The 125881-nt window shown below is 44.3% G+C and overlaps 1 protein-coding gene and 2 long non-coding RNA genes across 5 annotated transcripts; 1 reads left to right on the plus strand and 2 right to left on the minus strand.

Annotated features, from left to right (window-relative positions):
• Nucleotides 1-5351: 5351 nt before the first annotated feature.
• On the minus strand, nt 5352-34207 carry LOC143433968 (bridge-like lipid transfer protein family member 3A). Of its 3 annotated transcripts, XR_013108333.1 has the most exons (7): nt 33910-34207; nt 13584-13746; nt 13449-13487; nt 9561-10234; nt 8742-8909; nt 6073-6159; nt 5352-5726 (listed from the first exon to the last, which is right to left on the minus strand). XR_013108333.1 is itself a non-coding variant. In XM_076706425.2 (4 exons), the coding sequence occupies exons 1-4, from the start codon at nt 34047-34049 to the stop codon at nt 10217-10219; spliced, it is 360 nt and encodes a 119-aa protein (XP_076562540.1). In that variant the 5' UTR covers nt 34050-34173; the 3' UTR covers nt 9263-10216. The 3 variants fall into 3 exon arrangements, 1 of the variants encoding a protein (XP_076562540.1); XR_013108334.1 differs by lacking the exon at nt 5352-5726 and having other exon boundaries at nt 5735-6159; nt 33910-34173; XM_076706425.2 differs by lacking the exons at nt 5352-5726; nt 6073-6159; nt 8742-8909 and having other exon boundaries at nt 9263-10234; nt 33910-34173.
• Nucleotides 34208-79596: 45389 nt separating this feature from the next.
• On the plus strand, nt 79597-99330 carry LOC143433773 (uncharacterized). The gene is made up of 3 exons (XR_013070378.1): nt 79597-80178; nt 85247-85308; nt 98913-99330. It is a non-coding gene; the product is annotated as an uncharacterized LOC143433773 (long non-coding RNA).
• On the minus strand, nt 90296-113671 carry LOC143433778 (uncharacterized). The gene is made up of 5 exons (XR_013070379.1): nt 113162-113671; nt 102460-102505; nt 101814-101865; nt 101144-101239; nt 90296-100096 (listed from the first exon to the last, which is right to left on the minus strand). It is a non-coding gene; the product is annotated as an uncharacterized LOC143433778 (long non-coding RNA).
• Nucleotides 113672-125881: the final 12210 nt, after the last annotated feature.

Here is a 125881-nt window from a genome sequence, read left to right on the forward strand (position 1 = left end):
GCAGCCGATGGGGCGCGGCGGGAGCAGCCGATGGGGGGCTGGCGGCGGGCGGGACAGAGCGGGACGCCACCGGCCCATTCAGCGCCAAGGTTGGCTGCCGCCTCCTGCTCCAGTGCCCAAGCTAGGTGGTGCGCAGGGGGCGGAGCTGTGCTTTGCCACGCCCCTCCCCCTTGGCCACTGGCGGGCTGTCTCGAGAGCCCCGCCTCCATCTCAGCCCCTCTCCTTTCCTCTGTAGTGGGTGAGCCTTTTGCCTACCTGACACCCCAGGGAGCCCAGATTCTTTCCGCACTAGGTGGATCACCCATACGAAATCCAGCTCTTGGCTCAGTTCTTAAGCGGGTCGGTGACGGGTCCTTCAAACTGATGACACACACACACCCCATGCCAGGTCAGCCAGGAGCTGGAAGCTGCAGGTGTGCCCCTCCTTCAGCTCCATTCAGGCTGCTCAGACTAAGCCAAGGAAGCTAAGGAGCAGAAATTGAGACATAACCCTCTTCTTTCTGTGGGTCTCCAAACTCTAGGTGTTTGTTACCTGGGCCAGGTATGCAAGAAATACAGTACACTGCCATCCTCCAAAGCTACAGGAAGTCCACTTGATTTTTTTCTCTCCAGATTTATTTTTGTAATCTGCAAGCTTTGCAGCCAGCATCCCCTCCAGTGATATCCCAGAGCGGATTTGAATTTGGTCTCTACCTGACCTGATAGAATGAGAAGCAGACACAAAGGGACAGAAACCACAGGTCAACTCCCCAAGCCCTTGGAGATCTCTGCCTTCTGGTTCTCGGGCCTTTCTATCTCTATTTCTTAATTTCGCCTCTTGCCGAGGGTTTCTGTGAACTGTGGCCTCTCCCCTTAAAGTGACTGCAATTATCCTCTCATAATGAGAAAAGGGGTGCTCCACTTCCCACGGGTAATAGGTTGGGCCACAGGACACAGGGCACGTGGGGGTCTTTCCCACCTTCATGTCAGCTGGCTTGGTGGAGAACTTGTCTCTCTGCTCTCCATGCTCATCATACAGCAGCACCACTCCATCCACTGTGCAGACAGCAAATTTAGCATTGTTCTGGGACCAGGCCATGCAGGTCACCTTCGCAGAGCCATCCTGGGGAGGTGAAGAGTTAATGTAAGCACAGTGCTGGACTAGAATGTACAAAGCATTTCCAGTCTCATCAGCCACTACTGAGGCTTTGCTTTACATCCTTCTTGTCCCAATGTTTTCCTCAAAATGAAACAAAATAAAAGAAATGGTTTGTGATGTTCTCTGGGGCTTTGTGTAACCCAGACTAGCCTCAGGCTGACTCTATAACCAAGGGTGACATGAACTTCTGACCCCCTAGAGGACTTCCTCTCCTGAGTGCTAGGATTCAAGGCATGCACCATCACGTCTAGTTTATGCCACGCTGGGGAAGGTACCCAGGGCTTCCCTCAAGCTAACCAAACACTGAACTACTAACCCATCTCCCAAGCCCTTAATGCATTTTCTGAGACTCATGACACAAATGTAAGGCATCAGCTGTTCCAAAAGCAATGGCCTCCTTGGTCCCTCATCTCTCAAGTCTGCTACTGAAAAAAAAAATCAATTTGTCTGATAAATGTTTGTCTTTATAGCTACTCATTCAATTAATGTTTTCAAGCATTTCATCAAGAAAGGCCCTTGGCCAGGAGCTGGCAGAGAGACAAAGATCAAATCATAGATCCTACCCTGGGACCTAATAAGATGCTATAAAATTGTAAAGGCCCCAGAAGAAGAAAATGTACTGAATGCAGTAATGATTCTGGCGTCTGAACTCAGGTCTTCATGCTTGTACACTGAATACTTTACCCATGAGCCATGTTCCCAGCCAAGTTAAGGTATTCTTTTTTTTTCCTTTTTAATTTATTCTATATACGTAAGCACACTGTTACTGTCTTCAAACAGAACAGAAGACTGCATTGGATCCCACTACAGACAGTTGTGAGCCACCATGTGGTTGCTGGGAATTGAACTCAGGACTTCTGGAAGAGCAGTCAGTGCTCTTAACCACTGAGCCATCTCTCCAGCCCCAAATTAAGGTATTCTCAAAGATCAGAATATAACCTTGTAAATTGAGGTGTCTATAGCTGTAGATTTAAAGTTTGGATTCTTTGTTTGTTTGTTGCTTTTGTTTTTCAAGGCAGAGATTCTCTGTGTAGCCTCAGCTGTCCCGGAAATCACTCTGTAGATCAGGCTGACCTTGAACTCACAGAGACCTACTGGCCTCTGTCTTCCAGAGGTGCTGGGATTAAAGGCATGCTCCACCACTGCCTGGCTAGAGTGTGAATTCTAAAACTGAGCAGCCTTTGGCTTGAATGGCTTTCTGCACAACCTTGGGAAACTCAACCTGAGTCAGTTTTTCTCATCTGTTCTACGCAGGCAGCAGAGCTGAGGACACGGCTCAGTTGGTAAATTGTTTGCCATAAAAGCTGAGTTCAATCCCCAGAATCCACATGAAAACAAAAGATAAAGCCGGGAATGGTAGTACATGCCTGTAGTCTGAGTGCTGGGGACACACGAAAACCCCACAGCTTGCTGGCCAGCCAGTGCAGCCTCCTCAGTGAGCTCCAGGGTCAGTGAGAAACCTGGCCTCACAGAATAAAGTCATCAGGGGGGATGGATGCCTGGCAGTGATCTCTAGCTTCAACATACATGTGCTCATACTCATGTGTGCCATGCATACACACACATAAGCATGTACACAGACACACACACATAAGCATGTACACAGACACACACACACACACACACACACAGACACACACACACACACACACACACACACACACACACACTGTGGGTAACAATATAGCCTGCTGATGGGCTAAGTTAGGTTTACATTCCTGTCCCCTGGACTTACCTCTGTGTCCAGGGAGGACAGATGGGCCCTGTGAGAACTGAGACACTTGGAACATGTCTGCAAGATGTGCAGTTACAGCAGAGTGAAGCAGGCCATTTTCTGGGTTCTTGGTGTGCTAGGCAGACCGGGGTCTACATGAGAATGAAAAGCAAAATTCTGATTTGCAGCCTTCAGAGACAGGCTGCTTCCTGCGCATTGGTCCTACAGGTCCTCAAACTCCTCGATGACGCAATCCTTTAGCTTAAGGGTTTGGTTAACATCAAACCCAGAGCAGCAGCTACACTAAGCACACACACTTTCCCACTGAACTACACTTTAGCCTGCTCTGCACTACTTCAGAATGAGTTAACAATGGTTTCAGTGAGCTACAAAACCACATTTAATCAAGTCAGACTGGCCTAAGGGACCAACAGATGCAATTCTCTGCATTTTTCCCATTGGAGTCTTAACTAAGAGGTCCTCCTTTGCTTCTCTTTGCTTTGTTTTTTTGAGGCAGGGTCTCACTCTATAGCTTGGTTAGCCTGTAGCTGGCTATGCAGACCAGCAATCTCTTGATTCTCTTGTTCTGAGTGGAAGGGTAGACTACAGGCATTCAATACTACACCTACTGGGTTTTTTTTTTTTTGTTTTTTTTTTTTTTTTTTTTTTTTGTTTTTTTTTTTTTTTTTTTTTTTTTTTTTGGCAGAGTTTCCCTTTGTGACCTACATTGGCTTCAAACTCATGATCTTCTTGCCTCAGCCTCCCAAGTGCTGGAATTATGGTGAGAAACATGTCTTGCAGAATGAAGATCACAGCTGACTAGGAACTGGAGTCTTGTTTAGTCTAGTTTTACACCAAAGATCAGGGTCTCAACAAATCAATGCAGCCAGCAGACCAGTGTTTGCTTTGACTTTACTCTATAAAAATATACAACTTAAATACATATGACACTCTGTATACAAGACATAAACAACTGGTAGATTTAACACTTTCAGTTATTTCAACAGAAAGCAAATATGTAAGTTACCTCCTTGTGAGAGCATTCACAGTCAAGGGAAAGAATGTGCAGGAAGCGATCAGTGCAGGGAGCTAACCCAAATTGTCTAAGTCTTCAATGACAGTCCTTTCTCCAAGGGCCCAGCACTGAACTGTGTGTTAAGACTCAGACCCACTGCCTGGCCATACCACAAGTAAACCCCTTCATCCTCCCCAGGGACAGTTAATGGAGCAATCGTTGTCCAAGGGGAACTAACCATGTCTAAAACTGTGCTCAGCCCCAGGATGAGAAGGATGAATAGCTCTTGGCTTGAAAAGCTTGCAGTGGAAATTGCTTAGCTCAACTTTGCAACTAAATTCATCTTTGAAAGTTTTACAAAAATGCTAGGGACTTAGCTCCATGGGCGGCTGCATGAGAGACTTACCCTTCCAGAACCTATGAGCTGACCCGGAAGGGAGCACTGTCATCGCCAGAGGCAACATGCCAGCTCCTTGCTTCCTAGCTTCAGATGGCAATCCCTCTGTCCTCCTGCCACGTGTCCCTGACTCAGTGCTGGCAGGAGCTCCTTGTTCTACTCTGAAGAGCTTTCAGCCATTTAGCTACCCGACCTATGGCTCACTGACCATCTAGCTGCCTGACCTATGGCTCACTGACCATCTAGCTGCCTGACTTATGGCTCACTGACCATCTAGCTGCCTGACCTATGGCTCAATGAACTAAGGCAGAATTAGTTATGAAGAAGTATTTATTACTTGAGATTTCAATCAATGAGAAGATACTAGAGTAAGTTTCCTGAGGTAAACATAAGCCTTAAAGAATGTTGTACGGTGTATAGAAGGACAGCAATCTTATCCTCAACATCTGGACTCGTAGGTTAACAGGCTGGTAAAGCCACAGACACATTTAAATTTAGAAATAAAGTGGCAGTGCTTAAGTAAGATACTGAGAGTGAAGACCAGCAGTTCCCAAGGAGGCACAGGAGGAGAACACAGATGCCATGGGGAGGGTGCTCTAAAGTGCTTGCGAAGGCTGGAAGACTAAGTCTGAAATGCTTCCAGGGACTTCCAACAGGTGAAGAGGTGATACTGGTTGGTGACTCAAATGGAGAAGGGCACAGCTTTTTTTTTTCTTTTAATAACAGTTGTTCAAATATTTTATCTCATTTTGGGGGGGAAACAAGGTTCTTTAAAAAACTTTCAGCCACTGAAATGACTGAGTTGCAACCCTTGCTGATGCTCTAAGATCTTACTGTGCAAATAGTTTTCAAAATGTCAAAGAACAAAGCACACACCTGCACCAAGAATTTCAGCAAATGCAGAAGTCTGTACCGGACCATGAAGCCAGGATTCAAAATACTTTTCACTCTGAGGCATGCTTTGTTGTTTTTTAATGCTCTGCTGATGGATTATAGAAATCAGAAAACTTCTGGGACCCTGAGGCTTCACTTTTTCATTTTATTACTATAAATAAATAAATAAATAAATAAATAAATACTACTCAGCCTCTCTAGATGTTAGTAACTAAGTTGTCAGAAACAGAGTCTCAAGATCTAAGAATCAAGCCCAGATTACATTTCAGCAAGTCATCTGAGGGATCCTATTTGGATAGGAACACTAAAGTATCCTGCTATAACTGTTCATCTGCCCATGTTGTTGAATGAGGTGAAGACTGGGCCCTACACTCAGACTGACAGCACCATGTACAATCCCTTATCCTCATGACTCTCACTTTCTGTTCCAAGAGCAGTAGATAATCAGATACGTTAGGCATGAGGGAAGCCTCAGGCAGAAATGAGGCCCACAAGAACTTTGAAATGGAGTTCAATCATCTCAGAATCATGGCCTCACAGTGCCGCACCCAGTGTTTGCAGCTGTCACCTGTAGGAAGAAGAACACGACTTCAGCCCAAGACCACAGTCCAGTGCCCCAGTGATTTTTTCCTGTTAGGAGAGTCAAAATTCAGAATTACATCCAAGCACAACTCAAGAGTTCCCTGAGATGAGAAGAAGCTGTGTTGAGAACACCACGCTCTTCCAGCCCCACATGCAGATCTCTCTCAATAAGGGGAATGAGACAAGGTTTGCAGATGTCATCTTAGAAAGATTTCAAGCACCCCCTAGGCACAAGCAGCAATATCCAGCACCCTTTTGCTGGCTGGTCAGTTCTGAACCCAGAATCTGTCCTCACATCTGGGGTCATGCCGAACAGGTTAAGTTTCTCTAACCTGCCCAGTGGAAGGGGTAATAGTCAAACACCATCTTGCGGAAGGTCAGCTGCATGGCACCACCCGTAAGTCTGTTTGCGGAGACACCTATGAGAGAAAGGCACAGGTGAACAGCGCTGGAGAAGCAAAGAAACCCGGGCATCACCTGAAGCCCTCTGGGGATCTGAACCCTGATCCTCTTACAAGAGTAACCAGTGTTCTTTACAGATAAGATAGCCCCTATCTGTCCATTATATACTAAAAAGAATACAAAGATTCCTTTGTTCAACTCATGGATAAGGAACAATAATAACTTTAAAATTAGCTTCTTTGGCCGGGCGGTGGTGGCACACGCCTTTAATCCCAGCACTTGGGAGGCAGAGGCAGGCGGATTTCTGAGTTTGAGGCCAGCCTGGTCTACAGAGTGAGTTCCACAACAGCCAGGGCTACACAGAGAAACTCTGTCTCAGAAAAAAAACAAAAACAAAAACAAAAAACCCCCAAAAACAAACAAACAAACTAGCTACTTTGAAGCTATCAGTGTTAACTTAGATCTAAACCTACAGTCACTGATAATGCTTTGGGGATTTCTGATGCCTTTTAGGAAAGGTCTCATGAATCTCAGTCTCATGCTCACAGCTAAACGTGACCCTGAACTCCTGATCCTCCTGCTTCCACCTCCCAACGGCTACAGTTACAACCTGGGCATCTACAACAGTGTGCTCTTTGTATTTGGAGGAAGGGTCTTCTTGAGACTGGGTCTTGCCATGAGGCACAAGCTGGCCTCAAACTCATGGCAGTACGTGTGTCACAGCCTCCAGAGCAATGGGATCACATGTGGATCACACCACCAGCAAGAGCACTGTGTGGCCAGGGCTGGCCTCAGACTCAAGGGACCCATCCGGGATTAAAGACATTCACCACCACAAGGACCTAAGCAACACTGAGAAGAAATTACTACACAAAAATAGTTGTTCTCATAATCACTTCCTGTGGTTAAGCCATGTGGAAAAGCCATGTCTACACTGCCACTGCCCACGTGGAGGCGGAGTTACTTCAAGATGGAGGAGGAGCCAACCACATGGGCATGCTGCTTGGTGGAAAAGACAAAAAGGCGGGCACATTCATTCCCCTGCCGGTGAATCCTGGTCTCATTACTAGAGGCAAATATACAGCAGGTGTGGCTCAGTGGTGCAGCACCTACACGGCGCTCATAGAGCTGAGCCGCCCCTCAGCACCTCCGACGTAAGCAGGTAAGAGGCGAATGGCAAATGCAGCCTACGGTGAGGTGAGCAGAGTAAAGCAAGACAAAGGGCCGTCCTGTGTGAGCATATGAAATGGCAAGCGAGCGAGTGAACAGGGAAGGTCCCCTCAGCCAGTGCAGCATCTATCTCACTGGATGTAGGAAGCCATGGTTAGCGGTGATACATCCGCCATTCCAACATGGCGCGGACATTGTGTGCTCCCACTAGTAAACAACTAACTGCGCAGGTGCAAGAGGCAAAAAGCGCGCCAAATCACTGCCCATCCCGGGGCGTATTATGGGTAATGAGTGAACAGCCAATCAGAAGTATTTAAGCTGTGCCTCTTCCTGTCTTTCCGTCTTTCCGCTTCTGCTTATACAAGAGTAAAGCCTCGCTGTAGAATCACCCGAACACCGCCTCACGTGTCTCTTTTCGCGGGCGAAGGGGGACTCAGGAGGCGCCCGGAACAACTGGAGCCTGACCCTGGCTGTGCGGTAAATGGGGACAGACGGACTTCATGCACTTCCTACGCGAGGACAGTCAAACAGAGTAAGCAAAAGGTTACTGGCTTCTGCGGGGATCATAAGGAAAAAAGTCAATCGTTCTGAATAAATATAAATTCACATGTATGATACTATTTTAAGTATGCCACTAACATAATATAACCTCTCTACACATATAAATACAGCATATATAATGAGACAGGGTTCCATTGTGTAGCCGGAGCTGGTCTCGAATTCATGGAGATCCGCCTGCCTCTGCCTCCCGAATGCTGGGATTACAGCTGTGTGCCACCACATCTGACTATCACAACACAGTATTAAAATAACTCAACTGTGAACATTCTGGTTCTGGATGGAGCTGGGGGGCAGAACACATGTCTGTTCTGGATACACACAAGGTCTGTGTTCAATCCTCAGGAGTTTTTTTTGTTTGTTTGTTTGTTTTTGTTTTTCGAGACAGGGTTTCTCTGTGTAGCTCTGGCTGTCCTGGAACTTACTCTGTAAACCAGGCTGGCCTCGAACTCAGAAATCCGCCTGCCTCTGCCTCCCAAGTGCTGGGATTACAATCCTCAGTTCTAACAAAGAGAGAAATCTGAAAACTCTGAGGTTTCCTACAACTGAATTTATTTCTCCTAAAAATCTTGCCAGTGGTTCTGCACCTCTGGCAAACACCAGCATTTGGAGACATGGGGATGACAAGGGTCATGCTGGTTGGGCTCAATCTATGAAGCTCTGCATCTGTGTGGTGGGAAAAGGGCCTGCCGTGTGTCCTGTGTGACAGCTGGCTCCAGCATGCACTAAAGGCTGGAGTGTTCTCCCTTGTGCCAACATAGAGCTACCACAGGAGGGCTGGGTACCAAGCGATGCCTGAAGAGCCTTCATCCGAGGCTCTGCCCAGGACCAACAACAATGTGTGAGTGGCCAGGTTCAGGCCTCTGCGCACCTGGCTCTCTGGACTGGCTGTCATCACAGATATGCAGGTCCGGGCGAGAGATGAGGAGGTGGTAGGAAGACTCCTTCACATCACGCCTGTCTGTGAACACTCCTGTGGCTAGCACTCCAGGTCCGAAGGGATCCAATACCCTCATATAAACAAGCATGCAGGCAAAACCTATGTACATACAATAATCATGATAATAATAATGTATAAGGAAAGAAAGGAAGGGAAAAGGCAGGCAGGCAGGCAGACATGCAGACAGACAGACAGACAGATGTTAACTCTGGGCTCTGAGAGGCTTCTTTTGATGCTTTCTGTAAGCATAGTCCACATGGATAAAACCCCGATTTAACAGCACCCCTTCTGTCTTATAACTGCTGTCTAGTGTCTCACTCAGCACTCCCCTGAGAAAGCAGCTCAAACCCCAACAGCTCACACCAAGTCTAGCGCCCGTGTCCTCAGGTCTGAGTCACCTCCTCTAGAGTGTCCTCGCTAAGTGCACCATCGTGCTGGTGGGTGGTGCTCTCAATGCACGGGGTTTACCTGTCACAGCACCTAGGAGCAACTTGTCAACTGTCTACTCTCTAAGGCGTGGGAAGTCCCAAGGGTAGAGACATGCTACTTCCTCCCTCTAGAGGCTAGCACCCCATCTGACACACAGGGGACCCCAGTGAGCAGAGCAAACAAGTGAGACAGGCACAAGCAACTCCACACGTGGTGAACCCTGTAAGCAAGCCAAAAAGGCTTCCATTCCCCACAACACCAGCACAAATTAGGGCTAGCCACCTGCCCCGCAGCCAAGCAGATGCCCAGTGTGCCTCTGACCTGCACAGGCTCAGGAGCCAGGCTCTTTCTCTGCTGAGCCGACTTCTCCATGGCCGCACTCAGGGACTCAGCATCGCCTTGAGCTGTGAGTCAGTCAGCACCAGAGCAGGTTGTCCAGGAGGAAGGTCAGCTTGGAGGCGACCACGATGCAGTCTTTGGTCTGAGGGGTCACAGAGAACACAGTTAGCTCCTGGTGTCTTCCAAGGCCTCAGAGTGACTGTGCTGGCGTCCCCGGCAGCCTTCGCCTTCCAGGAGGTGAAAAGGACCATCAGGCACTTTGGAACACCGACTTCTTACACAGTGACTCCGGTTTGCTTGATTTACCAAAGGCACCAGCCGACCCCCAGATGCTCACGCCCGTGTGTGCATAATACGGGTGGAAACCAAACTGGCTTCTGAAAGCACCGGAACAGGGTGACAGAAGCTTCTCCCACACTGGTGAGGCCAAGGAGGACAGTGGCCCTACAGCGACTTCACAAGTTTCCTCTCCTCAGCGGGGATCAGTGATACAGGTCAGACGCAGGTCACTCTGCTGCCAGTTGGGGTTGACACTATAACCTTGGAGCTGCCACAGTTCAAAGGAAGCAGGGAAGGCCTTGGAGTGGATCTTGATGGTGATGGAATTGACCATGATGAACAAACCCTCCACCACCTTCTCAGCAAAGCCGTACCCACTGCAACAAATGAGGGAAACAGCGGTCAGAGCCAGGACACCAGCAATGGCTGGGGGAGGTGGCGGTCAGAGCTGGTACAGCAGCCAACATGGCTGCTTATATTTCTTTCTTCTTCTCTCCTTGCTGTTGTTTTTTTACCCCTAAGGGTTTTGGTTGGGGATTTTCTTACTATTTGCTTTATTTCCCTTACGTGTGAGTGCACTGCCTCACATGGTTGTTGTGCCCACAGAGTCAAAGGAGGGAGTCGGGGGGTACCTGAACCTGGCTGGAATTACATGTCATGGAACAGTTGCCATGCGGGTGCTCGGGACAGAACCCAGATCGGCTAAAAGAGCAGCCGGTGCTCCTAACCTCGGCGCCACCTCTGCAGCCTCTGAGAGTCTATATAATATAGATGAAATTGTGTGAAAAGGGAGTGGGAAGATGAAAGAAATGCAGACAGGTCAGGGGGTTGATAGCACCGACTCTGTTCAAGAATGTGCCCTCCTGGGCTGGAGAGATGGCTCAGTGGTTAGGAGCACCGACTGCTCTTCCAGAGGTCCTGAGTTCAGTTCCCAGCAACCACATGGTGGCTCACAACCATCTGTAATGGGGTCCAATGCTCTCTTCTGGTGTGTCTAAAGACAGCAACAGTGTACTCATATAAATAAAATAAATACATCTTTAAAAGAAAAAAAAAAAAAAAGAATGTTCCCTCTCCACCTTGAGGTAGCCAGCAGAGAAATAACACTCCTCCTTCCCTGAGACACCAGAGATGGCAGAGAGAGAAGAAAGCCGCCAAGAAGGCCTCAGGCTGTGGAAAGCACTCTTTTTACTTACTCTTCCACAGACTCCCACACATCCACAAAGCAGTCGGTTATCTTCACCTGACCCGCCTCACCTCGCCCCACCCCCTCTAGCCCCATCTTCCCAAGAAATCCTCTTCCTCCTCCAGTAAAACAGACATTCTTCAAAGCAGAATTTCTTTTCTTTTGTCTTTTTTATTTTTATGTTTTTAAGGACTGGAAGGCATCTGATGATCCACCCACAAGGGGTTTGGTAAAACTTGCATTGTTGCCTTGGCCAAGGAACTGTTAAGCTAAAAGCAATTCTGGGATTTTTTTCATCACAAGAATCAAATAAATAAATAAATAAATAAATAAATAAATAAATAAATAAAATCTAGAGCCATGTGGCAGAGGCGGTGTCGCACGCCTTTGATCCCAGCACGTCAGGGGCAGAGGCAAGTGGATCTCTGTGTTCAAGGCCAGCCTGATCTACAAAGAGAGTCTCAAGACGACCAGGGTTACGTAGAGAAACCCTGTCTGGAAAAACCAAAGACGGGGAGGATAGATATCTAGAAACTAACACTAAAGTGTACATTTATATGCAACTCAGCCTCACAGGACTAATCCACAGTCCCTATGGAGTAGGACAAACAGACACAGTTCCCAGAGACAGAACACCAGCCTTACACACAAGTCCAAACTACAGTGGAGTCTGGAGCACGGCCATGGCATACGCCTTCCTGTCATGGCGCAGGCCTTGATCGCTAGCACAGTGATGGTGACAGAAGGTGGTGGCTCACACCAGTATTCCCAGCCCTTGGAGGCAGAAGCCAGAGGATGTCTGTGACTCTCAGACCAACCTGCTCGGGGATCCTCTTTCCATCTCCAGCACTGACCCTGCAGGTGCACCCCACACCTGCCTGGCATTTACACAGGTGCTGGTGACCCCAACCCCAGTCCTCATGCTTTCTGAACCGGTGCTTCACCCACTGAGCCATCTCCCCAGAAAATGACAAAAAGAGCGCGCCCGGAGAACCACTGCTTTAACCCAGATGGAGGCAGGCGGCTCCCTGTGATCTGAGGCCAACCAGTTCCAGTATGTTCTCAGCATACTGAGAACATGTCTCAAAAGAGAGAAAAAGAAAAAAATAGATAGAAATGAAAAAGCTTTTAAGAGGTTATATTCCCTTAGAAACAAAAAGAAGCCCCCTGCCTACCCCCTAAAAGGAAACGCGAACACAGGCGTGAGGAAGCGTATAGATGTTAAAGCAGGTACAGTGTGGTCAGCTGTGGGAAGATTTGACAATCGCCTCCATTACCACCTAAGCACTTCCTTCCGAAGGTGTTTACTCAGGAGAAACAACAGCACACGTCCGTCCACACAGACACATCTGAATGCATGTTCACGAAAGCCAAAAAGTACAAGTGAAAAGACCGCCCACTGGCTGGAAAGCTGAGCATGTTGGCATAGTCTGTAAGCCCAGCTCTTGGGATGGGAAGGCAGAAGGATCCGAGTTCAAGGCCAGCCTGAGCTGCACAAAGGCAGCCTGGGCTACCAAAGATCTCTCAGGGTTGGGAGGGGGCTGAATTACAGCATGTGATGGAATGCAACTCAGTGCTAAGCTGTGTGTCCCCCAGGTCCATACTGCTGTTAGGAACACAGTAAAACAGGGCATCTGGGCTTTGCTTTCGAATCCTGGAGTACAAAGGAAACAGTGTTGGCAACATGGTGGTAATTGCTGAGGTCTGGTATTTGAAACACAGGGATTTGAAGTACTAGTCTATGTGCTTCAGTTGTAGGCCTGAATTTTTCAGTAATCAAAGTTTTACTTTAAGCCAAAAAAAGTGAGACACACTTTTCATTCATACAGGTTCACACACATTAATAGGCTGAAGCAGGAAGATCCTAAGTTTGAAACCAGCCTGAGCTAAAGAGCAAGACCATCCATCTGTCCATCCATCCATCCATCCATCCATCCATCCATCCATCTGCCATCTTCAGCGAGGCTCACAGTGACTAACTTCTGTCCTGAAGCAAGGGCGATGTGGAACTGGCCATTGGGGGAGGGGGGGAGGGTCCTCACAGGTTTCCATCTCCACCTCCACCTTATCCAGACACTGGAATACAGAGAGAACTAAGTGTCCACACAAAACTCACACAGCACCACAGAACAAGAGGACTGTGCTACAAGCCTCGAACCACCAACACAAACCACACTTCAAACTTCCTGTCTGGATCCCAAGGGAATTTAAGGATAGTACTTAAGCAGTAAAAACCATTATTAAAAAAGCAAACGCACACCAGGTAGTGGCGGTGTACACCTTTAATCCCGGCACTTGGGAGGCAGAGGCCAGCCTGGTCTACATACTGAGGCCATTTAGAAAGGCCATGTCAATTAAAACCAAAACAAAAGAAAAGGCTACTTTCAAGTAGAAAAAGCCATTACCAAGCAGGTTGGATGTGTCTTTAACTTGGTCCGCTGGATCTGAAAGAGGAAAGCACACAGGCCTGTGAGAGCCGCTCTTCAAGAAAACAAGCCTGCTGGCTAGGGACAGCCACAGTGCTCAGACCCCATTCTCACCCGGATAGAGGCCCTGTTGCAGTAGACGCTGGTGATGGCCAGCCAGGTAGGAAGCTCCAGCACATTCTGCAGAACCTCTTCGTCCAGCTCCAGATGGGTCAGCTGACCCTGCCCTTTCAGAGTGCTCAAGTTGATTTTGTCCAGGGAAAGATTCTTAGTGAACCTGCAGAGAGTGACAGTAAAACATCATTGTTCCCAGGGCACCGTGATAAATCAGAATGCTGTAGTCCAACACTGCATGACGTTCTCCCTACGATGGTCACCATCTTCCTGACAACGTGCTGGGAAGTCAGGGAAGAGGCTGGAGGAATGGCGACACAGCCTTCTATTTCTGCATTCCCACATAAAAGTCCCCTAAAGACAGAGAACTAGGCCTGATGTATGTGCACACCTGTGATCCTGTAAGTGTTGATGAAGATCAAGGCCACAATGAACTTGAAGCCAGCCTGGGATACTAGTTACCCTGCCCCAAAGACAACAAAATAACAAAGGACCCCAACTAAACAGAAACACCAAGGACAACAGCTGGTGTTTCATTTTCCTTTCAAAATGTATTTACTACCATGTGTGCATGTGACTCATGTGTTTGCACAAGCATGCCATGGCACACATCTGAAGGTCAGAGGCCAACCTGTCATCCATAGAACACCAGGTTCCATGGAAAAGCCCCTTTACCCTCCATTGGCTTCACACAGCGAACACTTAAAGAGACCGAAAGGAGCTGAAGGTATGTTCAACAATTCAAACTGCTGGCTGCTCTTTCAGAGAACTGGAGTTTGGTTCAGAGCACCCACATCAATCACCAAACTGCCTGTTAATTCCAGTTCCCGGGGATCCAATGCCCTCTTCCTGCCGAAAGAGCACCCACAAATATACACATGCCAACACGTACAAATAATAAACACATCTTTAAGAAATTCTGCTCACTAGTGGCCCCACCCTCACTGCGGCAGGACTTGTGTGCTCCATAGCTTTCCTCAGCCTCCACAGAGTCCACCTGACCTGTCAGAATGCACCAGTAAAAAGCCACCACAGCCAACGAGTTATGTACTAGATCCAGCCAGTTATAACCAATTAGACTCAACAAATGGCCTTCCAGAATCAGCAAGTGATGACCTACCAGTCCAACTCATGAGCTACTAGATTCCATTAGTGGAGACCTACGAGATTCGATCACCGGTCTACGAAACTCAACCAGTGACCAACCGGCTGATCGGGTGGTGACACAGAAGAATTAACTATCCATTAAAAAAAAAGTTTGCAACCATGTGAAACGTCATCATCTGACATAAAGGAGCACATGGGAAGGAACTGGCATGATAACCAGAGAGCAAGAACTATGAGTGAGGAAGGAGGCCCATGGGAAGCTCCACCTACACAGAAGACACTCACTCCAATAGACCACCTCCTCAGTAGGTGCTCTAAAGTCCCACCAGCTCCCGTGGGTGCCAGCTCCCAGTGTGTGCACACAGTGCTGGAGAGCCACTCCTCTCAGGTCTCTGATACGATTTTGTGCTTCCAAGATATGCAGCCCTACTCAGCGCTCACTTAGACCTCTTGTCAGGACTGTGTGCAGAGCAGACAGGAGAGATGAAGCAGCCTCCCTCCAGGACAGAAAGCAGGCTGGCTCGCCATGGACTCCAGAACTTCAGAAGTTAGAGTCTCAAGCTCCAGACTGCATGAGGCACTCATCCCCGTGTCCCTGGCCTGGAGGTGTGTCATTACTGCGCTCACTGCTTGCTTGCCTCTGCAAGTGTCCTCTAACAGTCGCAGGCTGTGTTAGCTTCTAAGTAATGCTGGAGCTCAGAAAAATGACCTCCCAAATAGGACGCCTAGCATGCTGGCCATCTCTATTAAAGCCCTGGAAGGACAGCGGACGCCCAGAGTGGCTTCACCGACACTCCTTTATCAAGAACACACATAAGGGGAACGATTGCCTGTGGGTCTTTCTCCCAGTTTCCATTAACTAACTTCATTTAGAAAGGAAAGACTCTGGGGCTGGAGAGATGGCTCAGCGGTTAGGGCTCAGTGGTTAAAAGCACTGACTGCTCTTTCAGGGGTTCTGAGTTCAATTCCCAGCAACCACATGGTGGCTCACAACCATCTGTAATGAGATCCAATGCCCTCCTCTGGCATGTCTAAGAAAGCAACAGTGTACTCATATACATAAACTAAATAAATACATTTTTAAAAAAGAAAGGAAGGAAGGAAAGACTCAAGAAGGTATCACACTTAGGTAAAGTTTTGTCTCTGAACCCAATTCAGATCCTAAGAGAATCATTTACCCAGTGCACTGTCAGGCCCTGGGCCCCTCAGAACTTTACCACCTGTCAAAATCCTCCACTCATTATGGTCACAGGCTATCCCTGTGTGACTATCCCTGAGGATGAAAGCATGTGAGAACCGTTTTCACCTACAGCACACACACGTAAGCTGGGAACTGAAGGCAGCCTCGTGCATGCCAAGTACAATATTCCAAATCCCTTTGGGGGGGAGGGGTATGCTAGGAGATAGAGGCAGGAGGATCTCTTGGAATTTGAGGCCAGCCTGGTCTACAGAATTTAGCTCCGGGACATCCAGGGCTACATAGAAAAAAATCTATCTCCAAAAAGCCAAACACCAAAAACAAACAATAAAAAATTCTTTAAAATCAGTTAAGTATGAAGCAGCTTTGTTCTTCACACCAGAGACCAGCTGTCTACCAATGGATCCTTTCCTCTGACAGCAAACAAAAATGTGGTGAGAAAAAACGTCCATCTATATGAATCACTTGCTAAAGAACAAGACAAGAAAAAAAAAAGAACAAGACAAGAAAAAGCAAAGGAGTCTAGTGCATGGCCCTAGGAGAGAGGAGAGGAGTCCCAAAGGAGGGGCGGTCCTACGGAGGAAAAGCAGGCACAACAGGAAGCTGGGCACGCCTGCTATCACAGGGCAGGCTTCTGCCAAGCCCCACATACAGTCAAGGGATTCAAAGATCACCTTCCTTCAAGACAGACAAAACCAGGATGAGAATTAGTGAGATATAATCTCCGTTATAATCGGCCCAGGCTGGTCTCAATCAGCAATCCCGCCTTGACTTCCGAGTCTCAGACTGCAGGTATGTGCTGCCATGCCCACCTAGGAGCTTCAAAGAAGACAGAAAGGAGGAAGGGGACTGGATAGAAATCAGCAGATACAAACACTCGCTGGAACCCACACTGACAGTAGAGAACCAACTCCCACAAGCTGTACACACACCAGTGCACACCACACACACCCCGAAATATTTTTAAAGAAAATAATAAAATAACTTGAAAAGCCCACCCAAGGAGGACCATTATTCTATGCATATATAAAAGGGAAAGTATCTTTAACAATATGCTCCCTTTGATAAGAAATAAACTATAAACACAAAATGCAGAATAAGCTATATTTTTTTTAGCACTGAGGAGTGATCATACTAAAGAGATATGACATAACTAGTTTCTGCATTGTGCTCTCTCCAAAATATCTCTCGAGTTTGATATAAAATAAATGACATTTCCCAGGGCTGGAGAGATGACTCAGTGGGTAATGGCGGATGCTCTTGCAGAACCAATTCCTGTTGTCACCATCCATGTAGGGCAGCCCACAACTGCCTGTAATTTGATTTCTAGGAGACCCATCACCTTCTTCTGGCTTCATGTGCCCATGTGGTTGCCGGGGAATTACTCAGGACCTCTGGAAGAGCAGTCGGTGCTCTCAACCGCTGAGCCATCTCTCCAGCTCTATTTATATCTTATAATCAGGTCTTCTCAGCTTTATTCTGATGCTCCTTTATCTGTTAACCAACCATACAAATACCAAAATCTATAGGGGCTCATCCCTTAACTACAATAGCATGTTTGTTTATAAATATTTACATATCTTTGAATGTATTTGGTTTCCTGAAAGTGGGTCTTGAATATAGTCCAGGCTGACCTTGACGTCCTGACCCTCCTGTCACTGAGGCCTAACAAGTGCTGGCATTACAGGCTGAATCACCACACTCGGATCCACTCCTCCTCCTACTGTAAACAGTTCCTCCAAGATGTACCCGGCACAGGATGCACTGGGAGCCTCTCAGAAACGGTTAGAGGACACTTGGGGGTGCAGCTAGTGGTATACAACCTGCCTAGCATATTCAAGGCCCTGACCTCAAACCCTAGAACTCAGATAAAAAAGGGGGGCAGGGGATAAAGGATGTCCCCCTTTACACTCACACAGAGCATGCTCATTAACCTCTGGAAGTAGAATAAATCTCAATTTTTGGGTAAAATTATAGTGCAATGTAATCAGAAACCTTTCTGAACCTCACCAACCCAATGAGATCAGCAAGATCCTTCTTGAGAACACCAGGGCTAATTCATGTCCCCCAGCAACAACAACCAGTCTCTATCTACCAAGACGCTGGCTGGTAATCACAGAAGGTGACGTGTTATCAGCTGGATGATCGACTACAAAAGTAAGGAGCATGCATCAAATATCAAAAGCAGAACACTGCTACTCAAAGTCCTTCGGGTAGGGGAAAGGGACTTGGATCAATGACAGAGTGCCTGCTTAGCGAGTAAGACCCTGGGCTCTGTCTGTCCTCCTCAGTGCATTACCCGGCCACAGAGATGACCATGTGAGGACGCATGGCTTACAGGTGGGCACACTGTCTGGGTGATGTTTCCTCGGCAGTTCTCACTGAACATACTTACACAGCTCTAGATATAACACATACAGCACACTTGATGATATGCAAGCACACTCTGCATATCTGGTCTGACACCAATGAAAATATTGTAATAAACAGATCCCACCTCATAAGCTTCTCCAGAAAAGCAGCAAGAATTCCTTAGAAGCAAATCTCATGCCCAACACACAAGAGGCCCCAGGCCAGAAACAAATAAGAATTCAGAACACAATGGTACCTTTAATCCCAGAACTTGGGAGGTAGAAGCAGGTAGATCTCTGAATTCAAGGGCTGCCTGGTCTATAGTTCCAATCCAGCCCAGCCAGGGCTACATAATGGGACCATCTTTAAAACAAACAAACAAAAAATACTCCCTAAACTGGTATTTCCAGAATCTTACAGCAAAGATAAAGAATAGGTTTTAAAAGGTGGTCCATGAAGCCAGTTGTTATGGGGAGGGGCAGGGCACGCTGAACTGAGGCTCTGCAGATGCTACAAGAACTCCAAGCCACACTCACTACCTACACAGAAAATTTCAGCACAAACTCAGCCCATCAGAGGGCTCCAACCAGATTAGACTGAAGCCTTTTCATGAGACCAACTGTCCTATGTCAGCCTTGGGAGCCAGATGAAAACCCTCAAGGAACTATGGGAATCTAAATCTTTTAGAAGAACCTTGCTGTGTATGTACCTCTCTGTACTCCACAGTCCCTGGCATAAACTTTAGTCCGCATCCCTCACGGGCCAGGGTGGCTGAGAAGGCTAATGGCAGCCTGGTATCCGTTGCATGCGGGTGTGTGGGGAAACATTTCCAGGCCATCTGTTACTATTGCTGAGCACAGAGGCTCAGCAGAAATCAAGTTGGAGAAACAGACATCATATCATCTCATCTCATCTCATCTCACCTCACCTCACCTCACCTCACCTCACCTCACCTCACCTCACCTCACCTCACCTCTCCTCTCCTCTCCTCTCCTCTCCTCTCCTCTCCTCTCCTCTCCTCTCCTCTCCTCTCATCTCTCATCTCTCATCTCTCATCTCTCATCTCATCTCATCTCTGCCAGAGAACTGCAATCTGCTACAGAGGCGATGGGAAGGCTCTCAATCATCCTCACAAACGTGTCACACGATTTTACAAAGCCAAAGTTTTTAATTTTTTAAACCTGCAGACTTTAATTAATTCAAAATCTCTAATTTTCAAATAAAGAAACAAGTGACCAGAAATGAGAATGGGCTGCCCAGGAGGCATAGCTGGTGATGCTTAAGCCTGGAGCCCAGCACACCACAGACATGCAACAGAACCCAGCGTCCTCTGCACTCAACTCCACTGCCCTGCCCCAGGAGCCTGCTGACAGCAGAACCTGCAACAACCCCTCTGCTCCAGATCCACAAATGCACTCTGCTCTGTCACTAAAATATGTAACAAGACCCTGTCTTAAACCTCCAAAACTGATGAGCCTGGAGAGATGGCTCAGTGGCCAAGAGCGCTGGTTGCTCTTCCAGAGGACCCAGGTTCAATTTCTAATGCCCACATGGCAGCACATAAATGCATGTAGCTCCAGCTCCAGAGGATCTGAAACTCTTTTGGCCTTCTCCAGCTCAGCATACACATGATGCACAGACATACATTCAGGCAAAAGAGAAGTACACACACAAAAATCTTTTTAAATAATAAATTAAATCCCCAAATACTGAAGACTTTTTTCTAGTTAGTGTTTTCTGATTTAATTCCATTATTGTCAGGGAACACACTAAGTTTTTGATATCTTGAATTTTCTCATTATTTTATTTTCTTAATTATGTGTGTTTTGGTTGCATGTATGTATGAGTACCACATAAATGTCTGGTACCCACAGAGGCCAGAAGAAGCTGTCATATTCCCTGGAACTGGAATTACAGACAGTTGTGAGCATCCATGTGGGTGCTGAGAACCGAATCCTGGTCATCCAGAAGAACAGCTAGTGCTCTTAACTGCAGAGCCATCCCGCTAGCAGCTCATTATCTTGAAATTTATTCAAAGAGTTTACTGATCAAGATATGGCCTACCTGGTATACACCCTTCTTGCGCATTTGAAATGAGAATTCTGCAGGTGTTGTGTGTGTAGTATTCTACGAACCTCTATATATAACATATAATTAGAAAACCTCTACGTATGATTTAGATCATACAACAGTCACCAATGTAGTCTTGTAAAGAAATAAGAGAACTTTCCTGTAGACCCTAGCTTCTATTTGCTTTCATTCCTCTTTAATCTGAAGAACATCCATCAGTAAGTACACCTTGTTTGGGGGCCAGAATCCTCAGTTTTATAACTAAAAGTATCTCTAGCTCATCTTCTATTTTGTCTTAGTTACTTTTCTATTGTTGGGATAAAACACCAAGATCAAGAACACTTTAGAATAATGGCTTTATTTTGAGCTTACAGCTCCAAAGGGCTAGAGTCTATGACAGAACAAAAGGATAAGCTGGAGTAGCAGCCCGGACCTCATATGTTAAACCACAAGCAGGAGATAGGGAATAACTTGAAATGGCATGACACTTTTGAAATATCAATGCTTACCCCTGTGAAATACTTCCTCCAGCAAGGTCACACTTCTAGTCCTCCCCAAACAACAACAGCTGGGGACCAAGTATTCAAATGCCCAAGACTTACAGAGAAAGTCTTTCTTTCAACCGACCACATACATTTAAAGGACATTTTAGCTGGGTATGAAATTTGTAGAGTTTTTTCAGCTATTAAAGTTTCATCCACCACCTTCTGCTGTTAAAGTAATCACTCACTGCTTTTTATACAGTTAACTTGCAGGTGCTTCCATGTTTTTAATCTTTCATTGTCACTAATACGAGCATTAGGTGTCCAGGAATGATTTTATTATTAGCTTGAGATAGTCTCTCCTCTCATGTAATCCAGGCTGGCCTTGAGCTTGTTGTGTAGCCAGAGGTGACCTTTAACTGATACTCCTGCTTTCATATTCCCACTCTAGGCTTTGTGAATATCAGCCAAGCAAGCTATCCCCAGACCAGAAATGGTTTTCTTTGTTCTTACCCTGCTTTGGCTGAACATCTTGTATCTAATAAAACCTGCCTATGATAACATTTCCATGGAAATACAACCACATGCTATACAACCCATCCATTTGCAATGTATGAGTCAGTGACTTAGTACTGTCAGTTGTTCAACCATAATAAGTAAAACCAACTTTAGAGCAATTTCATTATCGCCTCACTGAGAAAACCCATGCCCTAGCTGTCACCCCCAGCAGTTCTAGTCAACCATCAGTTTATATCTCTATAGTTTCGCCTATTTGGGATATTTAATACAATAGGAATCTTACATGGTCACTCTTTCTTTATTTAAAATAAATAAATAAACTCTATTGCCTGTACAGATAAGTGCATGTTCATGTCTATGTGTGTGGTTGCATGTGAGTATGCATAAGTGCCACCACACTTGGTTTTTCAGTGATTTTTTTTGATAGCTGGTGGCTAGAAAGGAGATATTCAGCTTTATCTTCACATGGCTGACTGCGTAGGAAGTACCATGCAAAAAGAGCTAGGATACTTGTTGAAATTTAAAGTCAAGGAATGAAGGAACCTGATGTTATCCTCTGATCACCACGTGTCTGTTCACATCTATCAGTCCAGAAATCTACTCTCTAAGATGCTCATGACTGCAGACCTAACAACACCTGATGCTTTGGGTGAGGAGTGGAGGGTTACTGTGCTGTTGGCTTTTTGTTGTTTATGATCTCATGCATCGTAGGCTGGCTTTGAACTCTCTGTACAGTACATAACCTTGCTTTGTTTGTGTTTTGTTTTGTTTGAGACATCTCACTTTGTAGGCCTAGCTATCCTCACTCATTATATAGACCAGGCTGGCCTCAAACTCATAGAGACCTGCCTGTCTCTGCATCATGACTGCTGGGATTAAAGGTATCACCCACCATGCCAATCATCTCTCTGCCTTTTTCCATTTTTAAAGACCTATTTGTTTGTATTTCACATGTATGGTGTTTTATGTATGTCTGTACACCACCACCATGCATGCCTAGTGCCCAATGAGATCAGAAAAGGGTATTGGATCCCCTAAAACTAGAGTTACAGATGGTTTCAAGCCACCATGTGGATGCTAGGAATCTGACCCTGGTCTTCTAGACAGGCAGCCAGTGTTCTTAACCACTGAGCCATCTCTTCAGCCCCAACCTTGAATTTCTGAACCTCCTTCCTTGAATGCTGAGATCCCAGGCATGCACTACCACTCCCTATATATGTGGTGTAAAGAGTGGGGCTCAGAGCATCATTTATGTTAGGCAAGAACTCTAACAACTGATCCCTACCCCTAACGCCATTATTCAAATATTTTTCTATCTTGTTTTATTATCTGCTGATGCGTAACAAATCTCCCTATGCCTGTTATCATAACACAACAAGCATGCTATTAAACCAATGAACTCTATGTTATAAATCTGGTTGAGGAAGGTGCTCAGTTGGTAAACTGCTTGCTGTTCAAGTTAAGAACCCAAGTTTGGATTCCCCAGTGCTCACATAAAGCCACAGCATTGATTGCCATGGCATCTGTACCCCCAGTACTTGGTGAAGGCTGGGAAGAGCTGATCCTGGGGGCTTGCTGGCCAGGAAGTCTACAAACAAGTGTTCCAGGTTCAGTAAAAGACCGTTTCTAAACAGTAAGGTGGGAGAGCTACTGAGGAAGACACTCAACGTAACCAGACTCTTGGGGAAGAGAGGTAAGGTCTCATATAGCTAGCCTAGGTTGACCTCAGACTCTCTTTGTAGTCAAAATAAATGACTAAAAAACAAGCTAAACTTTGGAAGATAACACTTCCATTCAGTCAAACTTACTAATATCTCAATACTCGTGTTCTCCAAAACTTTCTTTAAAATTAGATTTATTCTATTTTATGAGCAAAAGTACTTTGCCTTGGGCTGGAGAGATGGCTCAGTGGTTAAGAACACTGACTGCTCTTCCAGACTTCCTGAGTTCAACTCCCAGCAACCACATGGTGGCTCACAACCATCTGTAATGGGATCCAATGCCCTCTTCTGATGTGTCTGAAGACAGCTACAGTGTGCTCATATGAAAATAAATAAATAATATATTTTTTAAAAAGACAAGAAAAAAGAAAGAAGTGCTTTGCCTGCAAGTATGTGTATGTACCAAGTCTATGTAAAACCATAGAGGTCAGAAGGTGGCACTGGATCCTGGAACTGGAGTTTCAGACAGTTGTGAGTTCTTTACCACAACAGCCTCTCTCTAACAGCCTTCAAAACTCTTCAATTATGGGCTGGCAGCCAAGTTACATAAAACCAATTATTACTCTGAACATACATGTAAAAAATTACTCAAGTAGCCAATGGAACACATCCAACCAACACATGCATCTCATACCTGTTTTCCTGGAACGTTGGTACGAACTTCATGCCCTTCACCTAAATAGCTAACATTATTTTTTAAACTTTAATTCGCCCCCTTTACAATTAATACTGATTGATAACATGGAAACTATTCTTTAGTATTTGTTTCTGGCACCAATAATATGTGCTCGCCTTTAATGCATAGACAAAGGAGACCGACTGCTGGATACCGGGCTGAACTGGAGTCCCCTTCCCCAGAGCTAAGGTTTCCTGAACTCTCAAGTCCACACGTGAGGATGCTAAGACAGGAGGACTGTGGGTCCCAGTCAACCTGGGCTGTCGAGGGATACGCTGGCTGTCTCAAGCACGGTCCTCAGTGCACCTGTCTTCTCTCACACACACCTGACTTTCCTGTACCACTCCTCAAACTCTAGTTTGTTTGCATGGTTTTTTGTTTCTTTTTGCTGCAGTTACTTAGTGACTGGATGCGTATGCACAGTGTATATATACTTAGTGACTGGATGCGTATGCACAGTGTATATATACTTAGTGACTGGATGCGTATGCACAGTGTATATATACTTAGTGACTGGATGCGTATGCACAGTGTATATATACTTAGTGACTGGATGCGTATGCACAGTGTATATATACTTAGTGACTGGATGCGTATGCACAGTGTATATATACTTAGTGACTGGATGCGTATGCACAGTGTATATATACTTAGTGACTGGATGCGTATGCACAGTGTATATATACTTAGTGACTGGATGCGTATGCACAGTGTATATATACTTAGTGACTGGATGCGTATGCACAGTGTATATATACTTAGTGACTGGATGCGTATGCACAGTGTATATATACTTAGTGACTGGATGCGTATGCACAGTGTATATATACTTAGTGACTGGATGCGTATGCACAGTGTATATATACTTAGTGACTGGATGCGTATGCACAGTGTATATATACTTAGTGACTGGATGCGTATGCACAGTGTATATATACTTAGTGACTGGATGCGTATGCACAGTGTATATATACTTAGTGACTGGATGCGTATGCACAGTGTATATATACTTAGTGACTGGATGCGTATGCACAGTGTATATATAGCATGCACATGAGAGCACACATACGGAAAGAAGAAAAAACAGCCTGTAGGTGGTGGTCTCTCTCCCACCAAAACCCAGTGCCTTTATCTACTAGTAAGTCATGGTGTCTCCCTGCCTTAGACTCTACTGGGGCTGCCAAGAGGGACGGTCCCTTCTGTTGTGGGGCCACTATCCAGCTGGAGAAAGAGCTGGGCTGTGGTTAAAACCATTCTCACTGATTATTCTTTAGCCAGGTTCTATAAAGCGAAGGTAACTAAACATCCTCTAATGGGTGAATGAATTCTCTAGGGGATCAATCCAGTGTACACATTCTGGCTCTTTTACCCTCTGGTGGTTTGAATGAAAATAGTCCCTGTGAGATTCATCTGTTTCAATGTTTGGTCCCCAGTTTAGAAAGGATTAGGAAGTGTGTTCTTGTTAGTAGGTATGTCTCTGGGCAGTGTCTCTCTGTCTCTGCCTGCTACCTGTGGGTCAGGATGCAAGCTCTCAGTTACTAGTAGCTACAGTACCATACCTGTCTGCTTCCTGCCATGATGATAATGGACTAATTCTCTAAAACTGTAAGCAAACTCTCCCACCCCCCTTAAATGCACTCTTTTATTAGAGTTGTTTTAGTTGTAGTCTCTTCAGCGTGACCTAACAGTAACTAAGACACACTATGCTAAGGTCCCAGTCTCCCCCACATCATGCGCCATTCACAAGAAGATGTTTCCTTCCTTCCTTCTCTTTTCAAGCTCAGTGATAAGGCATTCATCCCTACTCCATTACAAGATCTACCCGTGTAGACGCAAGGCAGCATGACAGTCGGCCTCAGAAGGCAGAAACAGGGCAATCTCAACACAAGCTGGCCACTGAGATTAGCCCTACTAGGGAGTTCTGGGTCTGACTGACAGTCAACCTCAATGAGTAAGTCTGAAGAACAATGGAGGATAACCCCCAATGTCAACATTGAGCCTCCTCTTGTGTACACATATCCACACATACTCCAAGTTGTGCATGCACACATGCACAGCACATACAGGAACATGAAAAATAAACATGAGTTGGGCAGGGAAATGGCTTAGGTAAAAAACCTGCCACACAGGAGGATGACCTGAACCTGGCCCCAGAATTCACATAAAGTACATACATGGAGGAAACTGATTCCACAAACTTGTCCTCTGGGACTCACACACTTTACAATGAATGTGTAATCACAACTTGCATCAACAAATAGAACAACTCATCTGCCTCTCATCTCCAAAGACTATTTTGGCTTCTGTGAAGCTTAAACTCCATTAGAAAGTAAACTGGATTTAGGATCACCTGAGAAATATACCCCTGGTATATCTATGAAGCTGTTTCAGAAAGGTTTAACTGAGGAGGGAAGACCTACCCTGAATAATGATGAAACAGAATGTTGAGTGCCAACTTCTTTCTCTTTGCTTCCTGACTGTAGATGCCATGTTGAGGTGAGAAAAGCATCTTTGCTAAATCTAGACTCTACCTCAAGCTAAAACTGAGTTGAGCCCAACCCTCAGGTATGCACAGTACTTTCTTGAGAACCATAACTCACTTCTATTGTTCTGCTTCTTTAACAGCAAGACTTTCTGTCCCACTTCTTGATCAAAAAGTGATACCATGGTAACACAGCTCTTCTAATTTGGGTTTTACTGCTATGACTAGACACCATGGCTCAAGGGACCTCTTATAAAGGACAACATTTAATTGAGGCTGGCTTACAGTTCAGAGGCTCAGTCCATTATCATGGCAGGAAGCATGGCAGCATGGCACTGAAGGAGCTGAGAGTTCTACATTTTGTTCTGAAGGCAAACAGGAGAAGACTATCTTCTGGGCAGCTAGGGGGAGGGTCTAAATGCCTAGACCCACAGCAATATATTTCCTTCAACAAAGACACGCCTTCTAATAGTACCACTCCTTGGGCCAAGCACATTCAAACCACCACAGCTGCATGCCTAGCTTTGAATGGAGGATTGCTCCACTATGTTATCAGAAATTGTCCTCTTGTGAAGCTTAACAAACCATGACTTGGGATCCATTTTGGATCCGGAGAGGAGTCTCCTTGGCTATGCCCCAATTTTATAAAAAAGTTCATATCCTTTCATGCTTGTCAACAGCCTCAGCATAAAGTACCAACTTGTGGGTTTTTCCCCCTTTATAACTCTCCTGTTTTATGGACTTGGGGACCACCTCTTTAGGCTTGTAGTCACAAGATTTTATTCCCCTGGCTGGATCTGTTAGACTCAATAAAAACATAAAATTCATAAAGAGCTCATCATGGTTGTCTTCTCTTTGTTGAGAACAGCTTGGGTTCAGCAATGTGACCAGCTACCTCATGTTCCTGCCACCACCCCTCCCCTGTAATGACAGTCTAGATAAAAAAATAAAATAAAATAAAATAAAAAACCAAAACCACTTTTTCCTTAATTTGCTTTGTTAGATATTTTTTTACAGCCAAGTCAATAACTCAGCTTAGTTCTGAATTGTATATACATGAAATTAAGTAGTTTATTAACCATACTACTGATGGTGTCCATTTCCATATTTCTAGTTGGGGGGGGGGGCTCCTTATGATTCAAATTGGTGTAGCTATTCTTCCACTCACCCATTTTGCTTGGAGTAAGTTTCCTGAGAAGCAGTTAATCAAATAGCTCCCAATTTTCCTTCTGCCCTACTGCCCACTGTGAACCTTTACAAACACTGGTATTCTAACTACAATCATCCTGGATTTCTCTGGCCGTAATTCATAAAAGCAGGAAAACATCTTGCTAAGCATGACCTCTGAAATAGTCTCCTGGGAACTGCTCCTCCCTCTTGGCTTCTGATGTGTGCAACTGCTCGAAACTGAAGGAAGTCAGGCTGGGAGGGATCCAGAAGCACAGGCTTGGAGCTTCTCCTCCAAAGCTTCCGTCCTCATTCAGGAAGACGCCGTTCTCTTCAGGGGCTCAATGAGGAATCTGAGTTCCTTATAACAATGAAATCCTAAGCTTTTGCAAGAAACAATGATTCTGATAGCAATCACGGTTACAGTTATTAACCAACATTTGCTGTCTTAAGCACTGTCAACCTCTGACATGCAGCTATCACACTGCTCCCAGGAGCTGCATGAAGGATATGCCTAACATCCACTTCGCAGATAAAAAGCCTAAGGCTTTAGGAACTAGATAGCCCTCCCGAGGCCACTCTGCTTGTGGGGGGTGGGACATGGGAGGGAGCCAGTATTTAATAATGGATTTGTATAGCCTCAGTGATCATCAGTCTGTTCTCCTTGCTGCATTGTTTCCTATTGAGAGATGCCTACTAAAATTACTCTTCTCATAATGAGATGTAATGATGCCAAGCACTGGGGTCTCTGGAACTGGCACGCAAGGCTGACTCTGAGAAGAGAGTGTAGTGAGTGATGTTTGCCTGGTTATGTTGATTTTTTTTTTTTTTTTTTTTTTTTGTGGCTTCCAGCTTTCTTTTTGCACCTGCTCTGAGCTGTACACTGGATGACAGCGTGCTTGTTTGTGCCAGGGTTGAAGGAGGCAGAGTCCATATTAATAGGATCAGAGCACCTTCTCTGCAAAGTCACAGCAACAGGCCTGGCCTGTGCTGACCCTGCAACACACAAAGTCAGACCGCTAACGGAGGGGAAACAATTTCTAACTCGCTTTCAAGTCCACTGTCATCCAATGTCAGGAGTGATCCTCATTACCATAGCAGGGACAGAACGACCAGCTTGCCCTGCTTTTTCCCTCCCACCGCTGCAGAAGGTAGGCCACAAGTCTTTCTTCTTGGGTACTGATGACAGCAATTTGTCTTTCTGGGTCTCCTACCCATGCCGAAGCAGTAGCAGCTGGGACCAAGAAGCCCTCCTGATGTTAGCAAGTCAGCAGATTGCTTCTGGACTGTCCATGCTTAAGTACTTTCCCGTTAAGTATCATATTGATTTTAGGGCCTTCTTACATGTGGCCCAGGACCCTAACTGGACTGTGTTTGGAAAATGAGGAGGAACTGTGTAATGAGAGGAGCTGCCCAGCAGGTCTGCACACACAGCCTTCAGCTCTCCGATGCTGCTGATTTATTTTTATTTATTTAACAAATGTAATAAGACATCGATGCTTCTGGGATGACAGAAGTGTCAGTGGGAAGAGAGACCTAGCGATGAATCAGTGGGGATGAGGATTACATGGATGGCAGACAGAAAAAGAGGTGGGCCTAACACAGAACAGCAAGGGAATTAAATTTATGGCAAAAGGAAAGATGGTGTTACTTTAAAGATCAAGGAAGTATCAGCCTGATGTAGTCAAATTTCACTCCTGAGGCCACTTCCCCTTGCTTTTGGCTTTCACCCCTCACACCGGGATTGCTGATGTCATCTCCCCATACTTCCTCCATCCTTCTTAGTTAACTTCTCATGCAACTGTCAGCTGTCTTTGTCTTTTACCATAGTAAAGTACAAATAATATAATAATATAATATAATACTTAGCAGCTCAACCATCTTAAGGCCCAGCATTTCCATTCAGTACTTCCAGAGACATCTGCATCTCCACTGCCTCCACCTTAGTCCTTACCACCTCATTTCTCTTGGACTAGGACACACCCCCATCTCAGCCTTCCGGTTCCCCCAAATTCTACCTTGCAGTCAGTTTCCCACTCAGCACTATGACAAAAGACCAGTCACTCCCTGCCTGACTTATAGCTTCTCATCCAGCCAACTCCATCACCTCCTGACATCCCTTACTCCCAGCCCTTCACTTCCTCGGTGGCCTTTCAGTCCTAGGAGCGTCTTCGCCCACCATGGCTTTTGACGATGCCATCCACTGACCTGTGTCCTTGTCTCTATTCTTCATGTGGTCTTTGCTCTCTATCTGCCTGCTCCCCTTCACACGTGCCCTGCACAAAGAGGCCTTCCTTGGAATTGCAAACTGGAGAAGCAAGCAAGCATGTGATCACTCATATGCTTGCAACAATCGCTGTATTGGGTGTGCCTAAACAGATAAAAACTGACAATGGCCCAGGGTATACAAGCTCCAGTTTCCACCAATTTTGTGAGAAATTGGGATTACCATTGCCGTGCCAGGGTAGAAATCACATTTTAAAAATAACATGACTGCTTCACTGCGTCATCTTGGCACAGGGGCCTTGCTGCTCTTCTCTGGAACATTCCACCTTAGGTAGGTGATCTCTGAGTTCTAAGCCAGCCTGTTCAACAGAGCCAGTTCCAGGATGGCTGGGGCCACACAGAGAAACCTTAACTTGAAAAACCAAAACCAAACCAAAAAAGAAAATCCCAAAATAAGACCAACACATTCAGGAACATGAAAAATAAACATGAGTTGGGCAGGGAAATGGCTTAGGTAAAAAACCTGCCACACAGGAGGATGACCTGAACCTGGCCCCAGAATTCACATAAAGTACATACATGGAGAAAACTGATTCCACAAACTTGTCCTCTGGGACTCATACACTTTACAATGAATGTGTTGGTCTTCCTAAGGTGGAATGTTCCAGAGAAGAGCAGCAAGGCCCCTGTGCCAAGATGACGCAGTGAAGCAGTCATGTTATTTTTAAAATGTGATTTCTACCCTGGCATGGCAGTGGACTCGGATAATCTCAGCACTAGGGAGACTAAGGCAGGAGGATTATGAACTCAAGGGCCACACAGTGAGACCACATCTCAAAAAGCAAACACGTAGGCTGGCCGTGTTGTTCAGTTGCGGAGCACCTGCCTAGTATGTGCGATCCCCAGATCCAATGCCCAGAATTCTTCCTGGAGAAGAACCAAGTGCAAAACAGCATGTGTGTGGTTTTACAGATGAGGAAACTAAAATTTCAAGAAGCTAAAAAACTTGCTGAACACACAGCTCTGAGTTCGCAGACTCGAACTAACTCTCTGCTACAGTGCATGCTCTCGGCTAATCTCCCAAGCCAAGCTCGGCTCACTACTGAGATCCATCCATTCGTGCCTGTGCTGCTGGAGACTACTCCAGGCCCTGAAATATGCTGGACCTCTAAGCCGATATACTCTGCCCTCAAGTTTTTAAAAATTGTTTTAGACTGATTTTACTCCATGTGTTTGACTGTGTTTCACTAACAAGTATGTTTATATACTAACTCTAAGCCTAGTGCCCTCAGACTGTAAGAGAAGACATTGACACTGCAGCTATAGATGGTTCTGAACACCATGTGGGTGCTGGAAACTGAACCCAGGTCTGCAACAGAAACAACAGGGTTCTCTCTTAACCATTGAGTCATCTCTCCAGCCCCAAAGTCTCTGCTTTTGATAAAATGTTCTAGAAAAAGAGGCCATGAAGAGACTGGGAATATGCAGGGGAGTTCAAAGGGAGAAAAAAAAAACAGAGAGAAATTATGTAATCATTTTATAATTAAAAATTTAAATATTTTAAAATATATTTTAAAATTAAAATAAAGTACTTATTATAATGAGAGAGGCAGAAGCAGGCAGATCTCTAGGAGTTCAAGGCCAACCTTGTCAACATAAGTTCCAAGACAGGCAGGCTTACACAGAGAAACCTTGTCTTGAAAAACAAAATAGGCTGGGCAGTGGTGTCACACGCCTTTAATCCCAGCACTTGGGAGGCAGACGCAGGCGGATTTCTGAGTTTAAGTCCAGCCTGGTCTACCGAGTGAGTTGCAGGACAGCCAAGGCTATATAGAGAAACCCTGTCTCGAAAAACCAACCAACCAACCAACCAAACAAACAGAAAACAAACAAACAAAAAAAACCAACAAAAAAAGAAAAACAAAATAGAATTCTCTTTGCCAGGCATAGAGGCTCAGCCATGCAATCCAAGACTCAGGAAGCTCAGGCAGAGCTGTTTCCCAAATCCCAGACTAAATCAGCTACACAAAGAGACTGTCTCAAGCCAATACATAGTTTAGCAGGTGGCAGCTTCTAACAGCAAGCCCAAGGGCTGAGTTCAAAGCAAAGGACCACGTGATGGAAGGAGACTCCACATGGCACAGGCACACTCACACACAGACACACTGAAACAGCACACACAAATGTAAGACAGAGAGAGACACTGTCTTAACAATCATAGGAAAGCTATGCAATTCAAACTTCTATTTCTGTAGGAAAAATGAAATGATGTGTCCATGGGTTGCTAAGATTACAGAGCAGAAGACCAAATACTTGGCAAAACCCTGGGTATTTAGAAACAAGCCCTTTACTCCTTCACTACATAGTAGTCATTTCCACAGCCTCCACATCCAACCCGACTAAGTCCTTTTCTGCGATGGCTGGAAACTTGCCATCTCCACTGTCCCTTTGTAAGTTGACTATTATTCTGGAATGACATCATGCGTTTAAGGATGGGCCATCCAAGTCTGGGCTCTCTGTGGCTCAGTCAGCCCGTGCTAAGCAGTGTGCATGGCTTCAGTCCTCAGCATCACACAGACTGAGCAGACAGCCGGAGTGTGCTTCACCAAACAGAAGGCTTTTAAAAAAACTTTGGTTTCCTGTGGGTTTTGAGACAAGGCCCCATACTGTACCCCAGCCTGGTCTCAAAACTGTAGGCAATCCTTCTGCCTCAGGCTCCTATTGTTGGGAGCCACCACACGCAGCTTTTCAAAGTAAAATTATACACATCTTTCAGAATGGCCACAATGAGAGGACAGAAAATGCCACATACTGTCAAGGATCTAGGTACTTGGATCCCACACGCCTCAGCCAGCAGTAGCTATGCCGGTTAGCACATCATGTAGGGATATGCTCATGAAAGCCCACACAGTCTACAACCCAGAAGATCTAAAACCCTGTCTTAAACAGTCTCCCGACAGGTGTGTGTTCCAGAAGACATGGGATATGCTCATGAAAGCCATCACAGTCTACAACCCAGAAGATCTAAAACCCTGTCTTAAACAGTCTCCCGACAGGTGTGTGTTCCAGAAGACATGTTCCTAACGGCTCTCACTGGGAAAATACATAACATTCAACCACAGCAAGTATAAGGAAAGTGGATTATATTCCTACTAACAAAAAAAGCATACGATCATGCAGTCTGCAACATGATGTAAGCATGCTCACAGCTAAAAGAACCAGGCAAGGGCTAGGGAGCCGGCTCGGCTGGTCAAGCACTCGCTGCACCAGCACGATGACCTGCGCTCAATCCTCAGCATCCACACAGAGACCCAGCTGTGGTAGAGCAGGTTTCTAGTGTGCTCTAGGGAGGCAGAGACAGGAGCATCGAAGGAGCTCACTGGACAGCTGGCCTCACCTTAATCAGTGAATTTCAGGTCTCAGGCAAAAAACTGATGGACAGCTACTGAGAAACGATATATACACACAGGTACACACATACAGAAGAACACACACACAAAATGCTTAAGCCAAACAGAAAGCAGATATAGCGGTGTAAACTCGTAATGCATGCACACATAATAAATAAAATGCTTATAAATACGTATATGTATGTAATGAATGAATGAATGACGGCAATGGGGGGACATAGCACAGTTGGTAGTGTTTACCTTCCATGCCAGAGGCACTCACTGGGTTCAATGTCTAGGACCCCAGGGCGGGAAGTGGGCGAGCCACAATCAGTAGTACACACCTCTAAACCTTAGACTTGAGAGTTTGAAGCCAACATGAGCTACAGAGACTCTGTCTCAAGAAATGAGAAGTGGAGCTGTGGCTCAGCTCGGGCAGGGCGCTCACTTGTCAGGTGTGCAAAGCCCTGAGTTCTAGTCCCTGTACTACAAAACCAAAATATCGATTGAAAGATTTTTTTTAAAGCATATACACTGTGCGATCCCATTCACATAAAACAAGATGTTGGTTCCATTTTGATGGAGAGATAATTCTGAAAGAAAGCATCGGTGGGGTAGGAAGCCTCTGTGAGCTGGGAATATTGTCTTTCCAGCATGGGCTTCAGGTGAGTGCTGTGTTCAGTCTGTCACCTGGAACAGACAGACGCAGGGGAACATCACAGGGGCGGGGGCTGGTGGGCAGATCCAGAATGCAGCCTGCACTGGAATCTCCTTCCTTCACTCACTGGCTGTGACTCTGGGCAAGTTAGTAACCCTTCCAATGAAATTCAGCTAGAGTTGAATCCCGGCTGCCGGGAGCCGCTCGCCCAGCTCCGCCCGAGGGTTGGTCGGAGGGCTCAGGAAGGGACCGGGGACGCAGGGTGGCGCTCGCTCTCACCCGGACAGATGCTTCAAGCGCTGCTTCTTAATGATCCCGGCCATGCTGCAGCCGCGGCCCGCGTGGAATGCAGGCGGGCGGGCAGCCGTGGCCTCCTCAGTTGTGGAAAAGTGGCGTCCTCTCACCTCGGCGGCCGCCATGGCGCTCTGTCGCCTCTGCCGCAGCGCCCGGAGTTCCGCCACGTTCCCACCCACCGACCCGCGCGACGCCGCAGCCTCCCGCCGAGAGGAACCGTTACCGCGCGCCCTAAGGCTCCTAACACTCCTAACGGGGTGAGGGGCGGGGCGGCGAGGCTCACCGGCCTAGGGGGCGGGGCCCACGGGGCGGGGCCTACACGGTAAGAGGCGGGGCTAACGCTTCTAGGCGCTGGAGGGTGGCACGCCCTTTTACTCCAAACTCTCCCAAGCCAGAGGGCAGGCAAAATATGGGAGCTCGAGACCAGCCCGGTCTACATGGGGAGTTCCAGGATAGCCAGGGTTACATTGAGAGACTTTGTCACCAAAGAAATAAAAAAAAATTAAAAATTGATATAAGCCGGGCAGTGGTGGTGCACGCCTTTAATCCCAGCACTTGGGAGGCAGAGGTAGGCGGATTTCTGAGTTCGAGGCCAGCCTGGTCTACAGAGTGAGTTTCAGGACAGTCAGGGCCATACAGAGAAACCCTGACTCAAGGAAGAGAGAGAGAGAGAGAGAGAGAGAGAGAGAGAGAGAGAGAGAGAGAGTTGGGGGCTGTCTGACAATAGTTTTTCTTTTTGTTGTTGTTGTTGTTATTAACACAGGGTTTTTTCTGTGTAGCCCTGGCTATCCTGGAACTAATTTGTAGACTGGGCTCACAAATGGGCCTGCATCTGCCCATCTAGCGCTGGAATTAAAGGTATATTAATGCCCAGCTGATACTACACTCTTAAAATCCCAGTCCTAAGAGCTGAGGTAGTTCAAGGCCAACCTGGGCTATATGATAATATCCCATCTCAGGATAGCAGCCAGGCATTAAGTACCTGGAAGAAGAAACAGGACTATTAGAAACTCAAGGTCCTGCTGGGCAGTGGTGGCACATGCCTTTAATCCCAGTACTTGGGAGGCAGAGGCAGGTGGATTTCTGAGTTCGAGGCCAGCCTGGTCTACAGAGTGAGTTCCAGGACAGACAGGGCTACACAGAAAAACCCTGTCTCAAAAAAAAAAAAAAAAAAAAAAAAAAAAAAAAAAAAAGACTATCTCAGGAAGGTTGGTGAACAGTCAAAAGGAATTTTGAGTAGAATGACACCATCCTGGATGATGGCTGCCACAATACAACCAACACAGAGGCAGGGCTTCCCAGACTACTCCAGGGATGAACATCAATTTTTAGTCCCAACCTCAGAGCTCAGGGCAATCTGCAAGGAGCAGAGCTGAGGAGGCAGGCAGCTCTAGGTTCACACTGACCAGAACTGTGTGACCTTTGTGTGACCTTGGCTTGATCACATGACCTTCATGCACTTCCTCATCTTTCAAAGGAGATTGTACAATGGCTGGACTAGGGGAGATCATGAAGGCAACACACTTAGCATGGCACCTGGCGGACGATACACACAGCTTCTTCTCCGTTCTTCTTCACATTCTGTCTGACTGTCCTGAGATCATTCATCAGAAATGGCAATTTACCTCTGGCACATAGCTGTACCTCTCAGAAGAGTTGACAGGAAGTGCAGGGTGAACTCAGGTAGAGGCAGTGAGAAGCCGGGTGAGCGGGAATTCTGGTGGGAACCTTGACAGAGAACAGAGCTTTATGTTCTTCTCATGAGGTCCCCAGTGCACTCAGACTCACTCTAGCTGAGCATTAGAAGTGAAGAAGCAGGGGATGGTGGCAAAGTCTGCTACAGCAGCATTCAGGAGGCTGAGGAAGGGACTGTGAGTTTATGGCAAGCTTAGATTGCACAGTGAGTTTGAGGCCAGCCTGGCTACATTAAAGGTGCATGCCACTACCTTGTCAGAGTTTAAATTTTTATTTCTCTCCCTCTCTCCCTCTCCCTCTCCCTCTCCCTCTCCCTCTTCCTCTCCCTCTCCCTCTCCCTCTCCCTCTCCCTCTCCCTCTCCCTCTCCCTCTCCCTCTTTTTCTGTGTATGTGTGTGTATGTGTGTGTGAGAGAGAGAGAGAGAGAAAGAGGGAGAGAGAGACAGAGAGAGAGAAAGAGAGACTGACTATGCACACAAAGGTATGTGTGACTGTTGTGGCCTGAGCTGCCCCACGTTGGGGGCCAAAAATGTTTCGAGCCACTCTATCCCACGTTTGGGGGCCAAAATGTCATGGACCACTCTGTCAGTGTTGGAAACCACACTGCCAAAAGCCGTGGGGGCTAAGTTGTTAGAGCCTGCACTACCCCAAGCTGCTTCGGTCCATGGGTTGGGGTTCAGCAAGAGAGACTGAGGACAGACTAGAAGAATGGAGACCAGACAGAGTGTGATTCAATCCCGTTTATTCTTCAGTCTCTCTTCCTAGTCCAAGTCTCTAGTCTTGAGTTCCTAGTCCCTAGTCCCTAGTTCCTAGTCCCTAGTGCCTCCAAATTCCAAGTTCTTTCTCCAAGTGCTAAGTGCCAAATGTCTAAATGATCTACCAAGTGCCTAATAACTAACTCCAAGTTGTACTGTGTCTATTTTCTGGTACTCTCAAGTGTCTTTTACCACCTTCCTAATTCCTACTCCAAGAGTCTGATTCTCTTCTGTCTGCCTCTTGCCTTTTATATGTCTCACTTCTAAGCCACACCTTTAAGTCATGCCTTTAAGTCATGCCCTTAGGCCTTGTCTCTAAATCTGATCTCTAAGTCATGGCCTTAAGTCTCAGCTCTAAATCACACCTTTAAGTCTCACACACCCAAGGGTATCTAAAGCAAGATGTTATCAGAGTGTGCTCAGCTGTTGTAGGCTATTGTAATCAAGTCCCTTATCAGGGTATATGGCTCAAGATGGCTGCAAGGATGATAGCCGCCTTCTGTTGGCTCCTCACATGTGACCGTGGAGGTCAGAAGAGGGTGTTGGATTCTCTGGAGCTAGACTGACAGGAGGTTGTGAGTCGCCTAACATGGGTTGAAATTCCAACTTAGCCTGCTGCAAGGGCAGCAAATGCCCTTTAATTGCTGAGCCATCTCCCCAGCCCTCGTTTGGAGTTCTTGTCTTTAATCTTTCAAGTATAATCTTATATTTTGTATGTGGTTTCTCCTGTCCCATTTCTCACCACCTAACCTTGCAGGACAGAACAGACGGTAAACTCTTTGGCCTCCAAACCACCACAGAGGTTACACTGGTCACTATTCCTTTTCTCCTCTCCTCCCACCTCAGCTCACACACCCCACCCCCACCTCCACTATTTTTTTATTTGTTTTATTTTGGAGATAGGGTCTCTCCAAGCCCAGGCTGGCCTCAAATCCTTCATTTGTCTGACGATGACTTGCACTCCTGATCCTCCTGACTGCACATCCAAGTACTAGGACTGCCACACGCACCATCATGCTTGCTGCTGTGTGCAGTTGTAGCACACTCCTGTTGCTTGCTGCCATTTTCACAGCTGGCAGCACCTCCAGCTGTGTCCCACACTAAGGTTTCACTGCAGGTCATGAAGGAAGAGAGAGAGAGAGAGAGAGAGAGAGAGAGAGAGAGAGAGAGGATGCATGTGGTGATAGATTAAAGCAAGCTCAATGACTATTGCAAGGTACTCAAATTCAGGTCTAAGCTCGGCAACTAGCTACCTGCATAGTCTTGGGTAAGTTGTTTTATCACCCCAGCCTTAGTGTCCTTACCTGCAAAATGAAAAGGTCAAAACAGATGCCTCAGTTGACGCCTACAGCTCTGTTACTCTAGTCTTCCAAACCGGCTACCGATCACTGGCAGGAGACTCAGCACATTCCAAGTTTACTTAGGAAGCTAAGGGAAGGGCAATGTAAGCTAGCAAAGGCTGAGACAGCTTCTAATGTAACACTACAGAGGGCTCAGAAAGAAAGTCCCTACACTACAGAGGGCTCAGAAAGAAAGTTCCTACACTACAGAGGGCTCAGAAAGAAAGTTCCTACACTACAGAGGGCTCAGAAAGAAAGTCCCTACACTACAGAGGGCTCAGAAAGAAAGTCCCTACACTACGGAGGGCTCAGAAAGAAAGTCCCTACACTACAGAGGGCTCAGAAAGAAAGTCCCTACACTACAGAGGGCTCAGAAAGAAAGTTCCTACACTACAGAGGGCTCAGAAAGAAAGTCCCTACACTACGGAGGGCTCAGAAAGAAAGTCCCTACACTACAGAGGGCTCAGAAAGAAAGTTCCTACACTACAGAGGGCTCAGAAAGAAAGTCCCTACACTACAGAAGTCTCAGAAAGTTCCTACGAAGGCATCTAATGGAGACTGCATGTTCTTCAATGGAAGACAGGCTCCACTGCCCCTGGGGAAACCTGTCAGGGGGATTGGTAATATCCGAAGCTTCATCAGGGAGTGAGAAAGCTGGGGATTGTGGGATGGCTGTGGATGTTCATGACATGTGCTGAGCAAGGACACACTTTGGAGAGCTTGGGGATTAGAAAGTGGCTTTGGTCTTGTCAAAAAGGAAGGTTTGCACCACAGACAGCAACTCCAAGACACAAGAAGAGAGCTCAGACTATGTCTGTGACAAGGACTTCAGAAGAGGTGACTTTAAGAAGTTTCTATTAATTAATACTTCTATTTTCACAAACTCCTGAAAAAAAAACCTAAAGCATTTTTAGATTGCATTACTAGGAGTCAAATATAGAACAGGGGAGCAGAGACTTGGCAGTCAGACATATCTAGAATGAGGTATTAGAACTTAGTGAACATCAGCTAACCAGGGACACCTGCAAAGATTCAGTCTGTCTCCTCAAAAGCAAGGCCAGAACACAAGGAGATGCTGCTGGTGCCAGCTTCAGCTCTGGACAGGGTTAGCTCACAAAGCTGCTAATCTGTCACTTGGCTCCCTGTTGTCACTTGGTAGACAGTACCACACTCCACCCTGCACAATTCTTAGCACACCTGCGGCCTCTCAATTTGAATGTCATGTCCCTCAGTAGAGCTTTCTGACCCTGGGAGACGTTGGATCATGCTATTAAATGAGCCAGCATTTGCCATTGGCTTAAGGAATACTTCTCTAACATACTTTCACTCCACAAGGACATGGGACACGCTTCCAGTGTCTAACACTGAAACTGATATACAGCTAGCCACGACTGGCAGATGACCATTGTGTTTAAGAGTCCACTGACCAGCGAACCGCTGGTGGCTCGGCCCTTAAGGCTCCCGCCCGCAGAGGGCGCCCCGTCTCTTGGTGCGCGGGTTCGAGTCCCTTGGTGTGCGGGTTCGAGTCCCGCCGTCGCCTCGTCCCGTTTCCCGCGTCTTGTGGGGAAAAAAAAAAAAAAGAGTCCACTGACCATCGGCATCTTTCAGCTTTCCAATGAGATGATCTTTGTATAATCCAGAATCTGCATTAGTATGTCTGGTATTCAGAACACCTATGTCAGACTTAAAGTCAACCACACCTCTGTGCCTTTCTCACTGACCATGGGCTCTGCTTAGGAAACTGACTACACCTGGCATAAGCTTTACACATCGAAGGGAGTTGTTTGCCCTCTATATCCTAGTGTTATTCATAAGGTAGAAAAGTATGCAACCATTAAAAGATCCCTCTAGAAAGATGGGAGCAGCCATACATTCCTGTACTCTTCTCTAAGAACAGGTAAAAATCGTAGCATTTTATATAAAGTATGAATTCTAAAACCTCTGAAGGATAGAGAGACTAAGGCAGGTGAGCTAAGGTCCTTGGGACCAGAGGAATGGCGTGCTAGTGAGTTCTGGGGATTCTTTTGCCAAGACCTGGAGGAGAAGTGTCTCTAGGTGTCTAGAGAATGCCATGAGGTACAGACAGAAGCCCTGTGGAAAGCCGAGTCTCACTAATAAAGGATACAGTGAAGAGGAAGCTAGCAAAAAAAAAAAAAAAGCTTCAGGCAATAACTACTTAGCTAAACACCCACAGGGGCGGGGTATCTCCTGCCCTAGGCAAGACTGAGGATACTTCGGAAGTGAAATATGACCATGGAAATAAAAGGCTTAGTGACTGATGCCAACAGCTGGATGGAGGAGACAGGAGAAAAATCAGTGAGTGTGGGTACGGCTGCAGGAGGCACAGTGACTGAGGGACCAGCTGGAGGAGGCAGAGGCCTTGTGCTCACAGGTAAGCACTAGGGGATCTGGAATGTTACAAACACAGGGTTGCACCTTTAAAGGAGGGGATGCATAACCTGTTATCCACTCAGAAGGTTGGGAGTGGACCTGTTAACAGCCTGGTGAGCTCTGTAGTATCTGTGTAGCCAAGACCCCACAGGACCTTCCCCCAGACCTGTACTGTGAGCTTGTTCTCAATCTACAGAACTCATCTTTATGGACAGTGTCACATGTAATTTACAAAGAATTTTGATGTAGTCACATCTAATCTTCACTCAGCTCACTCTTGAGTTATTTATCACTAGAAAAGTTTTTTTTTAAACCAGATGTGTTGTGCTTAAATATGCCTAAAATAAACAAATCAGGGTCAGACTCCCTAAGTTTGAACACTGGCTACTAAGTCTCGCTGAACTGAACTCCTGCAGCCTTGCTTGCTCCCTGTGGTGGTCACAGAGACCAGTGTCGAGACTCTTGGAGCCAGGCAGGCAGCAGTTACTGCCAAGCTTGATGACCTTTGTCCAATTCCCAAAGCCACATGGTGGAAGGAGAGAACCAACTCCTAAAAGCTAACCTACACACACACACACACACACACACACACACACACACACACCCCATGGCATACATGTGCCCACATATATACACATAAATAAATATTGTAATTTTTAAAAATCAATGTAACAGCAAAAGATCACCCAATCTGAGTGGTGTGTGTGTGTGTACCAGTGTGCATGCTTACACACTCACGTACGTGTATGCTTGGGGTGGGGGAGACGTGAGGAAGGACTGGGACACAGGACTATGGTTGAATGGACCTATTGGAATAAAAGATCAATCAGAAGAACAGTCATGCTGAGAAATGACATGAAGAACGGGAAGCATGGTGGCTGCAGCCCCAGCAAGGTGGGAGTCTGAGACAGGAGGATTGAGAATCTGGTATGAGCCTAGCCTGGGCCACACAGCCAGTCCTGAATTCAAGAAGCAGTGCAAAGCACAAACAGCAAACATGGCCCCTCCCCCAGTCCACTGAACTGAGTGAAAATGAAGACATCATGCCAGAGTTTGCAGACACATGATGAAATGCTGAGGAGACAGTCCACAGCACTGGCTGCACAGAAGAGTCTGCAATTGTAACTCTATCTCAAGAACCCAGAACAAAGGGCCAAATAACTCCAGGGCAAACAGGAAGAAGGAACAAACAACGATAAGGACAAATGTGAAGTTGCCAAGCCAGCAAATGGACACTAACAGGGAGTACGTGCTCATGGGAGGACTAGGCTGCTTCAGCTTCTTCCTGGGAGGCAGCATGGCTGAGAAGTGACAGGAAAGGTCACACTAGACCCTGCTGTGAAACAGTGACCTTACTGAGCGCTACACCCATGAAGGACTGTGATCATTGGCCCCTCACACTCGGGGCTGAGGTATGAGGTAAAAGGCCAGCACCCTCTTACGGTGGAAATGGCCAATGCATTCAAATGTTTGAAACATTAGGCATGAAAGTTTGCATTCCTATCCCAGGAGAGTATAAGTGATCAAGGACTATCCACTAACATGAGGCTTGGAGGCAGCCACTAATATGAGCTAAACTTTACAGAGCATCTGAACACTGGGCATGTGAATTAACTCCCCACTGTCTCCAATGTCAATACTGGACTTAAGTTTTCTTTTTTTCTTTTTGTTGTTGTTATTTATTTTGCTGGATTTTTTGTTTGTTTGTTTGTTTTTGAGACTGTTTTTGTATAGCCCAGGCTGTCCTGGAACTTACCTTGTAGATCAGGCTGGCTCACAGAGATCCACCTTAAAGCTGTGTATCACCATTGTTCAGGCTTTTTGTTTTGCTTTTTAATGGAGTTTAGTTTAGTTTAGTTTAGTTTAGTTTTTGTTCAGTTCAGTTCAGTTTAGTTTTTTGAGACAGGGTTCCTCTGTAGCCCTGGCTGGCCAGAACTCCCTCTGTAGACCAGGCTGTTCTCAAACTCACAGAGCTCCATCTGCTTCTGCGTCCTGAGCACTGGGAGAACAGTGCTCACCACTGCCCTGCTGTTTTGCTTTTGTCTGCTGGTGGATTTGAGTTTTCTGTAAAGGTGTTCTTACCTCAAAGAAGAAGGGATATCCAGCCATGTCAAAGATGTTAACTTTGATTTCTCTGTCTCTGACTTGGACCCTGAATTATTCAGATGGAAACAACATCAAAGGTTGTGTTTTTGCACTGACATTTATGGATTTTAAAAGGAAACAGGAGTGACATTTCCAGAGGTTTCTGCATCCTCTTCTTAACTCCAGATAATCCTTACAACAGTAGAGAGCGAGCTGGCCAACAAACCCACCTCCTGGTTTGGAACACATAATCCTTGAGTAAGCACCCATCTTCCACCTCGGATACTTCAGTGCACAACCCTGAACCAACAAGTTGCCCCCACTTACAAAAGGATCATCCCAGCTGAGCTTGTCATGAGGGTGGGGGTCATAAGACCCCTGTCTGTATGTAACTCTGACTTAGGGGAAGCCCTCATCCCAGGTGGGTAAAGACTTTCTGGTGCCAACCTTTTGCAAGAGGAGCACCCACACCACAGGTGACCCCTCACCTGTGTAAGCAAAATAAACTGGTTGGTTCCCTAGGTAGAATCTTGCTTTAGTTAGTCATGGAGACCTTGAGAGGAGGGGTAAACACTCCTTACTTCTTCCTTGGGAAGGAATTTCAGAATACTCATCACAAGATAATCACATTTTAAAAAATTAGTAGTAAACAGAATAGCCTATTGAATAAGTCCAATTCACCCTGTCTCAACAGACAAACAAACCAGTCCCAACTCTGTGGCATTATACAGCCATTGCCATCATTAGATAAGCTGTTGGCACAGCTGCCTGAACAGAACGCCCCCCAGAGCACTGACGAGCTCCTATGCTCTGAAGTAGAAAACAAGAGAGAAAAGGTAGAGAGACATGTGGGTTTCAAATGAAGAACTTTGTAACTCTCAGGCAAGAGCTACCAAGTTCATATGTTAAATTGTGCAAAAACATCTCCTGCTGCTTTCAATTGAAGATGGCGATAGAATTTATAGGGAACTCTTGGGTTCTGCTTTCCACAGATCTGAACTACTTTAATGCAGTCTAGGACATATGTAAACTCGACCCTGCCCTTCATACAACTGACGTTCTGCTGTAGATATACCTCACCAATTTTATCTGCCTTCTTGAATATTGCCTTCATATTCTGATATGAAAAGTTTCACTTCTAAGTATATCAATATTTATTGAGCAATCGGCAGGGAGAAGCACTGTACTGGGCCCTTGGATAAAACATAAAATCCCTTTTTACAGGACTTATTTTTGGATGCAGGACATAAAGAAATAAACTTTGACTGACCAGGAAAAAGTTTTCCTCCCTGATGGCTGCCTTACACAGTACCAGAAGATGGTATGCAGGATGCTGAGGGAGAAAAGAGATCATGACCTCCTTTAGTGGTGGAACCTACATGCTACAGTGCAAACCTGCCTGGCAAAACACGTCCACTGGTGTAATAGTGGCATGGCAGTTATGAGGTGTGGTGGTTTGAATAGAAACGGCCCCCAGAGATTCATGTGTTTGAATGCTTAGCCCTAGGGAGTGACACTATTAGGAGGTGTGGCCTTATTAGAGGAGGTGTGTCACTGTGGAGGCGGGGCTTTGAAGTCTTAAATGCTCAAGCTACACCCAGTGTGACACACATCCAGTCTCCTGCTGCCTTCAGATCAAAATGTAGAACTCTCGGCTCCTCCAGCACAATGTCTGCCTGCACACTGCCATACTTCTTACCATGCTGATAATGGACTGAACCTCTGAACCTGTAAGCTCGTCCCAATTAAATGTTTGCCTTTATAAGAGTTGCCTTGGGTGATTAATTTTTACCCGAAAGAGAAAAAAGAAAGGAATTCTCAGGGAAACTTCTCTTCCCTGGATGTCAATTGTTATTCATCTTATTTGTAATTGGGCCTGGTTTTGTGGAGGTATCTATTTAATTCATTAATCTTTTTGGTGGCCATTTAGTTGTGCCTTCTGTGGTATCAAACAGTCATAACAATCCTCGGTCCTATATAGGAACTGGGTCCTGGCCATTCCATTTAAGGGTAAGAGGGTCCTTGCATATAATTGTGGCATAGTTTTTATTGGTCTGAGCGATGCCAGAGGCAATCAGTGGCATATTTGCTGTGAGCTTTCAGTTTTAGAAAGTTCAGAGTAAACAAGGCATGCTCCTTACACCCTCAAAGAGTCATAAAGACACTATTTAAAGAAATATAATTCATTATTAATAATCTCTTTTATCAAAGGACTATTATAAAATAGCCAACAATTAATCAATCTATATAATATATCAATTAGAGAGAGCTTCTTCTACTTTTTGTAAAATTACTCCTCTTTTGTCAATTAATTGTTGAGGGAAATTAAGATTTGCATCTCTCGTGGCCTTGGAAAGAGCCACAAGTTCCACCACACTATCGGTGGTTCTCGCCGTTCAGCCTGGAGAAGGCGCAATACTCTCCAGCTCCCTGATACCACTAATACATATGATATTTGTATAATTCATATCCAATAAACAATTTTAGGACAGTCAAAAAAAGATTTGCATCACTCTTAAGAATATTAAACATAGACATAAATTCTTTTGTGAAGAGCTTAAAATAACATCTTAACCAATAAGCATCTCCTGGAAACTTTTGAAAATCGTTTGAAATAAATAAACTACCTTTCTTTTTTGTTTTGTTTTTGTTTGTTTGTTTTTTGCCAGACCAATTATCTGGTATTTCTTTTATTGGATATTTTACGTATTTACCTTTCACTGTTATCTCCTCTTCAAAGTTAATCACATGTGATGTCTGCTATTAGGAGTTCTAATCCCGAGGCTGGCCTCTGGACTTGGACTTATACTACTCAGACCTCTAATGGGACTTTGACAAGGACATCAAACAGCCATAGATTGACATCACTAATTTGAAGAAATCCCTCGTTTCACTGTCTGATGCGATCCCCAAAAATTCCAAAGGACTTTATTGGACCTGATTTTCTCTTTTACAATAGAAAAGATGTGTACAGCTCTAGACTGTGTACAGTCCTTAAAGAAGAATGCTGCTTTTACATAGACAAAACAGGGATGATTAAAGAGAGCATTAAAAGGCCAGAGAAGGTCTTGAGAAAAAACAGAGAGAGAAAGAGAAAAAGGAGAGCTTGTACAAGAATTGGTCTTCAGTCTCTACATGATTGTCAACCCTACTTCCTTCCGTCTTGGGTTATTATTAATTGGGTTATTTTTGCTTATTTCCTTTGGTACCTGGGCCCTAAATAGGCTGACTAACTTTGTGAAACAACAGATAGATAATCTGATAGCAAAATCTATTCAGATACATTATCATATTAGCTATGAAGGACCACGAGACTCTAGATGAGGTTGTTTCTCTATCCAGGGTGTTCCCAAGTCCCATCTCTATCCAACCTAAAAGAGGGGGCTTCTGCACCTAGACCAAGCAGAGAGGGGGCCACCCAGAACCCCCTCTGTCTGGCGATCTGAATTCTTGCTTAGGCTGCGAGGCTAAGCACTGCAAGGGAATATAAATAAAAGTTAAAAATATGTTTCTGGGTTCCCTGAGGGACAAGCCTGACTGCATAGGGGTTGATGTCAAAAGTATCTCCTCTCCAGGAAAAAGACATAGGGATGGGTATGGCCCTTATGCCTCCCTAGACAACGACAGGAGGACTGGAGCCATTACAAGGTCCCCTTTAATTACTGGACGTCAGGCCTCTATCCCCGCCTTGGCAAGATTAGAATCACCACAGCCCTTCTATACTTGGAGAAGGGAGGAGATGTCAGGGGCAGCCCTGCCTATACACTGAAGGCCTAAAATCAGCCATAAGCCTAAAATCAGCAATAGGTCTGACTTACATGCCTGCTAACACAAAGTCTTGGGTCTCTATGGAAAAACACTGAAACAGAGGGCTATAAGCTATTGTAAACAGGCAGCTTTTGTGGGAATCTACCAGCCTGAGTAGTCATAGACCTTGTAAATAGGCAGCCTTGGCAGATAGTACCAACTTAGATAAGGACAAGTGAAGCATAGGCAGAGTCATAGTGACCTGACCCCTGAACCTTCACCCAGCTGATACCCTGTTCTGAAAGATATCTGTACTCCCCCTGAACACCTATGCTCCTGTGTCATCCCCTTCCCCACATCCTGCATTTTTGTGTTTATAACCCCTGTGTTAAAAAGTAAAAATTATGATTTGATAAAAAAAAAAAAAACAAAAAAAATAACATACAGTGTACCCCTGGTTCTGCTGACTTAGCTCCTGAGAATCTATTTTCTTGTTCTCAGAAATACTTTGAATTATAAAACATTATTGTGGTTTGTATTAGTATGCCAGGTAAAATAATTTTTATTGATCTCATTTTTAAACTTTGAAGTTTGTAATGAGTTAAAATGTCCTTCAACATAATTATAGGTCATATTTATTTTCATATTGTAAAATGCTAGTTAATCTGTTGAACATTTTAAAAAACTGGATTCCTTTTTGAGAATTTCATATATGAACACTGTACTTACATAATTTTCCCCTTTCTCTCCTTCTTCCCACTCTTCCCACCCCCATACTTTTTAATTATCTTTTATTTAATTATTTAATTATCATTTATATATGTATACATGTATAAGTATATATGTTTATATAAATAAAGCTTCTTTATGAAAAAAATTTAAACCTGTGAATTTGCACATTAAAAATAAAATGATTCTGAAATTTAAAAAAAGAGTTGCCTTGGTCACGGTGTCTCTTCACAGCAATAAAACTCCAACTAAGACATGAAGGTAACCAACCACTTTAGGATTATGTATGAAGCCTGGGAAGACACATGCAAGAGGGGAACTCTTGGTTTTGTTTTGCTCAATGTCATCCTGTCAAACTGCCTTCTCAATATTTATGTTTAGACTCATAGACTTGTGTTGCTTTCAACTTTGGTCAGAGAAGCTTCTGCAATGAGTAATTAACCAGAAACGCAAAACTGGCCAAAGCATCAAGTATAAATAACTATGAATGCTTAATTATTGATGGTCATCTCTATCAGCCTTGACCAAGACAGTTCAGGGACACCAAGTAAGAGGTGACAGAAAGAGTGAAGGAGCTGACAAGAGGGGAAGAGAGTTATGAACTGCTGGCTCTGGTTATGGCAGGGCTACTGTACACATCAACTCACAAAACCTGGGGTTACTCGGACAAGACCAGATCAAGCCAGTCAAAATTCCAGCATTGATAAAGGACCCTTGGGGCCCCATCCTTGGTGGAAGACCTGCTGGCAGTTGGAGGCTGCTGAGGGAAGGAGAGTATCTTTTGGGGTTGTGGCCACCAGTAGGTTGTCCATGGGAGTGGATGGCCTCACACCCATGCAGAGATGGAGGTAATGGTGGGTGGATAGAATCCAAATATATTATACAAATGCATAAAACTTTCAAAGAATGAAGAAAAATAATAGCAAAAAAGATACCCCTTTCTCAAAGTCAGGGATATTAAACATATACAAATAATACACACCTTAGCAAGCATCACGGACAATACAGAAAACTCTAACCTGTGTGTCACATACAAAGGTCCTCACTGATCAAGAGGCGCTCAGAAGCTGAAGGCGTGAAAGTCTGTGTTTAAGAAATGTGCTTTGTCCTGACTTTGGCGGTGCTTTTCTTGTTGCTCTCTCTCTCTCCAACCATTCCTGATTCAAACAAATTCCCACTTATCCTCAACATCACTGTTCTCAGATCTACATGCTGGATTCCAACAAGCTATGAAGATCATAAGCCAACAAAAGAAAAAAACAGCCTAAAATCACACTTGCTGGTCAGACCTGCTTGCACAGATATCTGTCCTAAGATGCTCCAGCTGCCAGTCAGGCTTTGTCTTGGCCTGCTCATTGCTGCCAAGCCTGCATCTAAAACCAGGTCTGGCCTGGCAGGCACCTAACACACCAGCTGGCTGACAGGATGGGACCACACACCTGAAAAAGTCCCTTAGTCCTGTTTTCTCTGGTTTATCTTCAATGCCTCTACATCAGTGTAATCCATGCACATGCTCTGAAGTAGATGCAGGCTAACTTAGGGCACAGTCTGAGCATCTGTGGAATGCAAAGGCCAGAGGAACAATATACTTACTTTGTGACTCCATAGTCAATCCCACTTATTATGCCAGGTATTTAGACACAAATCTCTTCTTACAGTAGCGCATTATAATGCAGCTCTAGAAAGTCAAAAGTGCATGGTTTTAGTAATATATACCAAAAGCTCTTGGAAATAAGCACATTTCTTCACTAGGGTTTTCTCAGTCACCCCAATGAAAATGGAAGAGTTTTCAAAAGCAACAACTGGCTGACGTGGCAGTGGATGCCCAGAGAAACAGAAGCATCAACAGATCAAAGCCAGCCTCAACCACATGAGACCTTGACTCAAAACTAAAACAAACCTCCGAAAGACAAGAAGAAAACAAAAACTATAATGTACCTGAAACAAGTATAAAAAGTGATGGTTTTATGTCTTTGGTTTAAGAGGGTTCCTGGCTGACCTGGAACTTGCTATGTAGATCAGGTTAGCCTTAAACATGTCTCTGCCTCCCCAGTACTAGGATTAAAAGCACATGCCACCAAACAGGCCACAAGTGATGACTTAAAAGAAGAAAACCTAACTCTCACCTTCATACTAACTATGGACCTGTTTTCAGTTGTACTGCCCATTGCTGTGATCTTGTCTTCTGCAGATCTTTCCCAGCCTTACGAAGTCAACACCATTCAAGTATTCACATCTAGCCTTACTCCCTCCCAGATCCACGTGTCTAAGCGTCTACTGGATGGTGTCTACTCAAACATCCTGCCATCATCTAAGTCAACATGTCCCCAAATGAGTTGAGGACAAATGACAGTAGCCGGTCTTGCCTACGTCTAGCTCTGCTAATCAAGCCATGATTTCCCCAGTGAAAAAGGATCAAAATATTAACATCAGATTTGATTCAGGGCCTAAGTGTTCAAGTCTACATTATAATTATCTTTAGTGCCAATATCCAAAAGCCAAAACCCACATGAATAAAATGCATTACATCTACACAATAGAATACATTTCTATGATATGAAGAACATACTGATATATGCCAGAGCAAAGATGCACCTTATACAAATTACACAAATTATAAGTAGAAGAAGCCTGTAGTAGAGGATCATGTAGTATCTGGATCCATTCATATGAAATGGCCAAAATAGGCAAATCCATAGAGGCAGGAAGTGGGTTAATGGTTAGGGAAAATAGGGAGAGCCTATTTAGGGAGAGCCTGTTAATTGCTGGGGGATTTTCCCCTCCAGGGGATGATGAAAATATTCTACAATTGATCATGGTAATGGTTTCTAACTCTGAATGAAATGAAAATCAGTGAACTCTATTTCTGAAACAAGTGAACTCTATGTGAATTCTACCACATGAAGCCTTTTATTTTAAACTTTTTATTTCATTTTTAACTGTGTATATGTATATGTCTGTAGCTATATGCACATGTGAATGCAGGTGCCAGTAGAATACAGAAGAGGGTATCAAATCCCCTAGAAAGAGATACAGGCAGTGGTGAGCCACCCAATTGGATGCAGTTGTTGGGAACTGAACGCTGGCCCTCTGCAAGAGTGGCAAGTGCTTCTAACTGCTGAGCTAGCTCTCAGCCCTCAGTAAGCCTTATTTAATTCAAGAAATTTTAAGGTTTTCAATCTTTGGGTACTCACTTTCCCCACTTCAGCGTTGCCCATGGAGATGACCCTCCTCGAGAGCGGTTAACACCCACTAACAGTCACTCCCATTTTCTTCTACAGTTTCCCAGTCCCTGGGAAGCACTGATGTGCCTCTTGTGTGTGCAGATTCACCTATTTTGGATGTTTCCCAGGAGCAGAACCTAGGCTGTCCACTTTTGATGTTAACCCTTTTCACTTAGCCTATGGGTTTCAAGGTCCATCTTCTGTGCCGCACACATCAGTGCTTCTTGTCGTGGTTCTAGGTCCTCTTCTATAGTATATTGCAATTGGATTGTAGCAACTAAAATATATAATGAGTGTTATTTTGAAATGCTTTGTGCTCCACAGTCTAAAGAGAAAATAAAGGACATTTTAGGGCCTTGAATTGGAGAAGACTTTGTAGATCAGCAAGTTCTCTATCTCCCTTAATCCTGGAATCACCCCCTTAGCTTTCCTGCTGGAGTTTTCTCCTGCTGAGAGAAGACCATCTAACCTCTCAGAAAACACTAAGAAAGGACACATTCCTGATGCAGACGTGTAGAGACAGCAGAGGGAAAGGGTAGGATTGGGGGTCTATTAGTTAGGTTTTGGTTGCCGTGATAAAGCCCTGTGCCCAAGGCAACGTATAGAAGGAAGAGTTTATTTGGGCTTACAGTTCCAAAGGACAGAGAGTCCCTCATGATGGGCTGCGTACTGGCAAGCGGTGGGCAGGGCCGCAGGAACAGAAAACCAAGAGCTCCCATCTTTAACCAAAAACACAAAACAGAGAGCGTGATCTGCTAGTTATCTGAGCCTTTTAATCTCAATGTCCCGCCCCCATGATGTACTTCCTTCAGAAAGGCTGTACCACCTAAACCTCCCTCAAACAGTACCACCAACAGGGAACAAAGTGTTCAAATGTGTGAGCCTGTGGGGGAGGGACAGTTTCATTCAGACCACTGCAAGGGCATGGGACAATCCCTTAGAGTTTAGAAAGCTAGTTTTTTTTTTTTAAATTGGTTTTTTCGAGACAGGGTTTTTCTGTGTAGCCCTGGCTGTCCTGATACTCACTCTGTAGACCAGGCTGGCCTTGAACTCAGAAATCCATCTGCCTCTGCCTCCCAAGTGCTGGGATTAAAGGTGTGCACCACCACTGCCCAGCAGAAAGCTAGTTCTTTAAAAAAAAATAAAATAGAATAAAGTTTGATATGATGGTTAAAAATTCAAAAGGAAGATATGATAAAAGGAAAAACATCTCTGTATTTTTGAGTTGTAAGACAGAAAAATAGTTAAGGCATCTTTACTATCCAAAATGATTGGCAGATCCAATCTAATTCCAACAAAGTCTGAAGAATTGAGTGTGGTGTGTGATGTGTGTGTGAGTGTGTGTGTGTGTGTGTGTGTGTGTGTGTGTGTGTGATCTTAAAAGAGCAAAGTTGCGAGTCTCGTTCTTAAGTGAAAACTTATTGAAAGCTACAGTAATAAGAGTGCGCTATCAGTGTAAGGACAGATATATAGCCACAGAAGAGGAACAGAGAGCCCAGAAATAAATTGTCACATATATTGTCAAACAACCTTCAATGGGAGTACCAAGACTCTCCAGTGGAGCGCAGTCTTTGTGACCAATGATACTTGGAAGATGGCTATCTGCACACAAAAGAATGGGCCTAGACTGTTAGCTAACACCACATACAACGATTAATTCAAGATGTGTCAGAGAACCAAAGGCCAAAACTGTAAAATCTAGGCTGGCCTTAAACGTGCCACCATCTTACCTTGACCTTCTGAGGACCATGAATATAGGCTTGTGCCACCATGCCCAGATTAAGCAATACTTTAAATAAAGCTGTAGACCTAGAGTCATCACGCTCTCTGTTTGGGAAGGATTAGGAGGTGTGGCTTGGCTGGAGGAGGTGTGTCAATGGAGGTGGGCTTTGAGGTTTCAGAACCCACACCATTCCTAGTTCTCTCTCTCCCTCATATACATATATATAACACAATACATATATATACATATATATACATATGTATATATCATATACACATGTATATGAGAAAGAAATATGTGTATACATGTATATGTATACATATATGCATATAAACACATACCTATATACATATATTTACACATATACATATATGTGTGTGTGTCTACATATACTGCATCTAGAGCAAATCTCCTCTTCTAACACAGCTTCAATAAACAGTTATCAAATATAACAGATGGCCAATGATAGCTCCTACAACATGATGCTGTCCTGTGCCAAGACAGAACTTAATTCTTAAAATCTCCTTTCCAGACAGACTCAGATTTCTGACTGGGACTGAACCAGGACAACTTGGACATACGGTCACTTCTGTGGTAAAATTATCCATGCCTCTTATTCCATGGGCGTTCCCATCTGACAGAAAATATGAATTTGGATGTATGGTATGCATGATACCATGTTACCAATTACAGGACCTATAATTACAACATCCTTTATAGTCATGGTCCATGCTTCCTTTCAAAGTAATATCAAACAAACTGCTGGGCTGATGGAGAAAGACTGTGGAGCGGAGGCCGTAGGAAAGAGGTCTTCACAGAGGCGAAGCACACACTCTGGTTCCCTTGCTCTCTCCCTCTTCCTTCCCAGGCTTCACTCTCCTGCTCTGCTCCTCTCCCTCCCACTCTTTCTTCCCTTTGCTGCGTGTGCCTCCACAGTTTGAGTCACAGGCTGCCTCCAATCTTGAAGGCGTGATCATTAGTCAGGGATGTGGGCACAGCCTTCCTCTGGCTGGCTGGGGACATCTGGGGAGCTCACAGGGAAAGAGTTCAAGCAGCTGGCACAACCTGTGTGCTTCAGAGTTGTGGAGATCAAAGGCAGTGACGCAAGTGGCAGCAGTGACCAAGCCAGAATTGGCACTGGCTGCTGATGCAGATGCTGATGCAGATGCTGATGCAGAAGCTGATGTAGATGCTGCTGCTGGTGGTGGTTATGCAGGGAGGGAGGAGCAGCAGCCATCCGGAGACTCAGAATGTGCCTGCACTAAGCAGGCAGATGAATGGAACAGCTGCGAGCCTAATGACATCCTCAGGGTGTCACCAGGGACAGGCAGGACATAAAGGGCCAATTCACCACCTGCAGCACCCATACCGACCTTCATCTCCCCCCCTCTCTGTCTCAGTTCTCTGTGCCCCGCCACCCCTGGTTAAGGAGCTCCCTGGCCCTTCTTAACATCGGAAGTGAGGGAGTACTTTGGAATCCCTTTGCTCACATTGTATCAAGGAAGGTCTCAGAGGAGACATCGTCGGACTGCTCTGAATCCTTCAGCACAAAGGCGATGGGGAGACTTTGGTTTCTCCTGGGCTCGGAGCTTCACTCCTGGTTGCCTTGGGGCAGACTTTTGAAACTTAGGTCTGTCGTCTTTTGCATCTTCTTTAACTAACAGTCCACGTCAGAACTGGGAGTAAAGGGGACACAGGGCTGGGATTGGGGCTCAGTTGATAAAGTGTTTGTCTAGTACATAAGAAGCTCTGGGTTGGATCCTGCCAGAGCTGGGCATGGTGCTGGGCATAGCTGTGTGGGCTACGAGAATCCATATCTTTTTGTTATTTTGGGGGTTTTGTTGTTGTTGTTATTGTTTTGGTTTCTTGAGACAAGGTTGTTCTATATAGCCTTGGCTGTCCTAGAACTTGAGCTGTAGACCAGGCTGCTCTTGAATTCAGGGATCCTCCTGTCTCTGCCTCCAGAGTGCTGGGATTAAAGGCATGTTCCCCTTCAACCCCAAGCTTCTTATTGTTTTGAGGCAGAGGCTCACTATTTAGCTCTGACTGTCCTGGGACTCATTATATAGACCAGGCTGTCCTCAAACTCACAGAGTGTCTCTGACTTCAGAGTGCTGAGATTAAAGGTGTGAACCACTATGCCCAATGAGATACTATCTTTTAAAAAAAAAGTGTGGTGGTTGTTGTGGGGGGTGGTAGTGGTGGTCCTTGTGATGGTAGTGGTGTCTGCAAGACCTGGAAAGGTGTGGCCTCTTACAGTTGCTAGAGCTGTAACTCCAGGTTACAGGATGGACTCTAGAAATGGTCTGAGGAAATAAACTCTCCTTATTTCCTTCCATATGTCTGCATCATTCAGAGGCAGAGTTCTGCCTCTTCCTTAGGGATGGAAACCTGTAGCAAGTGTTTGAAAAAATGGAAGTCCAAGCTTTTAGGACCTAGGGGAGGAAGGTGAATGTGACCATCTCTCCACCCAAACACAGAGACCTAAAGGCTGGACTCTTAGAACAGTCAGTGAAATTGCATAGTAACTGCGGTTTATCCAGCTGTCCCCCGCTTTTCCATGTCTGGCCCCATCTTTTTGCACTGCTTTCCTTGTCAGATTTACTTTGCCCAGGGAAGTCTGTGCTCTATGTACTCCCGGCCAGAGACAGCAGCTCCAGGACCAGACCTTACGAGCATGAGCTCATATTGTCAAAAGCCTTCTTTGTCTTTCCATACTTCCCAACTTTGGTTCCCATGGGTCGGTTCCTCTCAGCTAGTGGTTAGGAGAAAAGTGTCTAATTAAGCTAATTCAAATTACAGCCATGAAAACTACTCTCCTTAAAGAGCTTGGCCATTTCCCCTCCTAAAAAAATCCCCATGCAGGATACTTAGCTGGGCTAGCAGGGCACAATCCTGTCCGACCCACTTCTCTCTCTGACAGGGTCTCGCTCTAGTCTGATTTACTTTGGAACTTGCTTGTAGAAGATAGTCCAGACTTTTTCTTAGTTCTTAAAATATCTTCCTACCTCTGCATCCAGGTGCAGGGTGGCGCTAAGGGCTGTACACCATCACAGCCCACCAAAAATGTGGTACATATTACTTACTACCATACATCAGTAAGACATGATATAAAACTTTAGGAGAAGTCTAGAATCTATCCTGATTAAGGGTGCTCATAAGGTCACCTGACTCTGTAAACTCAGGGGCTGTTGAACAGGTTTAACCACTACCATAGGTAACCACTACCCCTCCCTCTCCTCATGAGTCTGAATGTCCAGGGCCAGAAGTCGATTGCTGTGAACCTCAGAAGAAAGCAGATGTGGTGGCCATGTGTGTTGAGGAGGGGTTTAGTGGACCGTGGGAACAAGTGACAACCCTGGCTATTTACCATTCTCAGCATGCTTCCTGAGTCTGGTTTGCTCCTTTGGAAGAGACTCAAGAGTCATGAAGATAAGCATGGAGCCCCAAATATATTCTCTCCTCCATCTAAGGCAGGTAAGAGACAGCCTAGACAGACTCTGTCTTCCTGGCTGGCACCAGAGTTCTGGGTAGAGGTGGGGAGTGCTGGAGATGAAATTGAGGGCTCCAGAGATGGTGTGGGTGCAAGCCTCTACATGTTTCTCAAGGAGCAAGAAAGAAGCCAGGTAAAGACATGATGGTGCACATCCTTAGTCCTAGAACTTGGGAGGCTGAGGCAGGAGGATCTCCAGATGGAGGTCAGTTTGGGGTATATGGTATGACTGGAGGCCAGCCTGAGATAGAAGGCAAAACTGTCTCAAAAGCTTAAACTTTTTTTATTACATGTATGTATGTATGTATGTATGTATGATGATGTATGCAGTATATAGGTACGTGGGTGTATGTGAGCACAGCAGCATACTATAGTGGGCATGGAGACAAATTGAAAGAGCAAGTTCAGTTCTCTTCTTCCACAATGTGGGTCCCAGATATTGAACTCAGGTTGTCAGGCTTAGCAGCAAGAGCCTTTTAGACAGAGCCCTCTTGCTGGCCTAAATCAATCAGTCTATCTATCTATCTATCTATCTATCTATCTATCTATCTATCTATCTACCTATCTATCTATCTATCAATCTATCTATCTATCTACCTATCTATCTATCTATCTATCTATCTATCTTTTAAACAAAAGATCAAATGAAAATAAAATTTTTACCCAATTCTGTTTGCTTGCTTAACCAAGTACAGAATGTTCTAGAATGCTTATAAGATTCTGTCTGCTTTAAAGGTAAGAAGGATGGGATTTGTTGACTTAAGGTATTTCCCAGGTGTTTGGGTTTGGATGTTTAAATAATGTCATTAGTTCTATGGGTTACTCTGCCCTTAAATGGGCTTCATTTCAGACAAGTTCTCACTAGGCCTCAGAGGAGATGATGTGTGAACGGAAGCTTAAGGCCAGGAGAGTCAGATGAGGTTGGAAGGTGTGCATTCAGGGGTTGGTGGGGTAGAGACTTTAAGGGGTGCACATGGAGATGAGGCTGAACTGGTAGGAAGGAACCCAATTGCAGAGTCCAGTGACAGGCTTGTAGATCCCAGTGTGTCCCTGAAGGATCTGAGCAGAGTGTGAACATGTCCAGATCTGCAATTGCACTCTGGCAGCAGACTGACTGTGGGGAACCCAAGTGGAGGCAGGAAGAAGTCAGAAGTGTGCTGCAGGAGAGTGCCTTTTATTGACCAGTTAACTTGGGAGCAAGGTCTGCACAACAAAAGCTGCTGTATGTGAGAATTCACTCTTGGGTCAACCAGATCTAGGGCTACAGAATTTAGCAGTTGAATACATAGTAGCACCAAACCAAGCCCAACACAGCAGGACCCACCTGAAGTGAAGTTAGTAAAGATTATAGTGGCTCATAGTGGCAGAAATCTTTTTAGTCTTACTCTTTGTTCGTTCTTTGTGAACTTCACATCATGCACCCCAATCCCATTCATCTCCTGCCTCCTTCACCTGTCCATCACCCTTGCAACCTCCCCCCAACAGAGAAAAAGAAATCTCATTGTGGAAGCTGTAGTGTGTCAAAGTGTGTCCCTTAGTCTACACTTTTGTCCACACGTCTTTGCTTGCAAACGTTCCTTGCAATGAGTCCTTTGTTCGTCACAAGGCCTTCTTTGGCTTCTGCTACACCATCAGTACTGGAACCTCACTGGGACTCCTCTGGGATGTCCTGTTGTGACCCTGTGTCATGGAGATCCTGCAGCTTTGGATCTGCAGGACCATCCCTTATACACTACAGCAATTCATGGATGGGATAGACGTTGGAGTACACCAATTCAAAGCCCTGTCTGGGCCTAAGAGGTATCTGAGCTGGTCAGCCTGCTGACTCTCCTGTACCAGAGCAAGTTTTCTTGCCCCTATCCTGGCTGGCACATCCAATGTAGCAGAAAAAAATTTAAAAATTTATTTATTTTATGTATATGAGTACTCTATACATTTCAGAAAAGGGCATCAGATCCCATCTCATAACCATTACAGATGGTTATGAGCCATCATGTGGTTGCTGTGTATTGGACTCAGAATCTCTGAAAGAACAGCCAGTGCTCTTAACTGCTGAGCCATCTTCTCTTCAGCCCTGTAGCAGAAATCTTCCCAAGCTTAATTGACCCCCTTGAGAGGTCAGGAGCTTACCTGCCAAATCAGAACCTAAAGTGCTAGAGTTTGCTCCTGGCTCCACATGGAGCAGCCAGGAGGAAGGGAGTTAGCACCCCTGGGGCTCTTCCTTGGAAACAAAATGCTGGAGCAGGCATGCTCTGAGGAACCTTTTCTAGGCTTGTGGTCCTGGTCATCTCTCTTCACTAATGTCACTGACAGCCACCTGAGCTAAATGATGATGAGATTTTTCACGTCTGCCTTTCCAGTCTCTCAGGCTCAATTTCGTTTCCCATCTCTTCCCAGACAGTCTCTCTTGAGAGGCCATTCTTGGCCCGACAAGGCCTTCACTGAACACTCACTTTAGACGCTGCAGCTGTTGTTGGTCCTGCCAGTTCCTGACCTGTCTGCCCTTGACTTCCTGAGAGCTTCTTCCCAGACTCTTGGCTATTGCTTTCTATTAATAACTCTTTTGAGTTTTATGTTATAAAGCTAGCACATTTTTAATGTTAGAAAAATTTAGAAACTATGTGGAAGAAAAATCTTTATCTTATTCACAATTCCATTATTTTATTAGCAGCCACCATTAACATTTCTTTGAATGGGTATGGAGCTCTGTGTGTGCTGACCAGTGGACTCTCCTCACACACATGACGAGAGTACTATGATTGTTTTTACTAAATAACATAGCTCAAGCACTCTTTTATGGAGGAATGGGACAGATTGCTGCCCTTCTGTCATTTTTTGATTGAGTGTGTGTGTGTGTGTGTGTGTGTGTGTGTGTGTGTGTGTGTTGGTATTTTTGATCCTGAGAATTGAACCTAGGCCCTCACACATACTGGGTAAATACCTTAACCCTGAGCCATGACTCCAACTGATAATTTTTTTTTCACAGAATTTTACAAGATTTGGATGTCATTATGGTATTCATGTTATATAGCCTTCAATATTTTAAACATATTAAACACTGGATAAACATAGCATTAAAATGAAATATAGGGGAGACTGGAGAAATGGCTTAACAATTGAGAGCAATGGTTCTTCTAGTGGACCTGGGTTGGGTTCCCAGCATCCATGTGGTGACTTTGACTTAACACCATGTGTAACTCCAGTTCTGGGAGATCTTGCCCTCTTCTGGCCTTTGAGGGCTCCTGCATGTATGTGGTGCACATAAAGTCATGCTAACACACACACATGCACATAAAAATAAACCTGGGCTGGTGAGATGGCTCAGTGGTTAAGAGCACTGACTGCTCTTCCAGAGGTCATGAGTTCAAATCCCAGCAACCACATGGTGGCTCACAACCATCCATAATGAGATCTGATGCCCTCATATGGGTGTCTAAAGACAGCTACAATGTACTTACACAAAATAAATAAATAAATTTAAAAAAATAAAAAAATAAAAATAAACCCAAGTTGAAATTGAAATACAAAAATGTGTTTATCACTATTTGTGTGTCTTTATAATTGAAAAAAAAATCAAGATTTTTTTCTTTTGTAAAAGAATTTCCCCAAATAACCAGTAATACTTTGTCTACACTGTCATACTTTGATGGAAGGCTGGGCAGGTCCACTTTGTGGTGCTGGTGGGACTCAGAGTATGTATGAGTAAGAGGACCATAAGAGAGAGCCAAGTGGAGAAAAATGAACCAAAAGTAATGGGGGCTTGGCCAAATGTGCAACTCCTTTAAAGCTTTCTCCTCTTCCTCCTCCTCCTCCTCCTCCTCCCCCTCCTCTTCTTCCTCCATCTTATCTTCCTCCTCCTCCTCCTCCTCCTCCTCCTCCTCCTCCTCCCCCTCCTCTTCTTTCTCCTCCTTATCTTCCTCCTCCTCCTCCTCCTCCCCCTCCTCTTCTTCCTCCTCCTTATCTTCCTCCTTATCTTCCTCCTCCTCCTCCCCTTCCTCTTCTTCCTCCTCCTCCTCCTCCTCTTCCTCCTCCTCCTCTTCTTCTTCTTCTTCTTCTTCTTCTTCTTCTTCTTCTTCTTCTTCTTCTTCTCCTTCTTTGTTGTCTTCTTTTTTGCTAAAGCTAAATAAGTAAGTGTGGTTTTAATATTTTGTTCTGGTGGAGCAGACAGAGAGCACACAGAGAAGGGGGCACACAGCAGAGACAATCACTCAGGAGGGAGCATTCTAGGACCTTTAAAAACAAAACCCAGTACTAATTATAATCATTTTTCAGTATCATTAAATTAATGCAAAAGCATAGTTAACACTTGACAGCAGGTATTTTTAAATACTTCCAAGATGAATCTTACCATCTGCTTATTCCAGCTTCTAATAGTTTGATCCAAAAAAGTTCAAACCACTTAATTCACCTTCATAGCTCCCTGGGAAGATAAGAGAAAGTACCCGTCTCCTTGTGATGACTTCCTCCTGTATGTATGTCCACACAGTTATTTATAAACTCCACTTGACAGAAAATGAATCTGCTTATTAGCTAACTAACCTCTATGAACTTGATTTTAACCTTTACTACTGGGTCTATCTTTGCTTGAAATTTCTGCTTATATACTCCTTGTTTTTCTACATTTTTCCAGATATACATATTCTAATAATTGTCACACTTACTCTTTTTTAAGCATATGTATATATGGCTATTTATTAGTCATTCTATCATTATGCTATAATTTACTTAATCATTTCTCTTTATTTGAGAGCTCTGGGCATTGCATCTAAGGTATTCAAATATTGTAAATAATACCACAAATTCGTTATTGTACAAATAAGGTTTTTTTTTTCTCTTGAAATCTATTTTCAACCCACTGATGCTGGCTTTCAGTTGCAATATTTCAACTTTTTTCATCTTCTAGGTAGACAATGGAGCCACTAAGATGTTTGAATTTGCCTTCATCTGTTTTCATTGGTTTGTATTTAGTCATATTTCATATTTTTAATATGAAACTACCCTTGTCCCTGGCCATTTGACAAATAGCCAAGGCTTGCCCCCATAAAATGTGGTGAACTCTATTTTAAGGAATATAAGCCATCATAGGCTACCTCTGTCATGAATAAATCATCTTTACTTTCTGTGGTCTTTATTCTTGGAATGATTCAATTATGTTATTGTATCTGGTGTATCCTGAAACGTTCAGAAGGAAAGTAGCAGAACTCACCTTGTGAACTCTTCCCAATGGGTTCCATGGCCTCTGAAAACTTCCACCTCAGCTCCACAATCCCTGCCACCTGAGGTTTTATTCTCAGGGTGAGAAGAAAGCCTATGGCTTATGGCCAAGGTGGCACCTGAGATAGCCCTTTGGGAGCACACTGGTTTTCTCCTTCACTGTTTGCTTTAAAATAGTCATTATTTAAACCCGATATTCCATAGTATCTCAGGTTTAAGTCTCAGGTTGTTCCTTAGGCCATGTGGTTGGAGAGCAGAGCTTCCTGTGGATCTCAGGGAGAAGGAGGCAAGTGCCTTAGACACTTGCTCTTTCTTTCACTGTCCTGGGCCAGATTCCAGCACTACACAGTTCCCTGGCTAGAGGTAAATCTTGCTTCCAAACAATCTTTATGGCTTGTAGTAAAGTGTTTCTGACTTTGTGTGTGTGTGTGTGTGTGTGTGTGTGTGTGTGTTTATGGTGTGTGGTGTGGGGGTATGTGTGGTGTGTGGGGGTGTGTGTGCATGGTAGGGGTGTGGGGATATGGGTGTGTGTGTGTGTGGTGTGTATGGTGTGTGTGTGTGGTGTGTGTGTGTGTGGTGTGTGTGTGTGTGGTGTGTGTGTGGTGTATGTGTGTGGGTGTGTGTGGTGTGTGTGGTGTGTGTGTGGTGTATGTGTGTGGGTGTGTGTGGTGTGGGTGTGTGTGTGGGTAGTGTATGTGTGTGTGGAGGGTGTGTGTGGGGGTGTGTGTGTGACTCTCTGTCTATCTGTCTGTCTGTTTGTCTGTTGATCCTTCCGAGATGCTTGCTGGAATCTGAGGTCTGGCTGAATGGTTTGTCCTAGCAGCTGTGGTAGGGAGGACTGAGGCTGTGGTCACTCTGCTGAGCCCAGTGACTGCTCCTGGAACTGAGTTTTTTGCTTGGGTTCCACAGAGGCTATGGAACATGTGACCTGGGGTGATAGCTGACAGTGGCCCTGGAGAGGCTGTGAGATCCTGTGGGCCTGAGCATGGGAGTGCTGGAGGGGAGGGGGAGAAAGTGAGGCAGCATCAGATGTTTCTCTGCTGCCTGCTGCTAGGCTTCACAGAAGGGACTCAGGAAAACTTTTAAAGAAAAGGATAGATGGTTTAAGGGGAAGGGTCTTTTTTTTTTTTTTTTTTTTTTTTTTAAAGGCATCATCTCACTCTTTAGCCCAGGCTGTTCTCAAACTAAAACAATCCTTGTTTGTTTGTGGTTTTGTTTGTTATTTTTGATTTTTGAAACAGGGGTTCTCTGTATCCCTGGCTGTCCTGGAACTTACTCTGTAGATCAGGCTGGCCTGCCCAAAGATCTGCCTGCCTCTGCCTCCTGAGTACTGGGATTAAAGGTGTGCTCCACCCCTACCAGGCACAATCCTTCTTCAGACTCCAGATTGCTGGGACTCCAGGCATGAGCCACCATGCCTGACTGGCAAGTATAATTTTTTAAAAATAAAAACGAAAACCAAATTGCTGTCACTAGGACCTCTGAGATTCATATGAGGTAAAGAAAAAAAATCACAAAAGCTTGGATTGAGGTGAGGAGAGAAAGCTGCTCACACATAGGCAGAGGAGAAACTGCAAGAAAAAGACAGAAGGGGACAAGTTTGGGGCAAACACTGCAGAGAAACAGTCGGAAGTGGCTGGAGAGCAGGGAGAAGTTGCCTTCGGGCTGGGGAGGAGACTAATCCAGCTTCCCACCAGCCAGTCTCAGAACACCACCTTCAGGAAGAACACCAGCAGTTTAATATTTTATTTGACTTTCTTTTAAAAACTCAAGTATCTGGAGGCATCTGAAACAATACCACCTGGGAAATCAAGAGTCTAATATGATACATGTTTTTGTAACACACATTAAGATAAACAGGAGCTGAGCAGACCCGGTCGGTCTTTATTCCCAGCAGAGGCAGGTGGATCTCTGAGTTTGAGACCAGCCAAGTCTAGAGAGCAAATTCCTAGACAGACAGGGTTACACAGAGAAACTTTGTCTCACAAAACAAACAAACAAATGAAGATAAATAAGAAATTAGGCATGGCAGAGATCTAGGTCTATCAACCTGTGGATCTGACAAGTTCTTGAAACAAAGTCCTTCTCTACTTCCTCTGAGTCTTATTCTTTGCTTCGAATTTTGTCTGCCTTCCAGGTCAGGCCTTTCTCATGTCTGATGGATGAGTTTTGACTATCAGATTATATCCCAAAACAATTCAGAGGCTGAAGAGATGGCCTTCTGCTCTTCCCAGCAACCACACCTGGTGGCACACCAACTCCAGATCTGGGATTAGGGGTGGGGATGGGGATGGAGGTGAGGGGCAAAATGCAGTCCCTCTTCTGGTCTCCTCGAGCACATGTGCACATGTGACAGTCAGAAACACACAAATACAAACACAACAGTTTAGTGAACCAGGTGTGGCAGCACATACCTTCAGTCACATCACTCAGGCAGGAAGATCTCTGTGAGTTGAGGGCCTGGTCTGCATAACAAGCTCCAGGCCAGCCCGTGCGTGCTACACATAGAGATCCTGCCTCAAAACCACAAAATAAAAAAGTTCAGCACAGCGATGTTCAGGCATGTGGTGGACAGCTCCTACTTAATGCTCCTGTCTGTAGCCCCTCCTCTTGCTTCTGTGCTTCTCGGTCCCCAGTTCTCGGACCTATCTGGGGTTCCTTAACTGGTATCTTCCTGCTCTCCTTAGCATGTTTCTGGTTTCTTTGTTCTCCCAATTCTGTTATTCCTCATTCATTGTTTTTCTAATCTTTTTAAACTGTGTTGTCACTTCTGGTCCTGTCTTCTCACCCAGTCGCTTTCTCCCTGTAGATTTTTACAGTTTATTATTACTATATAATTTTGTTGTTGTTTTCAATTAAAAGGGAGTGGAGCTAAACACGTGGGCTTATTTCACTAGGAATCACTATCTGTCATTGTGTTGGCTGCCTCTTCCCACTCTCGTGGTGCTGACGAGTGAACTGGGGTCTTGGAGATACCAGGCAAACACTGAGCTACAACACCAACTGTCTGGATTTTGTTCTTGTATTTATGGTGGTTTGAATATGTTTAGCCCAGGGAGTGGCACTCTTAGGATGTGTGGCCTTGGTGGATTAGGTGTGACCTTGATAGAGGAAGTGTGTCACTTTGGGGATGGGCTTTTAGCTGCCTGGAAGCCAGTCTTCTCTTCTGAACATGTTGCAGAACTCTCACCATCTTGAGTGACATAATGCAGAGGTCAGAGGACAGCTTGCAGGAGTGAGTTATTTTCTTTAACCATGTGGTTCCTGGGGATTATATGGATCATCAGGCTTGGAGACAAGCAGTTTTACTTGATGTGTCCTCTTACCAGCTCCCTGGCTGGGATCTGATTTTGAAATTTTGGGTTTTCCACTGATTCTGAGATCAGCTCTAAAATTATTCAAGTGGGTTTTTTTTGGAGGGGGGAAGGGTGGTATTTTTGCTTTGTTTTTTGTTGTTTTATTTGTTTATTTTTATTTTGGTGGGTGTGGTTCTTGTGTGTGTGTGTCTGAGGAAGAGAGAGAGACAAAGAGACACACACACACACACACACACAGAGAGAGAGAGAGAGAGAGAGAGAGAGAGAGAGAGAGAGAGAGAGAGAGAGAGAGAATATGAACAAGTGTGCATGGAATTAGCTAGCTGGTTTGTGTTATTGTGTTATCTAGACCGGGCACCTTGACAGATGAAGAGAGTCAGTCATGAGGAGAATCTTAGAGAGGGAATCTGAAATTGGCTGGTCACTTAGGAACCATGAAGAGTATGTTTTTGTTCACATATAAGATGATACCCTTCATGGTATATGATAGTAAAAAATAACATGTAAGAACTACCTGTGACCCCTGCTCATGAAAGGCAACTGTTTGCCATTGAACTGTAGGAAAATCCAAGACCTTCAAGGAGTTCCTTTATTGGCTGTGATCTATTGAAACAAGAAGAAACCAGCTCAGGTCCTTAGAGCCTTAGATCATAATACAGGTTGATGCAAGGGCCACATCCTTGCTTTTTTTTTTTAATCTCTCCCTCTCCTCCCTCTCCCTCTCCCTCTCCCTCTCCCTCTCCCTCTCCCTCTCCCTCTCCCTCTCCCTCTCCCTCTCCCTCTCCCTCTCCCTCTCCCTCTCCCTCTCCCTCTCCCTCTCCCTCTCCCTCTCCCTCCCCCTCTCCCTCTCCCCTCCCCCTTCCCCTCCCTCTCCCCCTCCCCCTTCCCCTCTCCTTCTCCCTCTCTCTAACGAGACAAAGTTTCATTCACTATGTAGCCCTAGCTGGTCTGGCACTTCCTATGTAGACCACACTGACCTGAACTATCTATGTAGAAAATGACCCAACTTCCAATCTCCTGCCTCTGCCTCTGAATACTGGCATAATAGGCAAAAGCCACCACACCCACTAGATCGTTCTCTCTGCTCTTACTCTGCAGCATTGGTGATGGAACCCAGGATCTTGTGCATACTATACAAGCACCCTCTCACTGATCCACACCTCCAGCCTCTAAGTCACTTTCAAAGACAATTCTTAAAGGAATCTAATTTCACCTGAGCACAGTGGTGCACACTTATAAAGCTAGCACTGGAGAGGTCACAGCAGGTGGATCCCTGAGGCAGAAGCCAGCCTAGTCTATGGAGTGAGTTCCAGAAAAGCCAGGGCTACAAAGAGAGACCTTGTCTCAAAATTTAAAAAAAAAATCTAATTTTTAGAGAGATGAGATAGAGATGAACAGAAGGCTGTTTCTGTGAGTTGTCAAATTATAAAATCAGCCAAGTCCAAAGTTCACCAGGACTCTTTGCAAAAATTAGGACACTGGCCAGGAAAGCTTTGTCTCTCTAGGGCTGAGATGATAACACAGAAGGATTTGAAGAACCTGGGAAGCCCCAACCCAGCCACACTGTCTCCACCAGCAGCCAAAACAAAGCCTTGTCCGATGTCTAATCAGGCTTCTGGTGTTGTCCATGAAGATGGACCTAAGACACCTCATCTAGCTCCCTGGCAGGAGGAAGCCAATTATCTGTATCCTCCAATCCTCATTATCTCCAAGTGTGTAACTAGAATTAGGGACCAACATGCCCAGGGGGCCAATTATCAAGCATAACCCAAGAGGTAATGGCTAGCACACATGGTGGACAAAGGACACACTGAAAGAAAGAGAAGCAAAGAGAGACAGAGACCAACACAGACACACAGACACAGGCACATTAACACATGACACATAGAATCTTTTCTGATGCAGTGACATCATACTCAAGGCAAATTATGAAAGAAAGCATTAAATTGAGGAGTTGCTAACAGCTTCAGAAGGTGAGTCCATGACCATCATGGCACAAAGCATGGCAGCAGGCAGGCTCAGGAGCAGTAGCTGGGAGCTTACATCACAAAGCAGAGAGAGAAAGAGAGAGCTAGGAAGAGACAGAGACACACAGAGACAGAAGAGCTAACTGGGAAGGGTATGAACTTTTGAAACCTCAAAGCCCACCCCCAGTGACACATTTCCTCCAACAAAGCCACACCTCCCAAGACTTCCCAAACAGTTCCACCAACTAAGGGCAATCGTCCAAATATACAAGGCTATGGGGGCTGTTCTCATTCAGACCACCATATAGACTTGCCCACATAGATACAGACATCTACACACAGACACACATTATTCTAGTTTGTTTTCTTTTGTGAGATAAAACATTGACTAAGAACAACTTACAGAGGAAACGTTTATTTGTCCTATGGCTCCCAATCACAGTCCATCCCTGAGGGAAGCCAAAACAGGAACTCAAACAGGGCAGGAACCTAAAGACAGGGACTGAAGCAGAGAGCCTGGAAGAATGTTGCTTATGGTCTTTTTCTCCACGGCGTTCAGCTTGATTCTCATATGACTCAGGACTGCCAGCCCAGGGGTGGCACTGCACTCCATATCAACCACTAATCAAAAAAAAAAAAACGTCCCACAGATTTGCTTATGGGCAATCAGATGGGGGCATCTTCTCATTCAAGAGTCCCTCTTTCAAAATTACTCTAGTTTGTTCAAGTTAAGAAAAAAATTAAGCAGAAAACATTTATAAATACAGACATCCAGATATGCAGACACACACAGGGACTAATGCAGACAGATGTATGAACCCTGCAAGCTACAATAATAACCAGCCCGGCAAGATATGCCTATAGTGGCACAAATGTTAAGGGAATAACCAACTGCTTTACTATTGGCTTTAAGTCCCACTCCATAAGAGCACATTCATGCCTGGTACTGTAAATCTGATGGAGCACCTATGGCTGAGGGCTCATAGGTCCCAAGGATGAACCTGCTATTAGTATTTTGCAAAATAGACACAATACCAAACTGCCCTCTCAGCTCCTGTCTCTCTACCTATAGATTAGGGCAGCTCTCGGTTCTCATCAAAGAAACCCTCTGGACAGCAAACTGTGGGTAATGCAGAAACTTACAACTGGTCAAACTGCAGGGGATAAGTGTCTGTAGTACGCTCAACCATCAGTGGGACCTTTGTATCATGCTGCTTTACTCTAAGATTCAGGAAATATCATAGAAGAGGGGGCAGAAAGATTATAAGAGCTAGAAATAGGGGAAGAGTACTGGGATGACATTTGGGAATGATAAAACTTACCCAGACGTAACAAGAGACATGGGCGAATTTATCTAATGGTATTTGGCCATGATGGTCTCATGCACCTGGCCTTTAATTTGTAGTTGAACTGAAATCCCTAGGCCTGCTGGTCAGGAATGAACAGCTCTTGGAGAGTTGTTTGGAGTCTATTGTGAAAGTTAAGGTTCCATCACTGTGAAGAGACACCATGACTAAGGCAACTCTTAAAAAGGAAAACATGTAATTGGGGCTAACTTACAGTTTCAGAGGCTCAGTTTATTATTGTCATGGAGGGAAGCGTGGTAGCATGCAGCAGACATAGCACTGGAGAAGCAGAGAGTTCTACATCTTGATCTGAAAGGAGCGAAGAAGGGACTGTCTTCTGCAGGCAGCCAGGAGGGGACCGATTCCACACCGGGCTGAGCTTGAGCACTAGAGACCTCAAGCCCACCCCCACAGTGACACACTTCCTCCAACAAGGCCATACTTAGTCCAACAAGGCCACACCTCCTAAGAGTGCCCTCCTTGCGGGCCAAACATTCAAATACATGAGTCTGGGGGTGGGGGTGGGGGGCAAACCTATTCAAACCACCACACAGTCCAACTATATATGATATTCTATACCCAGGATCTTGGAAAGATCTTGGAAAAGATCTACATAGAAGATGGCTGAGGGTAGAGACTTCCAGTCTCTAGGTAAGAAACGTCTCTGCTGAGCTAGGCAGTATAGAAGCCAGAAAGGCTCTTGCCCAGGAAGCTGGGAGCCAGAGGCAGCTCCCCATCATCTAGTATTTTGTATCTCCTGAGCCAGATGGTCCCCTTCAAACCCCTCTCCCTGGTCTTCCTTAGCACTCAGGAATACATTCTAAAGAAATGGATGATTCTCAGAGTTCTTCTGTGGAAGCTGAAGTTGCCAACAGCTTTGCTTTAGGTCATATACATAAGCTATCTTATTCATATATGCTGCATAGTCTCAGCTTTTCATTAGAAAACCCCCTTGCCTCTCTTCAAGTGCATTCAAGTTTGTCTCTTCCTGACAGTGCTCCATCACCACCATCACTAATCAAAGCTCTCCACACTGACCCCTGACAGCTGGTACCACCCTCTACTCCCATGTGCCCACAGCTGCAACCGCCACCACCTTCTCTCCTTTCCCTCTTCCCTTCTGTGGGCTGGGGTGTCCTCAAGAGCTTGCTTTTCAACAAGTCCCTGTGGGTGCCAATTATTATCTGTTTTTATCTCTGACAGAACAGCTTAACAGAGTGTTATGGGGTCTGCCTGGATCCAACACAACTCAAACAGTAGGTCCATGCAGATGACAAGAATGTATTATAATCAAGCCGCTACTGCTCCATCAGGGTCACAGTTCAGCTTCTGAGTCTGTTCTGTGACCCTGATGGAGCAGTAGCAGCTTGCTTACAATATATTTTTGTCATCTGCATCAACATGGCGTTTGAGTTGTGTTGGATCTAAGCAGACAGAAGGAGGGTTTATTTTAGACTCCTGGTCTTAGAGAATTACAGTTCATCATGGCAGGCAGAGAGGTCAAGGTGGTGGGCCTGGCTCCATCCTTGGCAAGGGGACATCATGGAGACTGCTCCCACCTGGCTAGAGCTGGAAGCAGAGAGCAAGATCAATAGAGATGGGCCAGGCTATCACCACAAAGGGCTTATTCCCCAGTGACCCATTCCCACCACCCAGACCTGATAACCTCTACAACAGCATCATCAGCCATCATCAGCTGGAACCAATTAGGGACCGTGCCTTCAAATATCTGAGGTTGTGGGAGACATTTTAAATTCAACCCTAACATGTACTGGTGTGAGCAGAAAAGGAGACCTGTCTTCTTCACCTGCTATGTGCTAGGCCTGACATCTAATAGAACATAGCACATGTCAGTCCCTTCTCCTGCCTGTGCCTTCCCATGGTCCTTACACACAAAGGTGAGCTCTCTCTATCTCCATGGCTGGCACTGTGCCCAGCCCAGTTCCCTCCTGCCCTTCTGATCCCTGAGATCTAAGAACTACAAAACACATTGCAGATGAATCCCTCCACTTCATCAGTGATTAAGCTTTCTACTTCCAGTCTCTGGGTAAGAAACCTGTCTGTAGAGCTAGTCAGTGTAGAAGTCAGAGCAGCCTTTCTGTCTTGCCCAAGACCCTGGGAGCCAGAGGCAGCTCCAAATAGTGTGTCATTCCCCATCTCCTGAGCCTGATTGAGGCCTCTAAAACCCAAGTAGCCTCCCAGGTGGACACTATGGTCCATGTCTTGCCATGCTAAGAACCTCCTCCAAAGTTGGGGAGAATGCATAGGAGTGAGGCAGAGTTTTGTAATCCCTTCCTACTCTTTTCTGAAAAGATTAGGAAGAAACGGTTCTGTACAACCTTATTATGTCTCTCTCTCTCTCTCTCTCTCTCTCTCTCTCTCTCTCTCTCTCTCTCTGTGTGTGTGTGTGTGTTTGTGTGTGTGTGTGTGTGTGTGTGAGAGAGAGAGAGAGAGAGAGAGAGAAAGAGAGAGAGAAGGTTTTGCTTTGTAGCTCAGTCTGACCTTAAACTCATGATCTTCCCATCACCATGACGTCACAGCTGCATAAGCACTGCCCTGCCTTTGTAAGACCCCCAAAAGGGGACTCTCACCCAAGTCCGGACCTGCTCGAACCCAAGGATACATGAGAAACCATTTTGATGCAATTGCAGAGGAGGTTTAATGACGAGGGCCCTCTGGCCGGAACATATCTCACGCAGAAGATAGAGATTCCGACCCCCAGCCCAGGAAACTTGGGATATTTATGGGTAGAGGTTGGGGAGAGCAGGAAAGTTTGGTGCGGTTACATATGATTGGATATTTCAAACATCTGTTCCCAAGCCTGGTTTCCATCTAGCCCCCATCCCAATTATCCTAATTTACATCTGTATCTTGCTCCTGGGAGAATTCCTTTCAAGTGACTTCCTTTTACCCAGGTGTTTTTTTGCCTCTATCTTGGATCTTTTGTGCCTTTGAAATGTTTATTCAAGCCCTTGGAATGCACCCCAGGGGCAGCTAACACTTGAGTGTAAATTGAAACTCTAAACCTAAGAAACTTTTACTTTGAGACCTAAAATTTCATTTTTACAATTTATTCTCACACCTTCTCCTCCTGCCTCTCCTCTTATCTGGGTCCAGCAGTTCACACTGTTGATGCTTTGTTCTGTTTATAGCTGCTGGAGGACCCCTTCTCGATGAGTGAAGGTCGTACTCCTCTTCCTGTACCCAGACCCTCATGACTGGGTTGGAACCCACCTTTCTTCCTGTATCTCTTACCATGTCCCTTTGGTTGGCATATGTTCTAACCAAATGAACCACCTGCCTTTCTGCAAAAGTAAAGGTGACTTCCAGCACCTGCCTTTGCTCCTTACATTTCCTGGAACCCACACTCCCACCTCTCCATAGCTCATTCCTTCAGAAATCTCCTCCACTCCTTACCACTCCACCAGGTGGAGTCTCCTTTCTTGGCTTCTCCTATCACTCTCCCTATTTTTTTATACATTTTTAATTTTTTATACAGGATCTCGTTTATCTTAGACTGGCCCCAAAATCATGTAGTTAAGGATGACCCTGAACTCCTGATCCTCCAGGAGTGCTGAGATTAAAGGTGTGTACCACCATTCCTGATTTATGCAGTGCTAGATATCAAACCCAAGGCTTTGTAGATACTAGGTGCCTTTGTTTCATTTATAAAGGTGATTTCCCACAGACATACCCACAGGCCACCTGATGAAGACAATCCCTCTTTGAGGCTCTCTTCCCAAGTGAGTTTAGACTGTCAAGTTGATAATTAGAATGACAACTGAATGAAGACCCCCAAACTTGGGAGACCCTTCCTCAAGTCTCAGAAAATCACGACCACCTAAGAATCACAAGAAACCATACCTGGATGCAATCCGCAGAGGTTTTTCCGCAGAGGGGAGTTGGCTAACCAAGGTCAAAACTGCTTGTCCATGCAGGAACCGAATTTTGACAAAAGGCTAGCAAGCTGAGGGGTTTCTTTTATAGGGAAAGGGAGGAATTTTCACGCAGTTACACATGATTGGTTGTATTTTTGCGGGGTTACACATGATTGGTTGCTTTACAAAATTTGAACACCAACAGGTTGTAACACTGTAAAGACCAAGGGGGTAGGGGGGTAACCTAGAACAGTGGAACATTTCAGAGAAACCTACCCTAAACGATCATTACCAACTATTTCAGGTAAACTATTTTTCACTTCTTCTGGCTATAGTCCCACCTAGATGGCTTGCATCTTTCTCTGTGGTCAGGAATGTGTCTTCCTGCCTTGGGCTTTTTCCACTCACATGTGGGGTCTAATCCCTGAGGCTTGAGGAATGTAATCCAGTAAGTGTCCTCTGATTCAGGGATAATGTCCTCCACCCAGAATGTGTCCTGGGGCAGTGAAGGTCTGAAATCTTATTTTCAGTTCCTCGTTCTGGAACCTGCACTTTTTCTGCCCAGGTCTAAGGGCAAAGAAAAAGTCTACATATTTCATAAAATGGTCTTTATAATTTTTCACTCTACATGACAAAAAGGAGTGATGACCATACTAGGCCAGCACTCTACAACTGAGCCATGTCCCCTGCTCTTCTTAGGACTCCATTTTCAACTCTCTTCTGACACATTTATTGTTCTGTGTTGACTTGCCTGCTCTGATGGACTGTAATCTTTCAGGACATCAAGGAATCTCTTATTTCTCTCTGTGTACTATGTCCACCAGGAATACAAAGTATTGTCGGTAGAGGCACATTCCATAACAAAACTAAGTCCTACCTTACAGACATCAGACGCTACCAGGCTTCAAACTGATTCTATTACCTGCATGCTGCTACAGAGATGACTTAGTATTTGGGGGACAGGGAGTTGGAATTTTAAAAAATTCACTTATATTTATTTTATGTGTATAGTTGTTCTGCCTGCATGTATGTGCGTGCACACAAACACTCAGAGCCTGTAGAGGCTGAAAGAGGACATCAGATCTCCTGGAACTGGAACTGTTTGGTCTTTCTTATGTTCTCCAGATTCCCAAATAATCACATGAAAATAAATTTATTTATTTATTTATTTATTTATTTATAGATGCCTGGGTTGTAAGACAGGCTTGTTCCCCCAACTAATCTGTAACTCAATAAATCTGTTTGTACAATCTGCCACGTGACTGGCTTATCTCTCCTCAGTTTCATGTGTCTGACTTCCTCTAAGTCTTGGCAGTGAATCTTCCCACATCTGTTTCCCAGAGTTCCTCTCTCTCTCTATCAGATGTCCCACCTTCTAATTCTGCCTCAGCTTATTGGTTGTATTAGTCACAGTTTCTATTGCTATTGTAGGAATTCGGTTAAAGTTAATTTTTTACTGCCCCAGGACACATCCTGGGAGGAACACATTCCTTAGTCCAAGGACACCTACTGGATTACCCTGCTGGATTAACATTCAGAGGAAGAAGGGATTAACATTCCTCAGACCACAGGGAAGGGAAACCACCTGCTAGTGGGGAAGGCCCAGAGAATGTAGACAAACCAACCCTTGACACTTACAGACAAGGGAGGTCCTTGCCACCTCACTCCCCAAAGACCAATCAGTTTAAAAGTCACACTGCTCCACCAATCATATTGTGCCCAGTCACTGTTTCTGTAGTACACCACTTAAATTGTATAAAAACTGCTCTTAACCTCAACTCAGGGTTCTCTTGCCTACAATGTAAGGGGGCCCTGGTGCACCAGTATCATTAAACCTAGTGTTATTGCAGCAAATCCCGTCCCTGTGAGTTTCTGGGGGAGTGCGTCCCCTGGTTTTGGATTTTACAGTTCAATACTATGTACAGACACCATGACCAAGGCAACACTTATAAGGACATTTAATTGGGGCTGGCTTACAGGTTCAGAGATTCAGTCCATTATCATCAAGGTGGGAGCATGGCAGAATCCAGGCAGGCATGGTGTAGGCAGAGCTGAAAGTTCTACATTTTCATCTGAAGGCCAATAGGAGAAGAGTGGATTTTAGGGAGCTAGGAAGAAAGTCTTAAAGCCCACTCCCAGAGTGACACACTTCCTCCAACAAGGCCACATCTACTCTAACAAGGCCACACCTTCTAATAGTGCCACTCCCTGAGCCAAGCATATTCAAACCAACATACTAGCCATCAGATTTATATTGACAGGTAATGCTTTTTTGGAACTGGAGTTTCAGATGGTTGTGAATGTGGTAGCTGGGAATTGAACCCAGGTCCCCTGGAAGAGCAGCCAGTATTCTTACCTGTTTGAGCCATCTCTCCAGCACTGCTTAACATTTTTTAAAGCATCCTCTTCTTTGGACTAGGTTGTATGACTGAAGTGAGCTGTTACCCATAAGCCAGAAAAGTGAGCTTTAGGCTAAAGATTTAGAAGCTGATAAATGGAGCTGAGTCTCAAAGCTGAGTCAGACCTGTGGCCAGCTAGAGTCAGGGGGAGAGGCAGTGCACATGGCCAGGCTGTGTAACTGCGGTTACCAAAGACTGAGTGTGTGGGTGTAAACATCAGTGTGCTGTAGTACGGAAGAGGGTGACTTCTGAGTGCAAGCCTAACATGAGGCAGCAAACACACGGGACCTCGGAAGCATGGTTCTGCTCAAAGTGGCTCAGGCAACCCCTTCGTATTCTTAGAACCACATTTCTGGTTGATAGACCCCTTGTGTTTGAGCCATCCTTCTGTATGGATAGCCACTGTCACTGTTGGGAGCTGACTTGTAGCAGAAAGCTGCTATCATCTTTGCAGCCATCTCAAGCCATATATCCTGACAAGAGACTTGTTTTTCAACAGCCTACAACAGCTGAGCACACTCTGATAAAGATCTTATTTATCCCACATATCTTGTTTTGCTGTTTAGTGTCCCCAACTGCAAGGTGCACCTGCACGTGCTATCCACGATATACATGTCTGCAAGGCACACATGGTATCTGTGCCTGCAAGGCGCACGTGGTATCTGTTGGGGTCCACACTAGCCCCATGTTGAGGCGGCCAAAAAATGTTGAGAACCACACTAGTCCCTGTTCGGGTGCCAAAAAATGTTGCGGCTCAAGCAAAATGTTGAGGCCCGGGCCAACCCACGTTTGGGCAGCCACTGTATTCCGGCCCAAGTTGCCGATCTGGTCAGCGGGTCGGGGTTCAGCAAGAGTGAGAGTGAGGACGGATTCGAAGAATGCAGACCAGACAGAGTGTAATTCAATCCTGTTTATTCTTCAGTCTAAGTCCTAAGTCTTGAGTTCCTAGTGCCTAGTCCCTAGCTCCCAGTCCCTCCAAGTTCCAAGTTACTTCTTCCAAGTTCTCTTCCAAGTGCCTGCTATCTGTCTTCTCTCTGCTGTGTCTGGTTCTCTCCTCTGTGTCTCCCTAATGTCTGATTCTCTACTGTCTGCCTCTGCCTTTTATATGTCTTACTTCTAAGCCACGCCTCTAAGTTACACCTTTAATCATGCCCTTAGGTCTTGTCTCTAAATCTGATCTCTACACTTCTAAATCATACTCTTAAGTCACACACCTTTAATCTCTCACACCTTTAATCTCAAGGTATCTAAACCAAGATTATCGGAGTGTGCTCAGCTGTTGTAGGCTATTGTAATCCAAGTCACATGTCAGGGTATATGGCTCAAGATGGCTGCAAAGCTGATAGCCGCTTTCTGCTAAAAGTCAGCTCCCAACAGGTATCCACACCTGCAAGGCATGTGGCAAAGCATATAAATACCTTGGATTTCCCTTCAATAGAGGAGACTTGAGACTTGATCAGAACCTCTGTCTTGTCTCCATTCTTCTCATCTCTTCCCCTTCATCCCCACTCTCTCTCTTGCTAGACCCTGACCCTCAGACCAGAGCAGCAGCTCGGGTGGGACACAGTGACTCCCAAGCCGGGCAGTGTGGGCCTCAACAAGCCACCCTTCAGCTCAGCCCAGCGCCCCAACTATGGAAAGATGCAGGTTTCCTCGGCTTAGAGAACCACAGCCAACTTTCTGTGCAGCAGCTGTTTCCTTCCCATTCTTTTTTCAATTGCAAGCCATGTCTATTGACAGTAAGATAAATATGACATCATAGGCTTCCAGTTCTTTGGTAGGCTTGGGTTTCCCAGTGGGATCAGATAATACATAGGCTGGAGGGAGGGAACTGTGTGTGGAGAGAAGTTACCTCCTGGCAGCTGGAAGCAAGGAAATGGGATTTCCCTGGTCTTTGGCTGAGCTGGGCAATGGGTTTTGCAATGCCTGTGCATTGCCAAAAGCAAGTGGTTATAGGTTTGAACTTTAGGTAGGGTATGGGTCTCCAGAGACCAGAGGGAGTTGTAGCTAGAGAAGGGGGACTGAGCCAGGTGTAGTAGCACACGCCTTTAATCCCAGCACTGGGGAGGCAAAGGCAGCTGTATCTGTGAGTTCCAGGACAGCCTAGTTTACAGATCTTTCTGTACAGACAGCCAGGCTTCTGTCTCAAAACAAACCAAAAACAACAAGAAACCAAAAACAAACAAACAGCAGAGGAGAAGTGGGAGGGGGAACCCAGAGAAGCCTGAGGTAGAGCAGTCATTAATCTCAGACTCTCCTCCACTAAGGTCAAATCTGGTCTAAAATCTGGTCTGTGACAGATGCTTAGGCCTGCCTACCCACTTTGCTGTAGGCAGCTCTGCCTCCTGCTTCCTTCCTGCAGCCCAAGGTGGCTGATAGCACCTCATGACCAAAGCATGCCCTGCCCACCTGCCTGCTGAGCTATTTGTGTGTTCTGGAAATCATTGTTTAGCCCCTGGAGACCTCTACTGTTCTTGGGCATTGTTTTTATAGACTGCTCTTTCCCTGTGGCCTCCAAAAAGTAGGTCAAGGTAGTTAACCTGCTTTAGGGAGAAGTGCTAGGGTTCAAGACATCCAGCCTGGTGTTAGGACTCTTGAATTCTCTTTTTAGCCTCACAAATAACAGCTGCGCGGCAACACTTCCAAGCATATTCTCCCTTCTGGGTCTTTCTGAGCCAGGCTTTAGGTCGCAGGATTTTTTTTTTTTAATTCCCCTCAAGCTGCATCCCCTGGGGCTGTCATTTCCTTCTCCCTTCCCTTCATCTGGAAGATAGTTCTTATAGCTGTCCCCTGCTCACTGTAGGTGCCTGGAGCAAGTGAGGCTGAGAACTGCAGCTCATAGAGAGATTAAAGGCTTTGGGTGGACAAAGAGGAAAGAGGAGTGATGGGGCCTGGTGAAGCTGTCAGAATGTTGGAGGACAGGCCTTGGGGATATTTCATGGATGCTGAAGTCCTGGATGTGAGGGGAGGTTCCTGGGCTATGCACGATGGCTGTAGCTTGCCTTCTATTTCTAAGTCTTCCTTCTGTGGAACATAGAGAAAGCCTGGTTCGTACAGAAACTCTGGCAGAGGGGACTCTATTGAATGGAGCCATCACACAAAGGGCAGTGTTACAGAGAAACCACATGGAGCAAGGTAGAGTTTGGCTAAAGAATAATAATCTTGTCTTGGCTTGAGCAAACCAGTCTTAAGAGGCAATTAGCCTCCAGCCAACACTACAGGAAGCCAGAACTGGCAGCCCTAGGACCAAGTGCATATGAAAGGACCCACTATGATGTGCTCCACCAGATAAGGGTGAAGGCAGGTAGCCTATTCAACCTGCAGGGAAGAACTGCCCCACTTAAAGTGCAGTCCTGTATCTCAGTGTGTACTGCAAAGCTTCACACTAGCTGGTAAGGAATCATCTTGGGCAGTGTTCTGAGCTTGAACCCCCTACCCAGTTTCTTGCTGCAAAGCTGTCTAATCTCTCTGCACTTTGATCTTACTGTAAGTTAGAAATAACAGTATAGATGCTCTTTGCCAAAATGATGTTCCTGATAAAATCACTGTAGGGGCTGCTGGGGATGTGGCTCAGCTGGCCACGCACTTGCCACATTAGTGTGGGGACCAGAGTTTGGATCACAGCACCCATGTAAATGCTGGGTGGAAACTTGTAATTCCAGCTCATGAGAAGAGAAGCCAGGGCATCCCTGGAGCAAGATGGCTATCTAATGAACAAATTCTGGGATCAAGTGAGAGACCCTGACTCAATGAATAAGATGAAGAGCAACAGAAAAAGAAACATGACATCAGCCTCTGGCCCTCACATGCATTTGCACACATGCTTATGCACTCATACACATGCACACGCGCGTGTGTACACACACACACACACACACACACACACACACGCATCGTGCATGTGCACACCGTGAAGAAAACATTGTGAATAGAAAGTTTACTTACTTCTGCCAACCTACATCAGAAGTTAGAATGCAGTGCAATGTAGGCTACTGCTTGCCTCCCGTAGTAAGCCAAGGGCCGACACAGCTGGTGGCTCATTATTGCTGCCCAGTAGTAAGAAAGAATACAGTGCTATATATTGTTAGGCTGGGAAAAGATAAACATTCCAAGTACAGTTTCTACTGAAGGCATATTACCTTCACACAACATAAAGACTGGCCTTCATAAGTCACCTACGATCTGTACTGAGATCTGTAAGAGCATGGCACAGACCCATTGTAACGGGGCCATTCAGTAAATGCAATTTCTTTCCCTTTATGTTCTGTCCTTATTTGGGATTTCTGCAAGCAAAGAGGAACCTATTTAAGGTAGAAGTTCCAAGTCTAGCTTCTCTCCACCCCAGAGTCCCCTAAGGAGCTGATTTTTGCTCTGTCTCCTCACAGTCACCTGCTCTCGAGGATGGGACTCTTGAATTCAGCTCTTTGGTTTCACACTGTCTCTGTTGTGTTATTTTTTCCTGAGAGTTCATATCTATTAAATCCAGATAAAGAGGATATCAACAGACCAAAGAAACGATCCCATCCACGTCTATCTTGATGGACCAAGGAGTTTGCTGGGGTCACGTACCTGCCCAGCATGGGAATAACTCTAAAGGCTGCACCACTGGTGCCCTGGTGCAGAGTTAAGACGGCTACACCACTCCAGTAATTGCTTACTGGCCATGTAACTTTAGGGACGAATCCTGTCTTAGTTCCTTTTTTATTGCTAGGATAAGACACCATAACCAAGGCGGCATTCTATTTAATTAAAAAGAAAACATTCAATTTGGGTCTCACATTTCCAGAAGGTAGCAGAGACCACAGCTACACATGGTGGGGAGCATGGCAGCAGGCAGGCAGGCAGGCAGGCAGGCAGGCAGGCAGGCAGGCAGGCAAGGCTGTGGGTCAGAGCTTATATCTGGTCAACAAGCATGAGGCAGAGAGAAAGCCAACTGAACTAGTGTGGGCTTTTGAAACCTCAAAGGCTATCCCCACTGACACATCTCCCCCAGCAAAAACACACTTCCTAATCCCCCCAAACAGTTCTACCAACTAGGGACCAACATTCAAATATACGAGCCTATGGGGACTCATTCATTCCACTACAATCTATTCAAACCACGACACCTTCCCCCAGTGATGGACTGTAAAGTTCAATATGACATAAACCCCTAACCAAGTGTTTTTTGGTCATTCTGTTTATCACAACAACAGGAAGCATCAGATTAGGGGGCATGCAGGTGGGTTGGTGGGTGTGTCTGGGGGAATGAAATCAAAAATAGAAAATGCTGGTTTGGGGTGCAGTGAGCACCATCTCCAGATCCAGGGAGTGGTTCTTTCTGGTTTTATCTTTGCTTTGGGGTGGGGGAGGGGGGAGGAAGACGAACGAAAGAGAAAAAGGATGTAAAACAGTATGTGGTGCTCACTGTATACTGTAGGTTTCAGGTGATTTCTCAATATGAAGCAAGGCTCAAAGAGGGTCATGTGCTGACAGAGAAACCCTGTCTCAAAAAAAAAAAAACAAAAAAACAAAAAAAAACTAAACTAAACTAAATAAAATAAAATGAAGGTCATTGCATTATCTCTCAGGTCCTTCTCTAATTTCTATGGTCGGGAAGACAACAAAAAGCCTCCACCAATAGGCAAGAGGCGAAATTAAGAAATAGAGATAGAAAGGCCCGAGAACCAGAAGGCAGAGATCTCCAAGGGCTTGGGGAGTTGACCTGTGGTTTCTGTCCCTTTGTGTCTGCTTCTCATTCTATCAGGTCAGGTAGAGACCAAATTCAAATCCGCTCTGGGATATCACTGGAGGGGATGCTGGCTGCAAAGCTTGCAGATTACAAAAATAAATCTGGAGAGAAAAAAATCAAGTGGACTTCCTGTAGCTTTGGAGGATGGCAGTGTACTGTATTTCTTGCATACCTGGCCCAGGTAACAAACACCTAGAGTTTGGAGACCCACAGAAAGAAGAGGGTTATGTCTCAATTTCTGCTCCTTAGCTTCCTTGGCTTAGTCTGAGCAGCCTGAATGGAGCTGAAGGAGGGGCACACCTGCAGCTTCCAGCTCCTGGCTGACCTGGCGTGGGGTGTGTGTGTGTCATCAGTTTGAAGGACCCGTCACCGACCCGCTTAAGAACTGAGCCAAGAGCTGGATTTCGTACGGGTGATCCACCGAGTGCGGAAAGAATCTGGGCTCCCTGGGGTGTCAGGTAGGCAAAAGGCTCACCCACTACTGAGGAAGGGAGAGGGGCTGGGATGGAGGAGGCGGGGCTCTCGAGACAGCCCACCAGTGGCCAAGGGGGAGGGGCGTGGCAAAGCACAGCTCCGCCCCCTGCGCACCACCTAGCTTGGGGACTGGAGCAGGAGGTGGCAGCCAACCTTGGCGCTGAATGGGCCGGTGGCGTCCCGCTCTGTCCCGCCCGCCGCCAGCCCCCCATCGGCTGCTCCCGCCGCGCCCCATCGGCTGCTCCCGCCGCGCCCGGGTCTCCGCCTGCTGCCGCCTGAGCCTGCCTGGCTAGGAATGAAAGGCAGTCGCGGCTGGGACTAGCTGCCAGCGACGCGGCGACGCCGGCCTCCCGGGAGGCGCTCTCCGCTGAGATGTACTGTAAGGAAGGCTTGGCGCCCCGGCTCGGGCCCGCAAACTTCCAGACTCGGACCTTTGTCCCCCAGAGTGGCCCCCGGCGCAAAAGCGAGAACGCCGACTTGGTACCATGCTGGGCTGTTTCAGTCGCCTGTGAGCGTGCATCTGTGCCGAGAGGACAAAGATGCCTCTGGCCAGGGGACAGTCTGGACCCCGAGGTCCCCCGGGCAGGCATGTGCAGGCGCTAGGGGCAGTGGTCCGCCGCCTGTTAGGGACTCTGATGGTCGAGAGGCACCCGGCTTTGGGAAAAACGAGTATCTCCGGAGCTGAGCCAACGGAGTGTTGGTGGAGGTGTGACAGTATTTGCAGAATTAACAAAGAAGCTTGTGCTTGTGAGTTTGATGAGCGAAAATGGTCCAGGGTAGAGGGGAGCTGCTCACTGCCAGTCAGCTGCTGGGCTCCTTGGATGTGGGCCTCCCTTGCCTGCCTGCCTTATAGTGTGGTCTTGCCTTAGTGAAGAGTAAGAGGCTGCAAAGCTGTTAGCATTCTCTCCCTAGACATCAGTGATGGAAAGGGATGGGAGAAGTGGACAGCCTGGGCTATGTAGTGAGTTCCTGGTTAGCCAGTGCTGGATAGGAAGAGGCTATCTCCATAGGGAGAGGATATCTAAAAAAAGAGAAGAGGTGGTATTATGGACTTACTATAGATTGGTTTTCTTTCACCTAATTTTCTAAGTGACCTGTCCAGGGTGACAGGAAGAATAAGACAAGGTGACACCGGGCCTCTTGGCTCAGAGTTGGCCGCCTGTCTCCCTTCCCAAATGTCTCAGGAGAATGCTTATCATTAGATGCCATCATTTTGTGAACTGATGGATAGCAAGGGCATATAGAACCAGAAGCTGCCTAAGAGGTGTAGATAAAGGTGACCTTTGATCACCTACCTTGGTGATGCAATCTATTATGAACTCAGATGCTTGAACTGTGCCCTATCCTCAGACTGTCCTCACCCCTTGCCAGCTCCACAGAGATCTTCCTCTTGTCAGACTCTACTTACCTTTGTCCTCCACAACTCGGTTATCTTGCTTGGCTCCTTCCTTTGCTCTATAAGAGACCAAAGGCCTTTTGTCTTTTCTGGAGAGCACGGTGGGATCCTAGCCCTGGGGTCTGTGGACACCAACCCAAGAGCCCTTCACAGCTTTGTGGCCTTAGACAAGTGGGCTTATGTCTCTGAGTTCTATTCTCTATAAAATGGTGAGATATCTGCCTACCTCCCAGATCTGTTGTGCCCTTCAAAAGCCAAGCAACGGGGTCAAGAGGTCCTATGCTTGCACAGTAGTGCACAGAGCAGCCTGTTCATCTCGGGCCCTCGTGGAGCTTCTTCTCTGCCTGTTTGCATCTCCTCTCACCACAGCCTAAAGAGACATGTTACCTTGACCTTGCTGACTGTGACCCACTAAACAGCTCTCCTCTTGCTGTTCTTCTGGTTTTGAGACAAGGGTCACACTATGCATTCCGAGTTAGCCTTGAACGCTTCTTCATACTCCCGCCTTTGAGTCTGGAATGGTGGGCTTACAGGTGGTGGTGGGGGAGGACCATACTCAACCTGAGCTGTTCTCTGACCCACCCAAACTGTTACTACCACCCACTCAGCTCTAAACCACAGTCACTTTCTTAAATTGCTCTCCAAAGGGACACAGATTACTTCCTATATTCTGTTTGCTTGTTTGTCTGTTGTTTGTTTGTTTGTTTTGAGACAGGGCTTTTCTGTGTAGCCCTGGCTGTCCTAGAACTCACTCTGTAGACCAGGCTGGCCTTGAATTCAGAGATCTGCCTGCCTCTGCCTCCTGCTGGGACTGAAGGTGTGTGCCACCACTGCCCTGCTCTATAGCCTTGGTTATATCTCCGAATGTGGAGTGACAAGAGTCGTGATGAAAAGTACTTTTTCCTGGAGAAGGACAGTTACCAGACAAGTTTTCTACCAAGGTAGGTCCCGCTGTCTTTTGGTTGGGATTATATAATTAGGATTCAACCCACTCCTCTCACCAGGGCCAGAGGCATGAGAATGTCCCGCTTCCCCACTAAGGTCAGGTGGAGCTTCCTGAGAAGGGTTCCTCCAGAGACTGGGCAGCTGGCCGGGAAACATACAGAGACTAGAGAGGATTTCCCCACCACACTGTGGTCTGGGCTTGCTGGTCCCACTGAAGCCAAAGCTGCTCTAATTCCTCTGTATCCTGAGCTTGTGCTCCCCTCCCTGCTTTGTGATGGAGGTTGTTCCTTGTAGGGAGAGCAGTGGTGTCCAGCTTTTGAAACTCTGCTCAGTGCATCCAATATATTCTGCACAACTGTTATAAATGGAGCAGAGGAATTGTGTGGCCAGGATGACTCTCCTTGAGATGCAAAGACTCACTTTTGCAGAAATCTGCCTGTTTTGCAGAAATCTGTCTTTCTGGTTTCATCTGTCTTTCTCTGTGTGTCTCTGTCTCTCTCTCTCTCTCTCAGACATACACACAGACACACACACACACACACACACACATACACACACAAAGACACACACACACACACACACACACACACACACACACACACACACACACACACACACACACTCAGTCATAGTGACCTCTCCCTGCAAGTCTTGAGCCTCCTGCAGTTCCTGGTACCCATCATGCTTGGCCTCAGCTACACAGCCCGCCTTTCCTTCCCTATCCCATGTTCTCTATTCTCCTTTGGAAGAAGCCCCACAGGTAGAGCCTGTTTTCTGTCTTTTGCTGCTCACAGTTCAGTGATTCAGGCTGTCTCAGTGTTGTTTTTCATATCAATTAAAAACAAGAAGTTAGCATTACTTCACAGAAGAGCTAGAGAGAAGGGGAGAGGCGGGGATGGGGTGTGGTGTGTGTGTGGGGGTCATCCTTTCCCTGCTTCCCTTTCACACCCATCTTTGGGGCTTGGAATTATGTCAGTGGTAGAACCAAGGCTTGATCCCCAGCACTACAAAACAAAACAAGCAAACAAAAAACCCTAAAGAACAAACTCTTGAGCAGGGCAGTGGCCCACGGCTTTAATCCCAGCACTCAGGAGGCAGAAGCAGGTGGATCTCTGAATTTGAGGCCAGCCTGTTCTACAAAGTGAGTTCCAGGACAGCCAGGTCTACATAGAGAAACCATGTCTCCAAAAACAAAAACCAATCAAACAAAAGAACAAACGACTGAACAAAACCCACCAAAGCCATTTGGTCAAATCCTTGGTCCTTTCCCTTCACATTCTTTCTGGATCTCTGCTGTGTTTGTCACTGTTGGTCAGTGACTACGGAAGAGCACTGAGCACTGACTGGAGCAATGCCCTCGCCCAGTTCTGACCCCAGCTCTTCCCCTCAGGTAACCTTCAACTGGAGCTTTCTTAGCACGCATGCACACATTCACACGCTCTGAAGAGAATGCCCACCTCACTGTTGAAATTAACTTGAACGAGAGTTGCCCCATTTTTCTCCTTTCCTCGGTTCTTTATTGCTTCTTTATTTTGTTTGCATGTGTATGTATGATATATGTGTTTATGGTGTGTGGGGTGTGTTAGGGCACCCACACATGCCATGGTGCATGTGTGGAGGTCAGAGGATAGCGTCAGGTGAGAGCCCTCGCCTCCCGCCCACCTCATCTTGTCTACCACAGCCCTGTGTGTGCCAGGCCAGCTGGCCTGGGTGCTTCTAGGGTCATCTTATCTCTGACTCCCATCTCACCTTAAGAATGTGGGGGTTACAGTTATATGCCGCCATGCCTAGCTGTATGTATGTAGTAGGTTTGGGAGACTTGAACTCAAGTCTTCCCCTTTGCATGGCAAGATACATTTTGCCCTCTGAGCCATTTCCCTACCCTCTTTGCCTCTTCATTTATGAAAAGAGGCAAAAAAAATCAAATAAACAAAAACTTAACGCCTCATAGCTTGAGAACAGTGCTTGTTAATTTAAAGAAAGCTTAATTTTTTAAAAATGACTTTTATTGTCCATTACTGCTGCTAAGAGTAACAATTCTTCTAGGGAATCTGAAAATATAGCTAGCCATAAATATAGCTAGCCATAACAAATGTTGTCTTGATACCTGTTCTATGTACTTGTTTACATGGTTGGAATTACTCATGTTACAAAAGGTCATGTCTGTTCTTTCCCATATGTCATATACATGTACATGTACATATACATATACATATACTTTATACATCCACACATCCTCCTAACCTCAGGTTAATGAAAAGTTGCCACTTGTTAGCTAAAATAGATATTTGAGGCTGGGTTGTTATAGCTCAGTGGTCAAGTATATTCTTGACACACCTGATGCCCTACATCAGTCTCTATGTTACTTAGTTCTCTATTGCTACATTAAAAATCTGTGATAGGCCGGGCAGTGGTGGCACACGCCTTTAATCCCAGCACTTGGGAGGCAGAGGCAGGCAGATTTCTGAGTTCGAGGCCAGCCTGGTCTACAGAGTGAGTTCCAGGACAGACAGAACTACACAGAGAAACCCTGTCTCGAAAAATCAAAAAAAAAAAAAAAAAAAAGAAAAGATTTATTGACTCAAAAGTTTAGCGGTTTCTGTCTATGGTCAGTGGGCCCCATTGTTTTGGCTGCACTGTAGTGGAAAGTGGTAAGGAAGCTGCTAACTTCATAGTGGCCAGAAAGTTAACAGAGCTCGGCTCGGAGGAGGCCAGAGTCTCAGTGTCTTCAGGGGAAATCAGGCCCCAGTGACCTGACCCTTTGGTTACTTAGCCTCGGGTCTTGCACCACTTCTCAATACCAAGCTCAGAAGTAGGCCTTCAGTTTATGGGGCTTTGAAGAACATTCCAGATCTAAATTATAGCAGATCCCAGCACTGTGTGCCCATGCACACACATGGCCATATTTAGGGGACTCATAGGATATTTACATATATATTCATATATATGTGTATTGTAATGTTTGAATCAGGCTAAGCCCATCTAGCTTATCATTCCTCTGTGATGAAAACGTTCAAAACTCTTGTCATCTAGCTAAAACGTATGTACAGGGGCTAGAGAAATGGTCGAGAGTTTAAGAGCGCTTGCTCTACTTCCAGAGGACCTGAGTTCGAATCCTAGCACTTACATCAGGTGGCACACAACTGTCTATTACCTATTAGTCGTGACCCCTTTGGAAGTTCAACGATCCTTTCACAGGGGTAGCATATCAGATATTTACTTTAGGATTCATAACATAAGCAAAATAGCAGTTATGAAATAGCAATGAAAATGGTGTTATGGTTGGGGGTCACCACAACATGAGGATCTGTATTAGAGGGTCACAGCATTGGGAAGGTTGAGAACCACCGCTCTGTAGCCCATTCTTCTAAGTACAAATATGTAGATTTCATTTTTTAAAGCAGCCTTTTAGTCTTTTCCTATCCGACTTATCTTTAAAGAGTAATATATTCCATACTTTCCCTCTCTTCTCAGGTCTCACGTCAAACCATCAGCTCTCAAACTTTGCAATCTCCTAAGAAGATAATTAAGAATGAGTGAGTATTCCTGGTGCTGAAGGCAAGGCTCAGTGCTTAAGAGCACTTGTTTCTGCAGAGGACCTAGACTTGATTCCCAGCACCCACATGGAGCTTCGCAATCACCTGTAACTCCAGGTCCAGGACATCCAATGGCCTCTTCTGACCTCCATGGGTCTGTGGTGCACACATTTATGTGAGAACAACAAACATATAAATAAGTCTCCACACCTAACAATTTCACCCAAGGGCTCTGGCCAGACCAAAGCCACTTCTGCTCGCCTCGCCTCTCCCAGATGTGGTCTCTCCAGCTGTTCGACTAGTTCTGTTCTGAACATCTACTTCTGCCTGGCGACTTGGCTTCCGAGGGGGCTGTGGTGGGAAAGGAGTCAGGTGAAGACTCATCTTCAGCCTCCATTCAGACCCCGCCCCCATCTCAACTGGGGAATAGGGAGACCTTCAGGGCCAGAGGGTTGGAGCAAATGGGTGGAGTCTGAAGATTTAAGGGCTCCTGGTGAAGCAGCGTCCCACCCATCCCACAAGTGGTCTTACAGAGGCAAATGGAGTTCAAATCGCCCCTTTATTGATCTGATTACAGACACATTCTCTTCCTCTTCCCTAGCAGATAGCTCTTTCATTGCTGAGGGTGCAGGCAGTGGCTGAGCAGAAATACACTTAATAGAAGTGGGTCCACCCGGACCCACTGTGTAGACTGTTGCTCATATAGGAACTGTGTCCTCTTCTCTTGAGAAGGCTATAAGGGCTTCTCTCTGAGCGCCTGTGAGGGCTCCTCCCTGATCGCCTGTGAGGGCTCCTCCCTGATCGCCTGTGAGGGCTCCTCCCTGATCGCCTGTGAGGGCTCCTCCCTGATCGCCTGTGAGGGCTCCTCCCTGAGCACCTGTCAGGGCTCCTCCCTGAGCGCCTGTCAGGGCTCCTCCCTGAGCGCCTGTCAGGGCTCCTCCCTGAACGCCTGTCAGAGCTCCTCCATGAGCATCTGTCAGGGCTCCTCCCTGAGTGCCTGTCAGAGCTCCTCCCTGAGCGCCTGTGAGGACCCCTCACTGAGGGTCTTCGAGCTCTTCTCCTTGAGGGACTGGGAAGGGTCCTCCTTGAGGGACTGTGGCCTCTCTCCTTAAAGAAGTGGCAATGACTCCTCTCAGAGAGGGTTCTGTCAGAGGAACTGCTTCTCCAAGGACTATGATCTCTACTCTCAGAGAGACTTCTCCGATAACTTCTCTGAGGAAGCCTGCGAAGGGTCCTTTCAAATGGCTTATTACATAGGGTTCTCTCCCTGAAGAAGCCTTGTTCTTCTTTTGATATGGGTTTCTTTCCCAAGTGACTCCCTAGGATTCCTTTCAAGAGTGGGTTAGATACAATCCTCTCTTGGGCCTGAAATTTGGCTCCTACTGTAGAAGCGTTTTTAGACTCTAGATTGAATATTTCACTACTACAGCCTTTCTTTGCTCTACTGTAGACATTTTGAACTCTGTTCAAAGGTTCTGGGACTGATGTAGCTTGGTTAAAGACATCTCTTCCACAAACCAGGATCTCCTGCAATTGCAAGGGTCTGGGTAGGAAAGGGCTCGCTTGTTTGGGCTGTTGAGCTTGTCTACAGTGCAAATTGCCTGGCCTCATGTTGTCCAAAAGTTTCTGTTTCATGGAAGTCACCACTCTATGTGTTGCTAGAAATGCCTGCCTTAGGCCGTGAGAAAGCAGTTGGATGAATTTGGACTGGGAGGATTTCTTAGGTCTCTTGGAAGAAACAGTGCTTGCTTGGGTGGTTTGAATTCTGCTTCTCAGTGTTCTAGGATGAATGAGTTTGTAGAGCCTTGTGGTTTCTTTTTTAGGTCCCTTGGTGGTTGTCTTCACTGGATATGTTACGTGATAGGTTTTTCTGGGGCTTGATTTAACCCATTTTTCATCCTGATAGTCACTCTCTGATACGGAGTGAACCTGAGAGAACACATAGTCTTTGGCTGTTGTTTCTTCTGTCACACCAGAGTGGCTATCCCATTGCTTTTGTTGAGTGTGAACTTGTACAGAAGCAGGAGACAGGGAAGATCTGGACTGGAAACTGCTAGAACTAGGACTCTTGGAAGCTGGCGGAGAGTATCTAGCTGTCCTTTGAGCACTCTTCCGTGGATCTGCTCTGTTTTGTGCAGAATGGTTTGAGACTCGAGGTCTTTTCCCAGTTTGTAATCTAAATCCAAGATGCAACCGAGTCTCACCACGGCCTTCAGGGGTGCTTAAAAGGTGGAGCTGTGGGTAGATAAGAAGGTACGGCCCAAAAGTAGACTGTGACTTATGACAGCAATTGAATCCTGAACATCGGCCACATTCTAGGCATACGGGATACTTTAGAACAACAAGACCTGACTCTAGAGGTGGAGGGACATTGTAGGGTATTTGACTTATGAGTCTTCCTGTCAGTTTTAGCTCTAGTTCTCTTAGCAGTTCCTGTTTTGAGATCTCGGTCTTGGACTGGGAGAGAGAACTTGTCTTGAGGGAAGTCTGAGACTCAAATGTCCTAGTTGGTGAGCCACATGGTGAGATTTTACTCTGCTCCCTGAAAACAGAATCTTCCCTAGTGTAAAGTATCTCAAGAGTAGAGTCTGATTTCTTCATCAAGGCAGGAATCCGGGCCCCCGTACATGACACAGACACATGCTCAGTGACTTCCTGGAATAGATCGCTGAGCTTTGAACTTTTTTTCTTTACTTTTAACTTAATACCAGAGTATTGCTGTATTATGGAAGACGTGGAGGCACGTGTCCACATCTTTAAAGGTATTTTTTTTGTATTACTGTGACATAAAATATGTCTCTGAATATAGTTTTTAACCACTGAAGTCTGAGAAATGGTCTTTGGAACCCTCTCTAGCAGGCTTTGAGAAAATTCCATCAGTTCAGCTGGAACCCCAAACAAATTATGCATAGTTTGAGTGGTTCCCAGGACATTCCCCAGCAGTAACATATTGGAGAGGTATTTCCTAGGCAGTCGCTGCCTACAGACATGACTTTCCCAGGCATTCTGTTTTATGCCTGGGAAAGAACGGATAGAGCTTCTTCGAGCCCCTAATCCTTCCTGAAACTCTTCAGATAGTAATCTTAATGAATATGAAGAATACCTCTGGAATTCCTCCATCTTCTCCTTTTCGCTTTCTTCCTTAGATAAGATATTCATGCTCCAGATCTCAGGATATGGGGCTTCCTTGGTGTCCCCTGTCTTATCAGAGGGTAGATTTGGAAGGACCAAAGGAAGAACTGAAGATTTTATCATAATAGTGTCTGTATAGGACTTTGAAGACTGCAAAATACCAACACCAAGGTTTTTCATACCAAAAGCTCTTGAAACTTCTGGCACCCCAGAACCCTGAAGGTGCTCTAATTCGGTTGTTTTGTCAACGCTTGAGAGAAATGGGATTGGAGGGCTGTGTATTAACGTAGATAAGTAGTCCTCTGCCTGTAACTTTGCCGATGTGATCATCTCTGAGTCTTTATTCTGACACACCCATCCTTGATTGGAATCCTCAATTTTCATTACTTTGGGAGATTCTGGTTTGAGGCCTAGAGATTTTCCAGCCTGAAGCCTTTGCTCATGAGTTAACACTGTAGGTTCCTTAAGGGTAGATGTTTGCTGAAATACTAATTCTGCAGAAGTCACTTGAATATCTGCCCTTGGAGTTAACTCCATAGGTTTTACCAGGTCTTGAAGATGTGGTCTTGGGTGTAAATTCAAACATTCTCTTACTTTAATGCTAGATCTCGTGGTGAGTCCTATTAGTTCTACAGTCTGAGGACATGGTCCTGGTGCCACTTCTTCAGATTTTACCATCAGAACCAGTGGTTTGGGAGTTAATGAAGTCTTTATCATTTGAAAGCCTGGCTGGCGTTTTATTTTTAAAACCTGATGTGTTGGATCTATGATTAATTTCTTGGATTGCACATTTTGTAGACAAAGGCTTGGAACAAATTCTGAACTTACCACATCATGTATTTTGGGAGTCAAATCATTGTATTTTGATTCTTGAGGGATACTCTCTGGAATCATCTCAGACTTTATAATTTGAAGTGGCGGTCCGGGGATCACTTGTACAGTTTCAGAAACTTTTTGGAGGACAACTGATTGAGGAACTGGAAGCTGTGTCTTTGCAGATTCTGTCACTTGATCTCGCGGCTTTGGACTAACCCCTACAAAGTTTATCATTTGATCCAGCGATTCTATTGGAGTGATGCTTGCATTCTCCTGGCTCAGATTCTGAGGTTTTGTTAGCTTAGCTGCTACCCCTCCTGGCTGCCGTGTAGCAAAAGTGAGCTCTACAGAGTCAGTATTTCCCACCACTTGACTGGCTTGCTTGCATGATAACTCAGAGGATTCTTTCTGTAGCCACAGCATAGAGGCTAAATTTTTAGATTGGGGAGTCTGAGGTCCTGGCCCTGGTGTTATTCCTGAAGCAGAATCTGGGACAAGACAGAATGACCTTGGTGTTGATACTACAGATTGTTCCCTTTGAGATCTTTTCTTACAGCTCAACCCCAGAGGTCCTGAGTCTTGAGGACATGACCTTGGAGATTTTTCTGTAAATCCAGTCTCTCTATTTACTGGCTCTGGAGTCATTCTAAGAAATTCTTTCCCTTGCTGTCTTGCTTCACAAGTCAGCTCTATCTTGTCTGCAACGTGATTCTTCAAGTCGAGGGTCATTCTATCAGGTGCTGTAACTTCCTTTGTCTGTAACTTCTTGAATTCTTCAAATTGAGGCCATAACCAAGAATGTAACTCCGGAGTTTTTGGGATCTGGTAGCTTTTCTGTAGGTTTGGCTCTGAGGATTTTGAATCTTGATCACTTAGTGTTGGAGTCAGATCAACAAATTCTGGTACTTGAAGATCTAGCTTCAGGGGCATCTGTAATGATTCTAAGACTTTATCTAATGAGTCTATGACCTTATCTGTTGGTTTAAAGCTCAACTCCATAGATTTCTCCATCATTTCTGTGCTTTTCTGTCCCAATCCCTTTGTCCTTTCTAAAGATTCCACATCTTGATAAATTGGTGGCGAAGTAAAGTTCACCGATTTAGGGACCTGAAACCTAGGCTTCATGATCATTTCTGCTAAGTCCACCACCTGTCGCTCTGGTATATATGTGGCTTTAGTCGATTTTGTGACTGGATCAATTGTCTGTGCCATTAGGTTCCCAGATTTCATATTTTGAAGAATTGACTTTGGTGGTAACTCCACAGATTTTCCAGGTTCTGGTAGACATACTGATGTCAATTTCACATGTTTTACACCTTGCCACTTTGGCTCTGAAGTAAATGCCAAAGATTTCATATTTTGCTGCTGTGATTTCAGTGACAAATTTGAAAATTTGACACTAGTCAGTTCTGGTCCTTCTAAGAGCTTCTTGGTGGACTGTGGTCCTGATGCCATCATTGTTTTCTCCTCTGAAGGAAACAATTGGCAATTCAGACTTTGCTGTTCGGATCCTATCCTCAGCTGCTGAGGATTTGTATCATGGAGGCATGGCTTTGGTGGGAGGGAAGACATAGGATGCTGTGAACTGTGGCATGACGTCAATTCAGAAGAACTGATGCTTTGAGACTGTGACCCTAATTTCAACTGCACAGCATGAACAGTTTGAAAACAAGGGTCTGGCGAAAACACCTTACTTCTCAGGTCATTCAGACCACAGCCAGGCGTCAGTTCTACATCACTTGCACAGAACATAGTCTGTGTAGTCTTCTCTGGAAACTCTCTATCTTCAGGAGGCGATTCTGGTAAAACCACAGAATTCAAACTATTTGACTGAGGCCTCAAAGTAAATATAGGTGGTGCACTTTGCTGCCATGACCCAAGCCAGTTCTTCAAAGATGGGGCCTTTTCAGACTTTGCCCCTATCATTAAGTTAGATGAGTTCACACCTTGAGAAGGTGATTCAGAGTTTAACAGAACAGATTTTATACTTTGAGACTCTAAGCCAGGGGTCAAGTCAAAGGACTTAATGTTTTGTAACTGTGGCCCTGAACTGGACTTTACAGACCGTATGCATTGAGGTTTTGACTCAGGATTAAACCCAGAAGAATTCATACCATTCATACCTTGATGTTGTAGACCAGGGTTGTATTCCATAGGTGCTATACCCAAATTGTTTGACTCTGGATTTAATTCAGACTTCAAATCTTTCAAGTGTTGTTCTTGAAGTTTTGGAGCTTGTAAATGTGGCCCAGGGTAGTAGCCAATAGAATTTTCAGACTGAGATTCTTGATTTAGAGTACATGCAGGAGAACTTATATCTTGCAAATGTATTCTGGTATTGCACCAAACAGGATTGACATGCAGAATTTGTGGTGGTGGAAATGTACAGAAGTTCATACCTTGAAAAAGTGGCCCAAGATTATATCTATTAGAACTTTCACACAGAGGATTTTGCCCTGGAGTGTATACAAAAGAATTCACACCTTGCAAATGTGATTCGGGATTGCACTCAGTAGAATTTACACATGGAGGACTTGGCTCTGGGGTGCATGCAGAAGAATTTGCACACTGAGAACTTGGCTCTGGGGTGCATTCAGTAGAATTTATGTCTTGCAAATGTGACTTAGGGTTGCTCCCAGTCGAATCTACACATTGCAATTTTGATCCTGAAAAGCATGAAGAAGGATTCTTTCCAGGCAAATGTATTCCAGTATTGCACTCAGAGATTATACACCGAGTGTTTGGATCTGAAAGGCATGCAGAGGAATTTGTATCTTGCAAATATGGCCCAGATATATACCTACTGGAATTTGCATATTGAGAATTTACATTGGGAGTACATGCAGAATTCACATCTTCCAAGTGTGACCCAGGGCAGAGCACCTTAGATTTTACACCCTGAAGGTCTGGATCAGGGTGCAACTTAGATGATTCTACATCTTGTATCCCGGTGTTGGGTGCCATAACATTTTTACTGTGACTCCAGGCACAGGATTTCCTACATTGCAATGTAGGTTCATGACTGAATGTTGGAGATGACTCTTCCAGCAGCTTGACCTCTGTGGTCACTGAAGAAGGTTTTATCTCTTGTAACTGTGGCCCAGGGTTGAACCCTAAAGACTGTGTACCTGCTCCCAGGCCCAACTCAGAGGACTTCACATCTTGCAACCGTTGCTCTGAGTTGAATTCCATCGATTTCAGGTCTTGAAGTGTTGTGCACAAGTTTGATGACTTGATATATTGCAAATGTGGCCCATGATTGAACTCTGTTGATTTCATATATTGAGGCTGTTGCTTTTGACTTAATTTGTGAGGTTTCACATCTTGCTTCTGATTTCTGGCTTTGAGTCCAAAAGGTACCACATTATAAATTGGCGAGGCCAACTCTGAGAATCCCACAACCTGTAAGTCTGCATCATAATTGACCTCCTTATCCTTTGTTGTTTGTGGATATGTGAACTCAGATTTCACCTCTTCCAACTTTAATCCAGGGTTGAAAGCCTCAGGCTCCATACCTTGAAGGTGTAATTTCTGTTTTAACTTAGATAGCTTCCTTTTCTGTAACTCAGAGGGTATCTTGAACTGCAAAGGTTTCCCATCAAGTGCCTTTGAGAAATTCCATTTAAAAGAGTCTACATCTTGCCCAAGTGGCTGATACACAAGGGCCATGGGTTTTTCTTTTTGAACCGTGTCTCCTGAAATCCCTTCTGAAGACTTTACACCCTGTAATTGTGGGCCAGAATTGATCTCTGGAGGTCTTCCATCTTGAAGCTCTGTCCGAAAAACTGATATAGAATATTTCTTATCTTGCAACTGAGGGCCTGAGCTTACCTTTACAGATTTTCCATGTTGGGGCTTTGTCTCTGCTATTGACTCCACAGTCATCCTTTGTAACTTTGGGCCCTGATTAAGCTCTATAGATTCCATATCTTGGAGCTTTTCTCCTTGAAACAACTCACAAGGCTTTTTATTTTGCGTCTGTGGTTCAGAATTGAAGTCCACTGCTGTTACACCTTGAGAGTTTATCTGTGTGATCACCTCAGAAGGTTTCCTACTTGTCAAGTGTTGTTCCATAGAGTCTACTTCTTGAAGTTTCCTGCCCATGATAAGCTGGGGATATTTCAAATCTTGCAAGTTAAAGTCTGAATCTATCCCTATAGATAGTGTGCCTAAAAACAACTTCCTTGGGGTGAACTCAGGTTCCTCACCTTGTAATTTTGGACTAGGTTTGATTTCTACTGATTCCATACCATGAACATTCTTCTCTGTAATGACTTCAGATGGCACACGTTCGAATTGTGGTCTAGGACTGAAGCCCATAGATTTGACATTTTGGACTTTTACACCCAGGATCGTCCTCAAAGATTTCAGATCTTGTAACTGTGGGCCTGATTCACAGTTTTCCATCTCCATTTCTTGAGGCTTTGTCTTCAGAACTGAATCCAATTTTATAACTTGGGACGGTGGTCCAGGTTTAGAGTCTAGCTTGACCCTTCGGATATTGGTCCCCATGTTTAAATTACTAAATGTTTTTCTTTTAAACTGTAAGCTGGGACTTAACTTAAATTTCATATTCTGGGACTTTGTTTCGGGTGTCAAGTCAGAACATTTTGCACTTTGTCTCTGGGGCTCAGACTTCATCTCAGATTTCATACCTTGAGGTTTTGTCTGAAGTGCCAACTCAGAGGATTTTTCAGTTTTCAACCCTGTATTTTTATTGTTTTCTGACTGTGATCCTTGACCTAATACCCCAGATTTCACTTCTGAAGACTGTGACTCTTGTTTAAACACTGAAGATGTCAAATCTTGAGGCTGTTGTATTCCTGGGGATGGCTTTAATGGTTTCCCTTCTTGTGATTGTGTCCCAGGGGTCAATTCTAGAGAGCTCCTGTCTTCTTTATGGAACCCGGGTTTGAATGTCATTTGTTTTATATTACTGATCATTGATCGTAAGGTTGGGTCACATGTTTTCATACTTGTAAATGGCAGCTCCGATTTACTGCCAATACTTTTGAACCCATGAGACAAGCATTGCTGGACTGACCTGGAAAGTTCTTTACCTTCTGTAGTCAAGTTAAAAGTTTTGGGTTCCTGCAACCCTATTGCTAATGGAGAGGTCTTTACGCCCTGTAATTGTGGCTCAAGATGCAATGCCACAGATTTTTCTTCTTGAATTTTTGACCTGCCAGTCAGTTCAGATGACCTCACACCTCTCCATAGCATAGGAAGCTTCAGTTCTGTAGGTGTGGCATCTTGAGACCGTGACCTTGAGCTTAACCCTATACCTTTCTCAGTTTTAAACTGAGATATTGGTATCCATTGAATAGATTTTGTGCTTCCAGTTTGGGGTTCTGTATTCAGTGCCTCAGTTTTCATACCTTGAAGCTGTGGGTCCAACGTTGACTCCAAGGCTTTCTCTTGTTGTATCTGGGACCCTGGAGTCAACTGGCAAGGTTTCAGACTTGGCACCTGTACTTCATGTTGGAACTCTTCAGCTTTTACACTTTGAACAACTGGCTCAGGAGCCAATTCACATGAGGTTGTATCTTTGAATGGTAACTGAGAGTTGATCTCTATGGGTTTCATATCTGCAAGTTTGGGTTCTTGATCTGACTCCATGGGCAATGTATTTTCTGATTCAAGCTGTTTTTTCTGTTGGTCAAAAATCCCACCTTTCCACTCTAGTGACTTTACAGTTATCTGGTCATCCTGTCTAGACTTAAGAGTTAAGTTCCTGGGTGCCATCCCTTGAGGCCCTTGTTGTGTTGAGGTGAAATCTACAAATTTTACTCCTCGGATCCCTTGTGTTTTCGCTACAGTTGGAGGTTTTAGTCTTTGCTGTTTCCAATATGGGGAGATCACAGGTTTCCTGTCTTGCGTTTGTGGCTGTGAAGTCAGTCCCTTGGGTTTTATACTTTGCAGTTGAGGCCCTTGAAACACCTCCATAGACTTTTCTTGAAACAACATCCTTGGTATAAAAGTCACAGGACTCTCCCCTTGCTTCTTTGGTTCAGGTTTCAAGTCCATGGCATTTACATCTTGAACATAGGTACTATGGGCCAACCCCTTAGTTTTCACATCTTGAATTCTTGGACCTGGAATCAACCTGACAGACTTCATATCTCCTCTCAGGGAACTACTTGGGGATACCACAGTAGATTTTATCCTCTTGAGACATTCTTCTACAGTTAAGGTCACAGATTTCCTATTTTCTACTTTTGGCTTTGAAAGTAGTAGTTGTGGTTTTAAACCCTTCAAGCTGGTGCCTAGAGGCAGCTCAAGTTTCCTATCTCCTGCTTGCATCCCTGGGGTTGACAGCATTGATCTGACATGCTCCAGCTCTGACTTTGACTTTAAATTTGTGGATTTTCCTCCTCCCAAAATTGCCCCTGGTGTTAATTCCACAGATGTCAGAGCTTCTTGCTTTGAGACTGTGCTCTTCTCCACAGGTTTCATATGTCCCGAAAGCTGTCCTTCGATCAATTCAGAAGATGCCATGCCTTGGGTCTGTGGTCTTCTGATCAACTCAGAACGATCTACATTTGCTAAGTGTCTCCCAGGAGCCAACTTCACTGTTTCCACCATTGATGCCTGTGGCTCAGCTCCCACTTTATAAGACATTTTGTCTTCAAAGCTTGGTACTTGATTCCCTGTGACATATTTTACATCTTGAAACAGGGACTCATGTACTATCAGTTCTGGCTTTATCCCTTGTGTCTCTGGCTGTGTGGTCAACTCAAAAATTTTTACACATTCTAAGTGTGGCTCCAAGTTTACCTCTGAAGTTTTCATACCTTGAGGTTGAATTCCTGGTATTATATCCAAAAATTGGACATCTTGCAGCCATGGCCCTGAGTTAAAACATCCCTGCTTTGTATCCTGTAGCCCTGGAGTCATCTTTGTTACTTTTGGATCCTGTATCCCTAACTCTGGAGTCATAGAACTTCCACTAACAAACATGGATCCTGAGATTTGCTCCCCAAATTTGACCCCTTGAAGTTTTGGTCTTGAAGCCAGCTCAGAAGATTTAGTATCTTGTTTCTGAGGTCCTGTGTTGACCACCTCAGATATCACGTGTGGATGCTCTAGTTCAGAGGCTTGTGCTGCAAATTTCGTGCTGTGAAACTCTGATCCTTGTGTAGGCAGAGCAAGCTTCCTATGTTTGAACCTGGGCTCTTGGCTTTTTGGCGAAAATGATTCTGGCAGAAATCCCTGAGATGTCCTCTCTTGAAGCGGAAAACCTGGTACGAACTGTATATATTTGAAATCTTGGTGCTTGGGGTTTGAGATGGAATCAGAAAATCTCACATCTTGCAAACATGGTCCTAGATTTACTTCCATAGATTTCACAAGTTGTGGTTGTGGTTCTGGAACCTTTGGACCCGGAATAAAAACAGATGATCTGATTTCTGGTATTGGGGAATATGATATTGCTTCATCTGATTTCACACTATAATGTGAATTTTCCCCTTGAAGAAGTTGCCCTTGATGTAACTTTGATAATCTGACACTTTGCAGTTGTGGCCCTGGGATTAATCCTGACTTGACAATTGGCTGCTCTTGGCCCAGATTCAAATCCACAGATTTCACATTTGGAATCCGTGTCCCTTCAACTGACTCCTTTGGTGATAAACTCTGTGGCCCTGGCTCTGGTTTTGCCTTTTCCGGATCTACCACTCCAATAGATGACTGTTGTACTAAATCCACAGATATCTCACTTTGTAACTCTAGTCCTGGATCTATTTGCATAGACTGTACATTGTGGAGCTGTGGCCCTGGGATCACATCTATAATATGTGGTGTGGGTTCTGTAGTTAACTCTACAGGTTCTACAACTAGTACAGATGGTTCAGAGGTTAATTCTTCAAATTTCAATTTTTCTGCCAAAGACTCTGATTCCTCGATTTGCACTTTTGGTTCTAGATTCAACCCCTGAGATCCCATCTCTGAATCTGTTTCTACAATAGTCCCCTGTGTATCATCAACTTCAGGCAATGTCAATTCGGTGCTTTCTGTGTATTCACATACACTTATTGTTGATTTGTTAGTAACTTCTGAACATGATTCTATCGTCACATGAACAATGTTCATATCTGGGGACTGTGGTTCTGGGGCCATCCCTTCTGGGTTTATGGTGGGCACTTCTAACTCTGTTTCTACAATAGTCCCCTGTGTATCATCAACTTCAGGCAATGTCAAAGACTCCAATTCTGGAGTCTCCTTCATCGCTTTTACAACCTCAGTCCTGGTTCCAAGACTATCTTGGAGTGGTGGTAAGCTCATCTCCATAGATTCTGAGGTTTGGCTCAGAGGTGCTGGAGTCATTCCTGCTGATGACTGTGTCAACTCAGCAGATTCTTTCACCTGATGACAAGGGTCAGAGGTCATCCTTGTTTCTGAGGCTTGTTGCTGTTCTGTCAGCCCTTCAGTTTCTGGGAAAGAACAACTTGAGTTGAGGCTCACATCTGCAGATTTCACTACATAAAAATGTGTGGTCAACTCACCAACTTTCGTACTTTCCACCAGGGTTTCAGGAATTAGACTCCTACAGTCTATCAAATCTTCTCGTGGTGTGGTGGTTAATTCCTCAGACTGTATGCTCTGCTGAAGTTGTTCTGGGGTCAAATGTGTAGATACCACCTTTGGGGTCAGCGGTCCATCTTTTTTTGTTTCTAAAAGTTCATGTTGTTGGCTCATCTTTATAGGTTCTGTCCCTGGATCTAGTGCCCCTGGGGCTGTTGTCATAGATTCTGTTACTTGATAACCTGATGGTGTCATCTCTGTAGGATTCTTCTTTTGTGGCCAGGTATCAGAGGTCAACCCCATAGGTTCTGTCATTTTGTGACTTTGTCTTGGGCTCACCTCTGAACAGTCTAAGTCTTGGTGCCGTGGGGTGAACTCCAAAGGGTTCATGACCTGATGAGGCAGTTTTGGAGTCAATGACACATACTCTGTGCCTTGACATGGTGTCATCCCGATGGAGTCTCTGACTTGAACCTTGGGCACAGAAGGCAACTCTAGAGATTCTTTGGTTTGAGCCACTGACTGTGCAGTCAAATCAGCTAGTAGTGGTGTGATCACACCCATGGGTGACTCCTGTACCACTGAGTTTATCTTTAGAGCACTCATGGATTTCTTTAAATATTTGGGAATCATCGTTGATGAATCCAGGACTTTAGGTGGTGGCCATAGACGTTGAAGTGGCCTAGGAGTAAACCTGATCTGTTTTGTGGCTTGATTCTGTGACCCTGAGTCCATGACTTTATGCTGAGACTGCAGAATCCTTTCCCTAACTTTGAAGACTGTATGTGGCGGCTCTGGACTCATCTTTGCTGGTTCTACAGCTTCATCCTTATGCAATGTATCTACCTGCTCTGATTCCATGACTTGGTGTTGTGGCCTTGGGGCTAGTCCTGCTGATTGTATGACACTTTCATTAATCAGCCCCCTAGAATCCATGTTGTGAAACAATGCTACAGGACTTACTTTTGAGTTACCTGGCATTGGATTTGGTCTTGAGTCCCTCATTTGATGCTCAGGACTTGCTGCTTTTAGTGATGCAATTACTGGATTTGATGACTTGGGAGGTATACTCACTGTTTCAGCTTGGTAGGGTGGCTGTGATAAGTTAGTCTTATCTTTTATTTTCCATACAGAGTCTGCTACCTCTGACTGTGAATCTGGGATCATGCCCATTGCATCCATAACTTGACGCAATGCCATCGGAGTGACCTTTATGCTGTCTGTGGCTGAACATGGTACCTTAGGTGTCAGCTCCACATTAGTTCCTTGTGCCTTATGTGACTGCATCCTTTCTTCTGGAAGACCTATGACCTTCTGTTCTATATTCTGCTCTAACATGGGCTTTGGATCTTTTTTCCTTAAAGTGGTTTCTTCCCGGATTGCATTGACTTCTACCTTTCTGGAAGGTGGCGTGTCCACTGATATAATTAAAGGATTGTATTTAATGATTTGGTGGTCCTGTTCAGATTCTGACTGCTTGTTGGAGGTCAGTGGCTTTGACATTCCTGCTTCTGTCCTGTTTATTTCCGAATTCACTCCAATGTTCACATGGAGGTGAATCGATGGAACATCTGAAGATCTGTTGGTACTTGGCTTAGTGCTCTGAGGGATGGGTGTAGGTAAATGAGTCTTGGGGATCTCTTGTTCAGGAACTCCTTGTGCATCCATCAGATGATTGAGTATTTCCCATGATTTCTTCACAGGCAGAGGTACCATTTGTTTCTGCAGAGTGGCGACCTTCTGAGACATATGTCCTTCCAGCTCTCCTCTGACTAAAGGAGAGAGGTGGAGGGGAGCCCAAACGAAGGGTCCTAGTCTCTCATTCCAAACAGAAGTAGCTGGCACTACTTCAAATTTTTGAAGTTGCTCTGTCTGGCTCATCCCTATAGGAACTGTCCCTTGATCTAGTGCCCCTAGGGCTGTTGTCATAGATTCTGTTTGTGTCATCTCTGTAGGATTCTTTTGTGGCTGTGATAAGTTAGTCTTATCTTTTATTTTCCATGCAGAGTCTGCTACCTCTGACTGTGAATCTGGGATCGTGCCCATTGCTTCCATAACTTGACGCAATGCCATCGGAGTGACCTTTATGTTGTCTGTGGCTGAACATGGTTCCTTGGGTGTCAGCTCAGAAAAGATTGAAGGAGATGACAGGATTGAGCTGTTATTGGACGATTCCAAGGATATACTGTAGTGAGTAGAACGTTTCCGATTTTTACAGTAACAATGATCTAGGAGAATCTCCTGAGCCACAGTGTCAGAGATGGAGGTAGTAGACATACTATCGGATTCAGACAAACTCAGTTTCATGACTGTTGAGCTGAAAAACAAAGAGAATTTTTTGTTTTTTGTTTTCTTTGGAACCAGTAGTGGGAAAATTAGGATAGAAAAAAAGAAGTGGTCATTTCAAGTCCAAAATATTTTTGGTCTAAGAGAGGTGAGGGTAGAAAAGGGGTTGCGTTCACAAGCATCAGTTATTTCTGTAAAGAATCCCTCTACCAGAAGTGAGGGAGATGAATCAGTGACGTGCATGCCATACAAATAAAGAAGCTGCAACCTATCCCCAGAGCACACACGATAATAAAAGTACATGGTGCCCAGTGTCAGAGAAGCAGAGACAAACACATCCTTGGAGCTCACTGGACAATCAAGGCTAATTAGCAAGTTTGACTGAGACACTTTATTTCACAAAGAAGGTGAGCAGATCCAAGAAATGACACCCAAGTTTTATACACACACACACACACACACACACACACACACACACACACACACAGTCCCATTAAACTTGCCATTAAGCTGGATGACTTGAGTTCAGTTCAGTCCCTAAGATCTGCATGTTAGAAAAGAACTGGTACCCGTAGCTTGCCCTTTGACCTCTACATACATATGGCATACATGTGCACACTTGCAACAAAAAAAAAGAAAGTAAAGAAAAGAAAAGTTAAAAACAAATAAGTGTATTTTTAAGTAAAACAAAGAAACAGAGAAACAAAAAAAAAATAACTCAACCTCACTGCTTTGGGGGTTAGAGAGCTGGGTCAGTAGTTAAATGCAGTAACTGCTCTTCCAGAAGATACAGGTTTGATTCTCAGCACCCACATGGTGGTTCACAAACATCAGGAACTCCAGTACCAGAGGATTGCATACCCTATTCTGGCCTCTCTGGACACCAGGCATGCATGTGGCCCACAGACATACATGCATGCAAAACACTCATACACATAAAATACAAATAAATCTCAAAAAATCGTTCTTTACGACTCAATTTTTTCCTTTCCCTCCCCCGCTTCACTCTTCTTCCTTCCTTCCTTTCCTTTATTTTAAATATTTCTCTACCCCCTACCCAGAAACTCTTTTTCCTGACCTTGCATTTTCCAGATGTCGGATGATCCGATCAAGGCTCTTGTTTATTGACCGTAATATATAGTCCTGGTTCCGGCCCATAGGAAGTCCTGAAATACTGGACACAGCAGGGTAGGTCAGTGGAACTGAATTGATAGCAAAGTACCAGAAAGCTAACCAATAAGAATAGAAAGTTAATTTAAGAACAAGACAATTGCTACCATAGTAAATGAAGTAAAAGTACCAGGTATTTTATACTTTTAGCACTTACAATTAAGGTGATGTCTTAGTTGGGGTTTTTATTGTTCTGATAAAACACCATGACCATAAAATGCTTAGGGTTAAAGAGTTTGTTTCATCTTTCAATTTTCAATTCCATACTCTGTTGCGGAGGGAAGTCGGGGCGGGAACTCAGGGCAGGCATCATGAGGCTGGAGCTGACACAGAGGCTCTGCTTACTGGCTTGCTTTCATGTCTTTCTCACTCTGCCTTCTTCTATCACCTGTGACCACCAGCCTGGGGTGGCATCACCCACAGTGAGCTGGGCATTCCCACATCAATCATCGGTTAAGGCAATGCACCACAGGCTTGCCCACAGGGCAATCTGGAAGGAGTAATCTTCCAAAATGATGCTAGCTTGTATCAAGTTGACGTGAAACAGTCAGTAGGACAGTCTGAAGACAGACTCTTACCTTGTCAGATCACTTTTTATAAAATTCTTCCTGGAGTCTTCCAATTGGGAAACTGGTAATAGGAGTTAAGAAACTATTTAGAATAGTAACTACTGATATCATCTATCAGAACCCCTTCATTTAACAGTCATGCCTGTCATGAAGCTAATTAATGGCATGGCACAGCTATCAACATTTTAAAAGCCCATAATCTCTGCTGTCGTCATCATGGACCAGAAGTGCCCCCATTAGAAGCATGGGGATGGGAACGTAGCAGTGGGAGACACAGAGATCTGATACATCTTTTTCTTTAAAGATGTCTACCCTGAATCCATAGTAGAAGAATAAAGGTAACAGACCTCCCTTGTCAAACTCCTGGTAGTTATTCTTTGTCCATTCTCCTGACCCACCGAGTTTCTTTCCCATACTTTGGGCTTTCCACAAAAACATACAGGACACAGAAGCATGGGGAAAGGGACCATGGAGGAGTTATGGGGCTGTTTGCATGACGTTGGAAGTGAAGATGTTAGAAAGATGGCTCTACTCTAGTCACACCTTCTTTCTCAACTTTCTTCCACATGCTGTCAAAGAACAGAGTCTTAAAGCAGAAACACAGCTGATCTGACATAAGCCTTGAGCTAACAGTAAAGGATAGAGTCATTCTGACCTGTAAGCTTCTTGATTTGTTTACGAATGTTCTGATGTGTTGAAGTCTAGATAAAAAAGAAATAAGAAAGTTAGATTTATGTTATAGATTGGAGATTTTACTGACAATACATCTTATCTTACCCATGGGATATTGATATATTTTATATCAGGTATTAACTCAGCTGTCTTCTACAATTATATCATTAGTTACTAATTTATTTGTGAATAACATTAAATATAATAAAGAAGCAGTGAGATGGCTCTATAGGCAAAGGTGCTTGACCTTTGGACCTGGGTTCCATCTCTGGAGCTCACCTAGTAAAAAGAGTGAAGCAGTTTCCACAAGTTTTCCGATTTACCTCCACATGCACCCTATGGCATTTGTGCATGCATGCACACACTCATACATGTTATTAAAGTGTTTTTTAAATCTAAGTTCTAGATTATTATATGGCATACTTAGACTAAAGATAAATATGAACCCTGTACTCTAGAGACATGCGTTAGTAAGGAAAGCAGCCACCTAAACAGCTAAGATACCATGTGGGAAGCAGCAAAACTGCTCAGTGGGTAAAGGTGACTGTTACCAAGCCTTGGCAACCTACATTCAACTCCTATGACCTTCAAGGGTAAATGGAAAGAAATGACTCTTGCAGGTTGTTTTTTTACTTCTCTATGTCCCATGACATGTGCACACCTGTACACACACACACACACACACACACACACACACAATTTTTAAAAATGTAGTAGAAATGCATCAGAGAACACAGAAGACCTTGATTAATTTCCTTAAACAGAATGGAAGAATTACTCCATAAATTTCCATTTGTGCTAGAGCTCAGACAATCAGCTGATTTCTGGGCAAAAAAAAAAAAAATCCATTATAAGCAAGTAAAACATCACTGAAAATGGCATATTGTAATTTTTTGTGGTGGGGCATTCACCATAGAAGACTGGATAGACATGGCTTTAAGCCAACAGAAGTCTTTATTAGCCACTTGGCAACTACAATGAATGTTTGGGATCCCAGTGTAGCCCCAAGCCGCCTTCAGGGTGACCTTTTAAGCACAAAACCCATGTTCTGGGTTGACATACTTCAGTTAACAGGAACAATTAGCCAGAAACAGAAGCCAAAAAGTTAGGCTAGTACGTTTTGAGACTCCAAGAACTATGGACTTTGATGGGTTAGGCCTTTGTTTTAGTTTTGGCAGGTGGTACTGTCTAGGTGCTGAGTTTTACAACCTGACTGGCACTTGCATCATGGAGTGAGTTGTGCTAAGGTCTGGATCCCTGCTACAATTTTCAGATGCACTTTTGCTAAGCTGTGGGAGATGGGGCTGAGAAGGTGAGAACCAGTGGATGCTTGGTGTTAGGAGTTCAATTCTATCCTGTAAGGTCTTCCTAGAAAGTCGTAAACTCCTGGGACTTTGCAGCAATGCCCTCAGTCAGTTTAAGGGTATTATTATTGACATTTGTCACCATTAAAATAAAACAAATAGGTACTCCTTCCTTTTGCATCAGGGCATCAATATCTAAAGAGCCTAGATGACAATTCTGGAGCATTTGGTGAGTAAGTCCATGGTTTAGTGACCCAGTTTACCACAGAGCTATAAATACATCTAGCAGTAGTTTTGATAGTTTTTAACTTATTTTATGCTTGCTTCATCGTGCATTATTTAATAATATATGTTCCATGATGGAACCATTAAGTAAAGATACAAAGCAAAGGAAAACTGGTGTTAAAAATCTTAGTTAATATGTATAACAATGATCCTTCTGCATATGTATTTTCACATGATCTACAAATATCACAGACATAAGTAATCTGAAAACACCTGCACAGTGAAATACCTACAGATACTGGATAGAACGCAGCATGTGTTTAAATGTAGAGTTTATCCTCTGTGAAAAGTAAGGTTACAATAAAAGCTAAGTTGAACACTTTTCAAAATGGTCCCCTAGAAGTTCTTCCAATGAAGAGCTGATGGAGCCTCTTCTCTTCCAATGTTGCTGCTTAGGGAGCTTGGTTACCTCAACCCTGTAATGTGGATGTCTGAGACAAAAACAGGTCAGACAACTAGAGACTTGGGATATATATCCATAAGTATGGAGCTCTTGGCTTTTTTTAAAAAAAGATTTATTAATTTATTTTATGTATATGAGAAAACTGTAGCTGTTGTGAGATGTGGAACAGTTGGAGGACAAACGGGAGGGGTATAAAGTCTGGATTGTAAACAAAGATTAAACAATGAATTAAAAAAAACAAAACAAAAAATTATTTTAAAAGGAGAGAAAAACAGAAAAAGATTTATTTATTTATTTTATGTACATGAGTACACTATAGCTGTTTTCAGACACACCAGAAAATGGCATTAGATTTCATTATAGATGGTTGTGAGCCATCATGTGGTTGCTGGGAATTAAACACAGGACCTCTGGAAGAGCAGTCAGTGTTCTTAACCTCTGAGCCATCTCTCAAGCACTTCAGCTCCTGTTTTTTGGACATTTTATTATTTCATTTATTTATTATTCTTTTCTTTTGTCTTCCATTGGTCACATGGATCCTGTTCCCCAGCACTGCACAGCCAGAACTGTTTGCCCACACAAATCCCCACTTTCCCCTGCTTTCTTTAGAACAGGGATTCAAAGGCTCCTGAACCTATGTTTCTTGAGTTATTACGTATAGGATCTCAAAGAAGTTCTTTTAATTTTACAGGTTCTGGTTGAGCTAATTAGAGAGAGAGAGAGAGAGAGAGAGAGAGAGAGAGAGAGAGAGAGAGAGAGACTTCCTACAAAAAAAAAACACTGATAAGCCACAGTGAAAACTCAGAGGCTATTTTGAAACTCACTTCACTGTCAGACTGTTAAAAAAAATGGGTTGGTAAAAATGCTGGCACAAAGAAATGTCCCATAAAAAGACCTCATTAAAAAAAAAAAAAGGATGCTGTCATGGCGCAGGCCTTTAATCCCAGCACTTGGGAGGAAGAGGCAGGAGGATTTCTGAGTTCAAGGCCAGCCTGGTCTACAGAGTAAGTTCCAGGACAGCCAGGACTACACAGACAAACTCTGTCTGGAAACAAACAAACAAAGAAAACCCCCAAAAACAAAAACAACAAGAATCTTAGAGTGCCACATGCTCAGAGGACACATAGATGCTGTGAGGAGATGCAGATACAGAGATAAAATTGGTCTTTTTACACTCAACATCAGAGTCAAGGAGAGCAGTCACTCCTGATGCTAGAGATAAATACAGTTTCAAAGATCACATGCACCACAAGAGAATCCTTCTACATCAGTGGTTCTGAACCTGTGGGTCATGACTCTTTTGGGGGTTGAAGGACCATTAAATAGGAGTCACCTAAGACCATCAGAAAAACAGTTTATTTACATTCTGATTCATAACAGTAGCAAAATTACAGCTATTAAGTAGCAATGAAAATAATTTTATGGTTGGGGGTCACCACAGTGTGTAAGAAACTGTATTAAAGGGTCACAGCACTAGGAAGGTTGAGAACTACTGTTCTTCATGAATCGAATGTGTGTTGTATGCCTCAGTATGTACACAGATTCTACAGGTTTATCTTTAATGTCTCTAAAACTGCAACCTTATAGTCAAGATTGTCCCAACAGAATATCTGCCTAGTGACAGCCCTGCATGTATGCCTGTGTGAAGGAGTTGAATTTCTTGGAACTGGAGTTACAGACAGTTGTGAGCTGTCGTGTCAGTGCTGGGAATTGAACTCAGATCCTTTAAAAGAACAGCCAGTACTCTTAACCTCTGAGCCATCTCTCCAGTGGCAATTTCTCATTCTTTACCTTTAAGAGCTCTCTTCTGTCTTGGCTTCTTTGAATCCAGCCATGATTTACTATATTATACATATTTCCCTACAGTGCTCTGCTTCTCCCAAATAGACATTATTCTTTTAGGTCTCTCTCTCTCTCTCTCTCTCTCTCTCTCTCTCTCTCTCTCTCTCTCTCTCTCTCTCTCTTCTTTCCTCTCCTCTCCTCTCCTTTCTCTGATGGTTATTTAGGCCAATAGTGGCCAGAAAATGCCTGCTTTCCAGGTGAGGAAGAATGAGCTCAGAGCATGTTTCCACTGAAGTGTCCCTTAAGTGCTGAAAGCTGCCTGCTCCTCAATGCAACATAAGTGACCAGAATTTATAAAGACAGACCTTACGTGATTAAACCAATAACTATGAAGGTGATAGTAATAGACATTCCCAACAAATCTAATATATACACACATACATATTGTTTGTTTTGTGTTTTTGAGACAAGGACTCATGTAGCCCAGGTTGGCCTTGAGTTTACTAAGCAGCTGAAGATGACCCTAAATTCCTGATCCTCTTGCCTCTGCCTTCCAGCACAAGCTACTGGCATGGGCCACTCTGCCCAGCCTTTGTTGTTATATTAAAATAAGGACTCCTATAGCTTGGGCTGCTTTGATCTTCTTATTTAGCTGAACATGACCTTGAACTCCTGATCTTCCAGCCTCTGCCTCCCTAGTGCTGAGATTCCAGGCAAACACTACCAAACCAAGCTATATACAGTGCATATAGTATACTTCACCAAATTTATGAATCCAAAATAACTTATAAATATGAATAGCTGCTGAATCTAGTGGTACATGCCTGTAATACCAACACGTGGGCTGAGGAGGAGGATTGACATTTGTTTGTGATGATCTATGTAGTGAGCACCAGCCTAGCCGGGGTCATAAAGCAGGATCCTATCTCAAAAAACTAAAACAAAACACATACACACACACACACACACACACACACACACACACACACACACAAACACACAGCCATTTTACTTCAGGTAAAAACTCTATAACATTTAAAGTAATATAATATATTCTTTATATTAATAAAAATTATAAAATATAACAGTATTGAATTAATAAATGGTACAGAAGGCCTTCATATATAAAACCATAAACATTTAATACAGGAGATACATGATGATCTGTATAATTGGACAGATATTTCAGGCTTTTGGCTGGGATGATTTTAATATCAATTAAAGACGAATATCAATTCGTCTCCAAGTTAAATTCTACTTTGAGGCCTTCTTAATGGAGAATAAGAAGAGAGGGAGAGACTTGCAGGACTAAAAACTAAAACAGCTACAAAACCATAGTTAATAACAGGAACAGGCGGGTAGGAGTAACGGTTTTTTTAAAGGCTCAGAAACATCAGGAGGTAGAGGATTTCTGTGCATTGAAGGCCAGCCTGGTCTAAACAATGAGTTACAGGACACCCAGGGCTACAAAGAGAGAGCCTGTCTCCAAACAAAACAAAACACCCAGCTCTGAAGCAAGTTCACTTACATATGACAACTTAATTGAAGAGAGCTCCACATAGCAACAAGAAAACAATCCCATCGCTGTGATGACAAACGTCAGCTTGACAAAATCTCGAATCATCTAGAGATGAGCCTCTAAGAGTGCCTATAGGGAACTGTTAGGGAACCGTCCCGGGGTGCCTCTGTGTGGCACCATTCTATGACTGGGATCCCAGACCTTGTCCGTGGGGAAAGAACAGCAGTTTGGAGTCTGCTCTCTGCTCCTTTACTAAGGATGCAATGGGCGCAAAGGATGCAAGGGATGCAACGTGCATCGCTACCCTAAGCTCCTATGGTTGTGGCTTCTTCCCCTGTCACAGTGGATTGAAGGACCATAACTTTGAATGACTGTGAGCTGAAATGAACCCTTGCCCAACGAAGTCACTTTTGTGAGGGTGTTCTGTCACAGCAACAGAAAAGAAACTAAGATGACAGCAAATAATAACAAGAAAAGATGACTCTTTTCTCAATATGGGATTCAGAGACAGACTTTCAGTGAATTAAGAATTTCAAGTGTGAGGGGGCTGGAGAGATGACTCAAAGAAAGGTTAGTGGCACTGACTGACTGCTCTTGCAGAGGACCTAGGTTTGGTTCCAGCACCCATATGGTGACTTATAACAGTATCTCTAGTTTCACAGGATCTGATGCTCTCTTATGACCCCTGGAAGCACGGACATCCTGTGGTGCACATGCACACATTCAGACAAAAAAGCTCTTATATGTAAAATAAAAACAAACCTTAATTTGAAAGGATTTAAATGAGGGCAGGCACTTGTATCACATGCATTAAATTTCAGCCCTCCCAAAGCAAAAGCATGAGGATCCCTGAGTTTGAGGCCACCCTGGTCTACAAAATGAATTCCAGGAGAGCTAGAGCTACACAGAGAAAACCTGTCTCACAAAACAAAATAAAGAATTCAAATGGGAAAAATAATGTGAATTTTATAAAGAATTCAAATGTGAAAAACTACAACAGACAAAGTAGAAAAGAAAAAAATCTTTACCACCATGGATAATGAACTAATTAAAGAAATTCTTTTGGAAAACAATAATTGCTAAAAGAATCAATTTTAAATTTCTCATCATACACATGAAAAACCCCTGAAGTGAAAAATGTGTTAGCAAGCTTGATTTAATTATTACACAATACATAAAGCAAGCTATTATGTTCCATAAATGTGCATGGATATTTGTTAATAACATTATCTGTTTCCATGTGTGAGTATTTACTTGTATGTGTGCACACCACTTGCATGCCTGGTGCTCTGTGAGTCCAGAAGAGGGTGTTAGATATCCTGGAACTAGATTTACAGATGGTTGTGACACACAATGTGGATGCTGGGAATTGAACCTGGGTCCTCTGCAAGAGCAGCAAGTACTCTTAACCACTGAGCCATAACATTTTCAATCCAGCAGAAGACACCTCCTGACATACTCACTTAGAAGCTCCAAATGTCAAATTTACCATTTACTTCTAGCCCTTGGGAAATGCTAGGAAATTGGCCTTCACAATGAAAAGTATAAAAACTAAAGGGGTGTCCCCAGAAACCATTAACTGCAGGCTGAGTGTGCAGTTTGCAGTTTCTGTTTCTTACTTCTAATGCTCAAAGCCCATGGAACCATGCTGCCCATGGCTCGGGCAGGTCTTCCCACCTCAATGAGTCCAGTCTAGAAGCTCCCTCACAGGCATGCCTGCAACATTATCTCTTAGCAGACTGTCCATAGTGTCAAGTTCATATCGTGAGAGGTCCTCAAACACCTTCAGGCCATGAATTTCAGTGTGTCTGGATTGATGGTCCCATCATTAAAGGTAAATGGAATACTTTAATTGAACTCTTAGACTTCAGAAGCACTTCAAAGGCAGATTGTTGTGGGGCATGCCTGTAAATGCTCCACTCTGGAGGCTGGCATAAAAGGATTGTGATGAGTTCAAAGCCAGCTTAGCATATCTAGTAAGTTCCCAGCTAGCCTGGGCTTCTAAATGAAAGCACATCTCGAACATCTCTCCTGTTCAGTTTAGAATCTGCATGCGATGAAAGGTCTGAAGAATGGTGTGTAGATGAGAGAGGTAAAATAGAGCCAAGAAACAGGAGATACAGTAATGAAAGCTCCAGAAGGGAAGGGGAGTGAGGAGCCATGCCTGCAAGACCTTACCCAGTCTAGAAAGAGCAGAGTTAATCTCTCTTAAAGGTTATACTTCCCAACCCTGCTTCCCTGGCAAATGTGTTTCTATAAGAGTTTTGGGTAAGTCCCAACTCACAGGAAGTACAAGAGGAAGCAGAATATGTCAAATCACATGAAGGGGGCATTACAATTTTTCCTAATTAAAGTTGTATGCATGTATACAAAAACTATAATCATACTCTCCTTTCCGCCCATCTTTTCCCACACCCCCCACAAATGTCCACCTTCCAATTTCATGTTTTATTTGTTTTTTTGGTAATCCACTAAGTCCAATTAGAGGTACCCATATATATCCATGGCTACCCAGCATGGGTACTTGATCAACAAAATGTTGGCTGCAAAACCTAGAACAATGACCCTTTTCTGCAATACATAAATGGAGCAAATAGAAGGGGACAAGAGAGAATCTGTAGACTAGAGGAGAGTCAAGAAACATGGTGTTCAATCTCAACGTGTAATCTTGAGTCCAACTAAATAATAATTCATGTCACTGAGTGACTATTGAAATTTAAACACTGTGTATTTGAGGCATTAAGGAACTGTTCAAATTTTGTCATTAAATTTTAGGTGTAATAATGATATTATGATTAATACTTTTTTCTTTTACTTTTTTTCCATTGCAGTGTGGAGGCAGGATCTCAAACTGTATGTACTAAAATATCTGTCATGAAATTCTCTGTGGTTTGCTTCAAAATAATGTAGTAAGGGTTGAAACAGAGTGACAGGTCAGTGAGGAGTCATCAGACGAACTTTTCTTCACTAATATTGAGAATAGGTCATAGGGCCTTGCACATGCTAGGCGCATTACCAATTCTGTGTACCTTTGATTTGCCTGAAATTATCTTTAATAAAAATCAAGGAAAAATGGACCAGAGCTCAGTGGTAGAGTGCTTTATCTAGCGTGAGCAATGATTTGAATTTGATCCCCCACTAACACACACACACACACACACACACACACACACACACACAGAGAGAGAGAGAGAGAGAGAGAGAGAGAGAGAGAGAGAGAGAGAGAGAGAGAGAGAGAGCTATAGCTTTAAAACTCTCTGTATTTAAAACTACATATTGGGACCAGCTAGATGGTTCAATGGACATTGATGTTAAGCCTCACCACCTGAGTGCTATCCCTGGGCTCTACACTAACCCACTGCAAACACACTGCAATTCTATCACCCTCCATCCCTCTATCTATCTCTCCTTCCCTCCCTCCTTCCTCCCTCTCACACTCTTTTGCTGCCTTCCACTCCCTTCTCTGCATCTTTCTCTCATAGTAATACACAAATAAAATGTATTAAAAAATCTGTACATTGAAAGCCAAATTTTACTGAAACTAAGAAAATGCAAATGGAGTTAGAGAGATGGCTCTGTGGTTATGAGCACATTTTGCTGTTGCAGAAGTCTTGAGTTCAGTCCCAGCATCCATGTCGGGCATCTCCCAAACACCAATCACTTGTGACTTCACATCCAAGAATTTGACAACCTCTTCTGGATTCTGAGGGTGTGTGTGTGTGTGTGTGTGTGTGTGTGTGTGTGTGTAAGTGTGTATGGTGTACATGACATTTATACTTCAGATGAAAGATAATTCATATGCTAAGAAATGAGTCTTCAATTCATGGATATTTTTGTTTTAATTATTTTTATTTCCCTCAGGATATATTAATTTTATTTATTTGTGTGTGAGTGTCTGTGTGTGGTGTGTGTCAGGTTTGTATTTGTGTCTAAGCAGCTCACTCATCTTACTCTTCCACTCTACTAGAGAGACTAAATAGCTATCTAGAATTTGGGGAGGACTTCAATTCCTACCTCACATCAGCCACAGAAAGTAACTTGATATGAATCTTAGATGTAAATAGGAAAGAAAAGGATTTCTACATGCTATGTAATATCTAAACCTAACAGAGAACTCCTGTTTGTAATATTCAATGAGGTCTTTCAAATATAACATAAAGTAGTAACCATCCAACTGTTAAGAATATACTAAGAGGATCAAGTGATGTAACTCAGCAGGTAAAGACACTGGCTGGGCAAGCCTGCTGACATGAGTTCAGAACCCACATAGAGATAAAAGAAGAGAAGCATCTCCACAAAATCATCCCCTGACCTCTACATGTGAACGATGCCAAATACATCCACACATTCACACACACATGCATATACACACTCATGCACATACACACACATGCACATACACATGCATGCAGATGCACACACAAAAGTGCACAAAATAGGCAGTTTACACAAAAATTTCCAAGTGGATAGTAAATGTGAGAAGTTGTTCAGCGTTTCTAGTCATGGGGGGATGCACAGGAACCACAACAGGATAACATACACTCACTGGATGGACAGGTGGGCTTGTCAAGTCTGGGTAAGATGACAGGACTTGGGAGGAGGCAGACACTCATGGTCTACTCACAGGAGAGGAAATGCAGAAAAGAGGCATGACCTACTAACATTAACTATGTGCACCATGTCTGCAAATGATTCCTCTTTGTCAGAAGTAAAAATTCCCACCCACAAAGTTGTCACTTGCAATTAACATCCCAAGACCTTTTTTTCTTGTCATATGAGTATAAATCTTCCTTTACAAAATGAACTCACTTAGTCTTTTGCCTCCCATTCGATGAACAAGATCCATGCCTCTCTAACTCATATCACATTCTTTCTACAAAGGTTCTATGCGTGTCAGTCTGAACGTCTCACTTCAGCTCCAGCTCCTGGAAGCACTTCTTCAATATCTCAAACATTCTTCCTCAGTGTGTTGATAATAGGATCCTAAAGCTACTACTAGCACCACCTCAACCTCCTCCTGCCCTCCCCTCCTCCTTTTCCTCCTTCTCCCTTTCCTGTTCTTTCTTCTACTTTCTCTTCCTGTTCTCTTCTTGGCTTTTTGAGACAGCAATTCTTGCTATCTGGAACTCACTATGTAGACCAGGATTACTTTGAACTTAGAAAGATCCTCCTGCCTCTGCCTCCCAAGTGTTGACATCAAAGGTGTGCACCACTATGCCCAGCCTAAAGCTTCTTGATGTGAATTAAGAGAAAAACTTTTATGGGTATTGTCTCAACTCCATCTACCCTCTGCTTGTTCCCTCAGATGGCCCAGACACTAAGCATTTATACAAACCTATAGGGGTTCAGCACAGAGAGAAGTGGGTGTTGAGAGAGAGTGGCTATCACATACCTCTGTCTTGGCTGCCACCTGTGTGCGGCTCCAATACCTAGAAAACAACGTCCAGATGCCACAAACCAAAAAACTAAGTACAATAAGGCTGACATGGTCCAGCAGTGGGATAGCCATCTCCCACATTGGCTCCATTACTCAAGCCTCTCAACTGAAGAGTCTGTCTCCAGAATATGTATCTCCATATGACATCACAATCAGTACTTCAATGTAAGGCCAGTCATTGTGCACTCATCTCAAGTCCTCTGCAAGAGCAGCCAGTGCTCTAACCAGTGAGCCATCTCCCCAGCCCCACTCTTCACAGTGTATATAAATAACTTCAGTATACTTGTCAAAACCATGAGATTAAAATGGGAGGTGGAGGCTCCAGAATCGAAGGGTATCCTTGGCTACATTGCAATTTCAAAGCCAGTTTGAACAGCTGTGTAAACCCTCTCTCAATAAAATGAAAACATTAGTACATTTACTCTTCACTCCAGCCTTCACTAGCATCTCATATTTTCCCACCAGTGTTCAGGATCCAATGTAGAGCACAACCCAGAGTCCTCTGAGTCATAAGCAAGTGTTCTATCAGTACACACACACAAAAAAGAAAAGAAATCCCTACATTTGAGCCTCTGTGGTGTTCTCTTTATGTTTAGACTGAGGGTCTATGTTTGGGGCAGGGTAGGAATGGAAAAGACACAGCAGTGGCCAGCTCATCTTATTCCAGCACATCAAGAGGGACATGCTATCAATTTGTAACACTGGTGTCAAGCCCTTTGTAGAGCGTGCATGCTGCATCTCTCTATCTGACGTTACTATTTTCCTGTGTTCATACTTTGCTTCCACAAGTGTCCTATAAATCTAACTCCTATTGGAGGTGTGGGCCTAGCATGATTAAGCCCATCTCCTGGAGAAGTCATATAACACATACCTCTTGACATTCTTGAGTAAGAAAGATTTGCCACCCCTGTCACCACTATTTGTTTATTTATATTTATTGGTGTGGATGCGTGTATACTTCTTTTGTACTTTGTGTTACACCTCAATGCTATCCTTCATTTTCTTGCTTGTTTTTTCCAGCTTTATCTGTGTGAAGCTCTTCTTGCCTGCTTGGCCTTTATACCTCATTATTGTAGGTATAAATGTTTTGCACCTTATTTTTCCCCTTCCCTTCTCCCTCTTGCTCTGGCCCCTGCATGCTCTGGCCCAAAGGTTCATTGGTTATTTATTTATTTATTTATTTATTTATTTATTTATTTATTACTTATTACATGTAAGTACACTGTAGCTGCCTTCAGACACCCCATAAGAGGGCATCAGATCTCATTACAGATGGCTGTGAACTACCATGTAGTTACTGGGATTTGAACTCAGGACCCCCTGAAGAGCAGGCAGTGCTCTCAACTGCTTTTGCAGCCTATTTTAATGAATGTTCAAGCTCTCCTCTTGCTGAACACACACCAGAGGTAGTGGAAGAGAAAAGTTACTAGGATATGGGGCATGTGGATCTGTTTAGCAACAGTTCTTTGGTAGTGAGCTCAGTCTTCTTTGGCAGCAGTTCAGTCCTGTAACAAACACCAAATAGAAACCAGCAGCTGCAGTCCAGACCTCTTGACAGGCAGACACCGTGCATGAACCAGCAGCTGTAGGGCTGGAGAGTCACTTGGTGCCTCATTGGTTAAGGGCACTAACTGCTCTTCCAGAGGTCCTGAGTTTAATTCCTAGCAACCACATGGTGGCTCACAACCATCTGTAATGAGGTCTGATGCCCTCTTCTGGTATGTAGGCATACATGCTGGCAGAATATTGTGTACATACTAAGATTTAATAAATAAATCTTTAGAAGAAGGAGGAGGAAGAGGAGGAGGAGGAAGAGGAGGAGGAGAGAAGGAGGAGAAGGAGAAGGAGAAGGAGAAAGAGAAAGAGAAGGAGAAGGGTAGGAGAAGGAGAAGAGGAAAAGAAAGAGAAACTACAAGGTTGTCCAACTGGCCCAAATTTAGGCTGCAGAAGCAGCAAGAAGCCACAGGAACTTCTGGTGAGTTTCTCTCAATGGTGGCATCACCACAAGCTGAGCTCAACAATGCTATGTATGAAAAACCAATACATGAATGTTGTTAGGGAAGAATAACGAGGCAGAGCAATCAAAACACTTAGTGCTCTTCACCGACTGTCTGTGGGGTCATATTTATATTACTTCATCATAGGTCCTTTCCTGTGTCTGCTTCAAGAAAACATTCTGTCACCTGTCTACTTTAGCAAGACATCCTTTCACCTGTGTGCCCCAAGAGAACATCATTTGACATAACTGACTTTCCAAAGAAACCAGAATTTTCTACTTCACATCACTGTAGAGTCTGGCCACTCTATAAACAGAGCTTGTCCCCTTCCGCCACTCGACTGGATCACAGTGGCCGGAGCAGACACCCAGCTGGTCTGCTCTGCCTGTGGAAAAATGCATAAGGAGACGTCCAAGTCAGGCCACTGCTCTCAGAACTGCAGACACCCAGCTGGTCTGCTCCCCTGTGGAAAACCCATCCAGAGACATCTTAGACAGACCACTCCCCTCAGACTTGCAGCCTAGAGGAGCCACTGAACTCAGAGCAGCAGACACCATATCCTGAGACATCCTAAAGGAGTGACTACACTCAGAGCAGCAAACACCTAGCTGGCCTACTACCATGGAGGCACCATATCCTGAGATATCCTAGAGGAGTCACTGTACCTGAACAGCTGGAGCTCAGGATTACAGACACATGCAGACCCTGAGGAGTTCTGACACAACCAAGATAACTGGAAAGGCAGACTCCAGTCAGAACCAGTGAGTACAGGTAGCACTAAAGCTTACCAAATAGCGAAAGGCAAGTGTAAGAATGTAAACAACAGAAACCAAAGTTACTTGGCATCACCAGAACCCAGTTCTCCCACCATAGCAAGTCCTGAACACCATATCACACCAGAGAAGCAGGATTCAGAATTAAAATCACTTCTCATGATGATGATAGACGACTTTAAAAAGGACATAAAAAACACTCTCAAAGAATTTGAAGAGAACATATATAAACAGGTAGAAGCCCTTAAAGAAATGCAAGAAAACACAACCAAACAGGTAAAGGAATTACACAAAACCGTCCAGGATGTAAAAATGGAAGTAGAAACAATAAAGAAATCTCAAAGGGAGACTACCCTGGAGGTAGAAAACATAGGAAAAAGATCAGGAGTCACAGACGCAAGCATCACCAACAGAATACAAGAGATAGAAGAGAGAATCTCATGCGCAGAAGATACCATGGAAAACATTGACACAATGGTCAAAGAAAATGCGAAATGCCAAAAGCTCCTAACACAAAACATCCAGGAAATCCAGGACACAATGAGAAGACCAAACCTAAGGATAATAGGTATAGATGAGGGTGAAGACTCCCAACTTAAAGGGCCAGTAAATATTTTCAACAAAATTATAGAGGAAAACTTCCCTAACCTAAAGAAAGAAATGTCCTTAAATATACAAGAAGCCTACAGAACCCCAAATAGACTAGACCAAAAAAGAAATACCTCCAGTCACATAATAATCAAAACATCAAATATACAAAAAAAAAAAAGATACTAAAAGCAGTAAGGGAAAAAGGCAAAGTAACATATAAAGGCAGACCTATAAGAATTACACCAGACTTCTCACCAGAGACTATAAAAGCCAGAAGATCTTGGACTGGTATTATACAGACCCTAAGAGAGCACAAATGCCAGCCTAGACTACTATACCCAGCAAAACTCTCAATCACTATTGATGGAGAAACCAGATATTCCATGACAAAACCAAATTTACACAATATCTTCCCACAAATCCAGCACTTCCAAGGATAATGGACGGGAAACTACAACACAAGAAGGGAAACTACAACCAAGAAAAAGCAAGAAAGTAGTCTTCCAACAAACCCAAAAGAAGACACTTACACAAACATAATTCCAACTCTAATAACAAAAATAACAGAAAGCAACAATCATTTTTGCTTAATATCTCTTAATATCAATGGACTCAATTCTCCAATAAAAAGACGTAAACTATCAGACTGGATACATAAACAGGACCCAGAATTTTGCTGCATACAGGAAACGCACCTCTGTGACAAAGACAGACACTACCTAAGAGTAAAAGAATGGAAAACAATCTTCCAAGCAAATGGTCCCAAGAAACAAGCAGGAGTAGCAATTCTAATATCAAATAATATTGATTTTCAACCAGAAGTAATCAAAAAAGATAGGAAGGCCACTACATACTCATCAAAGGAAAAATGTATCAAGAACAACTCTCAGTTCTGAACATCTATGCCCCAAATGCAAGGGCATCCACATACATAAAAGAAACTTTACTAAACTCAAAGCATACATTGCACCTTACACAATAATAGTGGGGGACTTGAACACCCCACTCTCAGCAATGGACAGATCATGGAAACAAAAACTAAACCGAGACACAATGAAACTAATAGAAGTTATGAACCAAATGGATTTAACTGATATCTATAGAACATTTCATCCTAAAACAAAAGAATATACCTTTTTCTCAGCACCTCACGGTACCTTCTCCAAAATAGACCATATAATTGGTCACAAAACAGGCCTCAACAGATATAAAAAGATTGAAATAATCCCTTGTACCCTATCAGACCACCATGGACTAAGGCTGGTCTTTAATAATGACAAAAACAACGGAAAGCCCACATACACGTGGAAACTGAACAATGCTCTACTCAATGATGACTTGGTTAAGGAAGAGTAAAGAAAGAAATTAAAGACTTTTTAGAATTTAATAAAAAGGAGGACACATCATACCAATACTTGTGGGACTCCATGAAAGCAGTACTAAGAAGAAAACTCATAGCTCTAAGCGCTTACAAAAACAAAAACAAAAAACAAAAAACTGGAGTGAGCATACACTAACAACTTGACAGCACACCTGAAAGCGTTAGAACAAAAAAGAAGCAAATATACCCAAGAGTAGTAGACGGCAGGAAATAATCAAACTCAGAGCTGAAATCAACCAAGTAGAAACAGAAAGAACTATACAAAATATCAACAAAACCAGGAGCTGGTTCTTTGAGAAAATCAACAAGATAGATAAACCCTTAGCCAGACTAATCAAAGGGCACAGAGACAGTACCCAAATTAATAAAATCAGAACTGAAAAGGGAGACATAACAACAGAAACTGAAGAAATTTTAAAAATCATCAGATCCTACTACAAAGGCCTATACTCAACAAACTTGGATAATCTGGATGAAATGGACAATTTTCTAGACAGATACCAGGTACCAAACTTAAACGAGGAGCAGATAAACCATCTAAACAGTCCTATAACCCCTAAAGAAATAGAAGCAGTCATTAAAAGTCTCCCCACCAAAAAAAGTCCGGGACCAGACGGTTTTAGTGCAGTATTCTATCAGACCTTCCAGGAAGACCTAATACCAATTCTCTTCAAACTATTTCACAGAATAGAAGGAACAATACCTAATTCGTTCTATGAAGCTACAATTACGCTCATTCCTAAACCTTACAAAGACCCAACAAAGAAAGAGAACTACAGACCAATCTCTCTTATGAATATTGATGCAAAAATACTCAATAAAATTCTCGCAAGCTGAATCCAAGAACACATCAAAACAATCATTCATCATGATCAAGTAGGCTTTATCCCAGGAATGCAGGGGTGGTTCAATATTCGGGAATCCATCATTGTAATCCACTACATAAATAAACTCAAAGAAAAAATCACATGATCATCTCACTGGATGCCGAGAAAGCATTTGACAAAATTCAACATCCTTTCATGTTAAAAGTCCTGGAAAGTTCAGGAATTCAAGGCACATACCTAAACATTGTAAAAGCAATATACAGCAAGCCAGTAGCCTACATCAAACTAAATGGAGAGAAACTTGAAGCAATCCCACTAAGATCAGGGACTAGACAAGGCTGCCCACTCTCTCCTTACCTATTCAATATAGTACTGGAAGTCCTAGCTAGAGCAATTAGACAACAAAAGGAAGTCAATGGGATACAAATAGGAAAGGAAAAAGTCAAAATTTCACTATTTGCAGATGATATGATAGTATTCTTAAGTGACCCAAAACTTCCACCAGAGAACTCCTAAACCTGATAAACAACTTCAGCAAAGTGGCTGAATATAAAATTAACTCAAACAAATCAGTAGCCTTCCTCTACTCAAAAGATAAACAGGCTGAAAAAGAAATTAGGGAAATGACACCCTTCACAATAGTCACAAATAATATAAAATATCTTGGAGTGAATCTAACCAAGCAAGTGAAAGATCTGTATGACAAGAACTTCAACAAGTCTCCGAAGAAAGAAATCAAAGAGATCTCAGAAAATGGAAAGATCTCCCATGCTCCTGGATCGGCAGGATTAACTTAGTAAAAATGGCCATCTTGCCAAAAGCAATTGACAGGTTCAATGCAATCCCCATCAAAATTCCAAATCAATTCTTCATAGAGATAGAAAGAGCAATTTCCAAATTCATTTGGAATAACAAAAAACCCAGGATAGTGAGAACCATTCTCAACAATAAAAGAACTTCTGGGGGAATCGCCATCCCTGACCTCAAACTGTACTACAGAGCAGTAGTGATAAAAACTGCATGGTATTGGTACAGAGACAGGCAGGAAGATCAATGGAATAGAATTGAAGATCCAGAAATGAACCCACACACCTATGGTTACTTGATCTTTGACAAAGGAGCTAAAACCATCCAGTGGAAAAAAGACAACATTTTCAACAAATGGTGCTGGATCAACTGGAGATCAGCATGTAGAAGAATGCAAACCAGTCCATTCTCATCTCCTTGTACAAAGCTCAAGTCCAAGTGGATAAAGGACCTTCACATAAAACCAGATATGCTGAAACTAATAGAAGAGAAGGTTGGGAAGACCCTCGAATACTTAGGCACAGGGGAAAAGTTCCTGAACAGAACACCAATGGCATATGCTCTAAGATCAAGAATTGACAAATGGGACCTCATAAAATTGCAAAGCTTCTGTGAGGCAAAAGACACTGTCAATAAGACAAAACAGCAACCAACATATTGGGAAAAGATCATTACCAATCCTAGATCCTATAGAGGGCTAATATCCAATATATACAAAGAACTCAAGTAATTAGACTCCAGACAATTAATAAACCCTATCAAAAATGGGGTACAGAGCTAAACATAGAATTCTCAACTGAGGAAATTCGAATGGCTGAGAAGCACCTTAAGAAATGCTCAACATCCTTAGTCATCAGGGAAATGCAAATAAAAACAACCCTGAGATACCACCTCACACCAGTCAGAATGGCTAAGATAAAAAATTCAAGTGATGGTAAATGCTGGCGAGGATGTGGAGAAAGAGGAACACTCCTCCATTGTTGGTGGGGTTGCAAGTTGGTACAACAACTCTGGAAATCAGTCTGGTGGTTCCTCAGAAAATTAGACATAGCACTACCTGAGGTCCCAGCTATACCACTCCTCAGCATATACCCAGAAGATGCTCCAACATATAACCAGGACATATGCTCCACTATGTTCATAGCAGCCTTATTTATAATAGCCAGAAGCTGGAAAGAACCCAGATGTCCTTCTTCAACAGAGGGATGGATACATAAAATGTGGTACATTTACACAAAGGAGTACTACTCAGCTATTAAAAATAATGAATTCGAGAAATTCTTAGGTAAATGGATGGAACTAGAAAATATTATCCTGAGTGAGGTAACCCAATCACAAAAGAACGCACATGGTATTTACTCACTGATATGCGGATATTAGCCCAAAAGCTTGAAATAGCCAAGATTCAACTAACAGACCACATGAAGCTCATGAAGAAGGAAGACCAAGTGTGGATGCCTCGGTCCTACTTGGAATGCTCAAAGGAGCAAATATGGGGACAAAGTGTGGGACAGAAAGTCAAGGAGGGGCTGTCTGGAGACCACTCTACCTTGGTACCCGTCCCATGTGCCGTCACCAAAGATAGACGCCGATATGGATGGCAGGAAGTACATGCGGACAGGAGCCTGATTTAGCTGTCTCCCCGGAGATCTGCCAGAGCCTGACATATCCAGAGGCAGATGCTCGCAGCTTCCCATTGATCTGATCAAGGGTTCCCAATGGAGAAGTTAGAGGACTGGAGGAGCTGAAAGGGTTGGTGGCCCCAAGAGGAGAGCAAGAGTGCCAACCAATCAGAGCTCTCCAGGGTCTAAGCTACCAGCCTGGGAGCACAAAGAGAGGCACCCATGTCTTCAGCTGTATACTTAGGGGAGGATGACCTTGTCAGGCATGGAGGGGAAAGGAGATCCTTGATTCCATGAAGGCTGAACACCAAGCAGGGAGGAATTTCAGGCTGGGGAGGGGAGAGGGATGTGGAGGGTAGGTGGGGGCATACTTTTGTGGAGACAGGAGGGGGGATGGGATAGGGGGTTCCTGGGTGGTGGGAGGAATGGGGTGAGGGGATAAAATCTAAAATGTAAACATAATATCCAATAAAAAAAAAAAACAGACCTTGTCTTCTACGTCTCTCATTCTGTAGCCTTCAGAATTCTGTAGCTGAACAGAGACCCAAGAGGGGAGTGTTTTATAATAGATTCTATATGCAAAGTTTGTTCTTGAAACACAAGAATTTAATCCAGAATTTGGGGAGGACTTCAATTCCTACCTCACATCATCCACAGAAAGTAATTTGATATGAATCTTAGATGTAAACAGGAAAGAAAAGGATTTCTACATGCTATGTAATATCTAAACCTAACAGAGAACTCCTGCTTGTAATATTCAATGAGGTCTTTCAAATATAACATAAAGTAGTAACAACCCAACCCTTAAGAATATACTAAGAGGATCAAGTGATGTAACTCAGCAGGTAAAGACACTGGCTGGGCAAACCTGCTGACATGAGTTCAGAACCCACAGAGATAAGAGAAGAGAAGCACCTCCACAAAATCATCCCCTGACCTCTACATGTGAACGATGCCAAATGCATCCACACGTTCACACACACATGCACATACACACGCATGCAGATGCACACACAAAAGTGCACAGATGACTAGAATAGGCAGTTTACACAAAAATTTCCAAGTGGATAGTAAATGTGAGAAGTTGTTCAGCGTTTCTAGTCATGGGGGAATGCACATGAACCACAACAGGATAACATACACTCACTGGAACAACTAAAATACAATATGTGGGTGTGTCAAGTCTGGGTAAGATGACAGGACTTGGGGGGAGGCAGACACTCATGGTCTATTCACAGGAGAGGAAATGCAGAAAAGAGGCATGACCTACTAACATTAACTATGTGCACCATGTCTGCAAATGATTCCTCTTTGTCAGAAGTAAAAATTCCCACCCACAAAGTTGTCACTTGCAATTAACATCCCAAGACCTTTTTTTCTTGTCATATGAATATAAATCTTCCTTTACAAAATGAACTCACTTAGTCTTTTGCCTCCCATTCGATGAACAAGATCCATGCCTCTCTAACTCATATCACATTCTTTCTACAAAGGTTCTATGCATGTCAGTCTGAACGTCTCACTTCAGCTCCAGCTCCTGGAAGCACTTCTTCAATATCTCAAACATTCTTCCTCAGTGTGTTGATAATAGGATCCTAAAGCTACTACTAGCACCACCTCAACCTCCTCCTGCCCTCCCCTCCTCCTTTTCCTCCTTCTCCCTTTTCCTGTTCTTTCTTCTACTTTCTCTTCCTGTTCTCTTCTTGGCTTTTTGAGACAGCAATTCTTGCTATCTGGAACTCACTATGTAGACCAGGATTACTTTGAACTTAGAAAGATCCTCCTGCCTCTGCCTCCCAAGTGTTGACATCAAAGGTGTGCACCACTATGCCCAGCCTAAAGCTTCTTAATGTGAATTAAGAGAAAAACTTTTATGGGTATTGTCTCAACTCCATCTACCCTCTGCTTGTTCCCTCAGATGGCCCAGACACTAAGCATTTATACAAACCTATAGGGGTTCAGCACAGAGAGAAGTGGGTGTTGAGAGAGAGTGGCTATCACATACCTCTGTCTTGGCTGCCACCTGTGTGCGGCTCCAATACCTAGAAAACAACGTCCAGATGCCACAAACCAAAAAACTAAGTACAATAAGGCTGACATGGTCCAGCAGTGGGATAGCCATCTCCCACATTGGCTCCATTACTCAAGCCTCTCAACTGAAGAGTCTGTCTCCAGAATATGTATCTCCATATGACATCACAATCAGTACTTCAATGTAAGGCCAGTCATTGTGCACTCAGCTCAAGTCCTCTGCAAGAGCAGCCAGTGCTCTAACCAGTGAGCCATCTCCCCAGCCCCACTCTTCACAGTGTATATAAATAACTTCAGTATACTTGTCAAAACCATGAGATTAAAATGGGAGGTGGAGGCTCCAGAATTGAAGGGCATCCTTGGCTACATTGCAATTTCAAAGCCAGTTTGAATAGCTGTGTAAACCCTCTCTCAATAAAATGAAAACATTAGTACATTTACTCTTCACTCCAGCCTTCACTAGCATCTCATATTTTCCCACCAGTGTTCAGGATCCAATGTAGAGCACCATGTTGCTGGAGACTAAACCCAGAATCCTCTGAGTCGTAAGCAAGTGTTCTATCAGTATAACAAAAAAAAAAAGAAAGAAAGAAAGAAAGAAAGAAAGAAAGAAAGAAAGAAAGAAAGAAATGAAATGAAAAGAAATCCCTACATTTGCGCCTCTGTGATGTTCTCTTTATGTTTAGACTGAGGTTCTATGTTTGGGGTGGGGTAGGAATGGAAAAGACACAGCAATGGCCCGCTCATCTTATTCCAGTACATCAAGAGGGACATGCTATCAATTTGTGACACTAGTGTCAAGCCCTTTGTAGAGCGTGCATGCTGCATCTCTCTATCTGACGTTACTATTTTCCTGTGTTCATACTTTGCTTCCACAAGTGTCTTATAAATCTAACTCCTATTGGAGGTGTGGGCCTAGCATGATTAAGCGCCGTCTCCTGGAGAAGTCATATAACACATACCTCTTGAAATTCTTGAGTAAGAAAGATTTGCCGCCCCTGTCACCACTTTCTATTTGTTTATTTATATTTATTGGTGTAAATGCGTGTATACTTCTTTGTACTTTGTGTTACACCTCAATGCTATCCTTCATTTTCTTGCTTGTTTTTTCCAGCTTTATCTGTGTGAAGCTCTTCTTGCCTGCTTGGTCTTTATACCTCATTATTGTAGGTATAAATGTTTTGCACCCTATTTTTCCCCTTCCCTTCTCCCTCTGGCTCTGATCCAAAGGTTGGTCTATTTATTTATTTATTTATTTATTTATTTATTTATTTATTATATGTAAGTACACTGCAGCTATCTTTAGACACCCCATAAGAGGGCATCAGATCTCATTACAGATGGTTGTGAACCACCATGTGGTTGCTGGGATTTGAACTCAGGACCTCTTGAAGGGCAGTCAGTGCTCTTAACCGCTTTTGCAACTTATTTTAATGAATGTTCAATCTCTCCTCTTGCCAACCACACACCAGAGGTATTGGACGAGAAATGTTACTAGGATGTGGGGGATGTGGATCTGTTTAGCTATAGTTCTTTGGTAGTGAGCTCAGTCTTCTTTGGCAGCAGTTCAGTCCTGTAGCAAACACCAAATACCAACCTGCAGCTGCAGCCCAGACTTCTTGGCAGGCAGACACCACGCATGAACCAGCAGCTGTAGTTCAATCCTGAAGAAACTGCTAAGGGCTGGAGAGTGACTTAGTGTCTCAGTGGTTAAGGGCACTAACTGCTCTTCCAGAAGTTCTGAGTTTAATTCCTAGTAACCACATGGTGGCTCACAACCATCTGTAATGAGGTCTTGACGCCCTCTTCTGGCATGTAGGCATACATGCAGGCAGAATACCGTGTATATAATAAGATTTACTAAGTAAACAAATCTTTCAGAAGAAGGAGAAGAAGGAGGAGGGGGGAGGGGGAGGGAAAGGGGAAGAAGAAGGGGAAGGGAAGGGGAGGGGGAGCCGGAGGGGGGAGGAAGGGGAAGAAAAGAAGAAGAAGAAGGAGAAGGAGAAGGAGAAGGAGAAGGAGAAGGAGAAGGAGAAGGAGAAGGAGAAGGAGAAGGAGAAGGAGAAGAAGAAGAAGAAGAAGAAGAAGAAGAAGAAGAAGAAGAAGAAGAAGAAGAAGAAGAAGAAGAAGAAGAAGAAGAAGAAGAAGAAAGAAGAAGAAAAGAGAGACAGAAACTCCAAGGCCGACCAACTGGCCCAAAGTTAGGGTGCAGAAGCAGCAAGAAGCCACAGGAACTTCTGGTTTCTCTCAATGGTGGCATCACCACAAGCTGAGCTCAACAATGCTACCTATGAAAAATCAATATATGAATGTTGTTAGGGAAGAATAGCGAGGAATCAAAACAATGTTCAGTGCTCCTCGCCGACTGTCTGTGGGGTCACATTTATATTCCTTCATCATAGGTCATTTCCTGTGTCTGCTTCAAGAAAACATTCTTTCACTTGTCTACTTTAGCAAGACATCCTTTCACTCGTGTGCCCCAAGAGAACATCATTTGACATAACTGACTTTCCAAAGAAACCAGAATTTTCCACTTCACATCACTGTGGAGTCTGGCCACCCTATAAACAGAGCTCGTCTTCTACGTCTCTCATTCTGTAGCCTTCAGAATTCTGTAGCTGAACGGAGACCCAATTCTTCTTTGTC

This window comes from Arvicanthis niloticus, unplaced genomic scaffold, assembly GCF_011762505.2.
Source record: "Arvicanthis niloticus isolate mArvNil1 unplaced genomic scaffold, mArvNil1.pat.X pat_scaffold_67_arrow_ctg1, whole genome shotgun sequence".
Classification (NCBI taxonomy): Eukaryota; Metazoa; Chordata; class Mammalia; order Rodentia; family Muridae; genus Arvicanthis; species Arvicanthis niloticus.

Coding starts and splice junctions, on each gene's coding strand:
- LOC143433968 (XM_076706425.2), bottom strand. CDS start 34,049: ATGGCGGCCGCCGAGGTGAGAGGACGCCACTTTTCCACAACTGAGGAG. Junction 13,747..33,909: donor CGCTTGAAGCATCTGTCCGG/GTGAGAGCGAGC, acceptor CACTCTCTGCAG/GTTCACTAAGAATCTTTCCC. Junction 13,488..13,583: donor GCAACAGGGCCTCTATCCGG/GTGAGAATGGGG, acceptor TTCCTCTTTCAG/ATCCAGCGGACCAAGTTAAA.